General features: G+C 41.2%; 1 protein-coding gene and 1 pseudogene across 9 annotated transcripts; both read right to left on the reverse strand.

Moving 5' to 3' along the window:
- Window positions 1-33,311: 33,311 nt before the first annotated feature.
- On the reverse strand, window positions 33,312-121,500 carry KCNC2 (potassium voltage-gated channel subfamily C member 2). 8 transcript variants are annotated; one of them, XM_081928041.1, is made up of 6 exons: window positions 120,321-121,488; window positions 118,362-119,103; window positions 42,218-43,145; window positions 37,752-37,919; window positions 34,703-34,797; window positions 33,312-33,649 (listed from the first exon to the last, which is right to left on the reverse strand). In XM_081928041.1, the coding sequence occupies exons 2-5, from the start codon at window positions 119,082-119,084 to the stop codon at window positions 34,736-34,738; spliced, it is 1,881 nt and encodes a 626-aa protein (XP_081784167.1). In that variant the 5' UTR covers window positions 119,085-119,103; window positions 120,321-121,488; the 3' UTR covers window positions 33,312-33,649; window positions 34,703-34,735. The 8 variants fall into 8 exon arrangements, with proteins under 8 accessions (XP_081784167.1, XP_081784170.1, XP_081784166.1 ...); XM_081928044.1 differs by lacking the exon at window positions 37,752-37,919 and having other exon boundaries at window positions 120,321-121,492; XM_081928040.1 differs by lacking the exon at window positions 34,703-34,797.
- Window positions 108,216-109,178, reverse strand: LOC309379797 (nucleotide sugar transporter SLC35D2 pseudogene; annotated as a pseudogene). The gene has a single exon. The product of its transcript is annotated as a nucleotide sugar transporter SLC35D2 pseudogene (transcript).
- Window positions 121,501-125,621: the final 4,121 nt, after the last annotated feature.

Genomic DNA, 125,621 nt, shown 5'->3' on the forward strand with positions numbered 1-125,621 from the left:
TAGCTCCACAGAGAGCTATGTTGAATAAAGTTAGGAGAGCAGCCCAGAAGGAAAGTTTCTCAGTAGGAAAGCAGCCAAAAGTCTGGGATAAGGACCACAAAGAATTCAAAACATTGACAAGCCAAAGTGATGGCCTCAAGAGATTGCTGTGCCGTGGAGATGGGAGTGCGGTTAAGAATTTATGAAGCCTGAATGCTCAATAGATGGGAAACTAAAGATCTAAACTATGGTTTGCCTATTGTATGTTTGGCAATTTCAAAAGCGTTGTGCTAGAGTTTTCACTATGCTTAGCACAGATCATGTTTTGGTATGATGTTCTGTGAGGTTCAATGTTCTGCATTGAGATCATAAATTGTTACCTGTGTATAATGTACAATGCTCTCAAGTTAATAATAGAGAGAAAGAGATGGGTCCTTTAAGAATTGAGTTTTTCTATTCAGCACTAGAACAAAGGTTATAGGTACTGCAGCAAATGCTGCTTCAGAGGCTCAGGTTGAAGAGAGCTACCAGGTCCTGGTGTTCACTGTTCCCTCAGGTTTAGCCAAGGATGGTGATGTAGATGATGATATAAATTTGTATGCCGCCCTTCATCTGAAGATCATCCATGAAGTTATGCTGGCTGGGGCTAATGAGAGTCGAAGTCCACAACATCTGGAGATCAGTATTAGCTACCCTTGAAACAGACTATGAGGACCTGTTCACTGAGACTCTGCAAGGGATAGGTTTCTTGATTCTATACCACACCTGATTTCCACAAGAGAGGGGACAACTTAAAAACATGCCTTCTACTGGAAGCCCTTGACCTCTGTCCTCAGATGTGTAGCTTGAATTGTTGTTGATCACATGATCTGAGGCACTCTCTGCGTTATTCTTCCACAGCTCCATCAAGGAATAAGCCATCGGGTCATATATTAGGCTGTGATTGAGTTTACTGTCTCCAACAACCTATGTATAACAAGGCATGCTTAACTCGCATTGAAATCAGTGCTATTAGGGCCTGTCAGGATTGTGTACATATGGCACCCAAGTCTATGGCAGCACTGTTGTTTATCAATTTCAAATGTCTTGTTCATGCAAAACATGAACAAGCAAAACATGAACAAAACATGTTCATGCAAAACAGTTTCTTCCAGTTCTATTAGCAAATTCCCTGTTCTAAAACTGATTTGAGATGGCATGCCTAGGCCAGAAAAGAGCTAGATAAAAATGTCACCTTTCACGCTTTAAACTATTAAGAAGGAAATGTAGCTATTGTGTTGATTAAGGTTTTATCTGTCACCATAATGTTTCTTTTCTATGAAAGAGAAATGTTTTTATGCTCCATCGGAGCATGTCAATGGAGCCTTCAACCACTAGCAAATGCCACAATGCAGAATGTAACGTTCCTGCCCAGTCTGTTCAGAATGCAGCAATAGGAGAGAGAACACAAGCCTAGCCTCTAGCCACGGAAAAGGCAAAGTTCATGATGAAGCAGTTTCCAGAGGGGAGGCCATGTTTGATGTTTTTGTGGCAAGTCTAAGAGTCCAGTGGCCCCTTAGACTAAAGGAGTTGAAATGAAAAGTGCCACAATATTCTTGGTTGTTTTCCATTAAAAAGGTTAGGCTAGACTCCTGCAGCAGATGTACTTGCTATCAGTAAATTGACATGTGGTGAGGATTCATTAATTACTGACATCATTATTATTATTAGTAGAAGTAATTCAATTTCTTACCTATCCTTCAGCATAAGGTCCAATAGTGGGTTACAGAAATTTAAAAATACAATATTAAAAACAGTTCAGTACAAATCAGTCACATGGTTATAGTTGTTGGGATACTGCCAGGGAGATATGGCCCATCATGGCCCCCACGTCACCTCCGGACGTCCATTGATCTCCCGTAGATACAGTATCAGCAATTAGCGACACGAGCTCCAGAAAATTGCTTGCCACATTCCAGAACTGATGCACGCTCTATCAGCAGAATTTGCACAGCGAAAGTTGCACGCAGGAGAGTATCATTTAGAAGTTTATTCAGCGTTGGACAGAACAAAGAAAGACATGACTGCCTGCTTCGGTATGCTCAGGCACAGAGAGAGAGAAACAAAAGCAATAGAAAACATAAACATCCTGTGAACAGGAACTACGCAGACTCTGTGACTCACAAAGCCTGCTCCCTTTTAAGGTGGAACGGAAATATCCTAACAATAGTGTGGCTTAAAAATATACATCTCAAGAGGTGTGTCTTCAGCATATAATGAAAACTATATAATGAAGGTTTCCATCTTATCAAAGCATGAGCCATGCCTTTGCCCATGCAAACAATGTTATATTATTTTCAAGTATTTTCTTAGTTGTGCATCACAATTATGTGGTCACTGACCATAATGAGTGACTGGGCATTTCTAAACCTCATTTCTATGCTGTACATGCTAAGAATGGAATAGACATGTTGCAATCCTTATTGCATTCGAACAGTTTAAAAGAAATCCTGAAAATGACATGAAATTTTAAATTTTTCCCACCTACTAAGATATTAAGGGAAAGACAGCTAATGTATTACTGAAACATAATGAAGAAAATCAAGCCATCACTGCTCATTTAATCTGAGTGATCAATAGACTTGCACCTTGACTTCAGTCTAATCAGTCCTCCTTGATTCCAGTTATTTTAAAACACTATTTACAAAAATAGCACCATAATTGAGTCTAATCATGGTTTTTAAGAATCTAGGCTTAGGATGATGTTCCCAAAGCTCTTTAGGTTTAGTCTCGTTTGCCTTTTTTATTTCCTTCCCAAACTTCTAGAGTTAGCATGGGGTAACTGGAAAACTCATCTGATTCTTTTCACAGTATTTGTTTCTACACAAGGCAATAGACTGACTATTTAGCACTGCAGATAAGATGATCCCAGAGAACTGAAAGTGTAGACAGGGCAATCTCAGAGAAGTGGACAAAGTGAAAAGGCAAGTACCAGGCAATTGAGAAATGGCAGTTTAAGCATCAGCAGACTAGGGAGATGAGACCTGAAAAGGCCTTTGCAATAGGTATGGAACATCACAAGCAAATTCCAGAAAGTGGTATGAAAGGTCGGAAATGTGATGGGAGAAGCATGTTTCCTGCTTCTGTGCTGTTGCCAAAGAAAAATCCAAGGGTCATAGCCAGTGTTGGTGCTACTCAAAATAAACCCATTGAAATTAATGGACATGACTAACTCAGGTCCACTAATTACAATGAGTGTACTTTGAGTTGTTGACAACAACCCCAAATTCATCAGAAGAAGTTATGGTCATATATATATATATATATATATATGCAGGTTTTGGTGTCCTCGGGTGTCTTCCCGTGTAAAAGTTGGGGTGTCTAGGCGACGTTTCGACGAGGTCTCACTCGTCATCTTCAGGCTGGTGCTTTCGGCTTCTTGTTACTGGAACAGAGCAGGATCTCAGTGTTTGAGTTCCTATAAATACTGTTGAGGGGGTGTGGTGTATAGCCTCCAATGTTCTGGGCAGAGAGGAAGTTCTCAGGCTAGTGTGCCTTTTCTTCTTTTGTTCCTTAATTACTTGAGGGATATCTTGAGTGATTTCTTGAGTGATATCCTGAGTACCACTTAGGTGGGTCATTAGGTGTGGATTAGTTGCTAAAGTCTTTGTGTCTTGACCTCTTGAACTTTGTGAAGAGTTTTTCTGAGAAGATGGCTGTACTGCACTTAGTTGTGCTCTGGCTTGGCTTCGTGTATAGGGGCGAGTTGTGGTTTTGTGGCCTGTGTCAGCCAGATCTGTGTAGGGATTGCAGGGGGGTGCAGCATCCGGAGGTGCCACCATGGTTTGGCTACTGGATGGTGTCTGTAATTTATCTGTGGAGAGGGTCTGGGTTTGGGTCTGGTGTGGTTGATTGGTGATGGCGTTCTGTGTGCCTCTGGATCTGGTGTCAGTTTTTGTGGGGAGGGCTAATTTCCAGATGTCTGGCAAGCGGGATGTGTCGTCACGCTTGTTCATGTTGTGAGGGTGTTTCTCTATCTCGATGGCTTCCATGATTATTCTCTTGTGGTGATGTTCCATGTTAAAGAGCAATTTGGAATCTGCAAAATTAATTTCGTGTCCTGTTTCTTTCATGTGTTGGAAAAGAGAGGAAGTTTTTTCTTCTTTTTTGACGGCATTCTTGTGTTCTGCGATACGTGCATTTATTCGTCTGTTTGTTTGTCCAATGTACGTGGCTGGGCAGACTTTGCAGGGTATTTCATAGACCCCTTGGTTTTCCAACTGGATTTTATCCTTGGGGTTTCTGAGGATATTGGCTATTTTTTGGTTGGTGCAAAAGGCTGTTTTGATATTGTGTTTATGGAGGATTTTGCTAATTTTATCTGTAGTGCCCTTGATATAAGGAAGGAGGGCCATGCCATTGTTTTCTTCTGTGTCTTGGTTTTTGGGGGGTGTTTCTATACACGAAGCCAAGCCAGAGCACAACTAAGTGCAGTACAGCCATCTTCTCAGAAAAACTCTTCACAAAGTTCAAGAGGTCAAGACACAAAGACTTTAGCAACTAATCCACACCTAATGACCCACCTAAGTGGTACTCAGGATACCACTCAAGAAATCACTCAAGATATCCCTCAAGTAATTAAGGAACAAAAGAAGAAAAGGCACACTAGCCTGAGAACTTCCTCTCTGCCCAGAACATTGGAGGCTATACACCACACCCCCTCAACAGTATTTATAGGAACTCAAACACTGAGATCCTGCTCTGTTCCAGTAACAAGAAGCCGAAAGCACCAGCCTGAAGATGACGAGTGAGACCTCGTCGAAACGTTGCCTAGACACCCCAACTTTTACACGGGAAGACACCCGAGGACACCAAAACCTGCATATATATATATATATATATATATATATATATATATATATATATATATATATTCTTCAAAATTACAATATAACATATGTCAAAATTCACCAAACCCAATTATCCCTTCCTCCCTCCCCCAACTTCCCTCAACCTCATTTTCTGGTTTATTTTAACACAATGTCAATTCCTGCTTATTTCCTTTCCATTCATTTTTTCTATTTAATCTTATAACTTATATAAATTTTATTATTTGTAAATGTTTACTCAAAACCTGCTAATGAGTCCAATTCCTTGCGTTGTTTCTGTAAATAAGCCATAAATGGTTCCCAGTCTTCTTTAAAGGATTTTTTGTCCTTATTTCGTAATCTGTCAGTTAGTTTGCCATTTCAGCATATTCTGTAAGTTTTTCTTGCCATTCTTATTTCGTTGGTATTTTATTGCTTTTCCATCTTTGTGCCAACAACATCCTTGCCGCCGTTGTAGCATACATAAAAAGTCTGTGTTTTCCCCTTAGTAAATCTTGACCTAATATTCCTAACAAAAAAGGCTTCTGGGTTTTTTTTACAAAAGTTATCTTAAACATTGTTTTCATTTGATTATATATATTTTCCCAATAATTTTAACTACTTTACAATTCCACCATAAATGATAAAAAGTGCCTTCCTTCTCTTTACATTTCCAACACTTATTGGAGCTTGATCTGCACATTTTTGCTATTTTCACTGGTGTGATATACCACCAGTACATCATTTACATATAATTATCTTCTAATAGTATACAGTCGGTAAATTTCAAATTTACCCTCCATAATTTCATCCATAAGGTGTGGTCTTCATCAGCTTGGATAGCTTTAAAAGATAATAGGACAAATTCATGGAGGATCAGGATGCCAGTGGCTACTGGCCAAAATGGGTATGTTCAACTTCCACTGTGAGAGGCAAGTGAATCACCAGTTGGCAGGAATTGCAGATGGAGAGATCATGAGGTCTTGCTTGTGGGTTTTCCATAAGCATCTGACTGGCAACTATGGTAACTGGATTAAATGGGGCTTTAGGCTGACCCAGCAAGACTCTTTCAAAGGACTATTTCCAAGACTAATGGATGAGATTGTTGTTGTTGTTCAGTCATGTCTGACTCTTTGTGACCCCATGGACCAGAGCACGCCAGGCACTCCTGTCTTCCACTGCCTCCTACAACTTGATCAAACTCATGCTGGTAGCTTTGAGAACACTATCCAACCATCTCGTCCTCTGTCGTCCCCTTCTCCTTGTGCCCTCCATCTTTCCCAACATCAGGGTCTTTTCCAGGGAGTCTTCTCTTCTCATGAGGTGGCCAAAGTATTGGAGCCTCAGCTTCAGGATCTGTGAGCACTCAGGGCTGATTTCCTTAAGAATGGATAGATTTGATGTGCTTGCCGTCCCTAGGACTCTCAAGAGTCTCTTATGCATGAGATAAGTGACCCCAAATCTAGAGAGGACCCCCAATACATCGTTGTTGTGCTGCGAAACGTTTCCACTAACACCTGCACAATAGTTAATGGAATAGCCTTAATGTGTTTTCTTCTCCCAGTCACAATTCTTTGGCTCTGAGCCAAAGTTTTGATTGTCTGCACCAAAGAATGATAGGGGGTGGTATATTCTTTAATTTTCACCACTTCAAACCAATTTTAATTGCATGGCTCTTATCTAATACCTGAGAGTCCTATAATCAAATTTTACAGAGTTATCTTTAGAACATATTTTTGCAACTTGGGCATTTGGACAAGTTTTCAAGTGCATAGATTCAGTACTAGAGGGACACACCATCTTGATTACTGACACGTCGGTATAAGCTTATCACCAAAAGGCTTTATTAATAATATGCAGCATTTCTACAACATTTTGGAGTGTTTATTCTCTCAGTAGTTGTGACAACAAACCTGTAGGGTGGGGCAGCACTACAGTGGTACCTCTGGTTACGTACTTAATTCATTCTGGAGGTCCATTCTTAACCTGAAACTGCTCTTAACCTGAAGCACCACTTTAGCTAATGTGGCCTCCCGCTGCTGCCGCACGATTTCTGTTCTCATCCTGAAGCAAAGTTCTTAACCCGAGGTACTATTTCTGGGTTATCAGAGTCTGTAACCTGAAGCGTATGTAACCTGAAGCGTATGTAACCCAAGCTACCACTGTATCATATCCAGATTGCAAATAGGGAGAGAGCTGAGAGAACAGTGACTTGCTTGATGATGAGACTGAACCCAGATTTTGGTTTCCAGAGCATTCCTACCCATTAGAGAGTTCTAAGAGGTTTGTTGGGTTATTATGTTATGAGTAGACATAATTACTTACAATAAGAAAGACAGTCAAATGAAAAATGTGAGCTTGAACACCACCATTTGTGGCGGTGGAGGAATCTCAGTCATCCAATGAAGCCAAATGGTGGGAGATTCAGGACAGACGAAAAGAAGTTCTTCTTCACTTAGCACATGCTTCAACTATGGAACTCACTTCCATGGCTACTAGTCATGATATGTATATACTGCTTCCAGGATCAGAGGCAACATATTATTGGGGAACAACAGCAGAATATTATAGCCCTCAAGTTCTGCTTGAGGACTTATCATAGGCATCTGACTGACCACTGTGGAAAAGAGGATGCTCGACTAGATAAGCCTTTGATCCAGCAGGGCTCTTGTTATGTTCTTACCGCCATCTCATTTATGCGCTGGTTGCCCATGACCCTTGCCCTCCTCCACTCCCACACAGACGCTAACTCATATTCATTCCTTCTCTTTGCCATGGCAACCATCTTCTTTCTGCAGGCTGTCATACACTCCGGTGATAGCTCGAAACAGCCCAAACTTTCCTTTCATGTCACCAAATATCATTTTGCCCATGCTGCACTCTTGCTTTAATCATGTTATCTCTCTTCTAGTCTGCTCGGCGTGATGTCGTTTCAAACGATTCTGCTCCTTTTCTCCTGTTTTGATGTGTGTGTGTTTTTTTCTGGTACAACCTTTAAAGCTATAAATAGGCCAACGTACCTCTTTCTTGGGGACTGATATTGGTCTTACTTGATGGGCGTTTTATATAGAAGGCAAAATATTCTTATGAACATTTTACCTGGGGAAACCTTTTCATTTAGTGGTAATAAAGCATTGCCAGGTTCTTTAGGGCACCATTCCTGCTATTGGCCTGAATAATGTGCTGGTCTATTAGGATACATGTAGAAGAAGAAAAAGAGATCCCACTTCAACAGAGCTGAAATTTGGGAGGTAGCTATCCATCACAGACAACACTGATTATTTAATTTTTCTAAAGACACTTTAGGGAAACTACTGAAGGGAAATACTTGAGCTCTCATTAAGAATGACAAAGATCAGATTCACACAAGGGGTAGCACAGGTGGCTGGTTGCAATTGTAGCCACCTCGCCGTGTATGGAACAGTGTAATAATTCCCCAACCTTATGCCCTCCGTATTGTGCTGGACCCCCACCCACCCACCCACCCAATCATTCCTTATCTTGGGCCTTGGTGGATGCAGCTGCGGGGAGTTGGAGTCCAACAACATCTGGAAGGCATCAGGCTGGGAAGGCTGTCATAAAACTTCTTTTTTTAAAAAAAAACAGAGTTGACATATTTGACAAGAACTTCCCATGTAATGCAGACCCCCTCATGGGTGTGCTAGAAGCAGCCATGCATATGGGTCACTGTTGTTGTGACTCAGGCCACACAGCACACATGAGGATGCCTATAGAATGAGGATTTCTGGAGTATCAGATTTGTTGTTGTAATAAATGCATACATATTTAATGAATAGTCATTGTTATGGGCAATGTATGTAATCCTGGAAATCATAGAATTGTAGAGTTGCAAGGGACCTCAAGAGTCATTAAAAAAACTTTATCGAATAAAACAATATATATACAATTACAAAGTTTCTTTAAGAAAATCTGCAGAGGGATCAGTCCTTTCCCTCTGTCACAATAAGAGAAGAGAAGAAACTACCCCAGGTTAGCTTACTTCACAACCCACAGCTATTATTCTGGCATTTGTGGAAATTTTCAAATCTAAATGAGTTGTTTGTGTTAGTTTTTAGGCCAGGGCTGACTAACCACTGGTCTAGAAGACTGGAATAGGCCCCAAGCGATTTCTGCACCCTCCTGTAACCCCAGGCAGGGTGGCAAAAGTAGATTGAATGGCTGCAGGAGAAGCAACAGTCTTTCCCAATGTGAAATGACATATTTTGACAGCACACCAGTTCAGATCATCCAATGAAACATTTTTAAATTATAGTAGGTTTCTCTGGGGCACGTTCTTTTAAGACTCCACTTACATAAGCTACTGTGCTCAATCAAAAATGATTTCTTTATTCCTAAACTTCAAGGCAAAGAGGATTTCTATACGTGCTGTCTCTGACCTGATTTTAGCTCTTCGTCTCCAGTTCCTTGCTCTTTCTTCCTCTGTCTCCTCCTGCATTATTCTGTCTGATTTTCCTCTGTGTCGCTTCCTAATTGTAAGACGCTTCGGGGTTTGCGATAGCACTTTTGTTTAGCACATGGAAGGCACTGACCTTTCTGCCTAGTTTTTTTTTTGTGGGAAATCTCCACATGAATTTGCCACAAAAGCTTTAAAAGGGCAGAGACTCATTCACACGTTCAGTTTTCGTTTGTTGAAAAGCTGCTATCCACGACTTACATTTATCCAATACAGAGACCCATATAATATGAAAAGTTCTTATTCGTTAAGAATTTTCAGGGGTTAAGGGTTTGTCAAGGGGGTAGCAGACTTATTGAGGTGGGTTTAGCATTCCTTTCTAGAGAACTGGCAGAGAGGAGCTATGGAGGATGAAGAAAGTCCTGCTTGTCAATGCCTTCCTCTCACTTTCACAATGAGCCTATGAAGCTGCTCTATACTGAGTCAAATTATGGATCCATCTAGCGGAGCATTGTCTACAGAGCTGACTCGATCATGATTCACACTGAGCCAGGTGGCTGAGGTGGTGGATTAGAGCTGGGGTGGACTTTTGGAGACACAAAATCTGTACAACAAACTTCTTTGCAAATGAATTCAAGATATTGTGATTAATAGTTCTCCCCTCCACCCCAAAAACCCCCTATTTTCATTACACAATGTGTACTTAGCTCAATGTGTTAAAATACACTTGGATTTCTTTCCTATATATTGCCTGTGTCGTGTTTTATTAGGCAACAGCTGCAAAGAGAAGGAAAGGTCTGTGGAAAGAGCCTTCCAGCTCCCTGTCAATCTTTCCTCCCTGGAATGGAAAGAACCAACCACAGCTTGCTGATGAGCCAAATAACTGCTACATTAGAGACTGCCTTGCATCCTTGCAATTAGATTGATTGTGCGAAGTAGCAAGCATCTGAGAGCAAGCCCAGGAAGGGAGATGAAACTGAAATCCGTTAATGTGAAGTTTTCTGATGTTGAAAACAGCAGCAGCTGCAAGAGTCTGGAGATAGTCGTGTCTGTATGAACCTTTATTCTCCCCCTCCCAACATTTGAAAGGAAGTCTAATGATGAATCATACACTGCTCTATAAATAAAACATGACGATGGATTGCCAGACTCAGAAACATTCTCATTAAAGCCTGTTGTTTTTAAATCCAAAGAGCCTCATTTATTATTTTAATCTCTGAATCATTTGGGGACAATTGCACCATAATGTCAAATACACTTCAGTTGTGCAGTGAAATTTAACTATGCTACATGCAATAGAAATTCATGTCCAGTTTAGAATTCTGAATAAGTAGCTGCCACTGTAGGATGACTCACTGATATGATATATATCCACAAATTTCCGTCTACAGTCAGGAGCAAGAACAAGGACCTGCCAGATTTCCATCTTCACTCCAAAAAAGCACTTGCTAAGTGGCTATTGAGTTTCTGATACTACTCTTAAAAGAGATCGCATTGCTCATTTTCTTCTTGAATTAAAAACAAAAACTAGCACATGGTGACGAGTGGGAAGCTCACAGTTAAGAAAATATTCTCTTCACTGTTAATGAGTTAGAATAGTCCACAGTGTCTCTCTAGATACATAAATAATAGAAAGCTGCATAAATTGTTAAGAGACTCTTGGCCCCAATAGTGATCATTCTTCTTCTTCTAAATAGGACCTGATTAATACTACGTATAAGCACCTGTGATTACCACTGAAGCAGTTCAGCAGATTGCAGTTGTTACATCATTGCTTCCAGAGCAGCTCTTCAGAACTCAGAGAGGATTATTCCAGCATCAGAAGAGCAGAGCCTAAAAGGAAGATCCACAAATAATTTAAATGAGAGTGCTTCTTTGTATGTACAGACAACCCACAAAGAAGCCAATTCAGTCTTGAGTGTAAGCCTGAGGGTCCATGACGCATTGTCTCAATATTCATAATTTTTTTTCAGTTTTGACAATATTTTTGTCAAGCAATATCTTGGCAAAAAAATAAAATAAAAAACCCAACAACACATAGGTGTAAAGGTCAATTCCCTTTTCTCTCATGAATATGGAGGCTAGAAGGAAATGCTATATCTCTTATCATACTGGAGAAGAATTTTAGATAGGGCAATCTGCTGTGTGCAAAACCTTACATTTGCCCTTACTTTGTCCCTTTGGGCACTTTATTACCACCTTCAGCTAATGGCCTGTCAGTGGGATTGTTCCAACATGGGTATTAAATAGGTCTCTGTTTTATTCTATATTACAAGTTTGCAGTAGTTATTTTGGCATTAATTCCCTTGTTTTATTCATCTTGTTCAACTTATTCTGCATTGGTTGTTTTGCCCATCATCCTTTCTCCTAAGCACAAAGTAACTCGAGCTGTTATTTCTTTATTAGCTTATTCATTTGTTGCCTTCTTTTTATACTATCTTGCCTTCATTTTATGTAATGGGTCTGGTGCCAGAATAAAGCCTTAAATTCATTTCGGTTACATAACTGGTTCTGTGGTCACTTTTGTTGCTTAAGCTTTGTCCATGGGAGAGTGATTATAGTTCACCCCCCTGTGGAAATATGTGAGTTGCAATATGGCCACAACATTTATCCTTAGCTCCATTTATCACTGGGATCAAACCAGCCCAAGTGCATGTCTGCCAATAAGAATATGTTCCCAGGCACTGATATATCTATTCCCACCAGAAATTTCCACCAGCATGTATAATGTGTGGACCTCTACCTTCCACCTAATTGCAGTCAATGTTCCTTGTAAGTATGAAGTATCTCTTCTCTCTCTCTTTCTTCATTCAAGCAGCTTTATATATTTGTGTTTCATTACTTCTCTTCATTATGCTTTTTGAGTCGTCTTTTTGCTCAGTATTTGTTTCAAATACTTATACCATTACCTCAAAGGACAAATACCTTTTGAACTATGTGTTTGCAGTATGAGTTAAATTCTTCTGGTTTTCCTTTACTGGGAGCTCATATAGCATCCAGAAGTTTACCTAGTTGCTTGCCATATGGGTAACCCTGCTTAAATATAGGCCATCTGCCTTGCAGTTCCCTAACATGTGTTCCTATTTTCTATTTTGAGCAGTGTCTCCGGTTTAGGAATGTTGTGTCTGTTTAGCTCTTTGGCTGGTCACCTGACATTACTATATTTATGAATTAGTCTCTCTCGCTCTCACATACACACACTAACAATTTTTCTGGTTTCGGATAATGGTGGAAATTTAGTCTTTATGGCATTGACCCTCTCTTTACAAGTCTTCATGAACATTCCAATTCTTCTATGCTATGTGCGTCCATGTGAAATCCTGGCAACTTTCTGCTTAAAAAAAGAATACTGTTGCTGAGTTTGCTGAGCGGTTGCAACTCCAAGTCACAATTATCTCCATTAAGATTTGACATCTTTTAGGCAACAACCAGTGCTATTGTTCTCTTATAATGGCAATAGTGTCTACCTTGGAGGTGCTGGAACTGAGTTCTGGTGACTTCTGGCTGAATAAAAGCCCTGGAAATAATACTCAGTCGCTCGACTGATTGAAATTATCAGCAGTCCTCCTATTAATGTATTTATTAAATGCATATTCTGCCATTCATTTGAGGATCATAGGGTAGTTTACAGTACAGTAATACTTCCATGAATATCCCCCTTGTCTACCATCCATTCCGGCGAACGTCCGTGGCAAACCTGGAAGTACCAGAATGGGTTACTTCCAGGTTTGCTGCTCACGCATGCACAGAAGTGCAAACTGCTCCATGCGCATGTGCAGATGTGGCACTTCGCGCTACGTCCTTTTCAGCTAGCGGCCGGGGCTCCGGAACGGATCCCGGCTGCAACACAAGGTACGACTGTATAAAAACACAAACATGCAAAACAATGCCACACCCAGCTTAGAAGGGCAAAGATTGTTTAATTAAATGAAGGCCTAGGAAAAGAAGAATGCTTTAGCATGGCACCTAAAGATCTATTTCTAAAGGCACCAGATGAGCCTCCCTAGGAAGAATATTCCGCAAGTACCACTGCAGAAAAGGTCCATTCTCATGAGCTTTCATGGAGGGGGTACATGAAGAAGGTCCTCGGATTATGATTTCAGGGTCCGGGGTCCTTGAAGTACTGTGGACCTGAGCCATTTAAGGCTTTATAGGTCAAAACTAGCACTTTGAATTGGGCCCAGAAACTAATTGGCAGCCAGTGTAGTTGGACCGGGATCAGTGGGGGGGTGCCCCACACCCCAAGGTCATGCGTGCAGGCAGACTGTGGCTGCCTGCTGGTGGGGAGTGAGCTCCCTCCGGACCCCACTCCCCACTCCGCGATCATCCCTACAGGTACACAAAAATATTCTGGAAGTTACTTTGTCTCATCTCTGAGGCCTTTATATAATAAAGATTTAAAATAGGGTTAGGGTTCTCATTGCAATATTACCCCAAATCATAGCCCCTCAAACCAAACAAGCAGTTCCAAGATGTATGTGCATTACTGCTTCGCCTGCTTGAGTTCTTTGCCATTTCCATAGCAGTTTGGATTTCACGCATCAGTGATAACAATTCTCTTTAAAAACAACAGCATACCATCCCCTTATCCTGGCTGAAGCAGAGGTAAATCAAGGCCTGATGTTCTGTCCCAGAGGTTATTCCCTGCCTTCCTGTCTGTGATTCAACCCTGAAACTAACTCAGGGAAGATAATGAATCGAGGCGGATGTTATTCTGGAAGAACTGTGTGTAATTTATCCTGCTGGAAGATAGACACGTGTCCTCTTCTCCATATTACATTTAATGCGGCTTAAGTTATGGGCATGATTTCCAAGAGCACATCAGGGCCTTCTTACAATGACACAAATATGACTCTCTTTTTCTAATCCACTTGGTAGTCTTTGCCTTGCATTAATACCCAGCATTGATTCCAGCAGCTGCGTAAGAAGAGATTGCAACAACAGAATCCAGTATGTGCTTCATCTTTCTGGAGCAGCATGTAAAGTGCCCAAGTTCCTGATGAATGTATTACACAACTTCTTTGATATATGAATCAGCTAGATGTTATGCTCTCAAAATTCATTAAAAGTCCTCAGGCAGTTAAGCTTCACGCTTATTATAAATTATTCTGCCCAGCTGGGCTAATCATAACTTTTTGCCCAGCCAAGTCATAATGTAATCAGTTACCTTCCTGAAATGTAACCGGCAGCACACAGTCTTCCGGATGTTCAGAATCTCCAGGTTAGCTAGGTGATAATCTTTCCTGGTATGTTCAAAAATGATACAGAAGGGCACTCCTAATAAATTATAAGCTTAAATGCAAACAATAAGTTGACAATAACAGCACAAATCATATGCCTTACATCAAGCCTAACCTAATTCTCACCAATTCAGTTCTGTCCTAATCTGTCCCGTTATCACTTTTCTAAAGGCAGGGAATTCTTTCTCCAAACTGCAATACCTACACATACATACACAAAGCTGTTTCCATTTTCACAGATTAAACTTCATTGTGGGACTCAGTATCAAAACAAGGGACTTGATAATATAAGTAACATATATTGTCATATTGTAAAAAGAAAGGGACTTTTTGTTTTTCCACAATTAAAGTCAATATTGATTTAGTTTTTAAAGTGAGCTTAACGTTTGTGTATCCCGATATAATTTTAATCTTCATCAGGCTATTGTTTTAAAGAAAAACACTTTAAAATGATTAAATCAGATTTTTAAAAATCTAGTTGATAAAAAATCTGCTATATTAAATGCCATATTAAAACCAATACTCACAACCATATATGAATGCAATGCTGTACATTAATATGCGTTGATTCATGCATGTCCCAGCCACTTGTCAACATACAATATGTGTACATCTGCAATGGCTGTGAAGTATACATCTTGTTGGACCCTAATCAGAGTGTAGAATGAAAGTGAAATGTATTTCTGGAGCTGAATTGGTCAGCTACAGTACTGATACACTTTGGCTTGAAGTACACATATAATTATTACATGTGTACATCAAGATGTCAGATCTACTGCAATACCTCAAGGACCTTCTTTATCGCATATGAACCAACCTGGACCCTGTGATCATCACCTGAGGCCCTTCTTGTGCCTCCTCAAGAGGTCTGGAGGGTGGCAACACAAGAACAGACCTTTTCTCTTTGGGCTTCTCCCTTGTGGAATGTTCTCCCCAATGAGCCTCATTTGGCATCTTCATTACATACCTTTAGGCACCAGGCAGAACATTCCTCTTCTCCCAGACATTTATGACCTGTTGGGGGTGCATTGGTTTTATTTGTTATTATGGTGTGTATTTTGGTGTTTTTATACTGTAAACTGCCCTGTGATCTTCAGATGAGGACGGTATAGAAGTTTTCATCATCATACATTCAACAGATTGAACAGTTGTGAACTTACCAGAATTTCACACCAAGAGCATCTATTTCTGTGGGTCTTGTCTGCTGAGAAGTCAAGACTGCTTAGACTTATTAGAATATGAGCTCTAAATGATTCGCATTGATTCGAAGATTGATATTCTAATGACAGAGATAATCTCCTATCGTGAAGGAGATGGAGATTAAGAAAGGGTTGACAGAGGCAATATTCTCTCTCTTAGCTCCCTTGCATAGGATCCTATAAGCTTCTTTGGCCTTTTACTCTGTGGGTGGCAGTACAATTTGGCACATTCTCAATCAGAAACCAAGACATATACAGAACGAATGTTCTATCACTTCCTGGATGTCTGAATGAGAAAAGTTTCCAGTTATCCTCAGCCAATCTGCACCATTGCTGCCGAAAGTAGCTGAGTATGAGGGACGCACTCGGACAGGAACTATAGAATTTGCTGCCATGAGAAGATGTGGCGGCCACTGGCTCAGATGACTTTAAAAGGGGACAAGACAGATTTCTGGAGAATAAAGTTGTCAATGGCTACTAATTGTGGTGGCTATATATCTCCAGGGTCAGAGGCAGCAAGTCTCTGAATACTTGTTGCTGAGGAACAATAGCAGGCGTGTCCTCTGGCACTCATGGCACTCTATCTATCTTGTGAGCTTCTCATAGGCATCTGGTTGGAAAAAAAGGATGCTGGACTAGACAGGTGTTTTTTTATCTGAGCCAGTAGGACTCTCCTTGTGTTTAGATAGATAGATGATAGATAGATAGATGATAGATAGATAGATAGATAGATAGATAGATAGATAGATGATAGATGATAGATGATAGATGATATAGATGATAGCAATTGAAACTGTAAGTGCAGAATGTTTATAGGTGGTGGTGGTGGCAGCAACCATGGAAGCAACCCAAACTGGATATGTTCATAAATTTGGTGGAAAAGTTCCCCTTTAATAAAGCTAAGGAAGTTAGCTCTGCCACCCCAAAACTTTACCTACTGTTATGCATAAATATATACATTACGGTTACATCATTTTTTGAACAAAACCCATGATAGGATACTTCACCCCTTGGCATACTGGAGAAACTCGTGTCATGTAGCATCGGAATCCCTGTCACAAACAGTCATGCTTCAGGGCTTTGTCAGGCTTATTTGGTAGAATAGGCACCTTCTAAGTGACAGCTCTTAAAAAGACAGAACTTTGCTGATGCTTTTTGCATTAAAACATCTGTAATAAATTGCAACGTGTCTGCTTGTCAACAGGCTGGCTCCATTTTTTGTGATAGCCAGGAGACTCCTATAACAAACATGCTGAATTTATCCAACTTGGGCAGGGTGGAAAGTGTCTCTAACGTGTGTGTGTGTGTGTGTGTGTGTGTGTGTGTGTGTGTGCAGATGATGATAGATAGATAGATAGATGATAGATAGATAGATGATAGATAGATAGATAGATAGATAGATAGATAGATAGATAGATAGAGATAGATAGATGATAGATAGATAGATAGATAGATAGATAGATAGATAGATAGATAGATAGATAGATAGATAGATAGATAGATAGATAGATAGATGATAGATAGATAGATATAGATAGATGATAGATAGATGATAGATAGATAGATAGATAGATAGATGATAGATAGATGATAGATAGATAGATAGATGATAGATAGATAGATAGATAGATGATAGAGATAGATGATAGATAGATAGATGATAGATAGATAGATGATAGATATAGATAGATAGATAGATGATAGATAGATAGATAGATAGATAGATAGATAGATAGATAGATAGAGATAGATGATAGATAGATAGATAGATAGATAGATGATAGATAGATAGATAGATAGATAGATAGATAGATAGATAGATGATAGATAGATAGATAGATAGATAGATGATAGATGATAGATAGATAGATAGATAGATAGATAGATAGATAGATAGATAGATAGATGATAGATGATAGATAGATAGATATAGATAGATAGATGATAGATATAGATAGATAGATAGATAGATAGATAGATAGATAGATGATAGATAAATAGATAGATAGATAGATGATAGATAGATATAGATAGATAGATGATAGATAGATAGATAGATGATAGATAGATAGATAGATGATAGATAGATAGATAGATAGATAGATAGATAGATAGATAGATAGATGATAGATAGATAGATGATAGATGGATAGATAGATGATAGATAGATAGATAGATAGATAGATAGATAGATAGATAGATAGATAGATAGATAGATGATAGATAGATAGATGATAGATAGATAGATAGATAGATGATAGATAGATATAGATGATAGATGATAGAGAGAGATAGAGATAGAGAGAGAGAGAGAGATGATAGGTAGATGATAGAGATAGATAGATGATAGATAGATAGATAGATAGATAGATAGATAGATAGATGATAGATAGATAGATAGATAGATAGATGATAGATAGATAGATAGATAGATAGATAGATAGATAGATAGATAGATAGATAGATAGATGATAGATAGATAGATAGATGATAGATATAGATAGATAGATAGATAGATAGATAGATAGATAGATAGATAGATAGATAGATAGATATAGATGATAGATAGATAGATAGATAGATAGATGATAGATGATAGATAGATAGATGATAGATAGATGATGATGATAGATGATAGATAGATAGATAGATAGATAGATAGATAGATAGATATAAGATACTGTAGATAGATAGATAGATGATAGATCGATAGATAGATGATAGATAGATAGATAGATAGATAGATAGATAGATAGATAGATGATAGATGATAGATGATAGATGATAGATGATAGATAGATAGATGATAGATAGATAGATAGATAGATAGATAGATAGATAGATAGATAGATAGATAGATAGATGATAGATAGATATAGACAGATAGAAACTGGGTATTGAATAATGCCACTGAGCATAATTTTGTTATGCAATTTAAACAGCATCTTTCAGAAGTCCTTCGGTATTGCCAAGGAGAGATTAATCAGCTTTAATCAGACTTAGTCTACCTATCTTCCACACCGGAGTTCCACTTCAGATCATGCTCCTCCTGTGCCTGCAGTTTAATTTAATAGTCCATTCAGGCAATTGCTAATTGTGGAAATGGTGTCCTAGGCGGGCTGCAAGCTTTGATAACCAAAATCAGGATTTTCACAGGTATGATATAATGAAATTACAAAACATCAGACTATAATGATGAGGCTTTTATTATTTTCTCCCATTCAAAGAGTACAACAATTTCTTCTTTCTGAATTTAAACCATCCTCATGACCTGTCAATAAGAGATACGTATCCCCTCCCACCCCAAAAAAACCTCATCAACAAATGGTAGATATGTATATAGAAGGGAGCATTGCTGTTCACAAGAGGCTGGTTAAAGCAGGATACTTTCATTTCAACAAGTCACTGCAAGTTTAGGACTCCTTCAATGTATAGGTGTTTTTTTATTGCTTTGTTAGATATGGGATCCTCCTAAATTGAGGGTCCTGGTTGCACTCGAGCCCCTTAAGCCACCCCCATGGGGTGAGTTGTTACTATGTGTGGCCCAAGCCTTGTCAGTTGGGCCCTGGGATCGTGCCTGGCTGTTTGGGCCAGTTGGGGCAGGTGGCATGATTCCGGGGTCCTATAAATGCGGCAGCATGATGTGGGTGGGGCACTTGCTTCACGCTGCCGAACACCCACCCTCCACCCCTAATTTGGTGCTGCTGCTTTGGCCTTGCTTTGGATTGGGTCACCTGCTTTGGAGCAGGGGCTGGGTAGGAATTTTTCCATTTGACAGATTGGCTTTGGCCACTTGGTTTTCACCTACCCCCTTAGCAATCATCACAACTTTGTAAGGTTTGGCGGTTAGGCATTCATTTATAGAAATGTCCAGCTATCACCTGCCCCTCCAGAATTAGGGCATTCCGGTAAAGGAATCTGGGGGTCCAGGATCTCGTCCGAAGTCCAGTTGAAGGGCTAGGGCCATGGCAGGACGACAGAAACCCCAGGGTGAGCTTCAATCGATCTTCACCAATGTTGCTCCCTTGTTTGGTGTTTACCCTTTCAGACTGCCAGCCAGAGAGGCTGGAGTCAGTTATAGTGTCTGACCAATGCCTAGGCCAATACCGCTCAATTTGTTTTGTAATCAATAAAGTTGTGGGCAAATGTTGCCCAAAAACTTAAACTAAAATTTTGTGTCTGTTTGAATTTATTTACTGTGGAAGGGCTTGGCAGCCTTAGGGCGCAAACTGCTAATGGTTTCAACATTTTACAAGTCAGCAATTGGCCATCCTTGGACAGTCTGGGGCAAATCCTTTTTAAAAATGGAAAGTGGTTCAGTATTAACAAACAGTATCACTCCTAAATAAATTTCTAGAATTACTTGAGAATAATATTAGCACTTCTAAGGGCTTTCCGTTCTCACTTCTAAGTCTGTCCAGAAGCAATGACCTCTTACATGTCCCATGTTGGAGGGCCACTGGTCTCCACAAAATCTTGCTGGAAAAGTTGATAGAACCTTTTCTCATTTTGTAGAATCCCTGGGCTCCAAACCGTTATCCAGTAATTGATCTGAGGGCTCTCAATTGCTTCCCTGCAGCTTGCCATACATTTGCCGCCCCTGAAAGCTTTTCCATGTTAAAAGTCTTACACTGGTATCTGAGTTTACAAGTTAAATTTAAGAAAAATGAAAAATGGTGTTCCGATTGCATAATGGGTGGTGAGAAGTATGAGTGTACATAATATTAAACTCTATGCAAGGCATTCAGTTGCACTTTATGTTCCACTAGCTGACATAATGAGTGCATGTCCAATCTAATTTCTCTTAGTTGTAAAATACAAAGAGCTGTTATTTGAAACTAGGGTAAGATAGCAGGAGGTATAATTTATACCAGGACTGCTAGTATTATTCAATTTAATCATGAGCTTATTTAACTAAAGCTTTAGTTGCCGATTAAAATTTGCTCCAATTTTGTTAATTACTGAAATTTAAGGGCACAGAGCCACGAAGGCTACATCACCTCCCTCGCTCTGACAAACTTGTGAGAAAGAGATCTAAATATGGATTTTCCTTCTGTTTATTAATAAAATTGTAAAGTCATCAGGCAGACTCCAGCTTTTTAATATGTTTAGTGCAAGATCTAGGTTTTTTTCAGCTGTTTGCAAATAAATAAGTATTGCATATTATCAGATCTTTTTGCATTTCAGGGGGAAACCAATAGGAGTCTTCTTCTAGAACTGGGGTGAGAACCCAGTGCAACCAAAATGGCCACGTGATGCTGGAGGGGAGGCCAGAGACAACAAATGCTAATTGTACCTTTCTACAGTAGTCTAGTTTCTATACCTGCAGGCCCCTCCTCAGGAAAGCAAGAGGTATTATTGAGAACACATTCCTGCTAAGCCAAAGCACTCAAGAAGGGTGGCTTGTCTGGAAACCATTGTTTAAGTAAGCATGGTTACCTCAGTTTGACCATCACATGGAACTGTGGATTGTTTAAGACTGGAAGTGTTTGGCATCAAAGTGAAAGCTTTCAATCTCCTAAATGATGCATATTCTGAACTGGTTCAATTACTGTCACAGCAGGGAATGACTTTTGTGTGTGTCAGTGATCACTGAGTGGTATCCATGCATTTGTGAATCAACCACTTACCAAACAAATCTTTCTGCCTTCTACCCTTGCATTCTCCAACAATAAGATTCCATTTTATGACCACATTACCTGCAGCATTTTCAGTTAACAAGTGGTTACATTTTGCAATCGATACACAGAAAGAAGCTGCCCAGTTTCACAACTAACTTCCATTGTAGAGAGACAAAGAACACCACATTCATTCCAGTCTACACTTAAATATTATTGAACTAAATCTGGTCATTGCTATTCTACATGAAATCTGAATGAAATATTTAAAAGTCCATTTTATAGAGGTCATGTTTTACTGAGAAGGCCATTGTTCAATGCCTCGTGCAAAAACTGCATAATTTGTGGTTACTGTGGAGATTTTTGAGGTGTAAAATATGAAATTCATTAGAAGAAGAAAAGTGAGCAAAGCTGAACTATTTTAACTTGTTTATTTTGAAGGTCAAAATTTGCACTGCATATCAAATGAAAACAAATGTGCGAAATTTTAAACAATACACACATTTTTGTACTACAACAATTTTAAAATAGCTCCTCTTCTCTACCAAACTACTATGATTGTCAGGAGGTAATTATAACGGAAATAAAACTCATTAATGGATAAGTACCAATGGTACCAATGGTACTGTACCATTCCTTTCTAATGATCTGAATGGAAAACTCCACAAAATTGTGGTTGATTGTGGTTGAAAAGTAGCAGTGTCTGGAAGATTGTGCTCAATATAAACTACTCACATTGCAATAGTTTTCTGAAAATTTTATCTTCTGCCAACAAATCAATCATCAGTAATTACTTTTTTGTTTCTATCTCTTATGTGCTTTTGTTTTCCCCCTCTCTCTCTCTCTCTCTCTCTCTCTCTCTCTCTCTCTCTCTCTTTGGAACAAGAAATGAAAAGGTCACAGAACTGACTGAATGGCAAGAACAATAAAACAAAAGGGCAACTTCTAAATATTGACTTGATTCTTCAAAATAACAACCTGAATTCAACTGACAGCTTAAGGGGAAAATATGCTTGGCTAAATTTACTGTTTCACTTAAAAGTGTCTCTCATATTGTGTTTGTACAATTTCCCAAAACAACTTTGGTAAAAACGAAATTGACTTTTATTCTAATCTTTAACATAAATACAGTTCCCCAAAATTTCTTTAGATTTATGTTGATTGAATGCATAGAGATTTTACCAATGGAATCTGATTTTTGGACATTACTTTCAGGCCTGCTACTTTTAAGAAAACAATGCTAAGAACAGAAAAGTACTGCTGCTCTATTGAACACCCATTTCTGCTGCTCTGCTCTGCTTTCTTGAATTTTTCTCTCTTTGATTTCCTTGGCTCTCTTTGAAATTTTTTAGTTTGATCTCTGACTGTTCTTTTGATCTTTCATATTGATCGCCATAGCCTAGATCCTGTTTCTTCAGCTGAGAATGGAAATTTGGCTGTTATCTCAGTGAGTTCAAATTCAGGCTCATCTCTGTTTGAATATTTCCCCATTTATCTCTTCCTTTTGTTTTTCCTCTGTGGCACAATTCAGCTCTGCTTCTGTTGGGGGAAGCCTTGTGCAATCAAAAGGACCTTACTGGTTTAGCAACTATTGGCACCTTTGGCATTGGGGGTGGATTGGGAGGACTTTGGCTCAATTGTAATTCCCAGACTGGAGTACTTGGGAATAAAAGATTATAGAAATGTAATCACCTAAGCCTAAGGCCAGGAAGGTGCTGAAGATGAACTCTTCATGCACTGTGGCTTCTATGGAAGTGGTTTCACTTGCAGTTGGGCTCCACACTCCTTATCACCAAGTGACTGGGGCTTACTGTTAGTAGTTGGATGTCAAATTCCCAAGAGACTGGGATCTACTCACAGAATAAAAAACTGGCAGTGTTGAGCTTTTTTAAGGGAGGAAAGTCAAAGTTGTTGAGCTTTTCTCAGAAGGGCAGGTCAAAAATGTTAAGCTTTCTTTAGGGGGGAAAGGAAAAAGTCGCTCACCAAAAGATCGATCAGGAAACAAACAGCCTCACAACAAAAACTCCATCTTCCATTCTAGAGATCATGTGTGAATGGAGGATGGGGCAAGGGAGCAGGGGCAGATTGTCTTTTTCCCACGCAAAGGGAAAAGAGCCCACGATCAACCATGATCAACCCAAAGCTCCCAGGGATCAATCACGATCGACCGGTTGGACACCCCGATCTATAGGATCTTTGTGGGATTCACCAATGCCTTTGGGGAACTGCAGAGCAGGACATGAAAGCAACAGCCCTCCCCTTCTGTCCATCCACTGGTATCACTGGTCTTTTCATGTTCCTTATCAAGAGCGGTTGATACCACTGAAGAACAACCTTGAAAATTCCCATCCGGGTTCTCAGCTAAGTCATGAACAATCAACACCATCAAAGACTGTTGGAAGGTCTTAGGGGGTGAATAAGTGACCGAACTGTAGGGAGGTTTATAGGCCGCAGTTGAACTACAGTAGATCTGAAGCTATTCTACACTCTGGTTTCCCTAACAGAAGCATTTGTTGATCCATTCAGAAAAGGAGACTCAGGCTGCATTTAGACATTGGGATTACTGCATTATGTCTTCCTGGTTATGATGATAGCACTGCTGTCCTGGATTCTAACATCCCCCTTTACATGGCATTGGCTGCTACACTGTGGAACTGTAGCCTTCTGAGTGATATGCCACCCCATGTCACACTAAATTTTATTTACACCAGTGGGCATTGTGTGACATCATTGGAACATGCCACCACCCTTTACGCACGTGTTTCTGTTTCCCCATGATAACCAATGAAAATGGAAGGAAAGAACTGTACCCTCCAAATTTCATCACACACCATCATTCATGAAAACGGCAGGAAAGTTGCAGTGCAAAACTCTTGTAATTGTCTAGGTCAACAACGTTGCAAACAGTTGTGTGTGTTTTTTTCTGGAAGCAATTGACATGGAAATGAGTGCAAAACATCTGCTAGATTTGCAGAAGTGGCATTTACACCATGTGAAAGATTCCATAAAATGTGGAAACTATCAGGTAAGCAAACACTGGGGAAACAGAATAAAAGGGGGTCTGAATACACCCTCAACTTCTCCCAGCTGGTATGTGACCAACAAGGCTCAACGCAAAAGCAGAGGACTGCTAGCAATAAATTGAATGGGTAATAATAATAATAATAATAATAATTTATTATTTATACTCCGCCCATCTGGCTGGGCTTCCCCAGCCACTCTGGGTGGCTTCCAAAAAAAATATTAAAATACTGTAATACATCAAACATTAAAAGCTTCCCTAAACAGGGCTGCCTTCAGATGTCTTCTAAAAATCTGGCAATCTTTACCAAGGAAACAGCATGTGGAAGGATGGTCAAACACCCTATAGTAAAATAACCACTCACTTTCCAATCAATAGTTCCAACTGGAATTTTATGGTGCGACATTTTTATTTCACTCTGAGGTAAGCATACACAATAATACAGTAGTGAACGGTAATGGATCACTTCATATGCTTAAAAGTGGACCAGGGAATTCAACAGTGTGCTATGATAGTTTTATCAGAACAAGCATTTCTGCTTGCTAGATGAAACAATCTCCCTTCTTGCCCCACCACACCACCATTCTGGAGTTTCTCCCAATCCTCTAGAGTGGATCTAGGGACGGCACAAGGGGGAGAGAAGAGGGAAAGCCAATTGCACTAGGGGGAGTCATTACTCTGGCTTATGCTAGCACACCGGGTTAGTTGAATCTGGCTGAAGGAGGCAGTAGTTCTCTCAAAATTGTAGAAAACATTTGTACTTCATTTCTGGTTTTTACACAGCAAGCACTAACCTATCGGTTTTAGATCAAAAGTCTTCAGCAAGAATGTTTCAGCTAATTGCTATTCATTAATTTTGATACCGGCTGCTGATTAAAAACACGTCTTTTTAAGTGGTTGAACAATTTGAACTTAATTAAAGCAAAATAAGCCCATTAAATAGCGAGACTTTTGTAGAGAAATAATGCAAATTGTGCAATATCAAAGAAATGCAATGTGAATTTAAGAGTCTCTCTGTTCAACCACCAAGGGAAATATCAAAATACCTTAAGTATTTACACTCTCCCTTTAAATCATTGCTCTGATTTGAGATACAAAACCATTAGAGATTGCTGATTACTGATGCTCTCCACCCTGCTTTATTTATGGCACACTTCATGCTTATCCACTAATACTAAACACAGAAGTTACAAGCCGTGGAATCAGCGACTTGCTTCCTTTCTGCCTTTAATTCAAAGCATGAATGGAGACTGCCAAGCAATTTTTCAATGGAAATCCAGTTGGAGTGTTGCTTTCAGTTATCTCCTTTTGTATCTTCTTTTAAAAATGCCCTAAAAGTTGATCTGCCCACATAGCTAAATCACATGAGGCAGGTTTTTATGTCTATATGTATTTTATGTCTATATCTGAAGGCAGCCCTGTTTAGGGAAGTTTAATGATTGATGTTTTAATGTATTTTTAATCTCTTGTTGGAAGCCACCCAGAGTGGCTGGGGAAACCCAGCCAGATGGGCGGGGTATAAGAGAAGAAGAAGAAGAAGAAGAAGAAGAAGAAGAAGAAGAAGAAGAAGAAGAAGAAGAAGAAGAAGAAGAAGAAGAAGCATGAATGATTCCACTGTTAAAACAATTCCCTGCAATGGGAAAATCATATTTAATATTGAAATAAGGGTGTAGTATATCTTCTCATTAGTGTGCTAGTTCCCAGTGCCCTGGAGGGGTTTGGGGGGGGCATTCAAACATTATACCCATCTACAGTAGAAAGTGAAACTGTCCAGGGAACATTATGCTATTAAGATGTTTGTGTTTATCACTGGTGGTCTAAAACATGATTCAATGGAAGTTGAAGCAACTGCAAAATAATAATAGGTGTGCCTAATAGGAGAGGATGTTTAGGTAATGGGATTACATAGTGGTCTCTGTAGAACCCTGATTTATTCCCATATTATTGTTCAAGCCAGTAGCCTAGCTTCAAAACATTCTCGTTCTCACTTCTTTAAAAGTCCGTGCTAACATAGTTTCTCTGTCCAACATGGACCTACTCACCAAATCATGGCTTCATGCCAACTGCATAAATTATACCACACCAAGGGAAATGATGGGTATCTCTGCCATCATCATCCTAATCTGAGCACATGTAATGCAACTTGAACTCTCTTCTGCTTAACAATGAAATCAAGTACTAACCTTAGGAGGAAATCTTAAAAGGTCAAATGGCTGGAACATAAACATCAAAAGATTATTTCAGATAAATACTCCAAGCAGAAATAACTGCCGTGGAAAATTATTCCCACAGCTACAAGCTTCAACCTCTAGGACAGTCAGGAGGAAAAATAGCGGCATCTCTCAGACACTTGAAAATAATGGCCTCAGGCTTACACAAATGACTAGAAAATGTAAATGGAGATCTTTAAAGGACACCAGTGCCTGTTGGGCATTTAACCTAACAAAACTGAATATTTCAGTGATAAAAACTGCCAACAAATGAGAAATATTTATAGACCAGTCACATGAAATCCTGTCTGCTTTCTGAAGGGAACCCTCTTTCACATCCATTGTGCATAATAAGGAGTTTCCTGTAGAGAAACTGAAATGAAAATGCTGTATTCTAAACAAAAAATTATGTCAACAGTTTTATTAGTCCTAAACACAACTCATTAAGTGTTTCACATAGGTTTGATGTAAGAATATAATAGTGTAATGCTGAATTATGCTACTGACCAAATCATCTCACTCTAAGGATGTCTAGAAAGCATTATTCAGAATGCTATCTTTAGAATTGTAGGGATTGAAGAGATGGGCATTTTCATTAGCAATCCCCCACATTAGCAATCAAAGAAATTGTTCCTCCGGGAAGCTCAAGGTTATGGTTTTTAGTAACAGACTTTGGGGGGGGGGGACGACTTATGATAATTTTTAAATTTCTTTAATGGAATTTTAATACAGTGGTACCTTGCAAGACAAAATTAATTCGTTCTGAGAGTTTTTTCGTCTTGCGAATTTTTCATCTTGCGAAGCACGGATTCCCATAGGAATGCATTGAAAATCAAACTTGCAAGACGTTTTCGTCTTGCGAAGCAAGCCCATAGGGAAATTCGTCTTGCAAAGCAACTCAAAAAATGAAAAATTCTTTCGTCTTGCGAGTTTTTCATCTTACGAGGCATTCGTCTTACGAGGTACCACTGTACCTTTATGCTTTGTGCTGTTTTGTTGCTTTAAGGATGTGTGTATATACATCTTCCTATATACATAAAATGTAATGCTGCCATCGCATAGCCCTCTTTCAAGGATTTGTAGTGCTGCATCACTATCCTAGATTTGCATGAAGGGAAGGGAGAAAAAGAGAAAGATGGTTTTAAAATGCTAGTTTTAAGCAACATAAGTTTGTACAAAGCAGGAGTGGGGGGACAGATGACCTGTGAGAATATGAGGGATTTGAAGGAGCTATGAAGACCTGAGAGGCTTAAAGGAGCTGATGGGGCTTGGGTGAAGTATAAAGGGAGAGGGTAAGCAAAGGGGCAGGAGGCACGTTCGGTTGACAAGCAATGCATCAGGCATGACAGCCCCTAATATACATTTTCATGTGATTGCTATTTTTAGTATATTCTATGCCATGGTATGGGGATGCGGGTGGCGCTGTGGTCTAAACCACAGAGCCTAGGGCTTGCTGATCAGAAGGTTGGGTGTTTGAATCCCTGTGACGGGGTGAGCTCCCGTTGCTCGGTCCAAGCTCCTGCCCACCTAGCAGTTCGAAAGCACGTCATGTGCAAGCAGATAAATAGGTACCACTCCTGCGGGAAGGTAAACGGTGTTTCCGTGCGCTGCTCTGGTTCTCCAGATGTGGCTTAGAACTGGCCACATCACCTGGAAGCTGTCTGTGAACAAATGCCAGCTCCCTCGGCCTATAGAGTGAGATGTGCGCTGCAACCCCAATGTCGTCCGCAACTGGACCTAATGGCCAGGGGTACCTTTATCTATGCCATGGTGTGGGCCTGTTGCAGGGTATAAATATTAAAATAAAGGAATAACAAATAAAGTAGTGGTCCTATGAAAACATTCTCTAGCAGGGATGTCCAACTGGTCAATCTCGTGATCCTGATTGATCGGGGGGGGGTGTGCTCAACAACTTTTCTGAAGCCTCCCCCGAAGTAGATCAACAACTGTGACTGTTCCTCCCCAAAAGAAGCTCAACAACTTTGGTCTATCCAATGGGTACATCACTGCCAGTGTTTTGATAGTGGGAGTAGATCACAATCTCTTGGAAGTTGGACATCCCTGTTCTCTAGCATTCTTAGGGGTGAATAAACAGGCATGAATTCTTACACTTTAGAAAATCAAACACTGCCAGCAGGAAGGCAGCATCAACAACACCATATGAGATTGTTTAGAGCTATGACAATCAAGCTCTGGAATTGCCCAATGGCAGAAGTCATAGGCAACTTCTGCTGGTGTTGCGCTACATTTCAATAATTATGAATTTAGCTTACCTTTTTCTCCCCTCCTTTTTTCTGCAAAGATGTTCTCGCTTCCAGTTTCGTTTTCCAGCAGAGCTGATGCCTTCTTCCAAATGTGTGTAACAAAGGAGACTAGCCCTCAGCGAGCATGAACACGTAGCTTGCTGCAATCATTTTAAACCTTTGGGAATGTCACCATTTTCTGAAGGCTCAAGAGAACTTGATGAATTATATTCCCGGCCTGATGATATTTCTAAAGCTCAATTTTAAGGACTGTTAGCTCTTCAAAATGTGTTTTATACTGCTCCATTCAGAGCTGCAGTTCAATTCCAGGGTGTTCAAAAGCATTAGTCTCCTTCATTTAACGTTTTCCCATCTCTTAGCTTTATGAGACTTGGAGGTTTGATGCAATTTACACTCCAAGAGGGCAAGAATGAAGGTGCTGATACACCATTTCCTAGAGGAACCAGGAAACCTAGGTAGAGAAATAGGGAAACGTCTCTTGGATACACAATGCTTCCAAAGCAGTATGGCCTCCTTTCTTGTAGTGTGTATAAAAATATACTGTATAGAACGTGAGGCACAGAAACAGGCACATCACTAGTGAAGGAATAGGTAATGCGGTGACTTGAGAATCAATCACAGAGGTAATTGGTGGTAGAGTTGACAGAAATACGAACTGTTATTTGTCCCATGACAAATACTCTAAAACATTAAGTCCTAAATATTAGTTTTAAGTTTTCATATGGAATTCAATTATTTCCAAAACAACAAGGCTTCTCAAGGGTTTCTGCACATAGCTATCAACTTTTCCCTTTTATTGCAAGGAATCCTATTCGGAATAAGGATATTTCCCTTAAAAAAGGGAAATGTTGGCAGCTATGTTTCTGTGGCTTGTCTCGGCCAGTATGGTCAAAGGGGACACAAGTTTTTATTTCCCTCCTCAAACTGCCCCCATGTGTTTCTAATATTTCCTAATTTTCATTTAGAAATCCTTGATGTTCTTCCCTTGGGGTCTATTAGTATTAATGAAATCACTTGCACTACTGCTTTGTAATCAAGCATATTAAGCAACCCATTTTTCCTTCCCTAGTTTCTGTATTCTTTTCCTATTTTCATTAATGGAATCATTATTGAAAATAGGTGCTGCATGATTTATTTAGATAATAACATGCTTTCTCAATCTAATCCATTCGAGACTTGTAAATTCACATCTCTGCATTACAAAACAAAGCCAATTATTTTCAGATCTAATTGTTTTACCCAGCTTTCGCTTTAAAAACCTCAGGAATATTATTTTATTTTTAAAAAACTTTAAAATAATATTTTTTAAAAAATAATTTTAATTCCACCCAGCTATTTTTGAACCTAAATTGATAGCTATACAGTTAGAGTCCATTTTCACACTTGGAAAGGCACCTGCGGTTCAGCTGGACATTATTCTACAGTGTTTCTTGGTTATACCAGCTCTCCTACTTTTAGCCTAAGGCTTTTTAATTATATAGAAAACAAAAGTATTTTCTCCTCATTCTTCTTCCCTCCAAAGCCACCATTGTGTGTCAGACCATTGGGCTTGTAGGACGTCTTTTGAAAGTCATCATAAGATCTCATAATTTGGGGAAAATTATATCAGGATTAATAATGTACATGACTTTTTCATGTTAAGAACCCTTAAGCAAGGCTTACGCAGAGTCAAATTTCTCATAGGTTCAGCAGAGTTTCACCAGAAGTAGAATACCAACACTAGAGTAAAGGGATGAAACAGGTTTACGCAGCCAAGGTCTCAGTAGGTACGAGGAAGGAAATGATAGGAGCAATCAAGGACGTACGGCTGAGGTTTGGAAGTGGCAGAACCATGTCTGAGACTGGCCAGCAAGACTTTGCTGAGGACTCTGAAGCAGGAATGAGGCTGACCGAAATAGAATGTGTAGTGAGGAAATCGTGATCTATAGAAAGGTTCTGCATCTTCCTTGCTCACTACGACTGCAGATGAGGTCAAAATGAGCCATGCTACTACAACCTGGCATTAAAAGTGTACACAGCATTTATGTGGAGTTCCTCTTGCTTTTCTGTAAAACTGCTGCCACACCCATCTATTCAAAGTCCAAAAGCATATTCGTGGGAAAGTGAGCCTTAGGCTTCGGCCGGCTACAAATGAAGCCAAATCACTTCCACTGCAGTGGTAGTCCATGTCCCCATGCTTCACATAGACTGACACTTTAATCTAACATCCCAATCCTAAACATACTTATTTATGTTCTATGTGGACACCATGTTTGCCTACAGATGCATGCGTAGTGGTGAGCTATTCCTGGTCCCTCTGTCTCATCACACCTGAGTTTAAAGGAAAGTCCAAAGGGGCTTATTTTCAGGCAAACGTGTACAAAATTTAGTCTGAGGAACACAGTTTGGGGAGCAGAAGGTGAGACAGCTTCCAGGAGAATCATTTGCAAAGGCAGAAGAGCTCAAAACCTAGTAGGAAAGGATATATGATGTGAAACAGCATTCTGTTATAAAAATATAGTGTTCTCTTGTGGACATTTCAAAGTTTCAGTAAGAAGGCACTGTCCCCCCCCCCCCAAAAAGGCTGTAATATAGCTTGGAACAAACTTTTTAGCTTATGTTGTGACAGCAAGGGCATGCACAGAGATATCCTTGGTGTGAATATGAGCGGTCCTACAAGAGTAAATGCTTATCACATGTCCACCTCCTGCTTAACAGCAGATGGGAAGCTCATTCTGCTTGATATGTTGCAACTTTATTCAGCTACTTGGAAAAGGGAATGTGGGAACCCATCCAAAAAAATTTATGTGGGCCCAAAGAGTGTTGTGTAGAATGGGTAAGATTTGCTGTTGGATAAAGGGGGAGGTGTCTATGTATAATAGATGGTTGTAAGTAACTTCTAGACACCTGTGAATAACTTGAGTAATATCTTGGTTAATGTGTGGCAACTAATTACTAAACTGTTCAAGTAGGAAAAATGAATTATATTCCTTGCGTTTAAAGCATGAAAAATGCTGTCAAAAATGTACAGAATAGCACTAACCTCCTAACCCCTCACTTGTTTGAGACCCAGTTTCAAACAACTGAGGAAGCCTTCAAGGTCCCATTCTGAAGAGCTGGGCTGCCTTGGACTTCCACAGCTAAGAATTTGAAAATGCTACACACAGTCATACCTTGGAAGTCTAACAGAATCTGTTCCGGAAGTCCGTTTGACTTCCAAAATGTTCAGAAACCCAAGTGCAGCTTCTGATTGGCTGCAGGAAGCTCCTGCAGCCAAGCAGAAGCCACAGAAACCCCATCAGACGTTCGGCTTCCAAACAGTCACTTCCAGGTTTGTGGCCTTCAGGAGCTAAAATGTTTGAGAACTAAGCTGTTCAAAAACCAAGTATGATTGTATATATGGGAATTACAAGTGAACAGTATAAAACAGGGCTAAAAGTTAGAGGTGGGCATTAATTTGTTTAACGGGTAACAATTAGGAGAGGGATGAGCTTCACCCCTCTTCCCCCTTCCATCTGTCTCTCCCCTTTCATTAAACCAGGGGACATTGGTTTACTCCCGAAATAATTTGTGATGCAAGCAACAGTTAGAATGGCCAAGCACTCTTGAACTAGACAGAAGGAATGAGAAAACAGGGAACTAAAGAAAGATGATAAGCCACATTGTAAGGTATGTTCCAACCTCCTCCCTGGATCTTTTGAATTTTATTCTCCATTTCTGTTAGTTACATGGCCACTGGCTTCTACCAGGCTTGTGCATGCACCTTGACATGTTCACAAAAATGTCTACAATACAGAATTTCAGAGGTGGGAAAGGTCCTTACATTCAAAATACCAGGGTGACACACAGTTTCTGGAGAAGGTCTTATTGAACAGGATGGAGAGAATGTAATTTATTACACAGTACCCGGCTACAAAGTATCATAGACATAGAATAGACTTGAACAATTTACCACAAAAATCACAAAAAGGTAAAGAATATCTCTCTTATGCAAAATATACATTTTTAGGATCTATTTTATATTTTATATTTACTGATGTTGTTTCTGTGATACTTTCAATAAAAAACCTATAATATTTTTACTGCCAGTATTTTATTTCTCTCAATACCTAAAGTCTGAGGTAACAATGAACTAAAAAAACACACACGCTTCTATAGAACTCTAGACAAAGACTGTGGTCTCTCTCTCTCTCTCTCTCTCTCTCTCTCTCTCTTTTCTCTATTTTTACTGTTTATGTCTGCAGTCACATATTTCTTATCCATTTCAAAAGTAAACCAAAACGTTGGCATGTTCACTAGTATTCATAAAAATATAGATATGGTGAACCGAGAGCATAAAGACTTGTAGCAAAATCCCATGCCAGTAACGTTCATGAGTTACAAACTTTGCAAAAATACAGTTGTTATGAGGAAACCTATGACAGACAGCGTTTACATCACTATTGTTAAACATGTGTGCCTCTGTATGATCCACAGCATAACCTACTGTAGGGACCAGGAAGAATACACAAAGAGGTGTGTCGGCCTTTTTTTTTTCCCCCCGTGGAGTCTCAGAGATGATGTCTTTGAATTCAGCATCTCTTCGCATAGATGACTAAAGCTGATATTCCATGCACACACAACCTATGTACAGCTGATTCATCAATAGTGACTAATAATTGTGTCTGCTGGCGGCAGCAGCAGCAGTTGGAATTGGTCCTTAATCCCCATAACAAGCTCCACTTCCATAGGAAATTGGAAGGATCTCTTCAAGGCGGCAGGTGATTATCAGGACCCATTCAGGAGGAGCAGTCTCTTTCCAGTACAGTCCTTGGTATGGCTAAATTCCATTGTCCCTTTTTCAGCAGTCAAAAATCCATGATAAATTCTGTATAACACTGTAGCCAATAACAGCAGCACCAGATATTAATTCCTTTGCTAGAAGCTGTTTGCATATTAAGTATATACATTACATTAATCTATATCTGCCAGCGCTCTTTACCAAAACTAAATCAATGTACATCTCTATGTATCAGAAAGGTAAGTACTGATAAATACATTCTTGTACAAGAAATTTTCACATGCAGTTCATGCTAGGCTATATACAGAATAATATGTTACATGGTCAAATAGACTTCTTTTCCTAACAAAAATAAACATACAAAAATCAGGGATTTTTCAACAATCTCAAGGATTTATTATGACACTGTTTGATTTTCTTTCTCCCCACCCCCCTTATATTTCTAAGGCTTTTACGTTGCTGGGTGTTTTCCTCACCAGCCCAAAACGTCGTAGTTGCGACTGCATTCATGATGCTGCATAAACAAGGCTGTCTTGTTTTATTGTAAAGAAAAAGCTGATGTAGGGGATAAAGTCTCAACACAAGAATGAATGCAGATTGCTAAGGGTGTGGGATTGAAGCAGGAGCCCTATTGAAATGGTAGAACCGTTGCTAAATCCCACACTCGGGGGAAATGTCAAAGTAGTGCTCACTAAAAGGATATCAGCTTACACTTGAGATATGCATAGATACATATATCAAAAAGTGGGGGGAAGAAGGAAATGCATTTAGCAGCTAATCTTATATGAAGGGAGCATTTTTGAAAAAGGCAACTGTGCTTTATGGAGACAGATGAAAAATACAGTCAGACAGTCAGCCAGACAGACAAACAGAAACAACATATAAGACAAAGCATCTTTAAAAAAATATATGACGGAAAGAAAATTGTGAAAGCTTGGGAGTTAGAGGTTTAAGGCTGGTCAAAAAACCCTTTTGAAAACTATTGCCCTCCTAATACCTATAGCAAAAAAAAAATTAAAACTCCAGTATACTTCTTGCTTTTACATGGCACTCAGCCTCTGAAAATGTTGAAGAACCCTGCAGAAGAGAAATCACTATAGGGCCAAGCAGAACTTGCTATCTTAAAATTGCAAGCCTGGATGGTGTTTACCTTTCTTTCATGTTTTGTGCCTTCCCCAAGCCATTAAGAAAGAGATCTGGCTTCTGCTTGCGTGTAACCAGTAATGACAACCTCTTTGCAGTTATCTGTGTGCAAACAACCGAAAACATTCAGAACTCTGATACATCAGTCCAGTACCAAAATTAATCAATCAAGAAATAGATATTATTGGGGGGGGGAAGTTATAAATAAATAAAAAGAACTAAAAAGCAGCACAATAAAAACAGCCCAATCCCACATGCGGACCTGTTGGTCGTGGATATTTTTTTTTTCCTGATTTCAGCAAGATGGTACAATGAATAAAACAACAAACCCACACAATCCAGAGCCATCTGTGGTCTTGGTTAGTCTGCAAGACGGATTTCAAGTGATGGAGACAGTATGGTCCATGCAAATGATCAGACTGAAGTCACATTCTATGCAATCAAGACAAGATTCCAGACATCTTCGAGATGGGTTAGAGTTGCAAGAAATGGTCCAATGGAATGGTTATCAATTGGAAGCACATTGGTTTTACTGGATCTCCCTGAAAATATGCTTATTTATTTGTACTGGCCAGTGAAGTCCACTAACTGTCCTTTTATTGCTGTGGTAAGATAGGACAAAATCAGGTGCAAGGTGAGGGGGGAATCTACTTTAGAGGATCTTATAAGCAAAATTGGGGTCTTCAGCTACCCAAGTGGCATTGCTTGCTGCTGACAGTTATATCGCACAAGATTTATACTTGTATTAGTGGAAACCACAGCTAATGCTACACTTATTTCCGTTAGGTGATAAACAGCACTTCAGTTAAAGCTATGTAGCCAGCTGATGCCATCTGGTTTACAAAATAGATGGGATGGGAGACCGAGAGCGTCTCAGAGGACAAGGTGAGCTGTAGGGTGATGTTACTGGAGACAGTCTCAGGGCATTGCCTGCCATGCCAGCTATGTTGTTTAAACTTCGGGATTTTTCGTAGCCTTTCACGAGAAAATGCACAGAAATCAGTTGAGTTCAGCCAGAAAGTAGACAAACAATACAATGCAATGCAATGTAATCATTCTTGCTCATTGGGTTCTAAGAGAGTAGGATGCTAAGACTGTTTACAACAACAGAGAAAAACATAAAATGGTGCTATTCTTACTAATGACATTAAATGAATTCAGACCAACTACATACTTAATTTTGTTAAGGCCAATGAGCTGGGGGTGTCTACTTAGTGCAAGCCCAGTGGTTTCAGTAGAACTGCAATGATAGCATATAGAGAATGTTGTACTACAATTCAGGGTGATAAGCAAAACAGATGAAGAAAGCATTTGATATATACAGGTATATAGATAGATATATATATATTTGGTGTCAATGCCAGTTCTTCATATTTTAAACCACAATCATTTCTTACCTAATTTTATGAAGTTATTTTGCAATCATAAATGCAGAGGAATAAATTATGTATTGTTAAAAAAGCTCCATCTCCAGAAGTGCTTTGATTTAGCATCTGACGCTCTATCTAATACTATTTAAAGTGTGTCTTGTTTGCAATATTTAACTGATTTGCAATTCATTAAAATGTGTTATTTATATGTAGGTTTTTAGTGATCTGTGCAGTACATACTATTTTCAATCCAACTGATATTATAGGAACAAAGCATGACTTCTTTTAAGCCTAAAATAACTAGAATTTACATATTATAGAACAACATTCACCACTAGCGTAGAATTCTGCACCCCTAGACATTTTCATTTCACAGATACTGTACTGTGAAAGTGTCTACTTTTAAAAACAAGATATGGGTGCTTTATTTAAGCAACAGAGCAGCATTACTATTTAATGTCACAGAGTGTTGGGCATGGAAAGAGGACCTCGGTTCTTACAGCACACTGAAAAACCAAAACTGTGTATTGGCCTTAATCTAAACATGTTTACCTGAGAGTAAAATCCCATTTATCTTCATGGGGCTTCCCCATACACACAGACAGAAAAGAGATAGAAGCACATCTTGTTTAGGCTAGTGGTTCTCAAACGGGGGAGCCAACCCCATGTGGAAAGACACCCACAATTTAAGCACACAATTGCTGCAACTACTACCAGTGTTTCCCAAAACAAATACAAGAAAGATGACTGATAAAGCTATATTTTTAAAAAACCCATGTATACACAGCTGGTAGGCCGGATTGGACTGAAACTCAATAATGCATGTATGCAGTTGTTCCATAGCTTGCCATGGGAAACAATTATTTAACACTGGCCTGCCTGCAGCAATATTGTGTTGGGTAAGTGGGTTCACCTTTAGCCTATTAACCTATGGCATCAAAGCCTCACATTTCAATGTCAATGTTTTCCAAAATACTAAGTGTATTGCACATTAGGGCTCTGGCGTTTAGAACTACAGTGGTACCTTGGTTCTCAAACTTAATCCATTCCGGGAGTCCATCCGACTCCCAAAACCTTTCAAAACCTAAGGCACGGCTTCCAATTGGCTGCAGGAGTTTCCTGCACTCAAGCGGAAGCTGCGTCAGAAGTTTGACTTCCGAAAAACGTTTGCAAACCGGAACACTTACTTCCATGTTTGTGGTGTCCAGGAGCCTATTTGTTCAGGAGCCAAACCAATCGAGTACCAAGATACCACTGTACAATACATTCTTAACTGAACCATCCTTCTAAAATATTACTAAATTAAACTAATGAGTCCTTAACTGGAATTTAAGATATCCCAAAGCAATTTCTAAAGAACTGTTATGAAAGTGATTTCATGAACATGACCTAAATTACATTTATCTATGCACAGGACAGACAAATGAAACCATGAATGATACACCTATCAGAAACAATGCAGACATATCTTTGGATGGATTGATGAGCCAAGACCGTTATTTAAGAGGAAGCAAGAAAAGGACAACTGAAGAAGAAGTAGTAGAAGAAGAAGAAGAAGAAGAAATGCATTAGTCTGAATACAATGTTTCCTCTATAGCATTTGTTCGCATCTCCTTCATTCCAGGTTTGTTTACTCAGAAGAACAGTGCTGGATGAACTTTTATAGTCTAATGAAAGAGTCCATACCTTTCCTGATCCCTCCATCAGTAGCACACGCGTAATCACCTGCTGTCAGTAGGAAACATGTTCCCCCTCTTCTGTTTTTGTCTCTGGTACTAGAGCGTCTGATTGGTGGGAGCCTTTCCACAGGTGACAGTGGCTGCTCACTTTCTGTACTGTCTTCACCTGATAACACTGGTTAAAGCACCATGCCCATTTACATAATATAGCCAGAGAGGAAACGAAACATCACAAACAACTTGCCTGACAGCCTGTTACTTAAGTTAATATTTATTTATTTATTTATTTATTTATAAAAAACTACTAGTTCTTGAATTGGGTATGGGAAGAGATGGCCCTTCATGGTCATTCGTTAATATAGAAATAGAACAAAGTTGCACATCTGTATTATTTGGTTAAGGAAAAAAATATTTTGATGTTGATTTTTGGCTTTTTAAATGGTTGCCATCTTCAATATTATACTCATTGCTTCAGTACTTAAAAACAAGTCAGATTTTGCTGCCAAATAATAATAGTAAGTACTAAATCTTGAAATACAGATGGCACACTCATATCCACTACTAAAATAAATTCACATATAACCATAGAATAGCTTATTCAGGTCTACTGTTAACTAATATATTGGGCGCTTACTCAAGAGTAAGAGACCGTGCTTGAGTCGTGCCTTCACATCAGGCAAGCCCAACTTGAACGCAGGTGACAAACCATGTCCTATGGCCTGCTAAAAGCTTGATGAACCCCTTTTCTTCTGTCTTCCTAGGACTGTTTTGCAAACCATAGTACACAGCTTGCTGGGTCACAAGTCATGCAGGTCTGCTGAACATTATTATATGAGTATCACAAGACTAAGTGGTCCTTCACTAAGAAGCACACAGGGTGCCATGTTGGGTTAAGGGTAAAGACAATGGCTCTCCCTTCCACATGGCACCAAGTTTAGGAAGGAATCTTCTTGCTTCTCTAATAGTGCATGCACACACAGAGGTAGGCATGGATCAGTCTGTCAATTTTGGGTTCTCTCGGTTTCTCCTTTTTCCCGTCTTAAAGTTCTCCACATTTCTGCAGCCATTTGCATTTTTAAAAAACAAAACCCTCATGGAAATTCATCAGCATTTTAGCACACATTTCTACTAAAATGCACAAAATACAGAGCAAATTTTTGCAAGCAGATTCCCCTTATATAATGCATTTAGGTTTGCTGTTTTATGTGTGCAATTTTATGCACAATTCCCCCTAATAAAAGCATGCTTGTACATTGTTTGGTAGGAGAACTGAGCTGCAAAAGTGGGAGAGGTGTGATTGATTGATTGATTGATTGATTGATTGATTACTAAATTTATATCCCACTTTTCCTTCAGGGAGCTCGATATGGCATACATGCTACCCACCCACCCCTCTGTTTACCCTCATAATAGCCCTGTGAAGCAGAGAGGCAGTGACTGGCCCAAGGTCACCCAGCGAGCTTCATGGCTGAGTGGGGATTTTAACCCTGGCCTCTTCCAGATATTAGCCCAGCACTCTAACCACTACACCACACCAAATCTTTGGAAGGGTAATTGTGCTTTGGGCTGTGTATTGGTTTGAGAGTGTATTGGTTTGAGGGTGATCTGAACAGCCCTAATCCCTTCATGTGGTCTGGCTGGCTGCAGCCTAGGCAAGGATTAGCAAACCAAACATGGTGTGTTTTACTTTCCCTTTAGTTAGACTCATGGTGCTTAGGCACATCCCTGTGTCCATCTTAAAAGCTAACTGTGGCAATACCTAATAAAGCTTGGGGAGGGGGAAGTAAAAACTCCTGCCGTAGAGCAGCTAATAGTTATTAAAATGCCTAATCCCTCTTTAAACATCTGCAGTTTTTGATTAATAGGCTCTTTTATCATGATAATAGGGCTTTTAATATTTCAGAACAGTGATCTATTTTATTACTTTTAAAATGCTAACCATAATAATTCTAGAATTTAAAATGGGGTTGGGAAACCTGTAGCCCTCCAGACACTTCTGTCATCTGTGACCATTAGTTATGCAAACTGGGGCTGCTGGGAATTGGTCTGTCAACATCTGGAGAGCCAGATGTTAAAGGCACTGGAAAGGGAAAAGACACATTTTATTACCTTATTGTATGTATATATTTTTCCCCTTCTCAAGATTTCTCTTTTTATAACCTTTCCCTACCACTGCCATGTAATTGAACACTGTGGACTTCATCTTGACCTGTAAACAGGGTGGCCCTTATCACTTTGGGAGTCGTTTTGGTAAGTACCAATCAAGCACAGCATATTCCAACCACTGTATCTAATCTCTTCCAAGATTCTTTCATACTTCCCCAAATGTTCAAATTTAGTATCCCCACCCCAAACCCCAGGAAAACCCCCAGTATAAACACTTTTGATTCATTATCTCCAAGGGAGTTTGAAATTAGCTGTAATAGATGTGGAGTCATAAGAGCACCTACTTTCATTGATATCCTTAAAAGACAAATCACTGGGACCATAAATCCAGAAAGCAGCAGTTATCTCTCTCTCTGCATCTCCATTATTACTTTGATTTATTTATGTTTAGGTGGGGGGAGAAGCATTGTGAATCATTACAGTAATTGATCATTTAAACTGCTGGCAACCAAAATGATCAAGGAGGGTGATGCAACTCTTCTATGGAGGGTTACAATATTTGAGGATCCTTAGTTTGGAAAATAAATGCAGGTAGAAAAGGGGGAACCCACAGAGATTATATACAATTATGCATCCTACAGAGAAAGTAGGAAAAGATGGATTTTTCTCTGTTTCATAATACTAGAATGTGGGGCCATCTAATGAGGCTGAATGCTGAAAGATTCGGGACAGAAAAAAGCATTTATTCACAGTGTGCATAGTTAAATTCTGGGATTCACTACCACAACCTGTAGTTTACAAGGAATTAAAACAGATTGGAAGGTACGGCTATTAATGGCAACTAGCCATAATGGTGACATACTATCTCCAGGGTTGGAGGCAGTATACATCTCAACACTAGTTACAGTCGTACCTTGGAAGTTGAACGGAATCCATTCCGGAAGTCCGTTCAACTTCCAAAACGTTCGAAAACCAAATAGTGGCTTCTGATTGGCTGCAGGAAGCTCCTGCAGTCAATCAGAAGCCACGGAAGCCCCATCGGACGTTCGAGTTCCAAAAGAATGTTCATAAACCGAAACAATCACTTCTGGGTTTGCAGCATTCAGGAGCCAAAGCATCCAAGTTCCAGGGCGTTCGGGATCCAAGGTACGACTGTACTGGGAATCACAAAGGGAAAGTGTCTGCTGTTCATGCCCTGCCTGTGGACTTCCCATTTGCATCTGGCTGAACAGGACACTGGATAAAAGGGCCTTTGGTCTGATTCAGGAGAAATTTTATGCTTCTCTATATTAAATATAATTATGAAAAGTCTCTAAGAGTACAGCACCATGGCTGCAATGCTATACGTACTTACCTGGGAATAAGCTCCACTGAACTCAGTGGGACTTACTTCTTAGTAGGCATTTATAGAATTGCACGGTTTGTTAAAATCTTGTCCATGTTGTAACCTCTGCCTACAAGATGTGATGTTCTAAGCATCCTAACAGGGGAAAGCTTCAAATGAAATTCAATGGACCTCTTGCTTCTAAGTAAGAAAATTTGGGTCTAAGCTTAAATGTAATTTCATGAGCTGTTCCCTTAGATCGGGGGGGGGGGGTCATTCCAATCTATGAAAAGAGAAATGCTCTCCTTGAAATCTAGAGAACCCCCTTCTGTGTTACTTGTTGCACTGAATGTAGGCCCAGATTAATCATCCATGTTTAAATGAATGTTTCTTTATACCACTTCTAATATTTCATGCCACCAGTGTGGCACAGGCAAAGCAAACAAAAGAGACACAGCAGACAGAAGAGACAAACACCACGCAAAACGCCATGAAGTTCAACAAAATGGAGGCACAGCTGTACAGGAACAGGCATGCAGGAAACAAAACAAAACATTGTACAGTGCAACAGGCAAAAGAAACTGTAGATGCCGCCAGTAAAACAAAAGAATTATGAAGAAAGAAGGAAAATTAAAGGAAGCTCAGCATTCACAATCAGTGCTTTTTTTTGGAAAAAAATTAATAAATAAATAAAAATGAGGTGTTGGTACTTCTATCTTGATAAAAGTGCTGCGGGTGCCAGCACAAAATGGCTGCTATGGGCAGCAAAGAAAAGAGGTGATTGTACTCGGTACCATTGAGTACTGTCACAAAAAAGCACTGTTCACGAAACACCTAGCGAACACTACAGATCAGCAATGCACAGATCTGGGAACATCGTTCTTATGCTGTAACTATTTTGCCATCTACAAGACTGACATATACAAACAGTGAGTGAAGGGAGAGGTGTGTCAACTACCTCCTCTAGCTGCAGAAAGATTCGATGCTTTCTGACGCCTTGTACTGCCAAACATACCAGACATGCGTTTCGGACGGTGTCCTACCTGATTTATTGTGTTCCATCAGCCGGTTGTCTCTGCCCAGGCAGACTTCCCCCTGTGTGCTATTGCAGGCTGTGTTCAAGTCTGTCTTGCAAAATGTAGGGGAGCTTGCCTGAGGAGCAGGTGGGATGTGTTTCTTTCTCTTTCTCGGAAGCTTCTGTTTCGCCATGGCCAGAGAATAGTACATTCCAAAGTTGTTGACAATAACAGGCACAGGCATGGCTATGGTCAGCACCCCAGCTAAAGCACACAGAGCACCCACTAACATCCCTGACCATGTCTTTGGATACATGTCTCCATACCCAAGAGTGGTCATGGTGACCACAGCCCACCAGAAGCCAATGGGGATGTTTTTGAACTCTGTGTGTTCGCTAGCAGAAGGGTCGTTGGGTCTGGCTCCTATTCGCTCAGCATAGTAGATCATGGTGGCAAATATCAATACTCCTAATGCCAAAAATATTATCAGCAGCAAAAACTCGTTGGTGCTTGCTCGAAGCGTGTGACCCAGCACCCTGAGGCCTACAAAATGTCGGGTGAGCTTGAAGATTCGCAGGATTCTCACAAACCTCACTACCCTGAGGAAACCAAGCACATCCTTAGCAGCTTTGGAGGACAGCCCACTGAGGCCCACCTCGAGATAGAAGGGCAAAATCGCCACAAAGTCAATGATATTCAAGAGGTTTTTGATGAATTCAAGTTTGTTGGGTGAAAAAACAACGCGGACTAAAAATTCAAATGTAAACCACACCACGCATACTCCTTCAACATACGTCAGAGCAGGGTCCGTCTCTATTTCATACTGCAGAATCACCTCAGAACCATTGATGGTTGGCTCTGTTTTGTTTTTGATGGTGTTGAATGCTTCGTGGGTTTCCAGGCAAAAGGTTGTGATTGAAAGTAGGATGAAGAATAAAGAGGCAAACGCAATGAACTGCAAAGAAAAATAAATTAGACACGTATCAGAATCAGAGAGTTTTTAAAAACACCAACATAATGAGAAGCATCATGTAGCTTAACTTATAGCACGCTTGAGTGCAAAGACTCCCCATCAGGTTGCTTCCAATAAGATTGATATCAAGAATTCACCTGCTGGTCTCCCCAGTTGGAACAGGCATTGTGGGCAATGATCTGGACAAAAAGACTTTTTCGGAGTAGCTTTTATTGAGTAACTATAGTCAAGGCTTAAATTAAGCCAGAAGTACCGACTTCATTCATAAACTCTCTAGGAAGTAACCGAAAATTATTGCCAATGCCAAGGCTTGTCCATATTATGTTTAGTTTGCACAGTGTCTCCACACACACCCTCCATATATGGGATTAGAAGAAATAACTTCTGGGACAGAGCATGTGACAACTATTAGTGATAACTGATAAGCAAAATGAAGGTTCCTGAATAACATTGTTTATGTAAATCCTCTGAATTATGTTCATTTTGGCTCTTGTGTATGCAGTATAGAGTCCTTATAAGGTTTCTGGAATGGTCTAATGAAGCATCAGTAAGGAAAGTTGCTGTTTTGTCTTTATCTTCTCAGGAAAAAAATATAAAAACCTTTTTAGTGAACTAAAACATTTCCTTATTAAGTGCACATCTAGCATTCCTGCAACAGAGATGGCAGCTAAGAAACATGTTGTAATGCTACTGATGAATATCATGTGCTCAGCTTCTACCACATTACCTTAGCCAGCATTGATTTTATGAACTTCAGGATGCTATGAACTGCCTGAAGGGCTTAATCACAGATGGCAATTAGACCAAAGGCCTATCTAGTCCAGCATATAGCTGCCACAGCTGCCAAGCAGATGCTTATGTCAATACACAGGATGTCAGCAATCAAATATTATTTCTAAAGTATCCTGAAGGCTCATGTTTCTTTATAATATGCATATAACACTCTGGAGAACTCTAGTAAATGTAGAGAGGTCCTGAATTTGAATAATGCATGTTGGTGAGATTCTCAGCAGACTTCAGGTACTTTTACCACAATGCTAAGCCTTTCATTCCTTACTACTTTTTCACTGAAGCTGTGTATTTCTTCACACACTGCACATCTGCAGTGACAGTGGGCGGCAGTGCTCACTTGGCCTCCTACATCACCTCAGGGCATGAAAATGTCCTTAATCCCTAATTAAATTAAGATGTGTAGGCAGTATCCAGTGAAGTAGTGCCAGAACAAGGATTTCCACTGTGCAAAGGAACGTCCCTTCCCTTTCCCCATGCATCTGCTCCAGAGGTTTGGGAGAAAACCCATCCCAGATTTAGTAGTATACAGGGAATGAAGAGCAAGAGGAAGTTGGTTGGTTGACCCAAAGTCCTTATGCTAGTGGAACGAGTTCTTAGGATACCACCCATAGACTAAATTGGGACAGCAGAAAGTTAATTCTCCAGTGAACCCATTTGCATTGTTATCCCTCCAGGTAATATAAAATGGAAGCACCTTGGAAGAGACAGCTGTGTGAAGAATATTGACCTGGTTATTTATTGTAGGTTATTCCACCTTTCAGAGGACGCGGGTGGTGCAGTGGTCTAAATCACTGAGCCTCTTGGGTTTGCCAATCAGAAGGTCAGCGGTTCGAATCCGCACAATGGGGTGAGCTCCTGTTGCTCTGTCCCAGCTCCTGCCAACCTAGCAGTTTGAAAGCATGCCGGTGCATGTAGATAAATAGGTACCGCTGTGGCAGGAGGGTAAACAGCATTTCCGTGCACTCTGGTTTATGTCATGGTGTTCTGTTACACCAGTTTAGTCATGCTGGCCACATGACCTGGAAAGCTGTCTGTCGACAAATGCCAGCTCCCTCGGCCTGAAAGCGAGATGAGCGCCATAACCCCATAGTCACCTTTGACTGGACTTCACCATCCAAGAGTCATTTCCTTTTCCTTTTTACCTATTCCACCCTTATATAGACAAAGTCCTAGGCTGTAAAATGTTTCCCAGAACCAGCTTCACAGAACAGATTAATGTAAACCCTTCAAAGCTCAACTGTCACCTGTACCTGGACTAAACCTCAACCTGGAAGTCAGAGACAACTATGACTTGCTTTTAATTTCAAAGAATTGGCAGATAAAGAACTATAACAATGACAGACTATAAACTTTGTATATAATTAGATTGCACAAGTAGAAAAATAGTAATATTACTATTTCTGTACAACATCTTAAAGGATGCATTTATCTCTGTTTCTTTAAATACATTTTTGACATTTCATTTTAATTATTGCAGAATGCAGACCTAAAATTAGCTTGCTTAAGCTGTTATTACAAAGGGCACAGAGTAATAGATAATCACTATAAAATCCACAGAGCATTATTAGTAATTACATTAAGAACTCTCCCCAAAATCTGTTTAGAGCACTCCTAATTTTAACACAATCAAGTAATCACAACCATAAATCCAGGCCACACTTCATAAATGCTTAAAATAAAAATAAAACTCCAGAGCATTTCTTTATTTCTAATTTTCACCTCAGGGTGTTTTAAAATTCAAAGTGTCTCTTAGTCCCTGCTGAACTGGGACCATTGCATTCAAGTGCTGCAAAATACTGAACTGGTCAATGCAGGAAGCTCATAAAGATCAAGTCACAATTAAGTTGCAGGAAATGAGAGCCTCGCTGCTTATTAGGAAAGCCTTTTCCGTATAGTTAGCTGCTTTCTTGAAAATATACTGCTGTAATCTTGGCAGAACAACAGACTATAAAAGTGCCTATGGAAGCAACAATGCAACTCTTTGTAATATTGAAAGGACATGAGTGTAATCAACATTCCACATATTTTGCTGAACTAAAATGGAATCCAATGTGTATTTTAGCTCACCCAGGTGAAACTGGGCTATTAGGGGCAAAGGGGCAAAAATATGGAAACTTCCACAAATTGTAGGCTGATCCCATGGTTCCGCTAGATTCTTCTGGCATAATGCCAATGTCGCCACAATCCCGTTCACTCCTGACAGCAAAGCGGAACAACACCAAAAGAAGCAAGAGAAAATGTAAATCATCAACAGACTGTTTTTAGGGATCTCCTATTCCCCACGCAGAGCCACAGGGGCCTCCTAACAAAGCATGTTCTCCCTAACAGAGAGCACGTGTTGCGGTTGGGGAAACAGGCCACCCTGCAGTGACTAGGCAAATTTGGTAAAGGAACCCAAGCCTTTAAGTGGTTAAAATTGGGTTGCTGGGGAGTTTTGATTGTTGCCAATTTGGAGGAGGGATCAGAGACTTTAAATACTGGGGCCAGATGTTGGACGTTCTCTTGGCCGTTTTGCATCGGATCACCCGCCCTCCCTCCCTTTTATAGGGTGGTTTTTTCTTCATTGCTTGACCTTGCTATGCCTGTCATGGGGTCGTTCGCCTTGGTGTGGGGGCCTGGTAGGAATTTTGCCATCTGGCTGATTGGCTGGTGCCATTTGGTTTTTGCCTACTGCGTAGCAAATCGTCACAACTTGTAAGGTTGGCGGTTAGGCATTGGTTAAATTGGTGCTTGGAGGGGTAAGTGCCTATCCCTCCTAATGATGCGGAAAGGGAATTCCGTTAAAGGAATCCAGGAGCTTGCCATTCTTTTCGTCCTTGTCCCCGGAGTCGGACTTGGGCCGTGCAAGCCCCAACGGAACATGAGGGTGAGAAGTGGGGACTGTTGCCCAGCTTCACTTTCTCCCCAATACTTGTTTCCCACGCTGGATTCCGTTGGTGTACGGAAGGGCCAGCTCTGTCCTTGAGGGCAAGGACAGATAGTCATAACCAATGCCTAAGCAACCACTCACAATTTTTGTATTTAAATAAAGTTGTGGCCAAAATTATGCCAAAAACCTTAAACAAAAAATTATGTGTGAAGTGTGAATTTTTGGTGGGTGGCATTGTGGGACTCAACACGCAACTGTCAGCACCTTTAATGAGCTACAGTTCCCAGGATTGTTTGGCCTAAGCCATGAATTTAGCATCATATGATACTCCTTTAAGAGTACAGAACAAATGAGGCCTCTATCTGTTGCCCTTGTAAAAGAAATTCAAAGGAGACCAGTGTATCACTATCACCATCACCATCAAAGTGACTGCACTTCCTGTTCCACAGTCTACCAAGTGATATCCTGAGAACAGAAGGAAGAAAGGAAGGCCATAGGGATGAGATGTTCCTAATTTTGGTAATAGAACAGTCAATAACCTTGCAATCTTATCCAAACCAAGCTACATTCTTGGCATGCATATATGGGATAGGAAGGGAGGAAGACACAGTTTCTTATTGGAAACAAATATACACATTATGTTTTTAAGCCCTTCATTCTGGCAGCACAAAAGCGCTAATATTTTATTGGACCTTCCTAATTTATTGTTTTTCTGTTTATTGTAGTTTTTTTATTGTACTGTGAACTGCTTTGGTATCCTCTGAATGAAACCTGGTATACAAATGAAACCTGGTATACAAATGATTTCAATAAATAAGCAATCATAATTACAGGAAAGTTCATACAAATTATAATCACGCCAACAAAATGAGATTTATCCTTGCCTACATTGCATTGTGTCTTGGGACTCATTCTCATGACCTTTTATGCAGCTGTGATTTTGAGTCAACCCGTGCTACTTTTCTGCACCATAAGCAAACCTCGACATGGATAATATAGTTATTATGTGCTGTTGTTTAAGGACATGTTACATGTGTCTTTTTCCCTCCCACCCCATTTTGGAAAAGCAGCCTTGGAGGCTGATACCAGGAGTGGAAGTACAGCAGGAAAAACTGCATCCCCTACCCCACCCCCAAAAAAACCTAACCCAAGGTGTTTTTCTCCTGTGGGTGGAAAAGTGATGGCAATTCCATTTCTCCTCCCCATGGGTGTGAAAGCAGCTTTGGGTACATGCTAATGAACACAAAAGAGCAGAAAAGAAAGATGTAAGGATTGAGCAAGCCCATCCCTCTTGCACACTTAATTGTAGCCTCTGAGAATGCTTTTCATCTGTTTAAAAAAACACACACTAGGGGAAAGAGGCATGAGTGGCTTTTCAAGTAAGCATAGCCAGCTGGTGGGGGGAAGGTGACAGCTCAATTTCAAACTGCTCCTGGAAGTCAACATAAAGGTAAAAGTAAAGGTAAACGGAACCTTACGTGGCCGACTCTGAGGTTGCGGCGCTCATCTCACTTTATTGGCCGAGGGAGCTGGCGTACAGCTTCTGGGTCATGTGGCCAGCATGACTAAGCTGCTTCTGGAAAACCAGAGCAGCACACGGAAACGGCGTTTACCTTCCCGCCGGAGTGGTACCTATTTATCTACTTGCACTTTGACATGCTTTCGAACTGCAAGTTTGGCAAGAGCAGGGATTGAGCAATGGGAGTTCACCCCGTCGCGGGGATTCAAACCACCGACCTTCTGATCGGCAAGTCCTGGGCTCTGTAGTTTAACCAGCGCCACCCGCGTCCCTAGGAAGTCAACATCGATGGATTAAAAACTAAAACGGCCACATGCTGAGAAAGTAGTAAGAATGTGGCCACATGTGCACTCGAGCGGCTTCCGTTGTGCTCATACTGGGATGGAATCTACACACGTATATAAAAACGTTGTGAAAATGCTTAAAAAAAAACGTTTTGAAAAATACATTGAAATTGCCATAGCTCACTGTCGCCATCCAGTGTCACGTTTGTACATTGCACTTCACAACACACTTAAAATGTTCTATTTGCAGCAGTATAGCTGAGTCCTGGGTCAAAGCAAAGTCACTTTGTTAATTTAACTGGGATGCGTGTTGTGCAACATTGCAACCATCACCTTCCATCACCTTTTCGTTTTGAAATGTGTACCACTTCAATCGACTCAATAAGATGTTTTTTATTAAGGATGAAAATAAGGGTGATGATTTAGGATGGATGACACATCGTCTTTCATTTGGGTCATTCATCCAGTGTGATGCTGCTTACCCATCTATTCCCATCTGTGCCTGTTCTGAAGGCAATGAACCTTGAGCATGAGTCATCCATGTTTGTTTGCATCATTCAGCAATAGGGCACAGGTGGAGTTGGTGCAGCTGCTTGCCCATTGTTCGCAGATACTCACAAATTAGCCTCTTGTTTCAGGCTACAAATGATAGCGCTCCTCAACAATAGTAATGGTAGCAGAAATAACTACTTGGGATTTATTTATACGCCTACATAGGATCGCCATGAACCCTAGAACAACCTTGCAAGGTTGTATTGTAACCCTGAATGCAGATGCAGGGCTTACGTAAAGGCCATCCATGAAGGTTAAGGCTCCGGTGAAATCTGAACAAGAGACTACTGGAATCGTGCCTCATAGCCTTGCCTCCCAGAAGAACTCCCAACAAAAACTGGAATGATATTTCCAAGAAACACTTAAATGCTAGACAAAAACTTATTTTTGGTTGGAATGATATTTCCAAGAAACACTTAAATGCTAGACAAAAACTTATTTTTGGTTGGAATGATATTTCCAAGAAACACTTAAATGCTAGACAAAAACTTATTTTTGGTTACAAACAGATATATTTTAACTGACATGTACAATGTCCCTATGCAATTTATCCTGGCCATTTATGACGACATTGGCAGAAACCCAAACTGCTCTGTGGAAATCAATATAGCTAGCTTTTATAGCAGAGGTCTGACTGGTGAGATATGGAATCCAACAGCTTTCTTAATATAGGATCAAAAGTCATGTAAATTCCAGTGGCAAAAATTATTCTACCATTATGGGGGGGGAGGGTGGGCTTGAGAACAGCATGAGAGGAAACACAGGGGCCTTCTGGGTTATAGGGGATTCAGCAAAAACTGACTCCATTTCCTTCCACTGGTGGGATCCTGCACTGAATCAGGATCCCTTCTATCAACAGATGAGTTTTTCTGCTTGCAGATGCTTAGCTATAAGCAAGCCTGTATAAACAATATATAAACTCTGAAGTGCAAAAGCCTTGTGGGCTACATGACAATTGCTATTCGATTATTCTCCTGCATGACCATTGGTTTTAGATTGTTATATAGCAATTAGAAAGCAGACTTTTTCAATAAATATGAGAATTAAAAAATTAGAGCATTGATTTAAACCTGGAAAGTATAAACCGTATGAGATCCGATGATGAATTAAGTGTATTTTAACAGATCTGCAAATTGACCTGTTGACACCTTTCTGTAATACCAGTAGTAGCATTGCCAAAGACCGCTTACCATTTTCGGCAGCGGCAGTGTGTTGGATCCCTTACAAGGCAATGGTAATGATGAACTAACTGCTCGTCTAAACTCGTTGTCTCCTTACCTACTATGATTATTCTGTTTAGTATCCTACCAAAAAAAAGTGAAGCTGAATTATCGTAGGGTATACAAGTGCAGAGTCTCAGAATCACATATTTTGTTCTACATATGATGGGGATGTGTCAGCAAGGCTCAAAACACAAACCTCAAAAAGTGTTCCAAGAAAATTGCTTCATTTATTTGCAAAGCACCCCAGCTTGTCACCATGGCTCACACATTTTTAGTCCCTGCACAGTAAATAGCCCAAAATGCTAACCTTCATCTCACCATTTATGGGCCATCTGTGAACTGCTCCCAATTCCCCCAACTACTTGGATTCACTGACTGCAGTGTTGAAAAATCCCTGGTCACCGAGAAATGTGATGCTGACAATCAGAAGTGTGATATATTCTTCTGGCCCTCATTCACTATTTCCCACATATCCCCATCCCAACCAAATCTAGGTAAATATTTCCTGTTTGTATCTGATTACTCATTTATTTTAGCTAACCTCAGAGCATTAAGAAAACTTCATTGCTTGTTCAAGAAATTATCAGTTTTAATATTCTGAAGGGACACAGTGAGGCTAGCAAAAGTTTATTCCTATTTGTTTCATGCTGCTATAAAAATGCCTTCCTTACCTTGTCAGCAGCCTTTGAAAAATATGCTGCTTTTTATTCTCATCACCTACTTTACCACTTCCCCTTGCTATGTAATATAATGCTATGTAAAGTACAGCGTCTAACCAGAGGGTTCAATAGCAGATTTTAAGGTTCAGTTAGCTTATTTGCATTGATTTCAGGACTTACAAGACTGCCCTTGATACAGTGACTATAGAAAAAGGCTTAAATATTTAATAGGCTCTTGAAAATACAACATTTAATATTCTCTGATAAGAGGCCCAAGATGGACATAAAAAGAAAACAGAAGCATCTCTTTAAAAACAAAACTGGAAGCACGTTGTTTGCAAGGACACCGAAAACCGAAAATGTAGGTGTCATAGGTAAGAAGTTCACTGTCTCAAGTTTGGTCAAAGGCAGCTTGTTGTTGTTTAGTCATGTCCGACTCTTCATGACCCCATGGACCAGAGCACATGAGGCACTCCTATCTTCCACTGCCTCCCACAGCTTGGTCAAACTCATGTTGGTAGCTTCAAGAACACTGTCCAACCATCTCGTCCTCTGTCGTCCCCTTCTCCTTGTGCCCTCAATCTTTCCCAAAATCAGGGTCTTTTCCAGGGAGTCTATTCTCCTCATGAGGTGGCCGAAGTATTGGAGCCTCAGCTTCGGGATCTGTCCTTCCAGTGAGCACTCGGGGCTGATTTCCTTAAGAATGGATAGGTTTGATCTTCTTGCAGTCCATAGGATTCTCAATAGTCTCCTCCAGCCCAGCACCATAATTCAAAAGCATCAATTCTTTGGCGATCAGCCTTCTTTATGGTCAAGCTCTCACTTCCATACATCACTACTGGGAAAACCATTGCTTTAACTATACAGACCTTTGTTGGCAAGGTGATGTCTCTGCTTTTTAAGATGCTGTCTAGGTTTGTCATTGCTGTTCTCCCAAGAAGCAGGTGTCTTTTAATTTCATGACTCCTGTCACCATCTGCAGTGATCATTGAGCCTAAGAAAGTAAAATCTCTCAGTGCCTCCATTTCCTCCCCTTTTATTTGCCAGGAGGTGATGGGACCAGTGGCCATGATCTTAGTTTTTTTGATGCTGAGCTTCAGACAATATTTTGCACTCTCCTCTTTCACCCTCATTGAAAGGTTCTTTAATTCCTCCTCACTTTCTGCCATCAAGGTTGTGTCATCTGCATATCTGAGGTTGTTGATATTTCTTCCGGCAATCTTAACTTCATCCAGCCCAGCCTTTCACATGATGAATTCTGCATATAAGTTAAATAAACAGGGAGACAATATACAGCCTTGTCGTACTCCTTTCCCAATTTTGAACCAATAAGTTGTTCCATATCCAGTTCTAACTGTAGCTTCTTGTCCCACATAGAGATTTCTTAGGAGACAGATAAGGTGATCAGGCACTCCCATTTCTTTAAGAACTTGCCATAGTTTGCTGTGGTCGACACAGTCAAAGGCTTTTGCATAGTTAATGAAGCAGAAGTAGATGTGTTTCTGGAACTCTCTAGCTTTCTCCATAATCCAGCACATGTTTGCAATTTGGTCTCTGGTTTCTCTGCCCCTTCAAAATCCAGCTTGCACTTCTGGGAGTTCTCGGTCCACATACTGCTTTAGCCTGCCTTGTAGAATTTTAAGCATAACCTTGCTAGTGTGTGAAATGAGTGCAATTGTGCGGTAGTTGGAGCATTCTTTGGCACTGCCCTTCCTTGGGATTGGGATGTAGACTGATCTTCTCCAGTCCTCTGGCCACTGCTGAGTTTTCCAAACTTGCTGGCATATTGAGTGGCATATTGCATATTCAAGCCCCTTCACCATGACAAGGCAGTGATCCATGAAGGAGCAAATGCAGCTTAGTGGACATAAATTGTGGCCTGCCAGTTGCTTGATAATCGCCATACAGGTATTTGCAGTCTCGGGAAGGCAACAAAGCCAAGACAATGAGACACTGATGGGCAACCACTTGTGGATTGATGACTATGTCATGGCAAAGGATGCAATGTGGGTAGGTCTACTCTCCATACACATTCAATCTGCATGTTACTCTAAAAAGTGATAGGAACTGTTTGTAGCCAATGAAAAGCCAAAGGGGAAAGCAACTCTGGGCAGATCCACACCAGGATTCTTCGGGTGGGTGGGTGGGTGTGCTCTAAGTGTGTGTTGGGTGCACTTATTTAATATGGTGTGGCTCTGCCCCCAATCTCACCTAGCTTCAACCCCACCAGGACCATCCACTGTTCCCACATCAGTCTCAGATCCTCAGGCTGTACTTGCCTCCACTACTGAGCCACAAGACAATGCACACAGACTCGGTTGTTTCAAGCAAGCCAAGCTTCTGGCATCCCTGATACAAAACCATTAGCAGGAATCAGGGGAACAAGCAGCATTGACCCTCACATTTCCTAGGAGATTCCTAAGGTCTTCTGTGATTGTTTGGCAGTCCATAGTTATAGCACCACACATCGTTTATATTTTTAAACATTTTTTGGAATGAGTTTGTTGGAAGCATTCTTCCATTATCAGAATGTAACTTAAGGTATTGTTTAATTATCTTATTTTTACCTAAACTAGTGTTTTAACAAGAAAACAAGTTCTGGATAGAACTAAAAACCTAAAAGCTGAGTTTCTTTTTGTTTTTGAAACACACCAGATTACTATAGTTTATGCATCCCTAGATCAAAGATGGTCTAGACAGTAATTGATCCTTTTCCCCAAGGTAACGTTAAATGAGTTCAGAGTTGCTCTTATTAAACAGAGCCAGGACAAATTTATGTAACCTTATTTAAATGCATAATGATTATCCTTTTAAATCAAAATTCTGAAACACAGTCATATAGCTCTCAACTTCAGTTACAGAGTAACCAGTGTCTTCTAACCAACCAATTGGTTTAAAACTCTTTTTTTCTGGAATCAGAGAAATTAAACAAGTATTTTTTTAAAATAATAATAATAATAGGTGTCTCCTGTGAGTGAACACCTGTTCTGCAACTGTAAAGGGGATCTTTACTGTATCTACTGAACTTCAGCAAAACAAAAAGGGTAAGGAGGGCAAAGTTTCTGACTTTTAGAAGTGAATCTCCCATACTGAATTTCTAGTAACTGAAATTACTATTGATGTCCCTCTGACAGAGAAGTCAGTTTCACTCAGTAGTTTTGTCAGGTATTTTGGTCAGGGAAAGTTTGACAAAGCGACTACCTAGAGCACAACAAGCTAAATAAATTCTCTGCTGCATGTCAACAGACAAGGTTGGAAAGAAACAAAACATATATTCAATCATATGCATAAATAGCACTTTTGGGGTGGACATCACAAAGCACTTCTGCAGTAACCTCAGGTATCAAGGAGAGTATTTCATAAAGATTAACTCTCTCAAAAAGGAAGAAGAGAAAGATTAAAACTGAACTACAGGAATCTACACATTTGGCCCATGAGTTCAGCAGTCACAGGCCTTTATGATAGAGATTTCCTTATTGTTCATCCCATCCTTTACTTTCTATTGGGCACCCAAACTATGTGTTCTAAAAGTGAAATTGGTGACCATGCTTATAAGTAGGGCAGCTAAACAGAGCCATCCAGTAAAAAATGGAATTTCTGCACACTTGGGAGACTCCTCAGATGGCCCAAAAATATGTTGCTGTTGTTGTTATTGTTCATCATCATCAGCTTCCAACATCATCAGCTTCCATCATCATTAAGCTTCCAACAAAAGCTTAAAAATACATTAAAACATCAGTCTTTAAAAACTTCCCAAAAGAGGGCTGCCTTCAGATGTCTTCTAAATGTCATATAGTTGTTTATTTCCATGACATCTGATGGAAGGGCATTCCACAGGGTGGGCGCCATTACCAAGAAAGCCCTCTGCCTGGTTCCCTGTAACTTGGCTTCTCACAGTGAGGGAACCGCCAGAAGGCCCTCAGAGCTGGACCTCCGTGTCCAGGCAGAACGATGGAGGTGGAGACGCTTCTTCAGGTCTATTGAGCTGAGGCAGTCAATCACTGGGTTCATATGGAATGTATGAAGTGCCCCCTCATAAGTCTTTCGTTTGACTGTATGATTGTGTGGTGACAGAATTGTATAGTTCTCTAGCACAAACTCCTGTGTTCTAGGCTTGCTGCTTCTCCTTTTTCTCCAAACTCACTGCTGCTGGTGGGACACCTCTTGTGGTGTCAATAAACCGTACCTCAGTGGAGGGACTCAAGTCCACATATTCTACTTCCCATTGCCTTGCACCTTTCCTCTGAGAAACCAGACACCTTACAAGGTTACATCCTATGAGCTCACTGTTGCAATTGCTGTTCTTCCTTGTCTTTAGATTCATGAAACAAACATTGACATTTCAAATGACATCTCTAGTTACGAGTATCATTATTTGTGGAAGTGATTAGATGGTTTCCATCTTCTAAAAAATGTATTTTCAGACTGCTTGTGGGCCAAGAAAAGTGATGTTGTTAAAGTTCTCCTCCAAGATGCAGAGGTCAGAAACATTTCTTTCATGAAAACTTTAGAGTATGGGCTATAATTATCCCAGCTGTAAATGCTGTGAAAAATCCAGCCGTTGCATAATTGGTTGATAAATATGAGCAAAGAGTGCTGCTATTTATTATGCAAAGCCATGCAGAGAACCTTTGGAGTATGATATTATAATCAACCCCAGAAACAGCCATATTGTACACATTAAAGATGCATCATCAGCTTACCCTTCAAAGGGAGAAATGTGTGATATTGTGCAAAGTACTAAATAAATTACAATATTTCATTTCATTTCTGAGTACTGTATGCTGAAATTGTTGGGCTGTATACAAAAGAGTTGTCCCACTTGCACAAGGACTTCCATTTGTGCAACAGAACCTCCCTTCCTCTCAACTCCCTATACTCTCCCAAGTCTGTTTTGGGGTTCCCCAACTTTCCAGAGCATTTTGTGGGGAGGTGGGGGGGACTTCTGTTGTGCCACCATAAGTCCTTGCACAGACAGAACAACCTCAGAGGGCATAGCTCACTGTATTCAGAAATAGAATGCATGTTCATGTTTAACCCTGTATGTAGAATAGGATGACTATATTAGCATTATTGTACCTGCAATGTGCATGGCACAGACCAAAAAAGGCAAAAATAGGTTTCTAGATGTGGTTGTCCTCCCTACTATATAAAAAGAAGCAACTGGTCTATGTGGGAGAAAAAATAATTTCCCAGAACAAGACTCTGGGGTTATACAGGATTTTTTTTTAAGCATGTATCTTTTCTGTGAACTGCCCTGAGACCTCCAGGTATAGGACGGTATATAAATTCAATAAAAAACAAACAAACATACATACATACATACATACATACATACATACATACATTTCTCTACTACTAAACTGTGAATGGACAAGTAGTTTGTTTTAGTCACAGGTTTATTTGGGAAATTTTACTGTGTAGAATGAACATGTATGGGGAGGGGGTGTCCAGTGCTGGACTTAGGCACAAGCTAAGTAAGCTTATAATGAAATAATGAATTTCAAGACTTTAGTCTCAGATAATAATGCAAGTGTTTTGCACATTATGTTATGGCTCTCTCTCACACACACAGTGCATGTTGCATTGCTTCTTCCATTTAGTAAGTGCTAAACTGTACATACTCCTTTGTTGCTAGACATTAAGTTTTCTTATATCCTAAGAATTCATACAGTATTTTCATTTAAAGGTATTTCATATGCAAACAGACATATTGCTATATTTATGCTTCAGTTAGATTGTTAGTCTTTAGTTGCCTATGTACCAGTATATAAGCAAATATAAAACTTTATTAGCTCTCTCTTTTTTTGTCCTGTCTTTTAGAATACTACACTTTTTTTCTTTTTGTAATGCTGTGGGGGCCTCTAAAACCTGACATAGTTTAGGGCCTCAGCATGTCTTAATCTGGCCCTGGAGGTGGCATAGAGGCAGCAGGCGCCATCCCCAGAAACCAGCTGAGAGATTAAAAATACAAAACATGTACCTGAGAAGCACACCTTGAAGCTTGGTCAAGTCTCAGCATCCATCTCTTTACCTCATCAGCACAATGGGAATGTGAGTAATGGGTACATGCAAAAAAAATGCAGCCAGACAGTTTGCAACTTTTAAGAAACATATGAAATGATTAATAACACCAGACTTGCAGCCAAATGTTCTACTCCACACTACTGTGTTGGCTCTAATGAGCACTCTGGCTCCTTGCCTTACTGTTTCTGAGAGTCTACAACAACCCAATGCCTGGGTTTATATTTTTGTCTAAATCCTCTTTTTCCTTGGCTCTCTCTTTTCCTCTTCTCATCAATCCATTTCTTCCCGCAGCTTTCTGGTTCTAGTTGTCCAGTGCCTACTCTATCCTTTTCTGACTTCTATCCTTTCTGACTTCTTGCCTCTGTCCTTCCTTGTAGTACATATTTCCTCTTATTCTTCCTCTGGAGAAGTATTCAGCTAAGTTTTAATCAGAGGAGATCCACTGAAATTAATGCACATTACGAAGTTACTAACATTACCCCCCTTGGTTCCCAAGCCAATATGTCTCTCTATCCCTACAAAAGCTGCTGTTTTTCAACATTGCGCTCCTGATATTTTCACCCTGGGTATTAAGAATGTTTATGAGCATTCCATCACCACAGTCAAGTCAATGGCTGGAACAGGAAATAGGCAAGTGGCAAATACAGTTTAACTCAGTGGCTTGGAGGAATTTTTTGGAGACATTGGCATATTCTATCTTCCTCTGGCAATTACTCATTTCAGGTTTCATATTGCATTCAGTAGATTATCAGACTGTTCATCAGTGAACCAATTATATGCACATGATTTTCCTCTCAATACCCTGTTGACCTTGGTGAAATTCTCAACTACAGTCTCCTCTCCTCAATAAACTTGCTTATTTCTCGATCATGTTGTCATGCCCTAAACGGCCTCGGTCCTGTATACCTGAAGGAGCGTCTCCACCCCCATCATTCACTGAGATCCAGTGCCGAGGGCCTTCTGGCAGTTCCCTCATTGCGAGAAGTGAGGTTACAGGGAACCAGAAGGCCTTCTTGGTAGTGGCGCCCACCCTGTGGAACACCCTCCCTTCAGATGTGAAGGAAATAAGCAGCTATCCTATATTTAAAAGACATCTGAAGGCAGCCCTTTTAAGGGAAGTTTTTAATATTTAACGCTGTACAGTACTGTTTTTAACACTTGATTGGGAGCCGCCCAGAGTGGCTGGGGAAACTCAGCCAGATGGGCGGGGTATAAATAAATTATTATTGTTATTTTTATTATTATTATGTCAGGCAATATGCCACATTTGGTGTCTCTAAGTGTGTGTTTTCCAGACTACACTTTAAGGTCCTCATGCTCACTGTATCCTTGCAGAAGGGATACTGACAAGCTGAAAGCATCCAAAATAGGGCAGAAGCCCTTCCAGTGTAGGACATTCATCCTTGAGCTACAGTAGGTTTGCTCAGGAAGAAGAAAGTATGGCATGGAAGATGAGGCATGAAGAATATTATGAGAATTTTATGCGAAAAGCTGGCAGAGTTTGCCCGTCATCAATGGCATACCTCATCAGCATATAGAGAAAGTTAACGTTGATATCAATGTATGTTTGAAAGGGATTGTATGCAATGCAATGAATGAGTCCTGCTCTTAAAACTCAGCTGGGGGAGAAAGTGACTGTGTAACTCAACCCCTGTGCTCTACTAAGGATAGGCTTAAGCAGTAGCAATAAGTGCACAAACATTTCATGTTTGGCAATCAGGAACCATCTCCATATTAGCAATATTCCTAAAGGGGCACGGGTGGCGCTGTGGTCTAAACCACTGAGCCTCTTGGGCTTGCCAATCAGAAGGTGGGTGGTCCGAATCCCTGTGACAGGGTGAGCTCCCGTTGCTCGGTCCCTGCTCCTGCCAACATAGCAGTTTGAAAGCATGCCAGTGCAAGTAGTTAAATAGGTGCCGCTGCGGCAGGAAGGTAAACAGCGTTTCCATGTGCTCTGGCACTTGTCACAGTTCTCGTTGCACCAGTAGTGGTTTAGTCATGCTGGCCACATGACCCAGAAAATTGTCTGTGGACAAGTGCCGGCTCCCCCGCTCTGAAAGCGAGATGAGTGCCGCAACCCCATAGTTGCCTTTGAATGGAGTTAAGCCTCCAGGGTTCCTTTACCTTTACCTTTTACCTTTAATATTCATAAAGAGAAAGTGCAGCAAAGTTAACATCATGTTAGGAAAATAGGAAATATGGACCTAAAGAAAAGTGCAATCAATAAGAACGGGTGTCAAGTCTGCCTTGATAGATTAACCTAATCACATTCTGAAATAAGAAAATAGCTTTGGTTGGCTTTCTAGCATTTAAAAAATGCAACAAGAGGAAGGATGAAAAAATTAAATAAGTCAATGGAACTTTAGAGCAGATGCCACAAATGTGCATAAAATTTCTTAAACAATAACTGCTCAGAAAAATATCTGTACAGAAGGTATTTTATTTGAAGTTAAGCATCTGGGAAAGTCATGTATTAAGACGGGCAAGAAAGTGGCTGCTTTAATGTGCTGCACTGGATAACAAGAGTCTTGGAATTTAAGACTAGATGGGTATAATTTCAAGCAAAATTTCAGTCTGCTTCATCATTAAATTTAAATAGCATTCACAGCAGTACAGTACAAAAAGCAAGGTATGGTCTCCAATTTCATAGCTGACATTCTCACCCAGAAAGCACATTTTTCAAATTAGGTCACCTTAAAATCAACAATACTTAAACGTGTGATTAAGCTAGATTCTATAAGCTTCACTCAAAAGTTTCTAACTAGCCTATTATGTCAAAATGCCACAGTCGCTTAAGCTTTTAAAATTTCCATAACAGCAAGACGCCCTCTTGATCTCACCATAATTTTCAAATGTCTTGCACTGTAGGATATATTGGAACGATTCTGCATTTTCAGTATAAAACCAAGTAATTATTACACGTATGCAAAGGTGACAAAGAATATACTGTAACTGATTTATGAATAGGGATGAGGTTTCTCAGTACCTGCTCATTTAGTGATCATGGCATTTGTAACTCAAACTCGAATCATACCAGTTCACAGTTGGTAGCATCTGTATGGACCCAAGTCGCAAAAATATCAAAGCTGATCTTGACTGTCTTGCCCCAAGCCTGTCTGTTTAGAAGAAAACTCCATTTAATTAAATGCAGCTTACTCCCAGGCAAGCGGTATAAAACAAATAGGCATATTTGTTTAATAACAGAGATACTCTGAGTCTTGACCAAGCAGCCAGATAAAAAGTGAGCAGATTTTTAAAACTGAAGAAGAAGAGGAGGAGGAGGAGGAGGAGGAGTGGTAGTTTGGATTTGATATCCCACTTTATTGCTGCCCAAAGGAGTCTCAAAACAGCTAACATTCTCCTTTCCCTTCCTCCCCCACAACCAAAACTCTGTGAGGTGAGTGGGGCAGACAGACTTCAGAGAAGTGTGACTGGCCCAAGGTCACCCAGCAGCTGCATGTGGAGCAGCGGGAGATGCAAACCCAGTTCACCAGATTACAAGTCCACCGCTCTTAACCACTACATCACACTGACTCTCAAGGTTTGGGATTCTTTTCTTGTTTGAGAACAGCAAAACATGCTCTAAACACTTCCCCCCCCTCCCCTCATATAATACAAGTGGGTTGCACTCCTAGACAAAATGAATTCATTGGGTTTTACTTCTGAATAGACATGTATAGGGATGCACTGTGCCATAATATGAGAACAGGGACATCATATCATCAACCCTACCATGCAATGAAGGTTTTCTTCCTAAAACTTTGGCTGACAATTGTAATCCTTACTGTTTTATTCAAAATTAGTACAGAGTATGATTAGAGATGAGTGATTTTTCCCTGCCCACACACCAGAACCACAGACTAACACAAATAGCTGCCAGCAACTACTGCTGCTTGGATCCTTGAAGTTCATCCCAGTTCACATAGCTTTTTATTATTCCAATCTTAAATTCAGTTTCCCTTGCTCAACAGTTTTAGGGTCTTCTTAAAAAAAGCTCGACCCTAGTTTTCCACATTTTGCTGCAAATTGCATGGGGGGGACATCAATAATTTAGTGTGAATTTCTCAAAATAAACACTTTTTAATATGACGTTTTGACTAACGTACACATTTTAGCAAGCAATTCCCTCTAGTAGAATACATAGTTAAGTGTTATTTCACCAATATATTCATTTTTGTGCACACTTTCTCCTAATATATGCATTTTGTAAACAATGGCTGGTGAATCGCCTGGCAAAAAAAATCAGTTAAGTGCAAATTTAGAAAGATAACTGTGTTTCGGTTGGCATATTGATTCAGAAAGTACAAATTTTGATAGATTTGCTTCAAATAAGATTTGAACTGAATTTCTCCTCCACCCTTACCTAAAAGTAAAAGACCTGTCCCAGAATTGATTAATAATTCAGGTCATTTTGTCCATTATCACCAAAGAAACAAAAACAATTTTATTGGGTCAAGAAAAAAACTAAGCAGTAGAATTCTGGCCATATTCTATAGAATAACTGGGCACATCTGCGTCCTTGTCAATACAGATGAAAAGAGCTTCAGAACACAAAAAAGAGCAGAGCAAAATGATATAAAAATACATTAAAGAAGAAGATCCTCTGGGGGGCTGGAGTCCAACACCACTGTCGTCATTATCAAACATTGCAAAAGCAGTATTACTCTTGCTGAAAACTTGTGGAACACTGGAGGGGAAATAAGAGAGTTCACCCTTAAAAATCTAAGTATAGAGTTTCTTTAAGATTCATGGCATATGACTCTTGCCAAAGCTGCCAGCTTTCTTTTTATAGCACTTGGCTTGAAATCATTTTATAGATCGTCTCACGGAAGTCTAAAACATGGCAGATGATTGCTTCATTCAGGGGTGGATGTGGCTTGGCTGCAACTAGGCCACAAACATCCTTCAGGCATCATTATTGATCCCATTAGAATCTGCCCATGGAATGAGACAAAACGTAAGAACCACTTTCTCAACATAGGCTAAAACTTTCTATACTCCTCAGTCACATGGAAAGCGGTTATGTTCAGGATGTGATATTCAGATTGGGTCAAATCCTGTTACATGTTCGTTACATGAGTAAGTATTGGATCAACACTCATTTAACAATTGTACATGGCTGAATATAAAATAAAAGGGTTGAATCGAGATTGATTTACTTAGTGGCACTTAATAAACCAATGGGTTGGATTCAATGTTAGTCATACCCACTGCAGATTCATTTAAATCACTGTAATTAAGTCTAATGCTTTCAGTATGTCTAGCCTGAATAAAATTGTATGCACCAATGGGATTTAAGTTAGGATTAATTTGTCCCACTGATATAAATGCAATTTAAGTTAGTATGGATCTACCCCAGCACCAACTTATATGCCACCCCCCCTAAATATAATGGAATGTTTTCATGTTTTGCACAGCGTGGGATTTAAAAACACACGGGGGTGGGGTAGGAATAAATCAAGGATGTTTCAGAAAGTAAAGATTTCACTAAAAACTGGATTATTCCAGTAACAGATAAGATGTGGAATTCTAAAAAACTTATTTATGTAGGGGTTCTGCAAGCACTGCATTACAATGTTCTCCAGAATACAAAAAATAATAATTGACTATTATTGTAAGGCAGCTCCCTGCCTACAACTGCAAAACAGAGGAGGCTGTCAAGTATCTGGCAGACCAGAAATAATGTCTGGTAAGCAGAGTTCATCTTAGAAGGTCACAATTTGTGGAGGTCTGGTTTTCATTGTTCTGAAAATGTTCTGAAAATGCAAAATGAACATTTTGGGGGGAAACACAACCACCCGATACATTTTAAAAACATAAATAGTTGGTCACAAATTATTACACAGCCAAATAACAACTTCATTAAATTGATGTACAAAGAATAATAGCAAATCTTTCAAAATAGATTGTCTGGTAAAGTGACAGGAAGAGTGATATGTCTAATAAGTCAAACTAACCTTAAAATGGACTTTTATTGTAGTTTATTCTTACAAGGCATACTGTTAATTTAATTATGCTAATATAATTCATTTCAATTAGGTGAGATGACAGTCCATTTGTTAAAAGGATGATCTATAGCACCAATGTATATTCGAGAAAGAAGTCATTTGGCTGAATTCAGAATTATAATAGCCAATTATATCCATTCTAGAAAGCAGGCATATTTCAATGCTGTTTAATTTTCCTTTGAATAGTCAAAGCATTTTAGAGGACAGATTTACTGACAGGTTTTGATTTGACTTGGCTAACCCAGAAGAGGCCTCCATATCTATTGCCTCAAAATGTCATATGGAAATACTTCTGACACCGGTCACAGAAGTTACATCTGGAGCACCTCACATTTACGACGCTGCAACCTAGCAGAATGCTTTTATGGGTATGCAATTTATGTATCTGTCGCTCTTCTCTCCATTCAGACAGGTGCTAAAGATGGGCACTATTGATGCAAATATCTAACATCAAACTCAACTCTATAAGCAACCCCGTCTTTTTTATAACGCTGTCTCAATGGATTAACTGAAAATTATTATGAAGTCCTGTAAAAAAAGCATGTGCTTCCATTCTACTCTAAAGTTTTATTCAGAGGGGATGCCCTTCCTTTTAAAGCTTTTAAAGGCTTGCAAGGTCCCAGGATAAAAATCACAGCTGTCCTCTGCTATTTTGCCTCATTATGTTCTGCCAACATACCCTCCCTCTCTGCCTATTTCAATGATATGAAGAAAGCAAAGAGAGAATGCTCTTTTACATCAATGTCTTAAAGGTAAAGGGTAAAGGGACCCCTGACCATTAGGTCCAGTCGTGACCAACTCTGGGGTTGCGCGCTCATCTCGCTCTATAGGCTGAGGGAGCCGGCGTTTGTCCGCAGACAGCTTCCGGGTCATGTGGCCAGCATGACTAAGCCGCTTCTGGTGAACCAGAACAGCACACGGAAACGCCGTTTACCTTCCCGCTGGAGCGGTCCCTATTTATCTACTTGCACTTTGACTACGTGCTTTCGAACTACTAGGTTGGCAGGAGCTAGGACCGAGCAATGGGAGCTCACCCCGTCGCGGGGAATGTCTTAGGCCATCTTTTTTAATTTATTCATTTATTAAATTTATATCCTGCCATTCTTCACAAAGGACATCAGAATAATGTGAGGAGGTATGGTAGAATGGTTTAAGGTAACCAGCCCCTCACCACCAACAAATATGGCTCACGAATACAGTCAAGATTACTTTATATGCCAAATGGTGAGAGACTACACCCAACTCCAGCTTCTGAGCATATGCCTCTGTATAATATATAATTTTGCGATCATTCGCTTTTTCTAGATACATGTGAAAACGTTAATGTGTCAAATGTCTAGAAAAATGCCGCAATTCACAGAGAAAAGAATCTGCAGAAAGACTTCAAATCCTTCAAGAGGAAAAACTAAATTGCTCATCTCCATGTGCTAATATACACTGAAACTACCCATTGCGGAAGCTGAACATCAAAATGACAGCTATCAAGGTGATATGATGGCACAACCCCTCCCCTTCCTAACTTCCAATTGAACTGTTGAGGTGATAATACCCTATTAGAGGCCATAAGGACCATCTGGGGCCATCTGGCAATGCAGATGGTTCTACCTAGCATCAATGAGCCGCATGCGCCTCCAAATGGTGTAGAATTCTCGTGACAAAACTCTTTAAACAGGAGCTACTGATGGCAAGGTGAGTTTCCCCAGCTAGACTTAGGAGTGGCTCCAAGTCAAAAGAGTAACATTCAAATATTTCTAACCCAGGAAAACAGAAAAGGAAACTTTTTTGCAACTCAGTACAGTAGTACCTCGGGTTACAGATGCTTCAGGTTACAGACGCTTCAGGTTACAGACTCCGCTAACCCAGAAATAGTACCTTGGGTTAAGAACTTCGGGATTAGAACAGAAATTGCATGGCAGCAGGAGGCCCCATTAGCTAAAGTGGTGCTTCAGGTTAAGAACAGTTTCAGGTTAAGAACAGACCTCCGGAACGAATTAAGTATGTAAACAGAGGTACCACTGTATTTTGACAGCTTATTACATATTCAACAAATGACTTTCATCAGCCCTCTTCATGGGTTCCTTATGTTTAGAGAGAAAGTGGAAGGCATTTGGAGGCTGCATATTTAGCCACCCCCCACCCCCCAAGTTGCTGACATTTTCCCCACTGAGGATAATATCTGCAATGGGGAGTCATCTCTGTATGCGGACTTAGAACCCTGGTCGCCCAGGACAGGATTCTGTATCACCCAGGGTTCTGCAAGGTGAGGTATTTTTGGCATTCTCATAGAAAAAAACCTCAACAACATTCGGGGTGTCCTGATTTTTACTTTTTGAAATATGGCAACCCTAGTATGTCCCTGCAGTGGACAATACTTTCAATACAACAATGGCAAGAAGTGTCAGGAGGGAATAGGGCTAAACATACAACCCCAGGCACATTTAGACACACTTTCCCTCTACATGTGAGTAATGTGTACAGAGGGAAACGGACACCAAGAGTCTATCAATTTAATGTATGCATGGTCCTAGCCACTGTGCATCTAAATATATAGGTAGCTTGTCATTTACATGCATTTCACCAAGCAGGGACGCGGGTGGCGCTGTGGTCTAACCCACAGAGCCTAGGGCTTGCCGATCAGAAGGTCAGCAGTTCGAATCCCCGCAACAGGCTGAGCTCCCGTTGCTCGGTCCCATGCTCCTGTCAACCTAGCAGTTTGAAAGCATGTCAAAGTGCAAGTAGATAAATAGGTACCGCTCCGGTGAGAATGTATACGGCATTTCCATGAGCTGCTCTGGTTCACCAGAAGCAGCTTAGTCATGCTGGCCACATGACCTGGAAGTTGTCTGCGGACGAACGCCGGCTCCCTCGGCCTATGGAGCGAGATGAGCGCGCAATCCCAGAGTCATCTGAGACTGGACCTAATGGTCAGGGGTACCTATACCTTTAGCTTTTTAACATCCATGCATTAAACAGTTGTTGAAGAAGAAGAAGAAGAAGAAGAAGAAGAGGAAGAAGAAGAAGAAGAAGAAGAAGAAGAAGAAGAAGAAGAAGAAGAAGAAGAAGAAGAAGAAGAAGGGGAGGAGGAGGAGGAGGAGTTTGGATTAGATATCCCGCTTTATCACTACCCGAAGGAGTGTCAAAGTGGCTAACATTCTCCTTTCCCTTCCTTCCCCACAACAAACACTCTGTGAGGTGAGTGAGGCTGAGAGACTTCAGAGAAGTGTGACTAGCCCAAGGTCACCCAGCAGCTGCATGTGGAGGAGCGGAGACGCGAACCCGGTTCCCCAGATTACAAGTCCACTGCTCTTAACCACTACACCACACTGGCTCCAATCAGTTGAAATAAGAACAAAAATGAAATGCACAGAAGTCAAAGTGATTAAAAGCTCTTTTTGCAAAGGGTTTTCCCAGCACGGAAAGAGCTTTTAACCTCTCTTGCTTGCTTACTGGGCTCTGGAAGGCTCTTGCGAAATGTCATGGGAACTTGGAAGGCCCTGTGAGACCCTAATAAAACAACCACTAACTCTTCAGTAACCTTCTGGACCCATTCAGAACAACTATGGGCTACCATCGCTCCTCCTCAGAGGACAGTAGACATAGAAGACCCCAGGTGATAGCATGTTGCGCAATAAAACAGAGAGAAATAGCGCACAGATGCTGAAATGTTACAAGTTTTAAAATATACAAACCAATAGCTGCAACAGAACAAACCATTTATGCCTAGGGCTACCTGACTTTCTAAAAGCATCCAAGAAATCTACAAGGCATAAACTTTCATACATGAATGCACATGCAAATAACAGGGCATTCTGTGGAAAAGTTTATTATTATTTCCTCTAGTAATATTGTTTCTTTAGATCTCTTGGTACATTCATGATCACCTTTCATTCCATTCAGGGCTATGCAAAGCTGCATGTTAACATTGATGAAAAGGTGGTACAACAGGTTTATCGCACATCTGTTCCTGAGGGAAGGCTGGTGCAGGCTCCCAGAAGTTGCTCTATTGATCAGGCTTCTTGTCCAAAGAACAAACGTTTCTCACGTTTTTAACCAGCATTCTGCTTCCTGGGCCCCAGTGATAAGCATAGTTAATAGCTATACATGCAAAGAAACAAACAATGATCGTGCATTTTCTTTTGAAAGAACACTGAAAAGCTGTTTGATTTAAAAAGAAACCCAAATAACTCTACCAAATCAGCCTGCATTTTGAGAGGCACTGCAGCCTAATATTATGCTACTAGCACTCCTACTATTTCCACAACTACTACTACACTGCTCCTCATATCATCCATTTTACTTAGTGCTAACATGTGATATATGGGACGCAGGTGGCGCTGTGGGTTAAAGCCTCAGCGCCTAGGACTTGCCGATCGAAAGGTCGCGGTTCGAATCCCTGCAGCGGGGTGCGCTCCCGCTGCTCGGTCCCAGCGCCTGCCAACCTAGCAGTTCGAAAGCACCTCCGGGTGCAAGTAGATAAATAGGGACCGCTTACCAGCGGGAAGGTAAACGGCATTTCCGTGTGCGGCTCTGGCTCGCCAGAGCAGCGATGTCACGCTGGCCACGTGACCCGGAAGTGTCTCCGGACAGCGTTGGCCCCTGGCCTCTTAAGTGAGATGGGCGCACAACCCCAGAGTCTGGCAAGACTGGCCCGTACGGGCAGGGGTACCTTTACCTTTACCTTAACATGTGATATGTTCTAGGAACAAACCACTACAATAAGTTTCTCTGTTCTAGACATCTGCACCATATTTTTTTTCATTTGCTCTAACAGCAGTGGTCTGGTAGTGATATATGGTACTTCAAAGCAGGTACCCCCCAAAATAGGTAGCCACGAAAATGGAACTGCAATTGTCTCCATTAATATAACTTTTGCCATGGGCTGGAAAATATTTATTCATGTATTTAGCATGTTCATATTGGGCTGGATCCAGACAGACAGGCCAGTCCTAAACCATATACAGCATGCACGTCTATTCAGAAGTAGCCCTGTTGCATTTAATGCAATTTACTCTCAGGTAAGTGGGTATAGGGTTGCATCCTAAGTTAAATCATTTAAATCAACAGGACTTAAGTCATGACTAACTTATCTCATTGATTTAAATGGGAATTGAGTTCAGTTTCAAAGGCAAACAATATAGAAATGCAACTCAGTTTGTCCAAGAAACACAGCCAGGCCCCATTGTGAACTCTTCCATCCTTACCCGCCAATCTTTAGTTCCAGTGCTGGAGACAGGTGAGGGGAAAGCAGAAAATTGCTTTCATTTGCCGCTCAAATTCAATAAGCTTTGAAATCACACTAGTACAACATTTCACTTTGGAAGAAGTAAGGCAATATTTCTAAAGAAAAATAATCGAGTTCAAATTGCTCATTCCTACAATGGAAAGTGACAGCATATGCACACACATAATCACATGGGAAGTAATAATAGTACATTCCGATACACTGCAGAGCCCCAGAAATCCTGCTGCCCAAGGGATGTGTCGAGAGTGATTTATTTGTATACAGTTTTCTTTCCCCCGTGTGTCACTAGCTGATTTCATCAATAGAAATCTCTACAGCCTCTACTGAAACAGAGCTATATTTTGCACCTCTGCCTTTCAGTTGACCCTGTTACTCAGCAACTGAGTGAATTTCCTCTGGAAAGCGGTTCCTTTCCCTAATAGTATTTCAGAAAATTATCAGGGCTAAAATTCCTACAGAGCTCCTATTTCAGCAGCTAAAGGGTTCAGAATCAAACAGAAGCATCAGAAGATGTTAATACATCAAGATATGCTAGGCACAAACAAAGTAAGTTGTCCTAAGGAAAGTCTTGCTGAGGAGGCAATCCATTCTGCCCTCAGGCAGAGAGTTGAACCACAGCACCATTTTTCTTCCAAGTTCTATGATTTTATGATCAAATTATCTGTGTGGGGACAGCTAAATCCTAAATATATTAATCCCTTGTTGTTGAACGACAGTGTGCTGAATTATAAACTTATAAAAGGTACGGTACTTTGAACTCTCCAGCAATGTCCAGTATGTGACACTTTTAAAAAAACAACGAAGTGTCCTAGATCTTATCAGCTGAATGAAATTACCTTGAGATGAACTGAATTCTTCGCAAGAACTGGGTTCTTACTGCTGCAGAAGCTTTGTGACTGTGTCATCATGTTTTAAATGCAAAAATTTTAGAACTAGTTATTCACACACACAACATTTTGTGGTTCACTAAACAGGGCATGGAAATCACAGCTTCTTTCTTTAGCTCCAAGACTCGGCCTCCGGGCAGATTTCCAGAAATAAATATCATTGTTCTGCCAATCCTTGTTTCCTCCTCAGCAAGGCGATTTTCTAGCTTGCTACAATAGAGGACACTTAAATGAAATGCTTTTACATAAGCCCAGATGTTCACATGTGGTGTGCCGCTTTCTTCAGCCAAGAGTTAGGTTCTGTGCCAGTCTTCCACTTCACAGCAGTAGTGCCACTGACAACTGGTTCCCTTCAGGTTATTTTTCTCATCAAAAATGGACAATTGGGTCACTGCTTCAGGGTATTTTAGCAAAGGCATGTTCGGTTGCCCTGCTTCTTAACTGGTCATCTTGCATGAATCATTACTATCTAACAGAAAAATATAGGCATCCTCTTTCTTTCTCTAGTTAGGAGTTGAAGGTTATTATCTGCAAGTGTGCATTAGGGGCCCATACTGGAAACTGAAGGTGTTCACACTTGCCGTTAATGTTTAAAGAAACAATAGCAGGCTTCCCAGTGCTCCATTTCCAAGCCTAAGTCTGGAAGGTGAAGGTGCTTAGGACCAAGATATCTGACAGGCTATCTCCTTCTAAATGAACCTGCCCATAGGTTAAGATGATCTTCCAAGGCCCTGTTGCATGCCATACCATGAAAAGAGCTACACCTGATAGAGACATGAGACAGGGCCTTCTCTGTGGCAGCCCTTCTTATGGAAGTTTATCTCCTGGAAGCTTAGCTTGGCATGTCCTGATAACCGTTAGGTAGGCAATAAAAACATTTTTATTTTGCTTGGTTTTTAGTGATTGTTATGCAAGATTAAGATCAGAGGTTTTAATTGCTCTTTTTGGTCCTGTTCAGTGTGTGTGTGTGTGTGTGTGTGTGTAAAAAGCACTTTGGAGTTTCTATAAGGGCTGAAAGGTGGTACAACAATCTTTTTAATACACAAAATGCATAAATAAAATTTAGCTCCACTTCTAGTTTGGCAGAGAGATGCCTAGTTTCTTTCTCAGATCTCAAAAACTCAGCACAGGCTTCATTAATTAAAAATGCATTTAATTAAAAATGCATTGGCCAGCAACAAGCTGGCAAACACATTTGTGGACTCCAGCATAAGAAGAAGAAAAAATGTCTACACATTTTCAGTAGTGTATCCATAAAAGCACCTAAACAGACATTTTTGGCAGACATCCCTTCTGGGGGTTATCCTGAGAGGATTTGCATCTGAAACTGAATGTGGTACTTGAAGAAGATTTTGTATATACAAAATATGAACAAATATGTATGTTTTTATTTAAGTAACTCAAATATGTATATGGCACTTCAGCTGAGCTTCCAGGGCACTAAATACATATGTATTTACATTCATAGCGGAACACAGTAATTCAATCCGATATGGTGATGATGACAACATGGTTTATTTATATACATTTACTTGGCATAAAACACAACACATTTTCTTATCATAACTCGAATAATGTACCATAATCAAATATCAACGTGGCGCATAAATTGATAAATGTAGGAATAATTTCTTGAGAAGTCGAAATGGAGCAGGGCAGAGTGGTGTCTGCAGGGTCCTGAGGGCCCAGAAGTTCAGAAGGACCCATTGCCACCTTGCTACCATCCGGCTCCCCACCATCTGCCATCCTGGTGACCCCACTGCCACACATCACTGCACTGCTGCTGCTTGTCACTGCCAGTTACTCACCTTACCGCCCGCTCCTCGCAGGAGATGGCATTCCCTATGGGAGACAGCAGCTGTCCCATAGTGTCAAGAACTGGCAGGACAATAGGGAGGAGGAAGAGGAGGATATCCACCACACCCTGTATTCCCCCAAACTAGCGGAGCAGTTATAAAATCATGTTCTTCAACTAAAATCATGTTCTTCCACAAATTGCTCGTATTTATCATATTGCCATCTTTTTTTATCTTTCATCATTCTAAGAGAAATCCCCCAGTGTGCTGTTAAGTGTTGCAAAGTAAGGGACTGCAAAACACTGTGAATGCTTTGTGAATTATGAAATAACTCAAGAGGCATCCCGCTTCCACCCAGATTTCAGCGTTGTATAAAAAGTGTGGCATGGCCCAAGGAAACAGATAATAAAATGGTTTTAATTATCACCTAAAAGGCAGATTAGGCGCTAAACAAATGAATCGGAGAAGGCTTTTCATAATCAAGAGTGCCACCTCAGTACAGTGGTACCTCGCAAGACAAAATTAATTCGTTCTGCGAGTTTTTTTGTCTTGTGAATTTTTCGTCTTGTGAATTTTTTGTCTTGCGAAGCACGGATTCCCATAGGAATGCATTAAACGTTATCGTCTTGCGAAGCAAGCCCATAGGGAAATTCGTCTTGCGAAGCAACTCAAAAAACAAAAAACTCTTTCATCTTGCGAGTTTTTCGTCTTACGAGGCATTCGTCTTGCGAGGTACCACTGTAGTCACCTGCCTCCCCACTGAAGATGAGGGTTCCAAGAGCACAGCCTCAGGTAATTACCTCAAAGAACACACAGGTTCATAAGTAAAGCAGTCTTTCAGATTTCCTCAGCTTTCTGAGACTCAGCTATTTAGATCATTTTAGGTCAAAACCAGCTCTTTGCAAGCAAGCTCAGATCTTTAAGCGATGACACTTTAAACCAATCCTAGTTGACAACCTAGCACCACACTTTGAGCTAGTTGAAGTTTCCAAATGCTCCTCAAACATAATCCCACATATAATTATATACATTTATTTATTATTAAATGTATATAGTTCCCTTCATCCGAAGATCGCAGGGTGGTTCACAACATACTACAGTGGTACCTTGGGTTACAGACGTTTCAGGTTACAGACGCTTCAGGTTACAGACTCTGCTAACCCAGAAATAATACCTTGGGTTAAGAACTTTGCTTCAGGATGAAAACAGAAATTGTGCTCCGGCGGCACAGCAGCAGTGGGAGGCCCCATTAGCTAAAGTGGTGCTTCAGGTTAAGAACAGTTTCAGGTTTAGAACGGACCTCCAGAATGAATTAAGTTCTTAACCCGAGGTACCACTGTACTGCATTGCATTAATCCAACCTGGCTGTCACTCAAAGCATGGATAATGGAAAAAGCTATCCCTTTCCAAGGAGGATGCGCTTGAAGCACCAATCACAGTTGGTGAATTACTCTCCGTGTCAAAGATGCCACAGGTACCCATAGGCATGGACAGATCCAAACCATGGGGCTGATTCATAATGGGAAATGCAACCTCCATCCCTTAATAGGTGGAGCTATGTCTCAGCTATGCCACCTATCAACAAAACCGACCATCTCCGTCTGATATGGACACCCATTGAGCGCACCCACTGCCCCATCTAGATAGGATGAAAAGTTTGTCTGCTTCTCATTTGGGCTAGACTTCTGCAAGTGACCATCCAAAATGATAAGCCAAACTTTTAATTGCAGAGACAGCAGATACATATTATTTGGCTATTACCAATAAAAGCTACTTATAACCATCGATGCACAGATTCTAGTATGGTCTGGTCTTCATTCAGAAAGCACAGCACATGTATTAAAAGCCAACAGCTAATATATCTAAAAATACTTTTTGACACATGCATCTTCTTCATACGCTGACAACAGCCAGAAAAGTGGAAATTTATGGGGCCTCAGAAAGACAAATTGGCTGTTTAACAGAGGAAAATGGAACACTATGCCTGGAATGTAAGGCTGAAGGATCAGAAAATAAATGAAGGGCGAGGAAAGTGAGAGGATAAATGATAAGACTGAAATCAACTAGATGAATATCTAGATGAATTTGTATTTTAATATTCTGCTGGAAGCCGCCCAGAGTGGCTGCGGAAACCCAGCCAGATGGGTGGGGTATAAATTTTTAAAAATATTATTATTATAAATTATTATTATAATATATGGGGGGTGTGTGTGTGTGTGTGTGTGTGTGTGTGTGTGTGTGTGTGTGTGTGCATTCTACTTACCTGTTGAAACAACCAACATGACTTACAGTGAAAATATATTTTAAAAAAAACATTAAAACCAATACTTCCATTAATACAATAAAACAATTGCAGCTGAAACATTAAAATACAGCAGCGTTAAAACTTCCAAGAAATAGCCAATTTAAAATAATAAACAGCAGACTATACATTAAAAGTAATCTGGAATAACTCTTAATGCCAACCCTCTGAATACTGAAAGACGGATTCCTGAGATTCTCGCCAGAAGGGAGTTTCATTATATCAGCAGCACCAGCCATCTCTCATACCCACCCACCTGATTTCATGGATGGGTGGGACAGAAAACAAGGACTCCAGAATGGATGTTTAAAGGCTACACAAGTCCCTATGCATTCAGGCACTTTCTGAGGTCATCTGGTGCTAAGCAGTTTGGAGCTTTAGAATTAAAGGCACAGCCTGATTTTCAACAGTGGCCGGCTTTTAAATCCATAAATGTGTGTTTTCATTCCCACCATCATTTACAACATTATTATTCACTGTGGCAAAGTTAAGCACACATATTAGTGTTTAGAGGATCTGGCCCATAAAAACCTGGTACAGTGGTACCTCGGGTTAAGTACTTAATTCGTTCCAGAGGTCCGTACTTAACCTGAAACTGTTCTTAACTTGAAGCACCACTTTAGCTAATGGGGCCTCCTGCTGCTGCCGCGCCGCTGGAGCACGATTTCTGTTCACATCCTGAAGCAAAGTTCTTAACCTGAAGCACTATTTCTGGGTTAGCGGAGTCTGTAACCTGAAGTGTATGTAACCCGAGGTACCACTGTCATTCTCTAGAGAACACTGAAATGTCCGCCTCAGCCTGTAGATAACATTATGTTTCCCAGTACTGCTTCATAATTGATTAAGTCAATTGCATATGACAAGTAGATGTTAAATTCCTAAGGTACCTTATGAAGGACTCACTGACTGATAGTTTTACATAACACATCATAATGATAGATAGATACATGCAATTTTTTCTATTCATGTTTCAAGGGAGACTTCTTTCTAAAGATGTCTGCTGATGCAGGAAGCTCATTTGGGTCGTTTACTACAGTCCCAATACACCAACTGATATTGACACACATATGTTTTTACTAATCAGATACCTGCCGACACAATTATCCTCACTATTGTAGGACGATTATACCATGCACTGAAAATCAAATCTAGAAAGCTGAACTGATGGGAATTCAGGATGGGTAAGAAGATACATAATTTGGAGCAAACTATGTAAGTACATATAACTGTTCCCTTGTTTTCAAATAAAGAGATTAAGCCCAATAGTTGCCTAATTTAACTTCTGTAAGTCATTATTTTAAATGTGTTCAGAACTTAACACAGATGGTTGGTGTTTTACACAGGACTGTTCCACTGTTAAGTTTCTTCCTGACAGACTGTATTTTACATAATGATGACAAATGCAAGTAAGCAGATGTCAGCAGTGTTCAATACGACAATATCGTTCAATCTGGTAGTAACATATTTGCCCTTACAGGGGACAAAATGTTTTCAAACCGCCACCATCGGTGTCTTAAACAAACATCCAGCACCAGTTAATGGCTACAGCTAGACATTAGGCAACATTAATATCTGAGAGCAAGGTTTGCTTGTGAATTATCTGTTAGGAAACCAAAATCCACTGTCCATGGGAAGACAGCACAGCTGACCTGTAGTAATATTAACAGCAAAATCCTAAACACAGCCACTTAGAATGTCCTAAATCTCATGGTAAGTGTGCATGGAATTACAGCATTATAGCCTTAGTCATACCATAGGCTCAAAGCAAAAGGGTAGGAAGAGCAATTTTAAAAAATCAGAAACCTTCATTGGGCCATAACCAAATTAAGCCACTGAAGAATTCTCTAAATTATGATGTGTATTCCCAAATTCCTAGACTTGCTCTATAAATGTTTTTGCTGTGGACGCAGGTGGCACTGTGGGTTAAACCACAGAGCCTAGGACTTGCCGATCAGAAGGTCGGCGGTTCGAATCCCCACGACGGGGTGAGCTCCCGTTGCTCGGTCCCTGCTCCTGCCCACCTATCAGTTCAAAAGCATGTCTAAGTGCAAGTAGATAAATAGGCACCGCTCCAGCAGGAAGGTAAATGGCGTTTCCGTGCGCTGCTGTGGTTGGCCAGAAGCAGCTTAGTCATGCTGGCTGTATGACTCGGAAGCTGTACGTCGGCTCCCTCGGCCACTAAAGCGAGATGAGCGCCGCAACCCTAGAGTCAGCCACGACTGGACCTAATGGTCAGGGGTCCCTTTACCTTTACCTATTAAATAATAGGTTCTGTTTTTAAAAAAAACAATGGCTTTAAAGACAAAACACCAATATGAATGTGTTCCTCTTGTCAGAAGCAACTAATTTCAGTGATCTTTCTCCAAGTATTTAATGGAAAGGTCAATATGTAAATGAATGACAGGTTGACCGTAAGTTCTTGGTTTTGCCTTACATTCTGCTTACTTTCTCTGAAAGTTGGTCAAATGTCTATTTTGACACATTCAGAAAAACCAGTTGGTATGGGAGCTGATTATAAAAGCAAAGAAAAATAACAGGAGCCCACTCCAACCATTGAAACTTGAACAGGCACAGCAAACAAGAGGACTGGGCAAATAGGCATTAGGCTACGGGTAGCAAGGAGATTTAACAAGACTACAGGCATGACATTTCCACAACCTATTATTCAATTAGTTAGTATATTTGTATCAATCTTCTGCAGAACTTGATGAGTTTCTAAACCATTGCACCGCCTGTATCCCTATCACAAAATCAGTTGAGACATCAGATGATTTGGACAGCTCTGAGAGTTAGAAAGCACAGCTCAAGAGATGCACACCAAGAATGGGGAGAAAGTAGATAGGAATCTACTAGTAGATCTGTAAATCATCAAAAATTCACTCCCAGTTCTTTAGGAATAGCAACATCAAACACCTGTCACACATAGGAATATGGAGGGACTATACTATGAAAATGAATTCCTAGTCTACGAACATATAGCTCACTGCTATTTAATTCTAAGTATAGATATTTTGCCGATTGGTGGGTCTTGAGATTCTCATAAAATAATTAGGAGTAACAAGCATGAACTCTGCCCGCTCCTGATGCACAGTTTTCTGAAATGATAAAGTCGAACTGTCCCTGGTTCTAAAGAGAGTGAGATGGTTAACTGGCAGTGCACTGCATAGCTATGTTCAGTGACAAAAATAGTGAACATCAGTAAAAAATCAACACTGGATTCAAGCCATAACTATTCAGTCTTAACACTGGGTGGGTGATGTAACAATTATCCTCTTTCTGTACTTCTGGAAGGAAACCTACAAGTCACTCCTTCCTGTATTACTGTGGAACTAAACAAATTATAATCAATGAGTGAAAAAGAAAAAGGAAACCTAATATTTTGAACTACAGGGAGTCAACAAGTGTGGCAGACAGAATGTAAGAGCCACAGACTTTACAACAACCCAAACTGGGAGTCTTTATCAATATGTTCTTTATCAATTTACCACAATTTGCATACATAAACACCATGTACCATTATTCTAGTGCCAGTTCTTATGCACTGTCAATGCAGAACTTTGATACCAGGCACACATTAGAGATGCCTGAAATCAGCCCAGATCTGTGGAAAACTACTATTTCAGGCGAGATCTTCCCAGGAAATCACCAGCCGCACTATTTTCAAAGGAACGGCTCTACAAAATGATGACAATCATTTAAGGATCAGAGTCAAGCATTCTGTGATATGCCACCTAACAAATGTGGGCTTGTCTGTTTCTGATTTCAAAAGGCAGGTACCCAAGCCAACATTTTGCTAATGGCCAGGCTGGTGGTGAGTTTAACAATGTCTGTTCCATACAGATGTAGGACTGTTTGAACCACTTTTTCCTGGGCTAAGTAGGAAGTAAATACATTAGCATGACCGGCCTCCAATGAAGTACAACACAGCTGTAGTTTTCCAATTTGATATTGCATACCACATACATATTGCATACTGAGATTTTTATGCTCTCTTATCCCATCCAACACAATAGGAGGCCCCAACATGTGGGTGCATGTGGAATCATAGAATTGCAGAGATGGAAGGTATCTAGTGGGTCATCTAGTCCAAGCCCCCAAAATGCAGGAATCTCAATTCTGCAATGTCCATGTTACTAACAGATGGTTTGTGCTATGTCTACTTTTTGCATAAAGAAGAGCAGGTAAGCCAACATAGATATTGTCAGGTGGTATGTACTGCCATCCACTGGTTCATCCCCTGGTTCTTTCGCACCTGACCATCTTTTTTCTGCAATGCTCCTCTCTTTTGGCCCTCACTTTAAAAGCTGGGGGAGGGAAGAGTGGGTTAGCTGAGAAGCTATCAGAAAATTCAACTTAAAGCATTTAGCCGATGCACTTATTTTCAGCCATATGAAATTAGATCGCCCTTATTTGTCTGCTGATTTTTCTTTCTAAGCAAAGTTTTTTGTCCTTTGATTCCTTGCAGAAACAGACTAGTCCTTCATTAGCTGAAAAAGCCTATTTTAACCTAAATTTAAATCCATTCATTTCCCCCCACCCACCCATTTCAAAGGGCTCGTGCCAATCCAGATGGTAGCTTCTCCAGCTGAAAATCACAGATGGAGACCAGGTGTACATTAAAGCAGAGATAAAGAATCAAAGCAATCACAGCCCATCTTTAGCATACAGCCTACACACATGGCTATTAGCTCAATTGCGAATCAAAACGAAGAAACATAATAAGTTATCAATCTGTGTAATAAGCATACAAGTAAATTCTGCGCCTTTAACATTGCAATTTAGTGTTGATTAGAGGGGCATAAAAGCAAAATGCAAAGCATATTCTGTGGTATTGTATTAGTATAAGCAAGTGGGGAAGACCATCAGGAACATTAAGAGCTGTTTTAAAGATTACAGTTAAATCCTAATAGATAGCAGGTGTTAAATAGTAACAAGTCAAAGACTAAATGTAAGACAGGGCAGAGGTCCTGGATCTTAAAATTTTGATTTTGTTCAAAGGTTTTGCATGGGTTCAGTGCAGCCGTTGTTGAGGTCAGAAATGCATTCCAATCAAATTCACCTGTTCTTGAAAACTGGGGTGCTCATTAGGAAATGAGGATCTCGGATCACAGAGAATCTAAAGACTATTTTAGCACTTTGGTTGCATTTTTACTGCTGTATTCCAATATCCAAAAATTTTAGAGGCTTTCCTATACACTGCTGCCAATTTAAACCAAGGGCCAAGTTGGTAAGTTTTCTGGAGGTACTGTTGGGTGATTAAGCTGAGAATCCTGGTCTTGGAAAAGTAAGCGGTAATCCTGTGTCCATTCTTGGGGTTCGACAGTACAAATTGGCCCACTACGCTCATGCTCCAGTAGGCCTGATATGGTATGCCAGAAACAGGATGTGTCCTTGTTGTGCGAGGCCTTTATTAGGCTGTACCAGGCATTTCTTTGAGCTCTCTTTCCATTTAAGGGAATAATTTCCTCCCCATTTAGCTATGTAAAATCCCATTTAAATTAACTTTTCTCACCTCTATAGATAGTGAGTAGACTCCTCCAATCATACGGGAAATGAAAAACAAAACAAATAATCCAGACGTTAAAAGAAAGTTTGTGAGATTTAGCAAGGGGATGAATTTTACTCTTGGGTAGCTATAGTAATGTTTTGAATGGCATTTTTTTAAAAAAAAGCTAAGTGAAATTACAAATTGTTCTTAACCTATGAATTCACTTCCTAGGTCAAGCAAGAGTCACATTATGTATCCTCTCAACAGTCTGGCTTCAGCAATGACCAGAAACCTCCGAAAAGCTCACAAGCCAGGCATGATGCATAAAGACAATCCAAGGCTTGGCTTGTTTGTTTTTTTGCCAACATTTGATAATCTGTAGGTATGAAGGTTACATTGTCAGTGGAAAGCCAGTAGAGAAACAGAATAATATTTAGACACAGAAATATTTTGTTCACACACAAAAAAATTTTTTTTTACCTTACTGACCTTACAAGCCAGTTATACAAAAGTTTGAAGGTCATAGTTTTGTTGTGTTCATAGTTTACTTGTCTTTTTCGTATAGCCCTTCCCATGGAATACACCTTGCTCATTCTTGTTCCTTTGTGATCACTTGCGATATGGTAAATTCTTCTACTCACATCCCTTTGTAAAGAAATACTTGACTACAGGGGCTCTCCTCCCATTACAAATACAGTGGAACCTCGGTTTTCGAACTTAATCCATTCCGGCTTCTGAAAAGTTTGAAAACCGAAAATCAATGGGTTGTCAGCAAAGTCAATGGGGGGAAATGAAAAACACAACTTGGAAGTTGTTTGGCTTCCGAAAATCATTTGAAAACCAGAGCAGTTACTTCTGGGTTTTCAGCGTTTGGGAGCCAAAACGTTCCAAAACTGAGGCATTCGGGAACCGAGGTTTGACTATAGCAAGTATGTGGGCAGAATTCCCATAATGTCACAGGGCTAAAACCCCACTTTTCCCTTTTCATGGCATTGTCCTGATGCAGGTTTTCCGCCCCCACTTTATTTTTAAGAGCTTCACAAGACCAAATCATGTGACAACCATTGTGTCGGGTTTGACCAACAGGTTATTACTGGAAGATTCTAATGTCACTGTGCTGCACTCCTGGCAGAAGTGTTAGCAATGGCTTGATCTGATGCAGAGTTAGGCATACAAATGGGCTCGGTGAAGCCTAAATCTGCATTCGACTCGGCTGCAAATCAATGATAATAATTTCAGAAAGTTCAAGGGAAATAAACAGCTGATTCATCTAGACAAAAACTGAAAAGCAAAAAAAAAAAGGTGGGGGTAGAATAAGCAAAATAAAAAATGTAAGAGGTTGTATTTTTGCCACACGGTTACTTTTCATATCCACTAATGAAATATTCATGATTTTTGCAGCTTGGAACTGTTCGGTGACTTAAAAAAAAAAACGGTGAACTCTGCAGCAGGATGATGTGCTGTGTGGGTTTTATACATTTGGAGATTCAATTTTTCATGTGGCACTTTTAGGATTTTAATGTATTTCACAGTTAGTTCACCGCAAAAGCCTTTTTCGAAAGGCTCGGCGTCACAAGGGAACAGGCCAAACAGATCTGGAGAATATTCTTCTGTGTCAACCCACTCAGAGCCAAACTGCATGCTATGCTGGCAGGTGCAGGATTGATTTCCAGTGTTTGTTACCAAAGCCAGAGCTCAGGCTCCTAAGCTGAAACAACGCAGGATGGGGGAGGGGCGATCCCTTTCTCTCAATCTAAACTGTTCCTCACAAGCTGCTATATATTTTAAAAACAAAACGCGAGGAGATCTTTTTTTGTAAACCACTTTGGGTTTCTTTTTTCTACAACCAAGCGGTATATAATTTTTATAAGATATTACACTGCAACATATAGTTTGGCCTGCCAAAGAACTACTAGAAAGTTTGATCTGGCATGTTGTTCAAATCCAAGGTCATGGGCTTGGCTCTCTCTCCAGACTAATCACAATCTGTAACCATGGTTTGTTCTTGGTTTGCGGCTAGTGGTTAGTCTGGAGAGAGTTAAACCACAACCCTGGGTTTGGATGGCATGCTAAGCAAAACTTTGACTTAGGTGCAGCCTATGTTTCAGTTTAAATACTGTGTTATAAGAAATGCTGTTGTAATGCAACAAATAAAGAAATAGAGCTCAACATTTTTGCTACAAGCTACATACCTATAGAGTAGGGGTCTCAAAACTGGAAAATGAGAATTGATTTACAAGAGACAGGGCAAATTCCCCTAACTCTATTCATGTGCATACCTAATGTCACTTTCTAGGCCGTTTTTCTGACCTTCCACACTGTATCACTGAAAATCTAGAACTATCTTTGAGCACAGAACAGAGAGGAGGGCACATCAGGAATGGGTGGGTGGTACAGTAGTTGCATATGCTCCTCAACCACAGCCTACCTTTCCCCTTCACACACAGTTCTCAAAATCACAATTTCCTAGTTACCATGGCTCAAGAGAAAGTTTTATGACTACTGATATGCTTTTTGGCTTCTGTAACGTCACCAGTGTATAAAGCATCAATCTTTAGCCTACCTGTCTGGGAGCTCCACAATGTCTGCAGGCTTTGAATGGAATGAGGAGGCTACAGTACTACTTCAGAGGGAAAATCTCCTTACTTGAGCTTAGAATTTGTCAGAGCACGGTGTGCCACGGTTGAGCTGGCAGACATGTGCTCACAAAGGCCTTCCCTGGTGGCCACAAACTGAAATTAGACTGAAATTAGACATGGAAGAGGGATTCTCTTGTAGCCAATGGAATAGTTTGGGGGGTGCTTGATAGTGGGGTGGGGTGCCCATGACAGCTTTTCCCATTTGCAGATGGACCCATGGGCCCCAAAAGGTGCTAGCCTGTGTGGGAAACTGCCTAGTAGGATTTCAGTTGAGATACAGACAGATGGGCCGGGCTTCAGTTCCTGGCTGTGATGGAAGAGATGGTGTCAATCATCTTTCCCTATCGTGTTTGCACTCTACTGAAGGCCCACCATGGAAGAAAAAAAGAACTGCAATTCCCACAGCCTTTTCAACATAATGGGGATAAAGTCTTGTTTATCTTAATAGATTTTTAATGTGAAATATGTACTCAAGCAACATTTAAAACGTCAGAGGATACATAGTAGAATTAAGAAACAGAATTCCATTGTTATTCTTCTCTGAAATCTACTGTGCTCTGCATAATTCAAAACACCAGTGACATTTTCTCTGGGTTAAGAAAATTGCCTTAAGATTCAAGGAACTGGAAATAAAAGCTCCAGATCAATGTATACTGGATTCCTCTCACCTGTAAGCAGGTTGATTCATGCATTTTAACACAGAGAGAAATGTATTGACATTTCAGGTCCATTTCACAAACAAAAAAAGTTGAAGCTTACTTACTTTATCAAACCTTTATTAGGCATTATGGAAATAAAACCTTAAAAGAGAAAATAACATATAAAAGCCTTGAAATATATATAAAAAGGCAGCAGTTTGCTAAGTACATATATATATATACATATAGAGTCAGTGGTTTTCCTTGTTAACCTGCTCCTTGGAGGACTGCTGCCAAAAACTCGGCTACCCCCGCCGTTACCCTTTGGTCAACGTCGGATAGGTAAAATCCCACACATTCACCTTGCTGCGGTTCCAGACCACCCAAAAGAGGGGACAGCACGCGTTGACGGAGCGTACTGTACAATGGGCAATGAAGGAGAATATGCTCTACAGTGTCCGGGACATTCATAGAGCATCTGCAGAGTCTCTTGTTTCTAGGAATGTTTTGATATCTTCCCCTGACAAATGCTGAGGGAAAAACATTCAAGCGGGCCAGCATAAAAGCCCTACGTTGGGCTGGGATTATTAGTTTAGTGACGTAATTGGCTCTGCTATCTAAGATATTTAATTCATAGAATATGGGGGAGCAAATTTTGTTTACAGCTGCCATAATATTTTGTCTCTCGACATCCTTTAGTCTAGTTAGGATATTATGGGAAATATATTGCTCATTAGAATTGTACAGGGACTCCAGCTCGACACCTAAAGATTCAATCTTTTTTTCGAGGTGCTGATACCATCTTGATTTATAGGAGTCTTTGAGCAAATCAGCGAGCAGACTTGATGGAGGGCAGCGGAAGTGGCAGCGTAACCAATACTTTATTGAGGTGGACCATGCCCAATATTCCATTGTGTGTATGCCTATTTCTGCACACATTGTTTCATATTTGATCATAGCTGGGAGTCCAAGAATACGTCTCAGAAAGCTAGAGTGAATCTTTTTTAAATCATTGTTATATGCTTGGACCCATAGCGGGATTCCATAGAATATCTGGGATTGCACTTTTGTTTGAAATATCTGATTTGCCGCAGGAATAAATTGATTACCTTTCTGATAATGAAAACGGGCAACTGCTGATGAGATGCACTTTGCCTGTTTTATGGCATTTGTGCGATGGGTTGCCCACCCTAAATTGCTCTGGAATAAGATTCCCAGATACCTATAGATTTTCACTTGTTGGATTTCTTGCCCTCTTATTTTCCATTTCTCTAATTTCCAACCATTCGAGAAGACCAAAATTTTTGTCTTCTCATAGTTTATAGAGAGTTTGTTACATTCGCAATAGAGGATCAGTGAAGATATAAGACGTTTTAGACCCAAGCTCGTTAAGGATAGTAGGACAGCATCGTCTGCGTATAGTAAGAGAGGAACTGGTTTCTGATTAAGTTTAGGGGCATGTGATTCTATTTTCTGAAGGTAATCTGGCAAGTCTGATAAAAATAAATTAAATAGAAAGGGGGCAAGAATGCACCCTTGTTTTACCCCTTTCGAGATTGGGATGTCTGATGAAAGGTGACCTTTGATGTTAAGTTTGACTTGACAGGTATTGGAAGAGTGTAGATTTTGGATTAGGATCAATAGGCGCTGATCAATTTTTAATTCTGCGAGTTTCCTCCACAACTTTGGGCGGTCAATTGAGTCGAATGCACCACGAAAGTCTACAAAAGCAGCGTATATCTTAGATTGCCTTTGGGATCTGTATTTTTCAACCAGATGCATAAGAATAAGACAATGGTCTAGTGTAGAGCAACCTTTGGAGAAACCTATTTGTTCTTTCCCTGGTAAATTTAGATTTTTCATCCAGGTAAGGAGTTTAGATAAGAGGTGCTTAGCGTAGATTTTCCCTATCACTGATAGAAGGCTTATCGGTCTATAATTCCTTGGTTCTTTTGGGTCGCCATTTTTAAAGATTGGAATAATTATTGATCTTAGCCATATCTCAGGTATGATCCCATATTTATCTATAAGCGTAAACAGTTGGGCTAAGGGTTCTGCCCACCAATCTATATAGGTCTTAAATAGTTCTATTGGTAGACCGTCTGGCCCAGGAGATTTCCCCGATTTGAAATTTTTTACTATCTCTCTAATTTCCTCTTCCTCTACCCTTGGCCACTCCTGGAGTTTAATAATTTTATTTTTAGTGGTTTCATTTCCTTTAAGTTCACTATGTAGATTGTTAAATACAGATGTAAAGTATTGGGACCATTTGGATTCTGCAATTGGTGGTAGAGTTAGTTGATTTTCGGCTTTCAATCCTCCATACACTAAGTTCCAGAACGCTTTGTTGTTTTTACTCTGAATTGAGTCAAATAATTGTAGCCATTTTTGGGTTGCGTATTTCTGTTTCTTTTCGGCCAGAATGTAATGATATTTTCTTTTTTCATCAAGATAAGAGGGCTCTAGTTTAGTGCGATTATTTTTAAATGTTTGGCGCAGTTTTCTTTTTAGCTGGAAACATTCATCATCAAACCAAGGGCTAGCGGTATGTTTAAGTACCCAAACTTTAGGTGGAGTACTAAGCTCTACAAACATTTGGAAGATTTCATTATAAATTTTTGGAATATCACTGTAGACATTAGTGATCTTTAAGTTGGATAATACTTGTTTTCTCAAATTGGCTGTAAGTTTTTGCCCCACTGCTACACTCATTTCCTGGGACCATTTTAATTGGGTCATTTGTTTGTATTGAGAAGGTTCTATGGTATTGTACTTAGTGATTTTGGTTTCGTCCTTTAAGTTAATAGACAACGATAATGGCTGATGGTCGCTTTCAGTGCGCGTTCCAATTTTGAAGTCCATGATCAAATTTATAATATTATAAGGGACAAGAATATAGTCGATGACGCTGCATCCTCGGGGGGAGAAGTATGTAAACTCCCCGCTACTATCGCCTTTTGTTGAACCATTTACAATCTGCAAATTAAAGTTGTTACATAATTCAAGTAGGCGTAAGCCTTCGTTGTTAACAACCCTGTCTCTGGAGAATCGTCCTATTTTCAGGGCATGTGCGATATCATTATCAGTATTCCAATTTAGTTTGCTACATAGTTGTTCATTGTTGGTTCCTACTCTGGCATTAAAATCACCTGCTATTATCAGTGAAGCATTTGGGTATTTATCGGTCAAGTTTTCTATATAAGAGGTTAGTTGTGACCAGTTTTCACTGCTGCTGTTATTTTTGGTTGGGGGGATATAGACATTTACAAGTAGCAAAGAATCTTTGTTTTGGGTTAAAAGTAGAGCTTGTGCAAGTGGTAAGCATTCTTCTAGTTGCTTGATTTCAAACCCTAAGTTGTCTTTGATCATACAACAGAACCCTGCTTTCGGCCGGCCCTTCGTGTTTGTTTTCGATGCGGGTTTCGTATAGGAGGTGAATCCGTTGATTTTGATATCTCTAGTTGACCATGTTTCTTGTAGAAGTATTAATTCAAAATCTTTAAAGAAGTTCATTAGGTCTGGGTCTCCGCCTTTGTTTCCCCATCCTGCGATATTCCAGGACAGCAAGCGTAGGGTCCGTTTTTGAGTTGGTGGCTGGTTGACAGCATTTAGTCATTCTAGTTCTGTTATTAAGTCTAGCGAGGGATTTTGTCTTGTGCAGATACAGCCATTGATGGAGAACTGGAGCCAAGTGCCTGTCTTGGAAGACCCATGAGTTAAAATTATTAGCTAATGGCTGAAATCTACACTTATTGCAATGTACACTGTCAAGGGGCCAATACAAATCTGACTTTTTCATCGACGTACAGCAGTGGCTAGTGGAGTGCCACTACGGGATCCTAAATTAATGATGCCTCTGTGGTTTATAAATTAAAGAGGTCTGTTATTCAGCTACAGAGAAGTTAAGCTCCATCAGATTTTGCTAGCCTGTTATTTCAAAAATAGCTCACTTAAATATACTCACTCTAAAGAGATTTATTGTCTATTATTCAACAGAAACTAATGAAGCACCTCTTAGATCTCTACACTTTCCTCCTGTTGGGATCTACTTCCCTGACACAAAGAATGTTGGCTGAAGTGCAAGTATGTCAGAGATATGCACACACCCATTTAACAAACTGACTCTTAGAGTGAACTGCTCAAAAATACACAGCTCCCTGTGTGACATATTCCCACAAGAACAGTATTACAAGCTCCAGGGATACTTCATTCCAGCTGGCATTTTCCATGGATGAGAAGGGCCAACAAGGGAGGGGAGAGCGGTCCATTGGGGCAAGTGGAGCACTGCCCCAACAACCTCATTCTGCCCTCAACCAGCCCCCAGCTGCCTACCTCCCGACTTACAACTAGTCCAATTGATAGCACTATTTGTCTGCTTCATCCCCTCCTTGATCTCAGTGTTGCCCTTGTAGAATTCAGCAGGAAGGTGGATGGGGACAAAACTAGATATTAGTTGGCTCTGCCTGACAGTGGCTCTGGCCTCGCATACTGTTGGGCTTCCTGCCTTCTCCCCTACCAGTCACAATGGGCACAACCGGGCAAACACCATCATAACAAGGACGCTGAGGTGTTTTACAAATGCCAGAACATATTTCAGTAAATGAACCTGACACTAGATCATAGGAAACACTTATAAAGCACATTCCTTATGTAACTGACACACAAAATGCCATATTTCCAGCTATAAACACAAATCAGGTAGCCAGGTTTGCAAGAAGCTTAGCAAAAACAAAAGAAGAATTACCCATCAATGGACCAATTTTTCAAAACTGTCTAGGCAATCTGTGCAGGATGTGTGTGCATCTTTGTGACAGATCTGAGCGGGGCCCAGAAAGATTATGCTTCTGCCCTGTAAGGTCGGCTGTTGCCAACAGGAAGATGATATCTTAACATCTTCCAGAGTGAAGCACAAGATTCAAATTATGCTTAGGTCTGAAATGCCACTTTTAAGAAGCTACATGAATCTGCTGCTTTCACAAGCAGTAACATGATGTCATTCTTTTAGCCGTACCTTGGTTCTCGAACAGAATGCATTCCGCGAGTCCGTTCAGTTCTGGGCATGAACTATAGCACACACTTTTTCCATTTCCGTCTACTGTAATTGCAGAAAAACACTGTATCAGCTGTACTAAAGGAAACACCATAGACTTGACCAAGCTCAGCTGTCCTACTTACACTGGGAGTGCACTCTTGGAATCAACATTTCCCAGTGGCTAGAAAATGCAGAGAAAGGCTAGTAGAAGTGAGCTATCCACCATTACTTACCTTCTTATTGAGTAACCCCTGAAACATTTCCATTGAAACCCCAAGATTCCCCAGAACCACTAGCTCATTCCCTCTACAGGGTTCCGAAGGGCAATTCTCCATTCTGGATCAGTTATCAATACTAGCTGCCCTAATGTCAGCTGTCATTAAAAAGAATCTTCCAGCTAAAATGATCAGTCCATATCTAAGCGATAGAAGCCATCATATGAGAAATGGGGCATCACATTGAAGTATTAATTGGGATGATAAAGCACAAGTCCAAAAATACAGCACATACTCTAGCAGCAGAATTCAAACAAGAGGCATCAAGCCAGCAAGAAGCTTACATAATTGGAAACCTAATCAGGTCAAGGGAATGTTTTCATCATGTATTGAACTGACCTTTGATGGAAGCTCTGCATGCAGCTTACAGTATCGTTCACAGTTGTGCTGAATATGCTTCCACATCCACAGTCATTCCAAACTAAATTAATTTTGCAGGTTTCACAAACCTACTAATCCATCCTTATTGCCAAACTATCAAGCACTTTCCTGTAATTGAGAATGATAGAACTGTGGTAGAGTAATCTGAAATAGTTTAAGAAATGACACGTCTAAATTTGCCAGCTAGTACACAACTTCTACCACTTATTCCTCGGGGATGTAAAATGTTCTTTGCTGCCAAGACAAAACATAAAACAGATATGGAAATTTTCCACTGAAAGGTTGGGAGGAAGCAATTACCTGCAATACTCTGATTCATGCTTAAGGAAATGAATGAGATAATAAAATGGGGTAATTTTTTTTGACAAGAATAGAAGGATTTCCTTCTCAGTGTAGGCATGGCCATGGAAAACAAACTGAACCACTGCATTGTGGACAATTTCCCATTTAATCAGGCAGATTTGATCCAGATTGATCAATTTCTGTCTTCCCTATTTACCCCTAGACAGTGGCGTAGCATGGGTTGTCAGCACCCGGGACAAGGCAAGTAATTTGCGCCCCATAACCTGTGGATTTGCGCCCCCTAACCCGTGGATTTGCGCACCCTAACCCCTAGATGTTGCGCCCGGTGCGGCTGGCCCCCCCTGCACCCCCCATGCTACGCCACTGCCCCTAGAGCTGCTTCGGTTGATGGGCCATTGGCCATGGTCACCCAAAAGTGTAGATCATACCATTCCCATTCATGTAACATGAATTCCAGTTAAGCTTGGCCCCTTCAAACCTCCCAATCACCCCATCAACATTCAACTTTGCTATCAGGATAGAAAGATATGAATATAAAACTTGGAACATTCTGCAACTTAAAAGGGCAGCAATAAACAAATAGAGTAGAAAGAATGTACTCAACCGCCACATCAGCACCCTAATGCTGGTGACAGGTTTTCAGAAACCCATTTGTGAATTAATAATATAAATACCAACATGTGAAGCTCAGGAATTTTCCCATCCAACCAACCCTTTGTCCACCTTTGCTCCACTGAGGGTGATATCCAGGCTTGAGGGGATTCCAGTATCTTTATACAATACATAAGCAGGAGGTTTTATGAAATGGGCCTTTCAGAGAGGGAATTTCACTCAAAGAAGATGCATTCAACTTTTCCCTTCTCTGCATTCTAAAAGATATATGACTTCTTCCATAGACTGAATTTGGAAACCGAATCCCTAAACCCATTTGGCTCACAGACCCAGTGTTAGAAATGGAAATGTGAAAGCTAGGAGCTAAATGGCACCTTAATCCGAGGTTATGGGCACAACAACAGAATGTCTAGGTGCAATTTTTAAATAACAAGAATACAAAGCTAAAAATGAATAAACTGCAGCTAAAATACGATGTTCATTTTTCAGATGGTCTACTCCTTTCCCTGCCCACCCCCCTAATATTCTTAAGAGGGTCTCATAAGTCAGTAGCTGGAAGTGGGGAGGCAGAAAAAGGTCCTCCTTTCCTTCCACTCTGTAGTTTTAATCTGAAATCTTAGGCGCAGTACTGTGCTCAGAGCTCAGAAGCCACTCGTGCTAATGAAATTCCCTATCGCAAAATGCGCCTAGAACAATGGGAGTTTCGAACACTGCACAGAGCAACTCAGATTTCGGAAGTTCCTTTTGCTTGTTCGCTCCTTTCCTTTCAACCATTTCATCTCTGTTTTCCCCCCTAGGCTTTCCCCATCAAAAGCATATAGTATTTGTCCCTGTGCGATATGCCAACCATTTTAAAGCATTGACACAAAGAGTAAATGTTTATGTTACTGAGATCTGTGTGACTATGGTGAAGTCTTTCTTCAGGTACAGGCAATGCTGTCACACCAGGGTAATTAAAAGTGTTGCTGGATACAATTGCTATCTGGACATCCATTTCACACAGTGCACCTGATTTTTCAAGAGGAGTGCAACTAACAACAGCTAGCATAAAATGCGGCAACTACTTATCAGTCTTGACTGGATCTGTTTACTTGTAGCATATGACTTCAATATTGTACAACCCTGGTTTTGCTGCCCAATTCAGAGTGCTGGTTATTATCTATAAAGCCCAATAAGGTCCCAAAGGACCATAAGATTACATCCTTGACATCTTATTTAATTTTAAATTTTCTAAAATGCCCTTCACCCAAATGGATTCTGGGGCAGGGTACAATACTAAATATGCAAGATAACAGCATAATAGCATTTATGCAAGCAATAAAACAAAACTGCAGAACTATTGAGCAAGCAAAGCTGTTATCAGCCATGGGCATCTAAGTTACGGGATGGAAATCAGGACATATATAAAGGCATTTTAAATAAGAGATTTATCTATGTAGGATAGATGTATACATGCCCACCCATTGTACTATACCCAGTGTAATGTAAGAACGTTGCTCTACTAGAAAACCACATGACTGCCACTATATTACTAATTTGGGAAGAAATGAAGAGGGGGACTGTGCACACAATCTACCCTAATAGCGAACTCTTTTATTATTATTCTCAAATAGTTAACATTATCTAGTTCAACTTTCCCTTAAAACAAAGCCATCTGGAAAATCTTAACAAATCTCTGTTGTGATAGAAAATTAATAGAAAACTAATGTGAAAATGGGAGTGAAAATCTTTCTATAGTTCATTTAGATATAATCCATCTAATGAACAAAATGGCAAATTAAGTGATGCAATTATCACTGGAGATTTTTTTTTTACTGCAATTCATAAAGACGTGTACTGACAATGCATTAATAACTATAATAGTTATCGGTCTGGTATATGTTAAGATTGCAGATAAAGCTGTGATAGCATAAAATAAGAGAACCTTATAGATATAAAAACCACAGGAACCAATTACAATTGCTCTTTGGACATTGCAGTTCTTCTTATCGGTCATCAGTTTGCTTTCATGCCAACCAGCCCTGCAAAAAAACAAACTAAAAAGGAAAGAGAAAAGCAGCACAATGTTGTCCTTCTCAGGACCACAGAATACTAACTAAGCTACCTGGGCTGCTAAATTTGAAGATATTCCTACGTCACACCACACCAGTGTAACACTCCACACCAGTGTAACACCAGAGTTACACCAGCATAACAAATGTCAGAATCTGCTAACTCAGGGTGCAGAAATGGGCAGCACTGAGGCAAATCAGCAGAGGAGCAGGATTAAGCTGAGATCCTAAGCTCCTTCAGACCTGAGTTTCACCTCCCACGGCAGCATAAGGAAATTAGGGGTTAAGCAGGATAAAAAACAAATTCTGGTGCAGTTTACGCTCTTGTAGCAACAACCCCACCCATTATACCCTGAATTAAGAGAGTGTCCGTGCTCTGAGGAGATTCTGGGGGTTGGCAGCTGGTAGATAAACACAGAGTAAATATAAAATACTGTTATATAAAATCCTGATGAATGTGCAGATCAAAAGGTAAGTAAGGACAAATCTAGCGACGAAGTTAGACAGTGGAAAGTTAGGGTATGGCTTTTTATTTGCTGGAGAGAAAAACTAGGTAATGGGAAGGAAAACTAGGGGGGGGAGAATCAAAGTGACCGGCTTGGGGGCGGGGAATGCTGTACAGCACAATGGAAGGGTCTCTACTGCCCAAGTGATGATTGAAGCAAAGATGGCAGCAGCGTCCAAAACAGTGCTATGGTGACCTGCCTCCTAAACATGTGGAATGCCTCTCCCGATAGGAACATACCCAGACCATTAGCTCTTCTTCTGAGGCCCTTCTCCAGGTCCTCCCTCTGAGAGAGGCTCAAACAGTGGTGGCAAGAAAGAAGGCCCTTCCAGTTGTGGCTCCCCATCTGTGAGATGCTCTCCCCAGCCAGGTCCACCTGACACTGTCACTGACATCTTTTCGGTTCTGCCAAAGCTTTTCTGTAGCTGCTTTCATTCTGTTTTTATGGTACAATGTATTTATATTTAACGCGTTGTGAGTCGCTTGGAAACCTTTGGGTAACAAGCTAACAAGTCTAATAAATCATCATTATCATCTGTCCCATTCTCTGTACGGAGAGTGCCCTGTACCAAAGGGATTCTTTTTCAAAACAGGGTGTCCTGAATAGACTATATACCAAAGTCATCTTCCATCTTACTCCTATTCTTCCAAGACCTTTGCATTGCTCTCGCCAGCTTCTAACCTACCAACCTGTAACTTTCAGCTTTAGCGATGTAATTTTCCTATTAGGTTGTCCTATCTCAGCTTCCTAAATACAGGAAATATATGCAAATATGAGTGGGAGTTTTAATCATGCATATTAAGTAAACTAAAATTAGAACACCTCACGTGTATGACTTTCAGTATGTGCTGCATCGAAAATATCAGTGTGTGGAAACCAGTGTGTGTCTTGAGACAGGTTTTTGTTTCCTTATTTCTAACCAGTGCTGGTTTTCGGGGGGGGGTGCCGGTACTCACCGTGAAGTTGTTACAGTAAGTGCCATACTTTTAACATTTTTGTGGGGTGCCAGTACTGCATACTCTCGAGTACCCCCAGAAAAGCACTGTTTCTAATGTAAGAGAACAGCAGCATCTGTGCTTCCTTGAAGAGAATGTTGATGGAAGAAATATTTAGTCACATTCTCCTGAACAGTAGCATAGAAAGAGGCAAATGGTTTCTTTTGGGAAGCTGAGTGGCAATCATCTTAGAGAAATCATATCCATCTCTAATTCCTAAATATACAGCCATTTCATTTTAGGCTTACAGTTGGCTTGGTGGTCCACTGCTGCAGCTAGAATTATCACCTAACCTGGGTCAGGGAAAATAAATCTGGAAGGCTCCTTCTCACAGAGTTATACAAAAACTTGGTCACGCAAAGTACAGGGTGTGCTTTACCTGATTGCATCAGAGAACTGCAGGAACACAGCTTTTAACCTGCACTTCATTACAGAGGTATGAATGGGGAAGGTGGAAGAAAGGGAACATAGCAAAAAGAGTGCGATGGACTGTGTAAATGTGAGGAAGTTAGCTGATCACATTGATGTGAAAACACCTGCTTTCAGTATAACAGGCTATAATAAAATTGGCAGTTCTAAAAATAAGGAAATTGTGAGAAACTCTAATGAGTGGTTTCTATGTTCAACCGAGCCTTTCCTTGCAAAATGACATTCATGTGTGCTTTTCACTTTCTCAGCACAAGTCACTTCAGTTCACAACCTTCAGCCTTCAAGATTATATGCTTTCATTATTTCGTCATATTCTGTCCATTTATAGCAAAGTCACTTATTTGTTCTAAGTGGGGAAAGTGTCCTGTGACATTTGGAATGCCAGGGAAAAATACGCAGTGGCAAGCTGCAAGATCAAGCTTTCACTCATCAGGAATTTAACACTCCTGCTGAAATATCTGCTACAGCCAGTTAACCTTGACAGTGCTCTGGGCAAGACTTTAATAAGAAAACAACCCCTACACGACGGGCAGATGACTTCCCTGATTGTTCCTTTCCAAAAGGCTCTCACCTGTCTCTTTCAATATTCATTTACTTTTTCAGTATCGAGCAGGCAACCAAAATGAGTCAGCAAAATTTTAGCTCTTTATTTTAGCACTCTGAGGACAGTAATAATAGTGCAGCTGCCATTTCAGATGAATATTCATCTGGTATTTTGATAACATCAGAGGGAGATTGCACTCTACTCTACCCACACCCACAAAATGTGTCAAGGTTGAAAAGACGAGTTTTCTGTAGGGAAATAACAGGTCTTGAGAGTTTACTTTGCTCAACATCCGTGCCAGGAGGTTCCCAAGTGAAATAGCAGAAAGCTTCACCACCACTGCTGAGCTGTGTTGGGAAGGCCATAAATCCTAAAACCTCCTCATTCTGCAATCACCTCAAAAAAACAGACCCTATTTGACTCAGTTGGAGGAGGTCATGACTAAAAGAAGGCAGAAACCCCATCCCACCTTCCAACCTGGTCAGAGCAAGTTGGCAAAATTTAAGAAATGGCGTCTCCTCCAATCACAGATTTTCAACGCCCGCCTTGGGAATGCTCAGTTAGTCTCAAAGGGCCATAGAAATAACTTTTGTGGCTGGGGGGAAAAAAACGAATTCAAATAGTAAATTACACTCCATTACTTCTTCCTAATCTTGAGACATAATAATAGCTGCAGAAAAAAGGGCTTTTGGAAATCATCTAAAAGATGAAAAAGGGATGTTATCTATGGCTTATTTGAACTGAGAAATGCTAGCCATAAGCCTATATATAAGGCAAACTAGACAGTGTGCTTGTGCTGTCAGGTTGGATAAATTGATTTTGACATAATACATTTAATTCTAGGTTTTAAAGTGTACCGATCACTACAAGGAAGGGTCAGCATGTACTTTAGGGCCAAAAATAGGAGACTGAAAATAACTCATCTTCACGCCTGTTTATTTGGTCGAAATGGCAAACAAAGGTCAGCTGCTCACAAGACAGTAGACAGGTCAAAGCAGGTTGCACTTATTTTTATCTCTCCTTGCTCTATTGTCTCTCTATACATGAAGGTCCTGTAACAGGCTGGTCCTTTTGCAGAACCAGGGTGCTGCAATAGATCATCTAGGGGTGCTGGCACAGGCAAACCCCTCTGTTCTGAAACCTGTCTGTGCACCTGCCTGAACACCAAACAAGACACAAAGGCAGAGAAAGCAACATTGGGATTGCCCAATGTTGCAGCATCCAAAGCTTGCTTTAACTCGGCCTTGCCCAAGGGAAGCTTTTGGTAACTGCTTTCCAAATGAAATAGTGTCCAGTGCTCCTTCCCATCTAGTCTTTCAAAAGGGAAAGGCTGAGTGGAGGAGAGCATGCACTTTTGGATTGTTGGACACCACCAGTGGGGGAGCTGCCAGAGCTGGCTGATGTCACAGGCTGGGTGATATTCAGGCATGCACTGAATGTAGACCAACCCTGGTCTACATTGATTGCCAGCAGTTCTTCAGGGCTTTAGTCTTTTCCAGACCTATCTGGAAATGCCAGAGAGTAAACCTGAAGCTTTGGCAAGCGAAGTACATGCTCTTTCAGTGAACTAATATCCTGTCCTCCAAGGCTGCTTAATAGTCTCCCTGCTTGAGGCAACTGGGGTTGTCTGAGGTGCAGTGTTAAAGTCCGCTGGCCTAATTATTCTGGGTGGCTTCAACATTTGTGCTGTGGCCCCCACATGTGGTACAGCTCAGGATCTGATGGCCTTCACGATAACCATGGATTTGTCTCAATTTATATCAAGGCCCACGCATTTGACAGATCATATGCTCAAGATAATGTTTTGTAGCGGCAAGAGGTGGGTTAGAAAAGCTAGGAGCCAAATGGCTCCTGGGACCCGGGCACAGAATGTCTAGTTGCCATTTGGAGGGGGGGGTCGGCAACACTTTTTAATTATTATTTTGAACTGATACACAATTCACATAAGTGACACATTGTTAAGATCACATTTTTAGCAGAAATTGTTAATACATGTTTAATTTGGTGCTTGCAATAAAAATATTGGTACCAACCATACTTCAGTTTTCAAAACGCGCTACTCTTGACTGTTAAACTCCTTAACATATTTTTTATCTTTAACATTTACTTTGACATTTCAAAGCACATACAGTGGTGCCTCGCAAGACGAAATTAATCCGTTCCGTGAGGATCTTCGTATAGCGGTTTTTTCGTCTTGCAAAGCAAGCCCATTGACAGCTTAGCAGAGTAGCGCTATTAGCAGTTTAGCGGCTTTTAGCGATCAGCTGTTAAGCGGCTTATCAGCGGATCAACTGATAAGCGGCTTAGCGGCTTAGGAAAGGGGGGGAGGAAAAAACCCCGCAGGAACTCGCAAGACATTTTCGTCTTGCGAAGCAAGCCCATAGGGAAATTTGATTTGCGAAGCGCCTCCAAAATGGAAAACCCTTTCGTCTAGAGGGTTTTCCGTCTTGCGAGGCATTTGTCTTGTGGGGCACCACTGTACATTTCAGTAATCCCTGAGTGTCAGCCAGGTGCAAAAAATGGCACCCAGGTTTTTGGAGGTGCTCGCCAATGGAGAATCTTTAGGCGCGAAATGCACCTGCGCCCTGATAATTTCAAACCCTGGTGGCAAGATGGTAGTAGTCTGAAGGTGGTCTTATGAGTTTGGGGTAGTACCTTTGTAATCATGTTGTTAAAAGGTTGAGGCTTATGGGCTGGGCTGGAAGGATATATCAAAATATCCCTTTCATAATATTTAAAAACTTTGTGTGCTTACAGTCTGAAAAGTAAGCTGATACCACTTTATCCAGGTGACAACAAACATTCAAGAAGTAGGTCTGAAGACAATTTAATGAGAATAAACAACAAACCTAGTGTTCTGAACCTGAACACTTTTCATCTGTAGGTAGTGTATATCACTCTCTCTGTATGCCTTATGCAACTAAGAAATCAAACTACACAATTCTTTTTATATTCCCTGTTGAAGAGCGTTTGGACTTGAAATGTGCCAGGATTTGGCTTTTTTTTTACTCTCATTAAATTTATTTCATATCCACTTCTAGAATGTCTGCTGTGTGATAAAAGAATAAATCTTTAGTAACAAATCGGTATATATTTGCTTTAGTAAGATGGCTGAAACAGTACTATTAATTAAATTTATAGCCTGCCGTTCCTCCAAAAGGAGTCCAAGGTAACAAAAAAGTGATAAAACAATAAAAACATCTCCAAACAATTTCAGTACAGATGCAGACTGGGAAAGATGTCTACTTAAAAGCCACTGAAAAGACAAGTTGGATCCTCCTAACAGAGGGTCCATGTTGCGCGCAGCCCTGGGACTCCCTCCAACCAGCTTGGATGCTTTGCCCCGCTCCAGCCAGTGGTGCCATAATCATGCCACTGGTCTAATCGGCCACTTGGCAGGGGGCTGGGGGGTACTTAATTGGCAGCGCGACATAGGGACCTCCTCTTGCTTCGCGCTGCCGAACACCCACCTACCCTGTTGGTTAGGTCGTGTCTGACCTTGCTTTGGACTTCTGTTGGTCGCCTGTTTTGGAACAGGGGGCGGGTAGGAATTTTTCCCAATGTGGCACATTGGCAGTGGCCACTTGGTTTTTGCCTACCTCTTAGCAATGGTCACAACTTTGTAAGGTTTGGCAGTTAGGCATTAGTTTTAGGGGGATGCGGGGAGGACTATCACCTGCCCCTCCATTTGATAAGGTATTCCATTAAAGGAATCCAGGGTCTGGATCTCGTCCGAAGCCCAGGAAGGAGCTATGGCCATGCCAGGACCCAGGGGTGAGCTCCAATCAATATGCATTGATGGAGCTCCCTCTGCTGGTAGTTTACCCTTGCAGGCTCCCTGCTGGGTGGGCAGGAGCCAGTGTCATTAGATACCAATGCCTGAGCCAATACCAGTCACACTTGTGTATTCAATAAAGTTGTGGCCTAAATTTGCCCATTAACCTTTAAACTAAAATTCTGTCTCCACTGTGTCTTATTTCAAATGGGGTGGGTTTCAGGGCTTGACGTGCAACTGAGACGGTATTTGCCTATTACCCAAGGGGAGGGAATTAAAAAAGGTAGGTGCCACCACACTGAAAGCCCGATTTTTATACGGGGCAGAACATACCTCCTGAAAAGATGGTATTTGCCAGACGTCATCATGTACACAACGCAGTGACAAACTGGGTATATAAGAGACGAGACAATCTTCCAGGTATCCTGGTCGCCAGCCGTATAGGACTTTAGAAACCAAAACTAGCACCTTGAGTTTAGCCCGGTACCAAATGTATTTGCACACTGGCACTTAACACATTTGCAAATACACTTCTCAGTCAACATCCTCTTAAGATTAACGGGAAAGTTCCTGACACTGTTTTCTATCCCTTTGGATTCAAGTCCCATGATATCACCTGATTGTGTCTGTGGTCCCTACTCACTTGGGAAAAGATCAGTCTTTCATACCACCCAACATTTTGGAAGGGCAAAGCGAGACCCACCCACCATCCTGCACGGCTGCTGCATTGTTTGAGAGCTCTTCAGTTATTTTCTCTCTTTTTTTTGTTAGGGATGACTCAATAAAACCTCAACAAAATTTACTTCTTCAGTTTCCTTCGCATCCTTCTCTGAAGCTAAAAAAACAAAGATCCAGAAGAGACATAAATATTTTAAAATGTATTATAATATTGATAGACTGATAACGAATTAAATGTAAAGAGCTACTGGATATAAGAAAACCTATCCAATTAGGATGCACGTCTGTGATGGACGGAGAAGATATAACCTTCATGCCATTTCTTATCTGACAATGAATATTGTTATAGGTCAAAATTAAATAACTCCAAATTTATCAACATCTTTACATGATGTGTCCTTGGATAGATTCTTCACTAGCATGACCTGCTGCTTTGAAATCTAAATCAAGTTATTTTCAACTTTCTGACATTTCCTGCGGCATTTAGTCAACCAATCAATCTGGTTCTGAAGCTGTGGAAACAGTATCCATAAACAGAGGGAGCTGTTATGTTCAGTCATGCAAGCAGAGTTAGCTTATGGCTTCAATGAAGGTCTTTAGGGGTGGTAGAGTAAATAGGGGCAGCTTCTCTCACGAAGCAAAAGGATGCTGTTCTTCATTTTCCATTTCCTCCCCCTCCTCCCCATGATGTCTTTGTGAAGGAGTGTGGCTAACAATGCACATAAATTTTATCCATTCTCCTTGGCAGCTCACTGTATATCACTTCTCATTTTAGTGCACCGCCCAAGCATGTGCAACAGGAAAACCATGTGCTAAAATTCCTATATCCAAGAAAGCAGAACAGGATTCAAGGCAGCAAAATATTATTGAAACAATGAAGTGTTCTTCGCACCACAAACCCAAGTAAAACCATGGTGAGTCTTGTTAGTACAAGTGACCTCCCAACTTGTGGTTCGCAAAGTTTATTTTACTAAACCACAGGTAAGTTCAGATTTCAGATGTAACACTAAACTGTGATTAATCAAATACAGAAGCTTCCAATCTGTGCCTTCTTGCCGTACTGGAGAAAAGACTGGGGGGCGGGGCGGTGGTATGCAAGCCTGAACTTTGCACAAGCTCATCCTTACGATGCTTAATAAAGGATGGGAATCTATGGCCCTCCAAAGGGTGTTGGATTTCAACTCCAATCAGCCCTAGTCAGCATGGGCAATGCAAAATCTGGAAGACCACAGGTTCCTTATCCCTGCGCTGAACTATGGTTTAGCATTGTGTATGGACACAGCCCATCACTTTTGCTTTTATCCTCTGCTACCTTTATTCCTTTTGTACTATTTTTCCTATTGCTATCATTATTGTTTAGAAGATTTATAAACTGATTTAAGCATGCTAGCTAGCAATGCATCGTACACAAAAATTAAAGAGTGTCATAAGAGGGCAGTGTGGAGGGAGGCGTGAGGCTCCAACTTCAGCATTGAACCAGGCACTGACATTATCATCCAGCAGTTGTATTATTGTTGTTAGCATCTTAGGGGGGTTGAGATGGTGGCCCTGAAAAACAGCACAACTGAACTCAACTTAGAAGTACATAAAAGCAAAATGACAGATGAAATATGACATCCGAAAAGATTGGCTGGAAAGATCAGGAACATACAATTAGGGAAAAGAAAAGCAATATGTGACCAGACTGAGGATGACAAGGAAATGAGAAGTTCACAAAATGTCACAGAAACAAATGAGGGAAGAACAATAAATGGTAAACTAAAATTGATCTAACTAGAATCAGTTAAAGAATTGATTTTGTATAGCCAGACAGATTTACATTTTTAAACAATAAATGGCAAAGTCTCTCCAGAACACAGCTCACAATAAAGGTGCTATCAAATTACCATCACGTAAGACCTCAGGGTTTTATCTTTGCACCTCTTCAGTTTTCAAAAGACTTCCATTTTTACAATATGGTTTAACAGTGAGTGAGAGAGAGACATTTTAAATTGTGTATGACAGTTTTAATATAGATCACTAATATTATTAGAATGTAAAGGGGTATTTTAAAACTCAGGCTTCAGTTCCAATGGTGACTTTTCTCTGTATTACATTTTGTATTTTCAGATGTGTCTTCTCAGTTGGAACCAAATCATACAACCTAATATGAAAAATAATCGATAGAGCAGCTAGTCAACATGATATGTCAATTACTTCAGCCAATCATTCTTTTTCCAATTCTGTGTATCTACTTCTATAACAAATTCAGTTACTGCTGAAGCTGTGCTCTTTGAAGAAGAATGAAGGCTCCTTTAAGAAGATAGTCGTGACAGTTGAAGGCAAAAATCCTGCTTTTGCTTTATACTTGTATTTCATAACAGAAATAATTCTCTGAGGAATTCCGTTTTTTAAAATCAAGGAGTCCACAGCTAAAACTACTCAGCTCACATATGGATATGACTCATTCAAACAGCCATTTGATTTATGGAGAGTTAAATGGCCCTGTGGTTAAAACAAAGCTGCTATTTTAAGGGAGATTTTTCTTTTCACATTGCTAGATTTCACAAGACTTTATTTGCAGTTCTTAACTTTAGCACACTAAACTCAGGACACTCTGGCTCAGGTCGTATGAAAAAGGACAATTTTCTTGTTTTCAGATGGTACAGTGGTTCTTAAGTTGCCATTTAAAAAAACAAAACAGTGTTCAAGAGACTGGACCATATTTCTGGAGTCTATGGGTTCAGGTTCCAGTTTTTAAAAAGTAGAAGAAATTGAAATGAAATTGTAGTACTCCTGAAGTAATCTTTTCCATGTTAAGACATTTATAGCTTTTTAGTGGTTTTCTTCTAATAAGTTATTTTCTGTCCCTTACTAAATCTCAATCCCTTATTTACAGCTTGTGGAAGTGATTTGTCTAGACTGGGATCTCTAGCAAATAGCCTGCATTACTGGAGTCAAAAGAGTCTGCAGGCGAGGATAAATTGAGGAGAATTCTTGTGAACTGAATGGGTTTCTCCTCTGAATTTTGAAGTTGTTGCACTAAACTCTACAGTCCCACCAATCAATTATGATGAGTCCATAGTGACATGAGTTCTGGCTGTTTTCTGAAATGAGGAAATGGGCCAGACAGTTGACACTATCACTCCCAAGTACCCTCTATCAATCAGTGTACCTCAGGCTCCTAGGTTTTCCGAGGTGATTTGAGGTGATGAAACAAGTGGATAGACAGCTAAAGTGATGGTGGAGACAGACTCAGGATGAAGCCACCTAATCACACACTGAACTGGGTGCCACTAAAATTTGAAAGTCCAAAGTCTACCACTGCGTCCTGAACACTGTTTGATGGGACATAGGGGCTGCTGCTGGAAGGGTGAAACTTCTGAAAATCAGTCTGATTTTGGGTGATCCCTTCCTCTCCCATAAACTTTCTCACCCCATTCCATTTTGTTCAGGGAGGGTCACGGTCCTCCAAGATGCTTTTCAGTGGGTGTTGTTGTCTACAGTGAGGTACACTAGACTTTCCTTTCATTAACTTCTTTCCACTCAATTACCACAGGATCCAAACCATTATCTTAAAATATTTTAAAATACAGCGGTACCTCAGCTTAAGAACTTAATTCATTCTGGAGGTCCATTCTTAACCTGAAACTGTTCTTAACCTAAGGTACCACTTTAGCTAATGGGATCTCGCACTCCCGCAACGCAATTTCTGTTCTCATCCTGAAGCAAAGTTCTTAACCCGAGGTAATATTTCTGGGTTAGCAGAGTCTCTAACCTGAAGCATCTGTAACCTGAAACGTCTGTAACCCGATGTACCACTGTACTGTAAACAGAAAAAAGACGAATATAATTGGCTAACTCGTTCAGTTCAGCACCACAGTTATTAAATGAATAAAAGATTTTTGTGGGGTTTTTGCCTGTTCTTTTTATAGTTCATTTAGTTTCCAGGAAGTAATAATCATATTACAATTGATGTGCTTAGTTGTCACTGCATACTTACCAATCAAACATTTATCTAATTAGCCTCTTCGTTATGTTTAAAATGGCCTATTTTTCAGTTGCTTGTTTGCTACAAACAGGTTGTGAAAAATCTGTCTGGAACTTGTATTCCTGAAAATGTCTCTTTCTCTGAATAAATCAATATACTGAACATTTAGTGTATCTAAATGTGGGGTTGAGGGCAGCATATAAACTAATAATAATAATAATAATAATAATAATAATAATAATAATAATAATAATAAGCATTATTGACCCAGGCTTTATTAATACAACCACACATGTTGATATTTCTACATAGTAAAGTGGTTACGAAATGTCTTATAAAATAAAAAGAATTTATTTCTCCTTAGCACCCAATGAATTAAGAACATAAGAAGAACCTGCTGGATCAGGCAAACGGCCCATCCATTCCAGCAACCTGTTCTCACAGTGGCTAACTGGATGCCCATGGGATGCCCAGAAGCAGGAACCAAGTGCCATAGCACTCTCTGCACCTGTGATTCCCAGCAACTGGGATTCAATGGCATATCGCCTCTGGCAGTAGCAGCAGAACCTAACCCATGGCTGGCAGTCATTGATAGCCTTCTCCTCTGTAAATCTGCCTAATCCTCTTTAAACGTCATCCAAGTTGGCGGCCATCTTGTGGGAGAGAATTCTATAGCTTAACAATGCACCAATGTAAAAATAAGTACTTTCTTTTGTGTGTCCTGAATCTTCCAACATTCAGTTTCATTGAATGGCGCCAATAGCTATCAAGGTGAGATCAAGGTGGGAGATCAGGTATGGTTGTCCTCCAAGGACTTGCCTCAAAAAGGGAGGTGCAGGAAGTTGGGGCCACAAAGGTTGGGGCCGCCTGAGGTAGTGGAACAAATTAACCCTGTGTCATTCCAGCTCAAACTACCAGATTCTATGAAGATACATCCGGTATTTCATAGGGCTCTCCTATCATCAGTCACACCATCACATAGGTATCAGGAACCGAGGCAACCTCCTCCACCCCCGGTAATGGTTGAGGGAGAGGAGGAATTTGAGATAGAAGCAATATTGGATTCCAGGCTATGCAGGAGGAAGCTACAATATTTAGTTTCATGGAAAGGGTATGGGCCTGAGGAGAATTCTTGGCAGAAGGCTGAGGATGTGCATGCCTCGTTATTGGACAGGGATTCCCATCGCTGTTTCCCACACAAGTCCAAACCAAGAGGGTGGAGGGAGGAGGTTACTAGTAGCGAGGAAGCAGATGAAGAAACTGAGGAGTGGTGGCGACTGGCCCAAGAAAGGTCCTCTTCACCAGCAGCGAATCTGAAGGGGGGGGCTTAGAGATTACAGCAAAGGAAGACCAGCTGGAAGTGGGGGCACATATCTGGCCTTGGAAGGGGCTGGAGGCCAGTCGAGTCATAAACTGACTCTGATAGTGAAGAATGAGCTGTGGGAGGCTCTATTTGCTCTAAGCTTGTAATTGCCAAATAAAGCTAAAGGAGTTAAACTGTGTGTGAGAGATGTGCTAAACCTAACAGGCTAATATTTTGATCCACTTCCTCCACAAAGCGCATAATTTTCTACATATCTATGATGTCTACTCTTCCTCAACACTGAATGGAATAGGTAAGCTCACTAGTTAGTATGCGTATTAGAGGCGCTATGTACGCCAGTACATAAGGGCTGTTTTATATGTTACAAGAACAAGATTGTTCAAGAAATTATCTAAGTCATTCATTATTGGGAAATGATTGATTCTTTTGAGGAGGGTAGGGTCTGGTTTACATAGCAGGCTATAAATTAAATGTACACGCACATATACATATGCATACATATACCTAACGTTCTGCAAAATGCTATCCTTGTGGTCTTCATGCATTAGATCAGGACCTGCATACACAACGCCCAGGTTTGTGCCCCAAGGAGGTCACTTTGGGGCTGCTAACACAGGAATTTGACTTCACCTCCAGAGGTGCACTCTGTAGTCCCTTGAGACAGATGAAAGCCAAAAACCAAACATTTGATGTAGCAGATTGTCAGAAATTGTGGTCTAGGGTCAGACAGGCAGCCACAAATGGACAATCTAAACAACACCTCAGGCGAAGGAACAAGCCAGATTTGGCAGCTTTATAGGGCCAGGTAGAATCTATTGACCAATTGATTAACTGCTGGCTGGAAGCAGGTAGTTATCGCTCTCAACCCTTTGTAGTAGTAACATTTCAGCGCAAAGATGCCAAGACAGCAACTCCTTCTTCTTTCAAGCTGTCTTAGTGGCATGCAAAGAAAGGAAAGAAATTAAGATTTCTGCTTAATGTAAAACTCCACTAACAAAGCAATTCGGAAAGTCCATTGCAGGCAGCGGAATCCTCTTTACTGAATCACAAGCCTACAAAGGATAAAAAGCACAAAGCTCCTCTCTCTCTCATTCCATGTACATAATTATGTCCAAGAACACTTTACGGATCTAAGATCAGTATGAATTAAATATCCACCCCCCTTAATGTCGCACAATAATCAGTTCAAGAATTCCCAAGGTCTGTGATAAATGCAAATAATTTTACTCTACAAAATTGTTAACATGCATTTTCTCTTCCCTAGGCAGCAAAATAAAAGGGATCAAGAAGACACTACAACCAAATGCAGCCTGTATTTCAAGGCAATGGCATTATCTAGTTCTCCCAGTCTGCCTCCTGCCTTTCTGTCTTCCAATGCTTTTGCCCACAATCTTTTCCAGCGGTTTTATTTCCTGGCCTTTCATCCTAATTAACTGTCATTTCATGGGCATCAGCTTTTTTCTGGCAGCTCCCCGGTTATCCATCCACAAGGTCTTAATATGTTTTTCACATTGATATCCTAACAGTAGCTATTTATAGACACTTTAGAAGCTCTAGCGTGCCAGTCCGTCAGTAAGTGTGTCAGCTCACTTGCCTTGGATTCCCTGCATGTTACAATAAATCCACAGCCAATTTAGAAAACCCTCACAAACCATGCAGGAAGCAGGGAAGAGGGAGATACCAGGGAGTTTCCCAAGACACACATATTCAATTAATTATACCAACACAGTGATTTTTGAAAATACCCTTAGGATCCCATGTTCAGATACATTGCTAATCCATGATATGGGAATAAGGGTGCATGAACCTCGGGTTCATGTCCTCTTTTCTCTTCATTTCAATACCCACAATTCCCCCATGACATAAAACTCTAAAACTCTGGTTTGTTCTAACTACAGCTACTTAAAACAAACCAGAGTTTGATATCTTTGTTTGTTACTTAATTATAATTGGGGAAGGGAAAATATGCCAGTCTAGACTTGTGCAAGCTCATTCCTACAATTCTAAACAATGTTTTATAGTATTATTTGTTTATAAAGGTATTTATAAACTGCAATATCAGGGCAGTACACAGCAATAACACATCATTAAAAACAGGGGGTTGTATTCAACTAAGTGCAATGCAGTGCAGACCCATTGAAATTAATTAACCTAAGGTCGTCATGGCAATAGGTCTATTCTGAAAGGGACAAATGTTGAAAACCACCCAACACAATCAATAAAATGACCGGCCAGCATAGGTGCTGGTTCCAGGGGGCCGAGGCAATGTGGGTCCCTCAAAATATTTTGGGGGGATCTGGGACTCCCTATTGTTGGAGCTGGGCACAGAGGGACACTGCACAACATCACATGTGTGTGGTGTCAGGACATCACATTGGGGCCCCTCAATGTGCTTCAGAAGATGGTTCCCCTGTTGACCAGTGGAAAAACGTTTCAAACAGCTACACAGGCCTGTCAGCATAAAAAAAAAGTCCTGAAGAGATTCCTGAAAATAAAAATCAATTATGACTTCCAAATCACTTCTAGAAGTGTATTCTGTAGCATGGGACCAATGGCAATAAATGCCCAACTTCTAGTGGATGCCTATTGGGCTTCTCTAACACTAGCTGGGAGACAACAAACACTGTTCCTTTGGTTGGTCTCAGTGAACAAGCTGGGATATAAAGGCTCCTGTGGGCTTTAAGGAGTCCTGAGCCCATGTTGTTCAGGACTTTGTATATCAGCCTTGAGCCTAGCTAAGTAGCATATGGGCACCCAATGTTTTAGCCGATGTGTTGCATTGGCCATCTTCTCCAATTAGTCATTTAGCACTGCATTCCACTGTTGGTGCCAAAGGACAGCATCAAGAGGTGTATCGTCAGTCAAAAGCTGTATAGTGAAGAAGCCAGGTGTGTACCTCTGTGGGGAGGGAATTCTACAACTTAGGGGCTTCCACAGAGAATGCCCTGAGAAGGCAACTGCCACCCAAACTTCTGAGATAGAACTATCAAGAGAACCCCCTTTGCTGATCTTGACACTTAGGGGGGTTGGTAGGGAAGGAAGCAGTCTTTCAGATATTTGGGGCCTAAGTCGTTTGGGGCTTCAAACATTACCATGAGCGCCTTGACTTGGGCCCAGAAATGAACTGGCAGCCAACACAGTTGGGTTTAAAGCAGGTTATACAAGTTCTAAAGTCAACCCAAGACAGTAATAGAGACCAGCTGAAGTTCCCAAGTTGGCTTCAAGGCCAGCCTCATGCAGTTTACATTGCAGTAATCCAATCTGAAAGTCACCAGAGCATGGAGTACCATGCCAAGTCATCTCTGTCCAAAAAGGGCCATACAAGCTGGTAAAGAGGCCATAGCTAGAAACAGACACCCTAGCCACCAAGGCAACCTGGGCTTCAAGTGACAGTGTTGGACCCCGGAGTACCTGAAAGCTATGAGCCTGCTCCAGCCGTGGTGAGCAGGGATCAAGAGGGCACACTGTCACTGCCACAAGCATCCTGTCTACATTCGCAGGCTGCAACAACCCAACCAAAAGTGATCTTACAAGGTGTAATTCAGTGGTATTCAAGGAGCCTCCAATGGACCAGAACCAATTGTAGCATCAACAATATATGGCACTTTGAAGACAATACCCTGGTCAGCAGCTTTAAAAATACAGTGGTCCTGCAACTTATGTGTAATTTACTTAGGCGACTGCAGCTTTAGGTGGATGGTGGGGAAATGGAGAATGGGAGGGGAGCCAGAAGGGGCTGTCTGAGATCTCTTGTGACCTTCCCAGAGCCCAGTAAGCAAGGTAGAGGGCTTAAAATCTCTTTCTGTGGCAGTTTGTGCTTTCTGAGGCCCCCGCCTTGCTTACTAGGCTCTGGGAAAGCCATGCAAGGAGCCCTGGTAGCATCTCAGGACCTTCGCACGACCTTCCCAGAGCACATTAAGCAAAGCAGAGGCCAAGGCCCACTCCAGACAGGAGTTGCATGGAGGGGCAGTTCCAAAGGTTTCCTGGCTTTACTTGATTTTGCTTTGTGCATGAACCTCCAGAACTGAACCTTCATGTAGGCTGGGGATCCACTGTACACACAGACTGGAAGTATTCACAACAGCAGAAGAATAAGGATAATTTCTAGAGAGCTGTATCCACTCCGACCCCCACCATTTTTATAATTACAGTCAACTTGATTATTAGCGTACATTCAAAAGGAAAGATGTGAATGACATACATACTGTTTTTGTAGAATCATATATGCTTCATTTCAACTACTTGGAGGAAAGGCAGGAAGGTATGATAAATTTAAAAAACACATTTTCACTTCTTGTATACTAGGTTTTGCAGAAGTGGTAGAAAAAGCAATGAATCATAATGAAAAGCTATATTTTTTTCCCTCCAACTCAAATGACAGCAGTTTAATGCATGTAGTATATGTCTTATACACAAAAACAAATCTGAGTGTTATTATTTATTATTAGAATTCTAGAAGTAACTGACTCTTTCAATTATATTTTTACTTGGCACATCATTTCATATGAATCCTATCCTTAAAATACTTAATGAAAATCAAAGCAAACCAAGCGACAAAAGCGAGTGTTTCTGTGGTAATCACCAAGTTTGATCTCAGACACAGATATTATTGTGCTGGTTCAGGCAACTATTTCAGACTACCTGCTTCTGCCCAATTTAAGGAGAATATAGATATATATATTGGCAGCTAGATGTGCCAGCTCCTTTCCATGCTGCTCAGGGAAAAGAAATATTGGGCAGATAGTTGTGCAGCATATTGTACAAACATGAAAGAAATATGTACAAAGTCTGCACAGTAAAATGGTAACACTGTCAGCTTCTTTCCAACCCCACCCCTCCTTAGACAAGTCTGGAGACACTTATTCACTGTAATTGTCACTGCCAAGGAGTTTTAAACTGTTCATCTGAACCTACCCAGGAGCCCACAACCATAGGCATTCTGAGGGAGATGGTGAATCAATGCCCTTGATAGCAAAAACATTGAGCAAGGCCCCTGGATTTGACCAAGTGCAAAGGTTTTCAGTGGAAGGAACAGAGAAATACCCAAGCCCTGCCATCCATCCATCTACTGTGATTCGTCTGGCTACATGCCTGAAGACAACTGTTCCCAGCTGTCCAAGATCATGACTTGGCTCACATGGACTGTAATGCGAGGTGAGGAAGAACTTCCACTCCACAGCCAATTCTGCATGTGTGAGTGGAACTTCTACAGGCGCCCACATCCTTACAGCTTCCCTTGCCTTTTGCTTCTGCTAGCTCTTGGCATCTGCTTTTTCTTCATCTGTGGAGCTCTTAGGACAGCCATTTGTTAGAAATGAGTATCTTAGCCTTTTTGCCATGCAGATATGGAGTCCTATGAATTTCAGCGTGGAAAAGAGATACCCTTCGCCAATTAGCATTACAACATGGTGGACACATTTTTTATAGCACCGACCACCATGGTTGTGAGGGCAGAATTATAATGGCTGCAGAGAACTGTAGAATACATCAGACGAAACCCCAGAAAACAGGAAAGAAGAAATTGAAAGATAAATCAAACATTTGTCCATTGCTTGAAATCAGTAGCCTTCATGGTCTCCCATGATGAAGCTTATGAGAACTGTAGGAATTACAGTAAAGCAGGCGATATTAAAAAAAATGACTTCATATTTTCCCAGCTCCTTTGGGTCAATTTTTTGTTTTGTGTAAACACCATTTACTGTGTTCAACAACACAGACACATAGCCTTCCATGCTGAAAGCTAGATATGATCCTGCTGCTTTGAAAACCCCAAGGATGATTGCAAACAGGCTAATTAGAATGCTCAAAGGATAGTGCTTCCCAAGAATAATGACTTCCAGCAGTAATGTAAAAGGAATGATAAACTTCCTAAGGACTGTAAACATTGGCAAACGTATCCTTGCTTGTGCTTGATAATCCACTTAAAAGATTTCCAACCTAAATCAGAGGAAGTAGAAACAGCTTCATGGGGGTAACCTTACCAAAATCAGGGAAGTGAATGATTTTATTTTATTTTTTACATTAGAATAGTGCTGTCCTGCTCCAAGTTGCACTGGAGATGGGAATCTGCAATCAATCAGCCCCACCTTGTTTACCAGAAGGATGAAGAAAGGGCAGATTCCAAAGAAGAGGGCAGAAATTAGCTTGGACAGAGAGGAAGGGGTGGCAGTGGCAGCAGAAGTGAGTGACTCCTCTTCCTCTTGTCTGCCTTTCATTACTTGGCATGTGCGGCAACAAGCCCCAATCTGTTGGCCATACCAGATGGCATCCCCGCCACTCTGGCAGGCCACCACAGCCCCTCCTCACCAAAGGGGCTGATTAACATTTCTGCTTAACAGAGAAAGTTCTCAAAACCTGAGGCATGTCACCTGAAGATCTACAAGAGGGGTTTGTAGGAGAATAAAAACCAAGACCGGGAATCAAAAACAACATGAAACCAAGGGAGCATGACTTCCATGGAATTCCATTTACTATGGAACCAGCAAAATACTTCAGATCCTTGAATGGGCTGGACTCATCATACAACCTATTTCCAGCAGATGTGTAGTCCCCCTTGAAGAACCAGGCAGGGTTGCATCCTGCGTTTACTGATTGATCCAGCTTTGTTCCTGGATCTTCCAATGGTGGTTGTCACCAGGGACACTTTCCTGGTAAAGGACACTGCACACGCCTGATTAACATCTTGGTTGGAATGCTACAGTATGCTCTACATTGGGCTGCCACAAGCTGGTACACAGCGCCTCAGCAAGAATTTGGACTGGCGCATGCATATGTAACTCCAATATTACAGCATCTTCACTGACGCCCTGCCTGTTTCCAAACCCAGTTCAAATGGTCAAAGAGGAACATGATATTTATAGGACCATCTTGTCCCACAACATCCTGACTGCCTAGTCAGGTCTTCTAAACTTTCTCGCCTCATGCAGAAATAAGGAGAAACGGGGAGAGCTCAAGGTTTGATACAGCACATCTTTGGTTTGTTGTGACAGCTGGACCAGACTAAATAGTTGAGTGTGTGGTCATCATGTTATGCATCCTCTGATATTTGTTGCTTAAATGGCTTACAAATTGGCTCATCTTGCAATTAGTGTTCATTAAGGAACAAAATGAGGTTAATAGTCAGATCCTGTCCTCTGCTGTATTTGTATTTGAGCAAAAAGGCATGTAGCATTTGGAAATGTTCAGCAGAATTTAACTGAATCAATGCACAAGCAGTACGACTTCCACTTGCACAACATACTTTTTCACCCTCTCCTTTCACTGTGCACACCCCTCACAGTGCCCAAAACTGCTCCAGAGAGTTGGAAGGAAACCCAGCATGGATTTTGGGGGGTCGCAGTGGGGGAACAATAGCAGAGCACATTGGCTGAGCACACAGGAGGTCCCAGATTCCATTCATTGCCACTCACTGGAGAAAACAGATAGGAACCAATACTGTCCTCATCCCCCCCCCCCCGCACCTAATAGAAACTTGAGGTAAGGGAATGTCATCTGGGGAAAGAGCAAAGAGGTGAAGATGACACACCTTCTCCCCCAAGGCTACTTATCTTAATCCAATATTCTTCCTTCCCTTCCACCCCTGACTCCCAGCTGCTTAGTTTTAAAAAAATAATAATAAAATGTTGAGATTCAAGTGTTGGGTACACCATGTTGAAAATTCTGCAGCTTTAAGTTCTCCTCAATGCATATGTGTAGTCAGCAGAAACCCTACATTGCCTGATCTCAACAAGACATGGGAGTGAAAGGAATCGTAACCATACACATGTGCCCAAGCCTATAAAAAGTAGTATCTTTTTAAACAGAATTGCTGGCTAAAGCCACCCCCCTCAGCCAAAGTCACTTGCATGTCTTCCAGTCATAAAATTGCAAATTTGGCCATTCACCTCATCTGGTATGTCCACCTTCCAACTGGAAAATGGTTCTCTCAGGGCAGCTTTCATCAGAGAACATCCTAGGTATCTCTTGGTGGGCAAGTCTATCTTATAAAGAAGTTGAGGTGACTCCACTCTAGACATGGCCAGTAGCAACACTGGTTTAAAGAGCAGTTCCCACTCCTGGCTAGCCCTGGGAACAGATTATAGGTAAGGCAGTAATTATAACATGCCCCATAGTTTCCAGAATCATTATTCCCCAAAAACTAAGCAGCAGACTTATATGATTGGAGAGGAATCCCCGTTGAGAGCATGCAGAAGTTTCTGTCAGTGAAAAGACAAGGCAGTGAATTAACCTGTCAATCTGAAAACTAAGTGCAGAGAGATACTGTGGAGCACTTCAGACAGAAAAGGGGAAGACATGCAATAACAGTGTCTAGGTTGAGAATCTGGCTACCACACAGAATGTACAATCATTTTTTTTTTATTTTACATGACTATAGATTTTGTCAAAAGTAGCTCACCAAAACAAGAAGTAAATAGCTTCACCATTGTTGTTGTTGTGGTGGTGGTGGTTGTTTAGTCATTTAGCCGTGTCCGACTCTTCGTGACCCCATGGACCAGAGCACGCCAGGCACTCCTGTCTTCCACTGCCTCCCGCAGTTCGGTCAAACTCATGTTCGCAGCTTCAAGAACAGTGTCCGACCACCTCGTCCTCTGTCACCCCCTTCTCCTTGTGCCCTCCATCTTTCCCAGCATCAGGGTCTTTTCCAGGGAGTCTTCTCTTCTCATGAGGTGGCCAAAGTATTGGAGCCTCAGCTTCACGATCTGTCTTCCAGTGAGCCCTCAGGGCTGATTTCCTTCACCATAAAAGTATTCTATTCTGGATTGTTGAGAAACCTGAGGATGGCAGCTTACTATCTAAACATAGCTTTCAATATACTGGTTATAAAAGCTGGAAAAATATTCAGAATTCTAGGTCCCAGAATTACCCTTCTACACACCTGAGCAATGAAGCAGGTGGAATTTTTCCACACACACCCCCATCATCTCCTCTTTGCTGTATGTATCCCAATATTCCAAGTAAGTGCATGATCTTTGGCAACAGACTGGAATTTCTCCAAGCAATCTTTGTAGCCATCCATTTCAGAGACCCCATTCCCAGATATGCTTTCTTTTCTTTTTTTAATTAAAAATATTTAAGTATAAACAAGTGTTGAAACATGAACAGTGAAAGTATAAACAGTGTTGAAACATTTAAAAAAAGCAGAACATAATGTTGTTGGTGAAGCTTTCCAAACGAAAAGGAAGCCCACACTTTATTTATCAGTTGCTGCATATGTGAGCATTACAATTTGAAGCCAACTTCCGCTCCCAGCTACACCAATGCAGATTATGACTGAATAGTGACTTTGAAGGTGTTCTCTGGGTTATTCCACCACAGCAGAATGTGCACGTATGTACATGCATTCACACGCAACCATCATCTGAAATGGCAGCACACATCATCTATGTGATGTTTATGTCAGAACAATGTGGAAATGTTTAAATAAATGGCAGAGGGATGCTGTTTTCAATTAAAAAGAAGAAGCCAGAAGCTGACCTGTTTCCATGGAAACAAGAGGAGGACTAGACAGCGCTGCTCTAGAAGGGAGAATTGCAGATGCTGGGCAGGGGGGGGGACTGAAATATCTCTTATGTTACCTTTTTCACATATATTTTTCACACAGTTACCATCAAAATATTAGGCTGACTGACTCCATTTTTCTTGCATTTCTAAACTTATTAAGCAACAGGTGTCAGCCAGTCCTCCAGCTGCCATCCTCTCACACCACTGCAGGATTGTTCCAAAAGGCAACTATTACAGTCCTCTCACAATGATTCATACCACCTTTGGAAAACAGATAAAACAGAATAGAAATGTCAGCAAAAGAGCTTTATTGCCATGCTTGATGTTTAATCAAAAACCTTTTCACTTCTCTTTCATGTAGCAAACTGTCCCTAAAGAGCCATTATTTTCAAATAGCGTGGCTGGAACTTGATAGCTTATGCTAATATATTGTTTTCTAAATAAGTTGAGCGGGCTTCTCTTACCATAGTGACAAAGTAGTTCTCCATATTTATTTACTGGAGGCAGTTTAGTAATAAGTTCCTGATAGAAGACATCTGTATCATCAATAGCTGAGGACACACTGAGCACAATGCTCTCACACTGAGGGCTCTGCATCCCAGTAGCAAACATAGGCTGGTTTATTTCCATCCTTTCATCCAGGTGTGCAGACAGGCAAACATAGAGGTCACACAGCAGGATGTTAGAGGGAAAGGGAGGTCTGTGGGTGCTGTCCGTAGCCTCATGCAGCTGGAGCATTTACAAGGCACAGAGAGAGATGGCCAGATGGGAATGCAAGAGGCACATGTGTATCTCCTACTCAGCCTAACATCCTGCTGCACTTGTGAGCATAAGTAGTGATGGGAGGGGAACTGGGTCCTATTGAGTCCTATCAAGTACTCTGCGCATGGGTGCAAGAAAATGGATTGTGCTTCTTGTACAGGTGAAATAAAGTAACTAAATAGTAATATGCTGAGCGGTCTGCTTTAAAAACAACTTAAGAGGTGGGTGGGTGTTACCAATGCAACCAACTATGTCCTGGCCAGATGAAACCAGTAGTATTGTGCTTGCTGCCATAGGAGGAAGTGATTCTGAAAGTCCTGCTTTCAACAGCGGTTCTCTTTTACTTATTTCCATCTATATAAAAGGCACACACATAGTGTGGGTTGCCAGAGACTGGGACCACATGGAGGGAGGGGTGGTAGGAAAACAGACAGAATACACATGTACATTCAACTGCCTAATGGCGTCAGTGTCACCCAGGAAATCACAACCGCAGTGATAGGCAAAGGAGAGTTGTTCCGTTGTCTGGAAAGATCACTTCCTGGTTCACATGGAGAAACCATTTTCAACCAAGCCTAGCAACGGAAGCGTGCAGCTGTATTGAGACACCACTAGGTGTGCAAACTTTGTGTCCCTAACAATTTTTTGCCTGGGACAACCACCCCATGCACCCCCATACAATGTTACATCACTGTAGGCCCATAACCATCTTCATAGGATGCCCCTAAAAGGCTACTGTAAGTCAAACACAGAACTGGGACTTTGTGCTGTCATTTTGCTGCTACTGTACTTTTATCTTCCTGTAGCAACTGCCCACAATTCACCAACATCCATTCAAACAGCTGATCCATTTGAGGTCCAGCTACCTGTATATATTGCTCTTTGGAAACCTTATGTATTATAACAAAAGGACTATTTTTGTTGTTGTTGTTATGCTTCCTACCCAGTAATCCTACAGGTGAGGAGGCAGTAACTGAAGCCATGTGAAAAACCAGCAATGATGAAGCCCTAAAAGACTTTAGACCAAGATAATTCTATCAGGTTATCCATGGACTAAAACAACACAGATGGTGTAACACAGTATGCAGTTCTGAGTTTACTCTACTAACCTACTTTCTCATACTTCTAGACTTCTCATACTGCCAAGCACCATACTGACAGCTCTTTAGGACAACCATCTCAGGATAAGAACCTCCTCCTAAAGTACTTGAGCTTTTCTCCTGAAAATGTTTTAGTGAGAAAATTGCCATTGGGAGTGGGGCCCTGAGAAAGAAAGAGTAAGAAACGTTTCAGCCTGAAATTTTATTTACATCAATTCCACTATTGATGCATTTCACAGCTTACAATGCGGGCAATAGCCAGTACAAAAGCAATACTCTCCAAATGTTGTTGGATTCCAGTTCTGACCAGGCTCAGCCAGCATGGCCAATGGTCACAGATTATGGGAATTGTATTCCAACAACATCAGGAAGGCACCATAAGAAAAGCAGCGTTGCTATACATGTTTACTCAGAAAAAAGTCACACTGTGTTCAACATGGTTTCCTTTCAGGTAAGAGGTACAAGACTTTTAACCTAAATCTGGTTTATGGAATGGGACCTTAACGCGAAAAGTCCTTCACAATTCTTATTTCTAACAGTTCTCTGAATATTTTTAATACTCTGCTTTTTCCTTGCTTGGTGCTCCAGGTAACTATCAATAACACAGTAATGCAATACAAAAAGAAATGTGATAAATATCAGATAAATGCATCCTGTCTCTCCTCCAAGGGCCTCAGATACACTTTCTACTATTGCAACAACCCTCTGAGAAAGGTCAGGCAAAGAGACTGCAGCAAGGTCACCCACAGAACTTTGTGTCTGCGGAGATATTACAACCTTCATCTCAGCAGCCCAAATCCAATGCTACCCATTCCTTTATGCCACCACATCATTTTAAAGATGGAGAATAAGCTTTCCAATACACAGTTCAATGCAGGATAAATGGACAAACCCTGCATTTCAATATGAGGTACTATAGACTGAGTTAACATTCAAGCAAACAACCGTACAGCAGAATGAAGAGCATGATTTCAAAGATACATGCTGATCAAATGAAGAACAAGTCAACATATATAGTCTCGGTCTCAAGGGCTGCATGCATTCCTATTCTTCTTTGGCCGTGATCAAAAGACAAGCAGTCTGACTGTGTTACAGATACCTGTACTGCTCACGTCACCAAATAACAACATATATATTCCCCACTAGACAAAGTTGTCCAAGCATCTATTCTTTAACAGAAATATGTTTGTTATACTCTATATATACACTACACTGTGTATATATACACTGGGTGGCATTCAACTAAGTTAAATAATAAAAAAAACATGGCTAGGTTAGGTCCATTAATTTCTGTAGATCAACTCTTGAGTAAAACTTCATTGACTACCACCCACTATATCCTCCTTGTACATGTGGACAAGGATATATAAAATACCATTTTCCTCCACAGAAGGAAGAGCAGCATGGATGGGAAAACATCCATTTTGAGTGAAAATTTTGAGTGGGAAAACAGCCTGAAGAGAAAGGGTTAAGCAGCTCTTCTTCTTTCCCCTGCTGTTTGCCCACTAAAATGGGCTGCTTTTGGTTTAACAAATGTGTTCTTGAAAATTGGGAAATGTACTGTTATGGACAATGGCCTCGTTCACAAAGCATAGCAAGCCAAGCTATGGTTTACTGTAAGGTTACCAGACATCTCCGTTTCTGAGGAACAGTCTCCAGATTTACAAATCAGTCCCCTGACAAAATCCATCTATTTAGTAGGAAGTTGAAAAGTGTCCCCGGATTTCATTGAAAAAAAATCTGGTAACCTTAGTACTGGGAACGCATAAAGGTGCTGGCTGCTGGAGAGTAGCTTGTAGCTGCTTGACTCCCTCCTGGTTCTTTCTGCTTCTTGGTTACAGTGCATGGCTATTGAGGAGAAATTAACCACAAGTCCTCCTAGTTCAGATGACACGCTAAGACCAACCTTGGGTTAACTCACTGTGGTGCAACAGTAAATGGGACCAGGGAGGAGGAAAGCAGCTGCAAGCTCATCTTCAGGAGCCCCCATGGTCCCAATAAACCATACTTTGCTTGACTGTGTCAGATGAACCAGGCCATTAAGCAGAGGAGCATGTATCCTGCTGTAAAAATTCCAGCTCCGTACAGGTGCCACTGTTTTTCACTACCTATCAGCCTCAGTTTCTTATCTATGAAACAGACAAATTAAGACACAGGAGCTGTAAAATAACTTTGCAGTAAAAAATGTAGTAAAAAAATGACACAAGCATTGAATAAAACTAATGAAAGCCTACTCATATTGCAGAGAAGCTATGCAAATGTAACCTCAGACATTTATTCTACATTCATTCAAACAAGGCCAGATCCAAAACAGATTTTTTAAATGGACCCCAAAGAACCGACAGGTATCTATATATACTTTGTCCCCAAGGCACACCCTGACGGCCTTAGTTTTGGGAACTGAGAACACTGTTTCAGTATTTCCAGTCCTTGCTGTTTGGTGGTCTGGTGTACTTCCTTCTGCCTTGAGCTCCACTGATCCACACAGCAGACAATGACCAAGCCAAGACCAATGTAGGCAACCTGACTCTCTGTACCCAAATCAGGACTTGCTATCTGCTTTTTCAGGAGGCTTTCCCCAAGCAAACCCTGTAAGCTAAAGTGTCCTGCTTCATTGATACGGCTTGTTGAATCACAGAAACACAAGGCAACTTCAGACATGCACATAGCATCCTGTTGCTTCCATACAGCTGCTCTTAAATGGTGTACTATCTTTCAGATGGGCATTTCAAGAGTGTGCTCATGCATAATAGAAAGAATCACACAATAGGGGGAGGCAGATTTAGCATTAAGCTGGCAATTATATTCAACCAAGGTTAGTTTTTATGAGAAAGTTGGATAGAAACTCTATTCTGATTAAACTTTTCTCACTGGTGTATCAGCGCCATTCAGGAAACCATCTTATAGATGACAAATCTACAGATACAAACAGAAAACTGGGGAGAACTGACCCTCATTTTCATGCCTCTCCCTTTGAGGCAGCTAAGACCTGCTGGTATTGGAGACAGTAGTGGCTGCATGCTCTCAGTTTGCATGGAAGACCTGCCTTCTAGGCTCCCTTCCTGTTTTGTCAGTTACTACAAGACATTCTTCCATCCAAGATCACCATCAAGCCCATTCAGCTGGTGAACCATGAGCAGGCCTTCCATGTGGAAGATAAGTAAAGGAGTGGGGAAAGATGTGACACACTCTATGGATAAAACATTCATGCACCAGCCCTTTCCATATAGTGTTAACAGGGCAACTGCTGTCATTCACCACTAGCACCACTCCATACTAATACGCCACTGCCCATGGCAAGTACATCTATTCATGTCAATTATTGCTCTCCATGGACCAATTCTCTCCCCCCCCCCCCATATAAGGGAGTTCACCTAAAACACATGCTTGAGAAGGCCTCTTACCTGTGGCCTGTGGCCTGCCTCATTTCAGCCCCCTTAATGCCACTGTGTGAAATGGGAACAATAAGGCATCTCACATGGTTAAGAGCACTAAGAAAGGCGGCAGTCTCACACACACCTGGGAATGTGTGAGAACCCAATGGGACCCACCTACACATAACTGCTCTTAAAAATAATAATAATAATGAAGAAGTTACAAGAATAGGAGTAGCAACAACAAGTATTCGATCCTATGCATGTTTACCCTGAAGGAATCTCTCCCTGGGTTACTCCTAGGAAGAGAAGCCAACTTCTAGGGGCCAAGATCCCCATTAAAATATATGAGGGGATGGGGCACCCCAAAGTTGATGAACATGACCATTCAAATGGTGCAATTGCGCCCCATCATGTGATTGATTATGTAAGGTGGGGCTTACCTGCCCCCCCCCTCAATATTTTATTCAAGTTGGCAACCCTGGTTCCAGGTCACTGGTTGCAGGTTGGGACTGCCTTGGTTTCTGTCAGCCCCTTCCTCACACAGCAGCCTCCTTCGAAGGGTTGGTGGGTGAGTTTTTAAGGGGGGCACCGGGGGCAGGACTTTCCCCTCTCCTCCCCTCCACCCACTCACCCCCTGCCTCGGCCTCGCTCTCCTTACCCTGGCGGCGCGGGAAGAGTAGGGGTCCTCGAAGAGCGCCCACATGCGCGGCTGGAGCCTCTTCCAGCGGCCGCCCTTGCCGTCGAGCGGGGCTCCGAGGGCGGCGGCAGCTGCGGCGGCGGCGCCCACGTCGTCGATGCCCAGTCGCTTGGCGGCCAGCTCGTCGTCGTCGGGCTCGGCGGGCGGCTCCCCGGTGATGAGGTCGGGCGCCTCGAAGATGTCGAGCGCCTCCTCTGCGTCGCGGTGCTGCCGGTAGGTCATCCAGCAGCAGGGCTCCACGTCGGTCTCGTCGATGCCCCAGAAGGCCAGCTCCTCCTCGAAGAGCGGCCCGCACACGTCGGCGGGGCAGTGCAGCTTGCCCGTGCGGTAGTAGTTGAGCACGTAGGCGAAGACGCCCGGGTGCCGGTCGAAGAAGAACTCGCAGCACGTGGCGCCATTGCTGCGCGGGCTCCAGGCACTGCCGCCCGCGCCGTCCAGGGGGCCGCCCGCGCCGCCGCCGCCGCCGCTGCCTCCGCCCGGGTTGGGTCCCGGGTTGGGGGCGGGCAGGGGCGGCGGGGGAGCCGGCAGGGGCGGCGCTTGGTGCTCTTCCCCGCCGCCGGGGGACTCGCAGGCCAGCAGAGCCAGGCGGGTGCCCGGCAGCGTCTTGAGGGTGCTCCGGTAGGTCTCGTGCCTCGTGCCCCCGACGTTGAGGATCACCCTCTCGTGGTCCTCGAGCTTCCCCATCTCTGTGGCTCAGACATGACTGCGGGAGAGAAAAGGAGAAGGAGGAGAGAGGCGCCCAGAGGCAACAGAGCCGGGTGGCTATTTTTAGGCCGCCTGGGGAAAGGAAGACGTCGATTGCCAGGGGAGAGTGGGGGAGGGGCCACGGCCACCACCACGTGATAATTGCCCCCAAATATGAATGGGAGGTAGCAGGGAGGGGTAGCAGCTTCCTAGAGGTTGCACCTTGCATGGAAGGGAAGGGTAGCTAGTTGCATCTTCAAGGGGAAGGGGCGAAGCCCTTCGAGAAGAGACGTACAACCCGTCCTGATCCTACAGCCCCCTGCTGGTCTTGTCCAAGAGAGGGCGCTCTTCCCAACCTACACCGTTTCCTGCTGGAACCCAGAGCCAGGTCACCAGAAGGACTTCCCCATGTTGTTGTCTCCGTTTCCCTTGTCCCGCGTTTGCCTCCCCCACTCCCCATATCCGCCGTTCTTCTTAACAAAACCCAACCTCATGTCCCATCCCTTTTGGCCGCCCTAGACTCTGAACCCTCAAGTTTCCCGTCTAAGTTCCTCGCAAGCAGTGGCAAAGAACGCAGCTCAAGGGAAAAGTTGCTCCGCCAACGACCCTGGAACCAACCTGGCTCTCCTTCCAGCTCTTCCCTGGGCACAATCCGGAGCAGCCCCCTTGCCCAACACTCCTTCCGCCTTCGCCTCTCCTGCTTTCAGATGGCTGCTCTTCCTCATCCTTCCATCTCCTCGCCCTCCCTCCGCTTGAGATGATCCGGACTCTGTCTCAAAGCGCCCCCTCCCTCCACACACACACAAACACCCCAATACAGCCAAGGCTCACACCGGAATAGAGCCGCTTCTCCTTGCTAGCAATCAGTAGTCACCTTCATCAACCCTCTTCATCCCTCCTCACTGAATTCTTTCGTTCAAGTTGTCTGGACAAACATGAGGAATTAAAACGAGGTGCCCTTTGTCCATCTTCTATCTATTAGGAGAGAAATCTACAGGAGACATCTGGGGTTGACTAGTGATAACCAAACACACTTTGCATCCCCCCCCCGCCTTCCCAAATCCAGCAGCGGGCACACCCTATAGGATCTGTTGTCGTGTAACCTTAGCAGCAGATTTCTACGTTCCTCATCCTTGCCAGATTATACGTGCAGGTTAATTTCAGGACCGAGAAGCAGATGTAATCAGAAATGCGCTGCTATGGTTATCCCCCTCCCCATGCCATCCTTCCCCATACCTTGGTGACACGAGAGAAAGAGGCTGCTCTTCACATTGCAAACGCTCTTTCCTTCGCAGCTGCCTCCAGACTCGGTTGTGTTGGTGTCAAACGAAGAACTACTTGTTGTAGCCGGGAAGGGGGGGCGCTCCTCCCATCTTCAGGTGGCCATGCCAGCGCCCTTGACTGCCAACCCCGAAAGCAAGGGAAGCAGCCCCCACCTGCTGCTAGGAAACCTCTCTTCAGTCATTGTGCCAGATCGAGGAGACGCTTTAGCTTCGCGGAGGAGGAAAAATCATCACAAAAACATTGGGGGGGTAGGCGAGGTTGCCCTCGGCAGGGTGGGCTCAAAGCGTCTGAAGGAGTCGGCGCTGCTCCATCTAAGCGCCTCTCCACTCGCTCCAGCTCCAAGGTGAAAGGAGCGCTGCTGCCAAGGCTTCCCCTGCCTTTCAAGAGAGTCGAGGTGGGAGCTGTCCCTTCAGCACCATTCTCCCGCAATTACGTGGCAGGCGACCCCATTAGCCTTGTTTTCTCGGGTTGCGCGATTGCTTCGATCGCTGAAAGCAGACCAAACGCGACGCAAAAGCCATCTCTGAGGAATGCACCTCCGCTCCTTTCACACGCTGATTTCACTTCGAGGGAAGCAGAGCATCCGGTTGGAGAAGAGTTGTTTACCTGACAGGAGCAGTGAGGATGGCACCTAGCTACAGGTGACAGTGACACGGAGTAGGCTTTAGAAGAATAATTCTGGATGTAGGAAGTGCAATGGCAGTCAACAGCAAGGATGAGGGGAAAGACACGAGGATGTGGCTGAACGTTGTTGTTTCGTGTCTATGGACCTCTGCTTCTAGTCCTGCCTCCTTATTCACTGCACTCACAGGAGCGTTTTTAAGGTTTGTTGTGTGTGTCACTACTATACCCCATCTCCACAACCTTCACAACCTCACCACAATCTCTGGGAGCTCAGCATGAACAGAATGGTTCCAAAATCTTTCTTTATAAACAACAACAACAACACATTGAAAAGTACCTGGAACAGAAGGATATAGTGGCTAGCTCTGCTTCCCATTAGGTAGCCATTGTGTCACCATGATCCACGAAAAAAATGAATCTGTTCAAGGGTTATGAGACTGCTTTCAGATGTAATCATAAATACACTTGCACACACCCCATCCCACTGATCGTGTAGTCCTTTCCTTGGTGTTAGAAAAGCTCACCTAGATCATCTGACATCAGGAAGAGCCACTATCCAGAAAGCAGAGGGCCAACCCCGCATTACCTAATATGATGTTTTGCCCTAAGGGTCCAAGGAGACTGAAGGACAACAAAGAGGTGTGATTTTTCATTCAGCGTAAAAATAGGTAGAGATCACTTGATAATAACAGTCAGAATCAAGTAGGGAATCTGAAGTCCCTTCTCAGTGCAAGTAAGCCTGAAAATCTTTAAATCCACCGTTACAAGTGCATACACAAGATTTCAAAAGCAAATGCAATTTTTCACTGGATTGCTCTACATACAATTGTAGGCAGACTACATCCCAAGAGAAGCAGCCACATATTCCTGACATCTAAAAAGAATGCTAACCCTCAACAAGACCTAAGACCATAACTGCATTGCAGGTTACAGCTTATCTGCATGTTTTTGTATTTATGTGCATCTTCACTCCTCCCAATTTGCTAGTATTAGAAACACCTCCTGTATCTGTGCAACAAAGTTTTAAGCTTTTGGGGTGCAAGCAATCTGCTCCTAGAAATATATAGCTATAGTTTTATTTCTATGATCTTGCAGGTCCTTGTCTTTTAAAATCTCCCTTATGAGAATTTCACAATTATGCTTATACACTATAATCACATTTACTGGTAAAGTATATTTGTCTTATTATGGCCAGGATAGGGAAGATGCTGATTTTTCACCAAGAAACAAAAGAAATCTCAGTGATCAGCTTGAACTATCCTTGAAGAGTTACCAAACAAAGAAGTACAACAAGACAAAACATAGGAAGCTCCATTGACAGATAACGGGGGGGGGGGGAATCAATGATGAAATGTCTGTCTACATTTCTTGCAGCAAGGAAACTAAAATATGGAGACTAGCAGCTCCTAAAAGTTTTTAGATGATGGTGAGCTGCTTCTACATGAAACCAATATTGACCAGGTTAACTCAGTCCATCTTCCTTCGCAGGACAATCTACATGCTAAGGAATGAATGCAGGCAAGAGAAGATAGTTTAGTAGAAAAGTCAAAAGGCAATGTGTGCAAATACCACGGACATGCCCTAAGATGTTACAGCCTGAACTTCACATTATTTCTTGAGCTCTGTTTTGTACATTTGAAGGAGATCATCTGCTAGGGATAAAGTGTCAGCATGCAGAGGGTCGAAAGGCCAGCTGGCTAGCCCCAGCCGGGTCGTTTCCTTCCAGCCGTCCCACTGCGAAGACCCATCGGCCTCTGCTCCGACATAAATCAGCGACTCAGGCTTCAAAGCCAAGGCACACTATATTAGCAGAGCAAACTGCACACACAGAATAGGCGTGAGGCTCGTGGAAGCATACTACAACTACAGATTTATTAATCATAAATCAGGACAAAAAAACTTGTTGTCTCTCTGTCTTCTCAGCGAGAGAGGCAAAAGCAATAACACAGCGGAAGTTCCGCTAACGCCAGCAAAACAGTGCTGGAATGTAAACAGACATGTGACATGTAACAGTTCCATGTCTGCTCCTTAAGGTGGAATGGAAATTTCCCAACATAGAGAACCGCCCGCCCCCCCCCCAATAGAATGCCATTGACACATCGCAAAAGGCAACCAGGGGGCTCAGCCAATGGTGGGAGAATTAAGATCCAAAAGCTGGCAGAGATTGTAGCATTACCTAGCTATTCCTCTGTGCCACCGTCTCTTTTCTCTACCTCACATATACACATGGGGCATAAGAGGAATCAATTGCAAATCAATTGCAATCTGGGAAGCAAGAACAGGCCTGCAGCACCTGCAGAGTTGGATGGTGGTTCAAGCTGTGTGTCATCAGGCCAATAGCCACAAGTTTCCCATTCCAGCGCTAGAACATCAAAGATTCAAGAATACCTTGGATAGGTCTCCTTGTGATCAATGCTGGTAATTGTCCGTAAGAAGGGGCTGTCTTTCTCAATGCCTTCCAGTGTCTGTGCCACAGCTGCTGAATCCATTAAAAACTAACTGCAACATCTGAAGCATGGCACAAGGTATTATTTTGTACCATTGCTCAATTGGTGTGCTCATAGCAAAAGGAAAAGTTGCTTATCTAAAAGCTATATTTGTTTTGTATCTTTGTCCAAGAACACAGTAACATATAGAGTGATCTTTAAATGGGTCACCATCCCCTAATTAATTTCATTAGTGTCTACAGGTTTCTTTTTTTGGTTCCCGCTTCTGGGAGAAACTCTGGCTTTTTGTAGGCCTTTGACTTCATTATATCCCTCTTCTAGGGACATGTAAACATATTTTTGGTCCATTTGGCCTCATTCTTTCCTTCCCTTTTGTTGTGATTTGCTTCTCTCCAAGCTAAGGGATCCACTTGTAATTTTAATTTAGGCTAGCTTGAACAGCATTTGACTTCAGAGGTCATCTATGCCTATTATCAAGATCCTACACACATCCAACATAGTCAAGGAGTCAAAATCATTTAGATTCACCGTCACCCTTCCCAATCCTGCAGAGCTCTCTAAATCATCTAATGTGTTCTTCTAACTTTTGTTTTCTTAAGTGGCTTTAAGGACATTTATAACTTTCCCCTCTGGCAACAATTTTAAGTTACTTAAGTATTAGAGAATGGCAACATATATGCTTTTCTGCTAAAAGAAAAACAGAAAAATAATATTTCCCCTTGCATTTAGAAGTATTTGCACATTTATTTTGTCCAAATTTGTTTCTGTGTAGTAGAATGCAATATAGATTGCATAAATATTATAACATCTCCTTAAATCAGTCCCAACTGAATTTCACATACAGTATGATAGCATCTTAAATTCATTTAACTTGTGTGATTTCCAACTTATATGGTTGAAGACTGATTGGTTGAAAACACACAAATTAAATGCATGGAAGGTGGAGAGCTTAAAAGCGCTTTGCCTTGCTTGGGGGACAAGGCCTGCTCAGTGAACTGTCCAGAAAAGTAAGAATGTGTGCACAGGAGCTGTTCCAAGCAGGTGGTTCAAGTATACACATTTTTGTGTATATGTGCCATCCCCATGCATGATGTGATCATACTGCATATTATTCAGTGGAAACTGGTTTATAGTTGAGGTTTTGTTGAAGCAGACATTCTCAGCTTTAAACAAAAGAAATCTTCTTTTGAAAGGAATTTTAAAAGAAAGATTCATCTTGAATCAGCAGAAAGTAACTTCCTTGAAGAGATATCTTACTAGAAGACAACAAACACTTCCTTGCAAGCTCTCTTAAATATGTAACACTTTAATGAAAAGATTCTTGACATGATGTGAAACCAATGATACTGGCAACTGCAAACAAACAGAAAAAAGGGAGGAACATGACCAATGAGTGACATGAGAAGGAAGCATAGTCTGAGGGAAGTCCAAAGGGGCAGATAGAGAGACATAGAGGGCCACATTCAGCCCCTAGACCTGAGGTTCTCCACTTCCATTTTAAACCAATTTGTATTTTTGAAAGAGCATAAAAATGTTTGAGGGGAACAGGATTTTTTATTTTATTTTTTGCACTGGGCTAAACAGAAAAAAGCTATTCTCAAGGAAACATGAAACCAACTTATTTACTAGTGGAAATAGCTTTAATCATCTCAGAGATATAGTGATCCATATAAGCAGCCAGAGAGAAGATCGCAACTGAAGCAACATGCTGAACTAGGAAGCCATAGCTGAACCTGGGTCTATGGTTTAGCTCTGTCCAGGCTAACCATGAGTTGTAGACCAATAACAAACCTTGGTAACAGCTTGTGGTGAGACTCTGGAGAGTTTACCTCGAGTCTTGTGTTTGGATGACATACTAAGCCAAGGATAGGGAACACGTGGTATCCAGATGGTAACTCTGTAACTCCCATCATCTCTGACCTTGGCTATGCTGGCTGGGGCTGATGGGATCGTAGTCCAACACATCTGGAGGATTACAGGTTCCCCATCCTTGCACTAAGCCAAGCCAGGCTTCACTGAGCATAGTGAAGATGCAAAACAACTAGAGATGCAAATCAGCTGCAATCTGCTCTCTGGGATATCACACCCCCATGTTAGCATGATGTGTGAAAGGGCCAAAGAGAATAGAAAGTATAAAACAGGTTAAACCACAGACCTTTTGAGAATGTTGTTAGAAATTTCT

Source organism: Podarcis melisellensis (assembly GCF_964234715.1).
Source record: "Podarcis melisellensis genome assembly, chromosome: 10".
Taxonomy (NCBI): domain Eukaryota; kingdom Metazoa; phylum Chordata; class Lepidosauria; order Squamata; family Lacertidae; genus Podarcis; species Podarcis melisellensis.

Coding starts and splice junctions, on each gene's coding strand:
- KCNC2 (XM_081928038.1), bottom strand. CDS start 119,084: ATGGGGAAGCTCGAGGACCACGAGAGGGTGATCCTCAACGTCGGGGGC. Junction 37,920..42,217: donor GATGGAACACAATAAATCAG/GTAGGACACCGT, acceptor TGCTTTAACCAG/TGTTATCAGGTGAAGACAGT. Junction 35,671..37,751: donor TGATGGAGGGATCAGGAAAG/GTATGGACTCTT, acceptor TTCTCGTGAAAG/GCTACGAAAAATCCCGAAGT.